Below are 141,204 nucleotides of genomic sequence, written 5' to 3'. Positions count from 1 at the left end.
TCACCCACAGGTAAATGACACCTCTTAGAACGTCAAAAGCAGGTCAGAAGTCTAGAGATCTGGATAACTTCCAATGAACTGGAAATGTGGGAGAGAAAAGACACTAAGAAAAACCAACATCAGAGAACATTTTCAACTTCGCCCTGCTCATCCTCTGCCAAAGCTCAGAGCAGCCACTCCCAGGGCATGCAGTACAGTCAAAGGGAAAAGTTAAGGGATCAGTCATCTCCATATCCAAAGGATACTGCAACCTGGGATGGAATGGAATGTTGAGCTCATTCTTAAGTTCCTCTGGCCTGACAACCACAACGGCAAAGACCTCTCGACGGAGGAATGGGGTGGCAGAACTTCCCTTCTGAAAGTTCAGTACTACTGATTATCTCTGCTACAGGATTGCCTGGAATCTGTGGAGAGGGCAGAACTCTAAGCCACACTCCAAATTGCCATTCTGGGGTAGAGACCACCCAATTCCAACCCTTCCAATGACAAAACCCCTAGCTTTGACTTTGCAGCAGAGAAGATATCTCTGAGAGAGGAGCAAGGCAACCTTGTCTACACAGAGGAGATACATACTGGATTTTCTCTATCTCCAAGCCTACTCTAAGCCAGCTGGGGCCAGACTTTCTTGGACTCCTCCCTTTACAGAGCAGCATATTAGGGAAAATTCAGAATCCCACCTGAGCTTGATAAGGAGACTGGATGAAGAGATGGCATACACTGAGAATCAGGTAGGTCCAGCTGGATGCTACATAATAGAGGCTGATTTACCTTCATCCTTATAGCGTGAAGTGGGCCCATGTACCACGTCTGTGGCAGGCATCCATAAAAGCTCTGCCTTTAGCAGCCCCCACTCTGGCCTGACACACAGATGCTGGGAATCAAATACTAACCAAGGGTTTCACCAACCAGGGAATTAGCTTATCTGGAGTTCACCCCCCATCTCCAAGTCTTGTGCTGGCACCTATGCTGTGACATGGACCCTTCAGTTCATGCTACACCCCTCTGTGCCACTGGTCCCAGGACAAGGCACAGATACCACATCCCACATTGCTGTCATAACTAACAGGCAGCAGGCCAGGCTCCTGTAAAGATCCATCCACCCAGGGCTCATCAGGAAAGAGGAAGGGTTTAATGGAAAGTCTTAAAACAGCTCTGGGGAAGTGTTACCAATTGAGGTCTCAGCCTTTTCCCGACTCATTTTCCAAAGGTTTCCAACTTCCCCAGGTGTGAAGTTTGACTTCCTAAGCCAAAGAGGATACTACAGCTTTTCCCTAATGTGGCTCCTGTGGAAGCTCCCCCAGCACACACAACATCACAGGTGTGGGTGGGTAGAGATAGAAAAAAAATTTTTTTTCCAAATGTTTTTCTCTTAAGGAGCTAGGGATGACCTCATGAAAGTTTAGGGAATCTGCTCTTCCCCTCACTCCTTCCTCATTCCCACCCAACTCAGACATGCTTCTTTTCCTCTACCACATTGAGAATTGGCAGGGCTTTGGGTAGGGATGTAGCATTTGCCTGAGGATTAATATATCCACATTTGAAAATCGTGGTAGCCACACCCTGTTTGGGATCTTGCTCTCTGTTGTACCTGGGACCAATTCCCTTGAGGTCAGGAGGAACCCATTCCCTTGGGCAGCCAGCCCTCTCTTCCATCCCCTCATATCCTTCAGGGGTGCATTACCTCTCCTGGGGCAGAATCTCCCCACCAACCCATCCTGCTCACACCACAATGGGCGTATCAGAGAAGACCGAGCTGACTGACTCTGGATCCGACATCCTCCGTTGGCCCTTGCCTGTGGCCTCAGGCACCGGCAGGGTGTTGCCTGGCTTGAGTTTGCCGTTTTGACCCTGCCCAGGTCCAGCAGGTTCCAGGAAAGCCACCCGCCGGTCAAAACCATCATCTTTGTCCCCACCAGCCATAGGATCATGGTTGGGTGTGGTACTAAGCATGGAAGAGCTGAGGCTGTCTCCTTGATGGCTGGAAGGCTTCTCTACACCCCGGCACCAGCAGCGGCAAGGGGTGAGGTATAGGTATATGAGGACCAGGACCACACTAAGGATACAGCCCACTAAGGTGGTATAGGCTGTGTTGAGGGTGTCATGGTGTCCGTGCAAGGTGAAATTGTACACTTTCAACTCCACAGATAGTGTCTCATTGAAAGCCTCACCCATGGCATAGCAGGTATACACACCACCATCCTCGACCTGCACCTTCTTGAAATGAAGACTGCCATCCTCAGTCACTCTCACCGTGCCATTGGTCACCTCATCTAGCACCCGTTCATTACTTGGTGTCACCCACACCTTGGTCATCCCTTGATGCTTGGTGTCACACTTGATGACCAAGTTGTCACCCAGGTGGGCCTCCCAGGCACGCTCCTGGTACTCGCCACAGTTGAGGAAACTCAGGTTGAAGACATTGTGCAGCTTCTTGGAGTTCATGCAGTACAGATCCTCTTGAAAGTCCATCACGGAGCTCAGCTGCCGATACTGCCAGTGTGAAAAAAGCTGGTAGAGCTCACAGTCGCAGTTCAGGGGGTTGTTATGTAGGTACAGCCCATTCTTGATCCAGGCTGGCAGCTTCTGCAGGTCAGGCAGTGGCAAGTTCTTCAGCTTGTTAGAGGAGAGATCCAGGAGCGTTAGTTTGGGTAGCTTGGCTCCTTCCTTGACCAGTTCCAGAGGGAAGCGAGAGATCTGGTTCTGGCTCAAGTAGAGTTTCTGCAGCTGGGCCATGTCGTCGAAGGCGCACCGATCCACCGCCATGATGTGGTTATTGTAGAGCAGCAGCACCTCCAGTACTTGCAGGTCACTGAACAGGAACTCATCCAGTGTACGCAGCTGGTTCGAGGAGAGGTCCAGGTAGCGCAGGTTGGGTACCGGGGAAAAGGCCTCAGAGGAGATGAAGTTCAGGTGGTTGTGGCTCAGCAGCAGGGAGTGCAGTTGGGTGAGGCGCGTAGGGGTCCACTCGGCCCGCAGGCGGCTCAGGTTGTTGTGGCTGAGGTCCAGTAGTGCTGTGTAACTGGGCAAGGAATGGGGCACATTGGGCAGCTGCTGCTTGGAGCAGCTGAGGATGTTGCTGGCACACAAGCAGGCGGCAGGACAGCTAACCACGGCTCGGCCAGCTCTGGCCACCTCAAAAAGCAGCAGGGACAAGGACGGCAGCAGGAGCCAGAGGCCTCTCGGGTCACGGTGGGGGTGCATAGTGTCACTGGAGTGGGCGAGGAAGGCCACAAGGAAGATCTGGGAGGAAGTCACCCGGGCATGTTCTGGTAGGGTACGGAAGGGTCACTTGAGAGAAAGACGATGGGTTTGTGGTCACCAAGGACTCCAGAGGGAAGGACACCCTCTCCCACTTCCCCTCCCACCCCTACCTCCACCCACTTTGGGCTAGGAAAGAGATGCTGGGTAGTTCCCAAGCACTGTGCAGGCAGTGGGCTGTAAATACCAGGCTGAAAAGGAGGTGGCCCGAGGGCCTACTGGGCTGAAGTCACAGGGGTGCAGGCTGCAGGTATGCACAGGATGGCAGGGACTGTTGGGAGTCACAGGGATGACACGGGCCGGGTTTGCAGATGGGGTCGGCGGGCCTTTTGGGAGGAGCTGAGGGAAGGTCAACAGGGCACCGGGGTGGGTAGGACGCAACCTGTCGGGGTTGAGGGTCCCCGGGGCCTGTAGGGGCGGGCTCCCCCCGGGACCTCTGGTCACTGCACCTGCTCGGCGAGGACGTGTCTCAGCCCATGGCGGGTCCGGGAGCTCCGTCGCGGCCTCCCCGGCGGCGCCTCACCGGCCGGCCTGTCACTGCGCCCGCCTTACGCAGGGGCCCGCGCCCGGCACCGTCGCCTCCCGGGGACTTGCGGGGCCCGGCTCCGCTCACCCGCGCCGCCGCCTCAACCGCTGAGCCCGCCGGAGCCCACCGACCACGGCCGCCGCCTCCAGGTCCGCAGGCCTGGCGTGGAGCGTTGCGGGGAGCCGGAGCGCCGCGATCCAAGCGGAGGGAGCGGCGTGGGGGCAGCGAGCACCGCGCGCGCGCCCGTCGCCGCCGCCGCCAGAGCCTCGGGGCGCGTGCGCGCGGCGGGGGCGGGGCGCACGTGCGTGTGTTTGTGTCGGAGCCGGCCGGGCGGACGCGCGCAGGGTCGTTCCCTCTGCGAGCGAGCTCCGGACGCCAAGCTAAAGACGAAAATTGTCAGGAAGTGCTGCACTGAGGCTCCGCTATAACTTCCTGCATCCCCCATTCCCCCACCCCCCCATCCCGCAGCACCCTTCTCGCTACACAGACCGGCTGTCAGGAAAAGTCTGTCTAACTAAAGTGAATTCGCTGCACCTGACTCTAGCAAGAAGCGTCACATGCCTTTTAATTTCGCAAATTAAAGAAATCTGGCTCAGCTCCCGCCTGTCAATGTTGGCGGGAAATTCATTAGTCATACTGAGGTTCCCCCTCCTTTCTCTCTCTGGCTGTGAAGTCTCAAAAACTGGGGGAAGGGGTCCCCCAGGGGTCCCCCCTACCCCACCCCATCTCGGTCTTGATGCTGCTAGTTCATGACCCTTGAGGTACCACTGAAGGGCACAGCTCCTTAGCCTGCAAGCCAGCTGAGCAGGCGTGGTGGGGAAGGGGGTGTTTGGTGAGCCCAAGCCTCAGAACACTCTTTTACAGACACCTCATGCACCTCTCCTCACTCCACCTGCTATACACACACAGGGAGTGCATACAAGCCAGGGACAATTTTCATTCCTGGAAACTCTGAAACCCTTCCTAGCCCGAGGGAAATCATTCAGCCCTTAGGTCTGGCCACTTGCCTTCTTTCTAAACCAGCGCCACCTCCCCACTCCCCTTATGGAGCAATTCCAACTTAGTTTCTCTGTTACCTAATCCTCAATATGAAGGCCAATAGTGGAGGTGGAGGGGTGTCTTATATAGGGTGGTCCCTGAAACAACAAGAAGCCATTATTAGTGTATGTTGTTTGGGCTTGGGGGTGAGGAAAGAGAGATGTAGGAAGAGCCTAGACCTTATCATTCAAGATGTTAGCTGTTCTTGAGACGGTGGACAGTAAGGGAGAAATTACCTTTTTATTCTTTCTAGTCTCTTACCACAGCAAGATCAAGACTGAAATTAATGTCTCAATAGATTAGCTTGCTAAGAGTTTTAAAAAGAAAGAATTTATATCTGTCACATATGTTTCACCATGAATTTCAGTGAATATATTATCTCTTCAAGGAGTATTAGCACGTTAACCTTATGCATGGTGTGAAAAGGTCTTTCTGCCAGGTGCAGTGGCTCACACCTGTAAATCCCAGCACTTTGGGAGGCTGAGGCAGGAGGATTGCTTGAGCCCAGGAGTTCAAGAACAGCCTGGGCAACACAGTGAGACTGTCTCTAAAAAAAGAAATAGGTATGGTGGTAGGCATTTGTGGTGCCAACTACTTGAGAGGCTGAGGTGAAAGGATCACTTGAGTCCTGGAGGTCGAGGCTGCAGTGAGTCATCTTTGTGTCATTGTATTCCAGCCTGAGTGACAGAGCAAGACCCTGTCTCAAAAAAAAAGAGAGAGAGACAGGTCTTTCTGTTCATTTTAGGCATCATTGAAAAGATGAAGAGGGGATTCTTTTTGGAGGATAAGGAGTGAAGGAGTTTGAAATCACATTGCATCAGTTATCTATTGCTGCATAATCATGTTACCCCAAAACTTAGCGGCTTCCTACAGCAATATACATTTGTTGCCTTTCACAGTGTCTGTTGGTCAGAGATTCAAGGGCAGTTTGGTGGACGGTTCTGGCTTTGCAGTTTCTCATGTGGTTATACGTTAGATGGACAGTCATTAGAAGGCTTCACTGGGGCCATGGAGGCTCACTTAAATTCATTTGGCTGGCCATTGGCAGGAAACCTCAATTCTTCTCCATAAAGGTCTCTCCACAAGATGGCTTGAGTATCCTCACAATATGGCAGCTGACTTCCCTTAGGCAAGAGATCCAACAGACAGCAAGACAGAAGGCACAGTGATCTGGCTCTTTGAAGTTATGGGTATCACCTCTGCTTTGGTCACATATGCAATCCCTGATTCAATATGGAAGAACTACACAAGGACACAAATACCAGGAAGAGAGGATCATTGGGACCATCTTGGAGGCTGGCTATCACACATCATCTCTGAAATTACATCTACTTTTTAATTTTGAAAAATTTCAAACATACACAAAAGTAGAAAAAATGGTACAATGAACTCCCATATACCCATCACCCATATTCAACAATTATGAATTATTATTGTTATAAAGAAATGCCATTATTTTGTTTTGTATAAATATTCCTGAGAAACACATGCTCCTCCCAGCCTACCCCTCATCTTCACATTGCATACTTTCTTTTGACCACAGTGTTCCAGGCTCTCTCCTCTCCCTTCCCTCACCCTTTTTTTTTTTTTTTTTTTTTTTTTTTGAGGCCGAGTTTTGCTGTTGTTGCCCAGGCTGGAGTGCAGTGGTGTAATCTTGGCTCACTGCAACCTCTGCCTCCTGGGTTCAAGCGATTTTCCTGCCTCAGCCTCCTGAGTAGCTGGGATTACAGGCACCCACTACCATGCCCAGTTAATTTTTGTATTTTTAGCAGAGATGGGGTTTCACCATGTTGGCCAGGCTATTCTTGAACTCCTGACCTCAGGTGATCTGCCCGCCTCAGCCTCCCAAAGTGCTGGGATTACAGGCATGAGCCACTGTGCCTGGCCTCCCTTTCCTCTTTCTGCTATGTTTAAGGGGTGGAAGCGAGACAGATACAAAGAAAGAAAAAGGCCCCTCATGATGGATACCAGTTTCAAGAGTGGGTGTCTACAATTTGGAAGGGTCACCACAGTTATGTTTCTCAATCAGTCTGTATTTTCAGCTAATCCATATCCTTTTAAAAGTAATTATTTTGGCCGGGTGCGGTGGCTCATGCCTGTAATCTCAACACTTTGGGCAGCTGAGGTGGGCAGATCACATGAAACAGGAGCTCAAGACCAGCCTGGCCAACAATGAAAAACTCATCTCTACTACAAATCAAAAAATTAGCCAGGTGTGGTGGTACACACGTGTAGTCCCAGCTACTTGGGTAACTGAGGCATGAGAATCACTTGAACCTGGGAGGCAGAGGTTGGAGTGAGCCAAGATTATGCCACTGCACTCCAGCCTGGGTGACAGAGTGAGACCCTGTCTCAGAAAAAAAATAAAAAACAAAAAGTAACCATATCCTTTAAAAATTTTAATGTGCAGACAAATCAGCAGGGTATTTTATAATCATGGAGATTCTGAATCACCAGGGCTGGGTGTGGCCTGAGATTCTGCATTTCTAACAAGCTAACAAGATGATGCCAATTCTTCTTTGAGACCACACTTTAAGTAGCAAGGATCTAGGATCAGTTGTGCTGCCTAATTGGTAGCCAGCAGCCATTTGTGGCTACTTAAATTAATTAAATATAAATCACTTCTTCAGTTTCCCTCCCGGCATTTCAAATGCTTATGGGCATATGTGGCCAGCTCCCCTCGTTGAACAATGTATCGTCACAGAAAGTTTCATGATGGCACTGGTTTAGAACGCATAACTTTCCCACAGCTGCTTTTTAGACCAGAACAGCTATTCACAACAAAAGAGGACCTGAGCAAGATAAATAGCAGCAAGTTATTTAGTGAGTGTGTATTTCCACTCACTGGAATGGACCAACTCAGTATTCCTAAATCCAACTTGAAAGGTCGTTTGGTTAGCTTAGCACCTGAGCAAAAGCAGTTGGACATGTTTCCCAGTTTATGAGACTTGATGAATTCCTTTTCCCCACACTACAAGTATTTTTTGCTTTCTTAATAACTAATACTGGACATTAGAATTGGAGAAGGCTGGACACGGTGGCTTATGCCTGTGATCCCAGCACTTTGGGAGGCCAAGGCGGGTGGATCACTTAAGCTCAGGAGTTTGAGACTAGCCTGGGAAACATGGAGAAACCCTGTCTCTACTTAAAATACAAAAATTAGCCAGGCATGGTGGTGTTCGTCTGTAGTCCCAGCTACTTGGGAGGCTGAGGTGGGAAAATGGCTTGAGCTCAGGTGGAAGTTGTAGTGAGCCAAGATCAGGCCACTGCACTCCATCCTGGGAAACAGAGCCTCTCCCAAAAAAGAAGAAAAAAAGAAAAGAAAGGAAAAAAGAATCAGATCAGAGAATGCCGAGGGAAGACACCCTATTAAGAAACTACCTTTTGGCCGGGTGCAGTGGCTCACGCCTGGAATCCCAGCACTTTGGGAGGTTAAGGAGGGGAGATTGCTTGAGGCCAGGAGTTCGAGACCAGCCTGACCAACATGATGAAACCCCATCTCTACTAAAAATGCAAAAATTAGCCGGGCATGGGGGCATGCCTGTAATCCCAGCTACTCGGGAGGCTGAGGCACGAGAATTGCTGGAACCTGGGAGGCAGAGTTTTCAGTGAGCTGAGATCATGCCACTATACTCCAGCCTGGGCAAAAGAGCAAGACTCTGTCTCCAAAAAATAAAAAAAAATTTAAATATTTTAAGCATTCTTGTATTTTGTGGCGATCCCAATAGTGTTACTCACATCAGCAACTTTGTATTTTGGGGGATGTCTCCAGAAAGAGGGAGCCTCTAAAATTAGGCTATTTTGGAAGTGGGTAGCGATAAAGCTGAGTCTTTTGTTATGAATTGCTTAAATGGCTAACATTTTAGCCCTCACCACTGGGTTGGGCCCTTTCTATATCTAGCAGTTCACTCACGGTTCCATGTTCAGTTTGTTCCTGAAAGTGCTCACTCTGGAGGATTCCTTTTGCCATCCTCCTGCCCCCACCTCCATAAACCATCAGTCATTTCACAGATCCTTTTAACTTTTTAACTTGCCCCTTAACATGCTCACACATTGATTTACTTACTGTCCGGGAGGGAAATACTCTCTCTGTTTAGACAACCGGTATCGGAGTCCCTTTTCCCAGTCTTTTTTCTTTCCACCTCAGCCGGGCACACTTCTTGGAAGCTCCACTGGATCTGCAGAAACCACAAGAATGTGCATCCCGACTAGGGGCAGCTGGGGCCTCACCTGATGTAGGTGGAGTGGCCTATCCATGTCCCAGGCTCTTCGGGTTTGTCAAACAAATCTGAAGGCATCTGTTTACTCTATAGCTTATGCACTCAGTCAGGACTATCCTGCCGCCAAAGTGGTGATCATTCTAGATGGCTAAGTCATGAACATTCTCTTGACTTTAACACTTATATGTAGACATCTCAAAATAATTCTGCACTGGGATATCAGACAGGCGTGTCTTTGAAGTATGGCTGAACAATAAATTCATGGTTCGAAATGTTATTTTAGCCTTTAGGGATGGAGTTCACCACCACAGTCCACCTGCAGCTGAACCAACATTCCAAAGGTGGAAGACTGTAGCTCCAAGGCCTTGTTACAAATAAGACTACCTTGGAGCTCCTGCCATGGGGGCCTAGATAACCAGGAAGTGCTCCAAAAGGAATCTTATATTTTTTTCATTAAGAAGTTTTGTCATAAGTCTGAAAATATTTTCTTTTCCTGTACATGCAATCCTCTCTTTTGATTTCTAAAGGCTTATATCTAAAATTAAATCCTCGCTAATGTTGAGACTTCTAAGCTCATTTTCGTATGTGAATTTTTTTTTTAGACCAAGTCTCACTCCGTCACCCAGGTTGGAGTGTAGTGTTGTAATCACAGCTCACTGCAGCCTTGACTTCCTAGGCTTAGGTGATCCTCCCACTTCCACCTCCCAAAGAATTGGGACTACAGGTGTGTGCCACCATGCCCAGCTAATTTTTGTATTTCTTTGTAGAGACTAGGTTTTCCTATGTTGCCCAGGCTGGTCTCAAACTCCTGGGCTCAAGTGATCCACCCGCCTTGGCCTCCCAAAGTGCTGGGATTACAGGCCTGAGCCACTGCACCCGGCCCATATATAAATCTTTGACTTGTTTGTCTTTTATTTGGAAAGTTAATATTCCAGTTTAGGATGTCAGTGCTTTTATGATTTGGGGAAGGATTATAGTTAAATTCAATGTTTAGCTTATAGTTAAAAGTTTCTTTCCATGATCTGCAACCATTTGATAACTATCTGTGTTTATACATTTGTCTCCTCTAATCATGCTTTCTGAGCCCATATCTACTCATTTGTCTTTGAAGTTTCTACTCTTCATACTGACAGTATTCTTAGGAAATTCTCAGAGTAATCATAGTATTAACTCATCTAGCCCTTGCCTATAATGAGAGAACTTCAGACTACCCGCCTGTGCTGGAAGAGGCCATAGCAGTCAAGTTCACAAGCTGGTTCATGACAGAACTGAGTTAGGAGCCTACAGAAAGAGTGTAGCTTTGTGGTTAAGAGAGTAGTCTCTGGAGCTAGGCTCCTTGGGATCCTATCCTGGCTCTGCCATTCACTGTGTGACTTGGGCTGGTTACTTAACCTGTAAAATGGGAATAATAAGAATACCTGCCTCGTGGGGTTGTTGCAAGGATTTACTGAGTTCAGGCATCTAGCAGATACTCTAACACCAAGTAGGCTTCCTATAAACGTGAGGAGGTAGGAGTGGGCTGTCTCCTGCATCCTTGGTCAAGGTTCTTTTCAACGTATCATAACATTTTCAGGGATGATGCAAGGCAGAACAGAAAAAAAGTTCTATCTGTAGTCTATGCTTTCCAGAGCCTACCTTCTAGGGCTCCAGGCCAAGGTTATGGTCAGAGCTAAGTGCTAAGTGTTGATGAATGGGAAGCTAGGATTAGGAAGTCATTAGGAAGCCACAGTAGGGGCTGAAGGGGTGAGGAGGACCCAGGATCAGTAACGGAGCAGTCAGTTCCTGTGAGGGCACACAACAGACCAGCAGGAAGGGCAAGGTCTGGCTCCTCAGAAGAGGCAGCAGTTCTTTTAAAACCACAGGCAAAGGTGCTCTGGCTATACTTCGTTTGGGTCAGAGCATCATAGCTGGAGTATTAAATTCAGCTCTGGGCAGCTCATTTATAGTCTGGAGCACAGCCAGAGGTAGTTGATGGAGTGGTACACAGTCTAGTAATCATTCATATGCATTCGCTCACACATATCTGTTGAGCCCCTAGGGCAGAATATTGTGTTACATGCCTCAGGGTGAGGCTGGGTGAAACAGGATGCAAATATGCTTTAGAAATAGTTTCTTTCTTCTAGGACTTACAAGGTAAGATATGTGGATTCTATACAGTTTAGCAAATGTCTGTCAATTGCTCATTATGTTAAGGACTCTATGTGGGGTATGATCTTTGTGGCCAATAGAAAGAGAATTGGACTGAGTGTCAAGAAAGCTGGATTCCAGTCTTACCCCTTGTATTAGGTCATTATTTCCTTGCTATAAAGAAATATCTGAGACTGGATAATTTATAAAGAAAATGTTCAATTGCCTCACAGTTCTGCAGGCTGTACAGAAAGCACAGTGGCATCTGCTTCCAGGGAGGCCTCAGGGAGCTTTTACTCATGAAGCAGGCACTTCCCATGGTGAAAGCAGGAGCAAGGGGTTGGGGGAGGTGCCACACACTTTTAAATGACCAGATCTCAGGAGAAGTCATTATCACGAAGATAGTACCAAGCCGTGTGGGATCTGCCCTGATGATCCAACCTCCAGCATTGAGGATTACAATTCAACATGAGATTTGGGTGGAGACAAATATATAAACTATATGATCCCTATCACCATCTGGCTGTGTAACTGTGGAAAAGTTACAGTGGGCCTCAGTTTTCTCACATATAACATGGAAGTTATAATAATACCTGCCCTATCACTGAATCGGAATCTTCATGGGAGATGCTGGGGAGCATTTTGAGCATCAGGACACTTGGGAAACACCACCCCTCAGGGCCATGTTCTCCATGTTTAGGCCTCAAACTGTCTATATCAGAATCTCTGAGGAACTTAAAAAGAGGATTCCAAGGCCCACTCCAGACTTACCTAGAACTCTGGAGACGGTGGCCTGAGAATCTGTATTTAAGGTGATTCTTTATACCTCCAGCTTTAAGCAACACTATTATAGAATTTTGGTGAGGATTAAATGAGAACCGATGTGAACGCTTTGATAGCTCACATGAGAGATGACCGAGCAACGGGAGATTTTTACTTTGAGAGGAAGTCATCATAACCATTTCTGAAAGTTGAAGCATTAGTCAGAATCTTTGGAACTGCAAAGAAGAATGATACCTAACAGGATTTAGGAAGAAAGGTTTACTGCAGGACCCCACAGCATAGCTGGTGGGTCGCCTTACTAGCTGTAGTCACTGTGGTCCCAGTGCTTTCAAGACTTGGAGAAGTGAAATAGTGTTTTGAAATGGCAGAAAAAGGCCCACAACCAAAAGTCATCACCGTTTTTTGTTTCCATCAGGATGTCTAATTCCTCAAAAAAGATGCTTTGAATTAGTCAAATTGCCACCATCTAATATTGAGCACTCTTTTGGGGCAGAATTCTTATCAAGCCCTTTCCCTTGCCTCCTCTGTCCCCCACCCATACATGGTTAATTTCAGTATGTAGAGTAATCCCCATTCCATCCTCTGTGGTAAGAGTAGCAGTTAGTTTTGCTCAAGATACATAATGCCTTGGGGATCTGTTTTCTTTAGAAAAGTAAGCAGGGAATATATTAAAAAGTAAGCATTTTGAGGCCTATTTGTCTAGTATAGATTTTCATGAAAAGAGGGAAAAAACAAAGTATGGTTTTAAAATTTGGTAATATACATCTCTTTGTGAAACCCAAAGATTTCCTCCCAGAAGCACATGGGCAAAGCACATAGAATTTTATGCACATTTCCTGGGGGCATGGACTTCATAAAAACTCATCCATGGACACCTAGGTTGAGAATCTGTGCTCTTCTAGGCCTTTAAAGAGCAGAACTATACAACTGGGTGGAAGTGTCAGAGACACAGATTTCCATTTCACATACAGAAACATCTTCTGACATTTCAATTGTCCAATAATGAATCTTTTCCATCCTGAGGTAGTGAACTCCCATCACAGGAAGCATTCAAGTAGGAGCTGGATAACCACTTTGCACAGATGTCCACTCATATATTTATTATTATTATTATTATTATTGAGACAGAGTCTCACTCTATTGCCCAGGCTGGAGTGTGGTTTCCTATGTGTCTACCTTTGAGAGTTTTTTTGTTTGTTTGTTTGCTTGAGACAGTCTCCCTGTCGCCCAGGCTGGAGTGCAATGGCACAATCTCAGCTCACTGCAACCTCCACCACCTGGGTTCAAGCGATTCTCGTGCCTCAGCCTCCTGTGGCAAACAAACCAACAAAACCCCCAAAGATGGACATGTAGGAAATTGTCTCTGTCCTCAAGTGCCGTGGGGTAGTAAAGGAAACCAAGACCCAGATGGCCACAATGCCTGATGACAGGTGATATAAGAGTCCATGTGTAGAGAGCTTAGGAAGCCAGAGAAGAGAAGGGAGCAAGCTTGTGAAGGAGTCCTGCAGAGGGCCGAGGTTGACCAGATGACTGTTTCCAACTCTAGTACCGCATGCAGCAGCAGGACCAAGGGGTAGCTGGGAACACGAGGTGGGTTTTAGCCATGCCACTCCAAACAGATGCATGATATATGTTTTTAAAAGAATGTACTTAATACACAAACATAGCTTCAGGAGGAGTCTTCCAGCTCTGCCCACTTCCTCCTGCCTTCTGCCTTTCAACCAAATGGCATCTTCTTAGGCTGTCCTATATGGACATTCTAGAACTGCTACTGATCTAACTTTTTGTTTTGTTTAGTTTTTAGAGACAGGGTCTCACTATGTTGCCCAGACCAGACTCGAACTCCTAGGCTCAAGCAATCCTCCCGCTTCAGTCTCCTGAGTAGCTGGGACTATATAGGCATGCTTTACCGTGCTAAGCCTACAGATCTCTATTTCACGAAGTTCTCAAATAATTGGTCTGAGGCCTTCCCAGACGTTGTTATTTGAATGGAGCACCTTCAGTCTACTGGAAAACCAGTGTCTGCCTGTGAGATATGTTGGTGAAGATCAGGAAGGGGACAGGCGGGAGTGCAGTTGAGCGTGGAGTGGCTGTCCCAAACCTGGAGTCATCTCCCCATGATTGTTCTAGCAACTTTGAGAGTTGAAAGCGTTTCCTTCCCTGCAGGTTTTCCTCATTTTCTTTGCCTGCTTCCACAGACAGTACACCCGCCCTTTCTCCCTCCCACCAAGGTCACCACTCAGCAGGCTTTGATAAATGTCATCCCTTTTTTAAAGTCGCCTTGGAAAAAGACCATTTGACTGCAGTGAGGCAGAACAGGGAATGCCAGCCGCCCTTTATTGACCACAGCCCAACCCCAAGAACAAAATGAAGAGGAGTGCAGCACTGCCCTGAGCCCCAGGTGATCCATGACTGCCTCTCCCAAGGGATCTGTGCCTGGTACAGAAGCCTACAGCACTGGGCCTTAGGGTCTGGGTCTCCTCCTCCCTCTCTGTCCCTCTTCCCAGCCCTTTGTCTTCTGCTACTTGTTTCCTGGCTGGTAACTAAAAGTCCCTGAGAACCGCCATGGCTCTGGGGGCAGGAGCCCTCTCCGCTGTGCAAGCAGTGGGCTGCTGATTAGCACAGGGAATAAATAACAGCAAGCTAATTATCTCCCTGATTGCGGCTTGCCTCACTAACACGGCTAGGCTGGAGTGGTGATGCGGCAGTTGATACTATTCCAAGCATGCTTCTGGGTTCAGGGAAATTTCCATGCGTTTCCAGCTTGGAGACACTTTCCCTTCCCAGATGCTCTGGAGTTCTAAATGGAGATGTTCCCACTCCTGCTTCACCTTGGAATTGAGAGACTCACTCCAGACAGACTGTTTTGTGTCTGTCCCTAGAGGGTAATGGGAGCTGGCTTCTCAGAGAAACAGGGAAAGGCTTTCAGAGAGGACAGGGGTTGGCCCAGGGCATGGAGAGATGAATCCTCAGGGACCACATACGCCAGCACTTAGTTTCCTAATTACATCTGTTACTCCAACTCCTTGAACCGAGTGCTTCCCATCAGACCTGCAAGCAGGAGTAGAGAGTACAAAGAGCACTGAAGAGCAAGGTCCAGGACTCTAGCCCTGCCATGACCACCTCTGTGACTTTGGGCACAGTCCTTAGTCACTCAGGTCCTCCATTCCCTCCTTATGAAATAAGAGTTAGGCATCATGACCTTGGAGCTTTGCCCAGCTCTAGAACCAGCTGTAGAGTCAGCTTTGTGTCTCTAGCTCTGAAACTGGACTCTAGTATTCCCTTGGAGTCCCAGACTTGGAAAGTGTCTGATACCTCTTGTGGCCACATCTTCAGGTTTTCCTTTCCCCCATATTATTGCATTGTTTCCCATCTTTCCTCCCACTTTATCTGACTTCTCTACTCTCTTGGTCTTGAAAACTTGTCTTGCCTGGAGTGAGAAGGGTGAAGGACATCCTCTTCAGGAAGATGTTAGTTTCCAGCAGCTTGGGTTGTGTTAAATTACTGAACAAGCAGTTATTAGCCTCTGAAAAGAAAGATGTGGAGGTGTCTTTTCCCAGTAGTAACTGTTGCTGGTCTACTGAGTATAGAGGAAGAAATCTACTTGCCTCCTAGGCATTTTGGCCCATCCACAGACTATGGGCCCTGCCATCACCTGCATGTCAATTGCAGAGTCCACTTGTAGGAAATTGAAGGGCTATCCCCTTTTGCTGGTGAGATTCATCTCTACAGGGTGGGTAAGCCATCTGCTGCTGGAGGTCAGATGTTAGACCAACCAGATGTTCTCCTCTGATAAAGATGAATCCATGAAAAAGCAAACCTTCATAGTTCCCTTAGGAAAGGGAAAGGGAGAAAATATAGGGCTAATACTATACCTGGGCTAAAGACGAAAATATTGCTTGTGGAAAGATATGGTGACAGCCTCCCAAAGAACTAAGTTCATGCTACCTGGTCGATCTGATGGAAAGAGATCTCATGTAAGAATCAGAAGGGCACATTCAACATTATTCTCTGTAGCTTCCAAAGGGTAATCTTGGACAATTCATTGACTTTTTGCATTGGTTAGGGTGAGCTGACTGATGTGATGAATAACCCCCAAGTCTCTGACTTACCTTAATGGAAGTTAACGTCGCCCTCACAAAACAGTTTAATGCAGGCGTTCACTTGATGGCCTCCCACCGGATGATTCAGAGGTCCATAGCTATCCACCTCGTGGCTCTGGTCACTGTTACAGGTTTTGGACTCCTCTACTGGAGGATTCTGTATTTCTTTTTTCCAGGTAGCAGATGGGGTAGAGACAGGAAGCATGCAGGATTGTGTGGAAGGTTTTATGGACCAGCTCTGGAAGTGGCATTCATCATTTCTGCCACATTCCACTGGCCAGAACTCTGTCATATGACCACACCTGACTCCATAAGAGGCTAGGAAATGTAGTCAGGCTATGTACCCAGGAGGTAAAAGGAAATGGTTTTATAAAAAACAATCAATCAGTCTGTGACACATATTATTTGAAGTTTTTGTTCCTAAACTTATCCACAGGGCAAAGGGTCTCTACTTCATCATTCTAAGTTAGCATGAATATAAGTTAGGAAAACAGATTTTGAGAGAGCTTAAAAAATTTATAATGAATACACACACATACACACACACACACAATGTGTTTCTTAGATTAATCTAGAATTAAATTCATAAATACTGGCTCTCTTACTCTGTTAGAAACACTAAATGCTCTGTTATTGAAACAAATATGTTTGGGTTATATGACAAGTGTCTAAATGACAGTTGGAGTTGAATTCAGTGTGTGAATAAATACTCTGCAATAAATTAAATTCTTAAAAAATTATATAGTATGTCCTTTCTCTCCCCTTCCCTTTGATCTGGATTAAGGATTCAGCGAGCACAGATGGCATGGTCAGTAAGGCTGGGGCCAGGATTTGACTGGTTCAACCAGCATGTGTGGTGAGTCTGAGGCAGAGAGGGTGATCCGTGTGGTTAGGAGATTGATTACAAACAAAGGAACTAAGCACACACATAGTAGGTTGTGGATGATGGGAGCCATATTTCTCATGGTTAGTGACAGGAATTATGTATTTGGAAAGAGAATAAACCCTGTGGTATTCAATCAGAATTGGGGTAATTAATTTGAACTCATGTTTTTAATATATGTAAATGATGTGAGAGAGAGAGAGAGTGTGTGTGTGTGTGTGTGTATACATATCTATTTCTAGTCCCACGTATACAAATAAGGGAACTCATTCGTGTGCCCTCTCTGAAAGATACTAGAAGCAATGATGCCCCACTGGCAGTGAGCACACCAAGTACCCAGATTTTGGCTTCTAAATGCTATTTTCCATTAAAAAAAAAAAAATCTCCACCAAGACTGATCAGCCTAGAAATTACTAGATGAGCCTGGAACATCTTGTGCTAGAAAGTAAGGACATGCTCAAATAATGACAGAAACACGTGAAAAGGATGGGGAATCCAACTTGAAGGGGCATGCACAGGCCAAATCTGGGACAATGTAGGCATCAAAATAAATAACTTTGGTATTAGGTTACAACCAAATATGGTACAATAGGAATGGATGAATTAATATATACATAAATAAATAAATGGGGAGAGAGAAGGCTTTATCTTATGTTGGAATGCCAATGATGTATATAGGAAAAAAAGATGAATTTAGAAAATTGCCATTTGGCAACCATCACAGTAATAAATGATGTAGGCAAGAGTCATGAGTGGATGTTATAACTAGTGGGTGAAAGTCTGATGAGGAGCATGACATTTACACAATCTCAGTGTCTCCTCGCAAATACTTGATTGATGAGTACACAATACTATTAATTGACTTTACAGTGGAAAAACTTAGCTGACATTATCTTAGCCAAGTGATAAAAGTTAACATCTCCAGGCCAGGCACAATGGCTCACCTCTGTAATCCAGCACTTTGGGAGGCCAAGGTGGGCGGATCACCTGAGATCAGGAGTTCAAGACCAACCAGGCCAACATAGTGAAGCCTTGTCTCTACTAAAAATACAAAAATTAGCTGGGCATGCTAGTATGCGCCCATAGTCCCAGCTACTTGGGAGGTTGAGGCAGGAGAATCACTTGAACCTGGGAGGCAAAGGTTGCAGTGAGCCGAGATTGTGCTACTGCACTCCAGCCTGAGACAGAGTGACACTCCGTCTCAAAAAAAAAAAAAGTTAACATCTCCAGTAACAGGACAGGATAACTCGAGATTGTGTAACTCTTGTTGAGATGCACTGAGAACATGGCCTCACTTCTGCAGTATTCCTGACAAAATGCATAACCAGAAACCATTCATAAGGAACATCAGCCAAACCCCTATTGAGGGACATTCTACAAAGTTACAGGGCTGGATTCTTCAAAAATATTTAGTTCAAGACAAGGAAATATAGGAACTGTTCCAAACTGAAGAAGACTAAAGAGACGTGACAACTAAATAGAACACATGATCCTGGATTAATGTCGAGGCCTATAAACAATGTTATTAGAATAATCAGTTAGCCCAGCGTGGTGGCTCATGCCTGTAATCTCAGCACTTTGGGAGGCCAAGGTGGGTGGATTACTTGAGGCCAGGAGTTTGAGACCGGCCTGGGTAACATAGTGAGATCTCATCTCTACAAAAAAATATATAAAAACTAGCCAGGCATGGTGGTGTGCACCCGTAGTGACAGCTACTCAGGAGGTTGATGTGAGAGGATCGCTTGAGCCCAGGAGGTCGAGGCTGTAGTGAGCCGTGATCATGTCACTGTGCTCCAGCGTGGGCAACAGAGTAAGATCTGTCTCAAGAAAAAAAAATAAATAAAAGAAGAAGAAGAATTAGTGAAATTTGAATGTTTGCATGGGGTCTCTGGATTAGCCAGAAGTTCTGTGTCAGTGATTTTTCTGATTGGGATGTCGTACTTTGGTATGTAGGAGAATGTCCTTGTCTTTAGTAAATACACACTGAAGTGTTAAGGGGTAATAGGGCATCATGGCAATGTACTCTCCAATAGATCAGAAATTACATATATATGATGTATATATACGAGAGAAAGAGAGAGAGAGAACACATATAAAACAAATTGAGGGCTGGGCACCATGGCTTACAACTGTAATCCAGCACTTTGGGAGGCTGAGGTGAGTGGATCACTTGAGTCCAGGAGTTTGAGACCAGGCTGGGCAACACGGTGAACCCCTATCTGTACAAAAAAATACAAAAATTAGCTGGGCATGATGGCACATAACTGTATTCCCAGATCCTTGGGAGGCTGAGGTGGGAGGATTGCTTGATCCTGGGAGGTGGAGGTTGTAGTGAGCCCAGATCGCACCACTGCACTCCAGCCTGCGCCAGAGAGTGAGACCCCATCACAAAAAACAAAAACAAAGTTGAGGAACTGGGTGGAAGGGATGCAGGAGTAGGGGTTCTTTGTATCCTTCTTGCAACTTTTCTGTCAATTTGAAATAATTTCAAAATAACAAATGGAAGAAACATCGCAGCATACAAAACACCTGTGCCTTTGGACTCCTGGAGGAAGATATTTGATAAGAGTTGGAAGCTAACAAGAGATCAGAAGCAGCAAAGGATCTTGTTACCTATTAGCTGAATGATCGGCAAGAAGCTGTTTCCCCTCTCTGAGCCTGATGAGAGCAATGATCTCACAAAAGTGCCTGTGGCTTAAAAAATAATGTATGTGACGGTGCTTTGTAAAAACACGGTTGCAAACATAAACCATTAGTAGTATCTTCGTTCTCCCAGAAAACTACAACTAATGAGTGTAAAACTGTCCCTTCAGTCCCCACATGTCTTTCAGTTCTTCATTCAGCCGCTATCTGAGAGAGATGTAAGAACCCGCTTACAGACTGAGAACAGAGGAGGCCGGCACTTAGGAAGAGGCACAGTTGACGGCAAAGCCACCGGGGATGGCCACGGTGCGTGCGTCTGTGTCCATGTGTGCTCGTGTGTGTGCACGCACACATCCTGGAAGCCTTGGTTTCAGGCGCCTTCTCTGTGAGCAGAGACCCTGTGGGGATGGATGCATGCTATTATAGATTCATAAACATCTGCTCGTGTGGCCTGGGTAGTCCCTTCTAGAAGGAAAGCCCCTTTGCTTCTGTCACTCCTGACAAAAATACTTGTGTACACAGCGTTATGATACATACCATTCTCTAGCAACTCAGGAATCAGAGTCCTAACGCCACACACTGCAGATGAGTTGATAGGCAGCAGCGTGGGGTGATGAGAATCAGAACCGCTTGCGCGCTTTCCAAAGCCTTTCATCCACATTCCCTCATGCGAGCCTTAGAGCGACAGCAGCCTGTAAGGCAAATATTGCTCTCGGTATTGCTCACGGCTCAGGACTTGCCCCATCCTCAGAGCTAATAAATGGCACCCACGCAACGTCAAGTCAGGACGTTCACGATGCCCCTCCATCTCATGGACATTTTGACACAGGATATGGCTTGTCGTGGCACCTACCTCGCCTCCCTTTCCGGACCCTTTGGGTTCTGTTTCCCGTGTCCTTGGCTCCACAGAACTCTCCTCTCCTATGTCAGCCACACTGATCTCCACCCCCAGATCTCCGGCCCGTGAAGCACCCTATGCTAGGGTTGCCTCTGCAGACTGTCCAATAACTCCTTCCCCCACGCCCACATTCTAGCTGGAGCCACAAGGGTTCAGCATCTTAGCGCCTGTTTTGGAGCAAACAGAGGAGAAAACAAGAAAGAGGCTCCCCTGCCCATGGCCTCGGGAAGCTGGCCCTGGGAACTCACTTGAGCGCCCTCTCTATTCCCAGTTCAGTTACCATGTCATCTAGCCCAAGCGCACGTTCCCTTTCCTCACAATGCCAGCAGCAAGAGCAGTACTTGGTTTCTTCTAATTTACTCTACCCCTGTGAATCAGGCCGGAGGAACTTCCAGCAATGCCAAGTTATCATTAGGCTCCTTCTGCTCTAAGAAGCTCTTGGATTCAGACAGACGAATGGATCAACATAAGGCACCGCAGGGCCCAGGGGTCTCTGCTCCATCCTTTGGGTAACAGCTGCTCCTAAACTGACAGATTCACCTGAGAGGAGCCTCCTTCTGGTGGCAGAGGTGTGACCAATGTGCACTGATGGCCCCAGCTGCCATCACTGAGAGTCCTGAGGAAGAGAGTGCATCCTGGGCCTGTGAGGAGTGTTTGCTGGGTTTGCTGAGCATGTTAAATGGGTCAGGAGTGATCCACTAGATCTTTCAGAACTTAGAGCTGAAGCCCTGTGGTGGAATGGAACCAACGCTGACTATATGGGATTTGGGAAACCTGATCTGAAACCTGCCTCTAACAGCTGGGTGTCCCTGAGCAAACCCTTCTCCCCCGGACACAGCTTTGTCATCTGCAACATGAGGAATACACTGTAAGGGCCCTTCTGCCCTTTGTACATCTCTGGTTGTATCAGTCTACCAGCTCTTCAGGGCGGGACCTGGGCCTGGGCTTAGAAAGAACTCACATCTGGAATTCAGGCCTTCCGATCTCTGTGTTCTATTCACTGCTGATTCTGGAAATGGAGGCCAAGGCGGGACGTCTGGGGAGCGGCAGGTGGTATGCATAGCCTGGCCTCTGTCTAGTGGGTAGGAAACTGCCCAGGAACCCAGCAGCTGGACCCAATAGGATTTCCAGTGATTGGTGCTGTTCCCATGGTGGTGCCATGGGCCGGGGGTGCAGGGCTGGAGAGTGAAGGTAGGATGGAAGGGAGCCGAGCAGTCCCCCCACCGATCCTGGAGAGTGAAACCTCCACCAGCAGCCTGAGGATGTGTGCCCAGGACACTTTGGAGCTACATTAGAACTCAATGTGGGGCCAGGTACGGTGGCTCACACTTGTAATCCCAGTACTTTGGGAGGCTGAGGTGGGTGGATCGCGTGAGGTCAGGAGTTCGAGACCAGCCTGGGCAACATGGCAAAACCTCACCTCTACTAAAAATATAAAAATTAGCAGGGCGTGCTGCCAGCTACTTGGGAGGCTGAGGCATGAGAATTGCTTAAGCTCGAGAGGTGGAGATTGCAGTGAGCCATGACTGTGCCACTATACTCCAGTCTGGGTAGCAGAACAAACAAACAACCCCCCACCACCGCCAAAAAACCCTCAATGTGGAACAAATGGGAGACACACAGAACTAAAATGAAGCGCTTGATAGCAGAATCATCCAGGCATAGTGGAGCTTAAGGCTTATTAGATAGTGCTCGCTTTCTCCCTCTGTAAAACGAGTGTGGCTCGAGATATTTTGGAGGTCTTTTCTAGCCTTCACACTTTATAACCCTGTAAGTAGGACGTCAGCTCATTAGGTACCACTGAACTCCCCTCTGACAGCGGGCCTCTCCACCATCCTCCAGCTCAGGCCATGTGGACAGCCTTGCTCCTGCCTTGGGTGATGCCCAGCTGAGCTTCTGCTTGCCCAGTCCTGGGAGATGGAGTGGGAGAAAGAGAACTATTGTCTCTTCCCTCCCTCCTTCCAGTACCCCCCATTCCCCAAGGGCCTGAGGATCCCCTGCCATCTCTCCACCCCACAGGAAACCAGACCGAGCAGAGCCCAGGGGCACAGAGAGGTGGGCCCAGGGCCAACAGAAACAGCTGCCTTAGGTGTCATCTTGCCGTGGGGGGTGGAGATGAGCTGCACTTTTGAGGTCCCCGCTGAGACCAGCTAGGTAATCTGAGCCTCTTTCCTGCCCTTCTTAATCCTCTGAGAGAAGGCTCTGAGGGTCCCCTCCAGCCAGGTCAGGACCAGCCCAGAAGCCAAGAGTCCATTTCTCCAGGCTCCAGGACCGAAGGCATGGAGCTTTTGTGTGTGAACTCCAAGGAGCTCAGCCAGTGTAGTAGTGCTGGAGAGACGCATAGCCAGAGTGCCAGAGGAGGCAGCCACCGGGCTGCTTTCCCCCAGACAGACGGGGTATTGATCCTGCTCAAACGCCGCCCCCCTTCCCCCAACACTCTCCACTTCATGGCACAGCTAATGGCCTGGAAAAAACTGGCCAGCTGTTCCCCAGCTGTGACATAATGAGCTCAGGGACGATCAATGCCGTTCCGGTCTCTAATTAGGCCGGGGAGCTGGCTGGAGCAAGAGTGCGGCCTGTTTCCTGAGGGCACCACTTCTACTCCAGTCCCCAGCTGCTGTCTGCTGGCAGCCACCTGGGCCCAGGCATCTAGGCCCCTGCGGAGCAGGCAGGGCCCTCCAGCGGCCCTCGGGAGGGTCTTTTGATCCAGAGCTCCTTCTCCAGTGGCAGAAGTAGCGATTTCATACCCACGTTAGGTGGGGAGCCTAGCCTGTGCGTGAAGCTCAGGACTCCCCTAGTTTGCAGTGGGACCCCCTCACTCTGCCTGGGTCAGTCACTCATGCAGTGGCCTTCCATGGCAACCCTCCAACTCCCTACCCCTGAGGCCCTGCCCAGGACCCTTCCTACTACTGAGCCTGAATGCCCAAGCCCGGGGCTGCAAGGAAGAGGCTGGTAGCAAAATTGGCTTCTAGCTCAGCCTCCCTCTGCTATTTATACCCTCAGTCCAGGGAGAGATGGATCAGATACTCAGTGTACGCACTGCAGAGGAGGAAGTGAGGGTGGAGAGAGAGATGGGAAGGGAAGGGGGAAAAGTGTGCATTGAGGCAAAGAAACAGAGAGGTCAGGGAGCAGAGGCCCATGGCCAAGAGGCTTCAGGACTCGGAGAGTTCTGAGAATAGGATGCAGAGAGCAGAGGACAGATCAAAGAAGAGAAACCAAATAAGGGAGACAGGAAAAGTGAGGAAATGGGGCCATCAAGGAAGAAGGAGGAGATGAGAAGGAAGAACCAGGACACACCCTGTCCTTGTGAGGGTCAGGCCCCAGGTGCTGGATCAGATGCCTGATCAAGGAAGCAGAAGTGCTGGACACACAATGTCCAGGGTCTGGTGTGAAATTACAGGAGTCGGGACAGAACGCCTGAGAGGCACAGGAGCAGCCACGTGGGTGTAAGCAGAGGCTGGTCTGGAGGGACAGGGCTGGGCGGGGCAGGCTAAGGATAGGAAGGCCAGGCAAGGATCCCCTTCTAGAACCGTGGCTGTGGGCTCTGCTCTCTGCAGGTGGAGGCTGCATTCAGGCAGAGAGCTGGGAGCAGGTGTTAGCAATGTGGGGAGGAGAGATGGTGACTGTTGTGGGGATCTGGGAGTAAGGAGGCCTGGAAGGGAGGAACGTTTAGGCCTTCTGCAGCCTCTACTTCAGGGAAGCTAAACATAGCTCCACAGCCTGGGATGGGACATTCTTCAGCCAGCCTCCAGCCATCCTGCCATTCCCACAGTCACACAAGTCAATCAGATGGAGCCCCTTAGAGGGGTCTTCCTGGGATCCAGCTGACCCTGGTCATCCCTTTGTCAGCCTTTTCCCAGTCTTAGGACCGCACCTCTTCATGACTGTGGTTTCCAGAAGAATGGCCTGGTTTGTAGAGATCAGAAATGCCTGCTGCTGGTTCCTGCATCCCTTCACCTACCCAGGCTGAGCTTCTGAAGCTGTCAGGGGCCTGGAGAGAGAAGCCACTCAAGGACAGCAGCTGCTGCCTCAGACGCTCGAATTCTAGGCTGGAAAAGGACCTTAGGGAATGCCTAGAATCCTGATCCAATCCCTCATTGGAAGCAGGGGCTCTGAAAAGCCGGGAGAGCAGCCCAAAGCGTACTGCCCACTTAACGCGGGTGCACGCTGACCGCGGGTTCAGGACTCCTTTTGCGACACCAGTCTGCCCATCTCTGCCTCATAAGCTCTTAGGAGTAAGAGGGGTTTTCTCTAAGGAGCCATGGCCCTCCCAGCCGACTGTGATGGTGTAAAAGGTTAGGGCCCACAGGACCACTGTCCCCAGGAGGGAGAAGGCTGGGAGGGAGCAGTTGGGCAGGGAGAAGCCTGTCACCAGGGACTGCAGTCGCCTCTTTGCAGCTTTGTGGTCAACACTGCCGCCCTGTGGCTGCTGGCTGTCAGGGCAGTCTAGGGGCCGGAAATGGAGTGGCTTCGGTCCTTTCTCCCACCCAGAACTTCACTCTCTAGGAACCCCTGCTGTGGTGCGAGGCTGATTTAGATCCTCCAGGGATACCCTTTCAGGGGAGGCCACCCAGGAGACTAAGCTTCCACATGCCAAACTGCAATACGGTCCCCAGGCATGTGGGTGAGGGCTGACAACCTTCCCGGCCCCCACAAACCTAGGGGCCACTCACAAGCCATCTCTGCATCCCCAAGGAGTCCCTGAGAGTTCTACGTCTGGAAGTCTGGCCCTCCCTTGGACCAATGGGCATAAGAGTCGAAGGAGGGGGCGGTGCTGTTTTTAGGTGGGGCAGGAATGCAGGGAGAGAACTTTGGAGGGAAGGAGAATGGCTGGGAAAGAGGTCACAGGACCAGTATCATCATGCCCAGTGGTGTCCTGCCTGGACAGGGAAGAGTCAGGCTGCCTTAGGGCTCAGCAGGGGTTGGCTTGGCTGAGGATGAGATTAGGGGCGACTGTCCCAGAGACAGAGCAGGGGCGCCCCCCAGAGTCAGAGACCAGGCACTGCAGTGAGTGCTCCGTGGGTGTTTGGGAAACCCAGCCCAGCTCATTGTTTTCAGGCCAGGGCCAAAGAAGTAGGCCTTGAGCTGGGCGTTCCAGGCTGGAAAGACCAGCCGATAGTCCAGATGCCATGTCCCCTCAGGACAGGCTGGACAGCTTCTTATGACATCATGACTCTATAGGGAGGATTTCCAGGCACTCAAATTACCACTCCACCCTTTCCCCTTCTCTCCAAAGAATGGACACACAGGTCACTCATAAATATCTGGGCCAAAGCTCCTCAGAGCCCCACCTGGGAAACATGAGAGTCATTTGATCTCTGTAGCACTTCATCTGTGACCTCCCCTTTCTTCGGAGTGCACTCTGTCACACATTCACATGCACCATCTCCTTGATGGTCGATAAGGATTTTCGCTTCTCCCTCTGGGCCTGAATGACAAGGAAAATCCCTCATCTCTGATTCAGCCGCTTGCTCTGGAACTTGTAGGTTCAGTAAACACTTATCAAAGGACCCACCAAAAGACAGGAGGCTGGGCCTGGAATCCCAGCATTTTGGGAGCACAAGGTGGGAGGATTCCTTGAGCCCAGGAGTTTGAGACCAGCCTGGGCAACATGGCAAGACTCCCATCTCTATAAAAAATGAAAAGTTAGCTGGGTGTGGTGGCACACCTGCGGTCCCAGCTACTTGGGAGGCTGATGCAGTAGGATCACTTGGGCCTGGGAGGTCAAGACTGCAGTGAGCTATGTTTGTGCCACTACACACTCCAGCCTGGGTCACAGAAAGAGACTCTATCTCAAAAAAAAAAAAAGAGATGGGCACATCCGTGGCCTTATGTTTCCATGCTCAAAACATTTTGCTATGTTGACTTCTCAGCCTGGCTTGCAAGGGCTGCAGTCCCGCAAATCTACCTTTCTGTTCTCACTTCTTCTCTACGTCCAGATTATTTTTTGGTCAAATTGGAGAACTCACAGTGCCCTAATATTTCCTAAACTTGCCGTTTCCATGTTTTTGGTAGGCCTTCATTTTCCATCTAGACTACTGTCCTCCTCAACTGCCTTCAATTACTCCCAGTTAAAATCCTACTCCTCCTTTAAGACCCATGCCACTTCCTTCATGAAGTCTTCCTAGATTTTCTAAGGGAGTAAGTTCACTTTTTCCTTTGACTCTCCCCAGCAGTTTCACCATCCCTTGACCCTTACAACCTGCATGTCCCCATCCTAGACATAAGTACCAAGAGGGCAAGTTTGTATTTGCTTCATCTTTGTATCCCTCTCCCTCACTTCCTATACAGAGCTTTGCATATAGTAGTTGCTCAACAAACATGTCTTGAATTGAGTGACAAAAAGCCTGCAGTTTGGGCAGCTAGGAGCTGAAGGAGGTGGGAATGGGTTGCTCCCAGGCTCCAGGAGACTATAAAAATGTGCTCAAAATGGGGAGACAAGGACAGAACAGAGGTAAGTGGGGTGTCTGGGCCTTCTCAGAACCTTACTGGGGAGGAGGAGCTGAAAAAAACAGATAGCTGGGAGGTTCTGGGGATATGGTGGGTTGAGGAAGGGCCCCAGGAACCCAACTGTGCACCGCTAATGACAGGCTGAAAAAGGAGCAGGACTCTGGAGGCTTGGGTTCTGGTTGCACCTCCTTCGCCCTCTAGCTGTGTAGCCTCGCCCTGGCAAGTTACGTCTCCACTCTGGACCTGTTCATCTGTAAATCAGGAGTCAGACACCTGATCTCCTGTGATCCTTTCAGCGCTGCTACTCTGGCCCTATGTCGAGCTTCTGAAGTAGGTCTGTGCTGAGCAGGGGGGATTTGTGTCTGCCTCCCCAGGCCTCAGCACCAGGGATGACCCCACCCAGGTCCTGGATGGTGTTTCCCAGAGAAGGGGACAGAGCCCAAAGCCATGGGAAGGAGGCCTGTGGTCTGGGTAAGCTGTGTCCTGGCTTGGAGGAAGTTCAAGAAGTTCCGGGGGAGATAACACCCCTCTAACTCAGAGCAACTAATGTGCCAAGTTTTCAGGCCCCAGGGAAGGGTTTCTGGGGACTCCCCTTTCCTTAACTGTGCTGCCCTGTCTTCTTCCTTGTCTCATCCCCATAGTATAGACCTGGGGTTTGAACCCCAATTGTTCAACTGTAAGGCTCTGAGAAAGTCACTTAACCTCGCTAAGCCCCAGTTTCCATATCCGTAAATGGAATTATTGAGACGAACACAAAAGACTGTGTAAGACTACTCACACGAATACGCCTAGTGCTGTGCCTACGGCCAGAGCTCCCTTCCCATGTCTAGAAAAGGACTGTTAGGACAGATCGCCCCCAGGCCACAGGGCAAATGCCTAATGCTGCTTTGCCCATGCACTCGGTGTGGGGCAGGGCCTGTGGAGGGACAGGCTGATGATGGGAAATTTGGATGGGAAGAACATGCAGAGGGTATTACCCTGATTGCTAGTGAGGAAGGGCCACTCAGCCTGTAGACCTGTTTATTGTGTTATTAATAAATAGGAGACCCAGGAGCTCTCTGGGCCTTTCTGTGGGGTTCCAGCATTGAGCCCCTGCTGATGGACAGGAGGTGGCCAGCATGGGAAGGCCCCTGGCCCATAGCAGGCCTGGCCTAAACACGCACTGTGGGTGTTCCTGCCGCTCTTTTGAGCCTGGTTCATCCGAGGCCCCCAGTTTCTAATCTGGTTGGGAAAGATTTATTTTTGGGTCCCTGTAACCTAGCAATGGGCTCACATGACCAGTGGCAGCTGCAGGCTGAATATACCATTGGATCTCGGCTCCTGGCAGGGGGTGTGGGCCAGACTGTGGGGGAATAAAGAGAATGGAAAGGCTCTCACCTCTGCTTTCCTCTGCCTCCCTCCTTGGCCCCTCGGCCTGATCCCCAGATGGTGGGCAGGGTGAGGGGGGTGCCTGGGAAACAGGCATGGCTGGTGCTGGCACAGAGGGGCTCCAGACAGCCAGGAACTGAGCTTTGGTGGGGAGGTCCCAGCTGTGAGCCTGCTGTCTGGGTGGGGGTGGGGGCTGGGTACCCATGCAGATGGAGGTGGATGCCGAGAGGACACAATGCCAGCAGCTTGGCAGGGGAGGCCAGGCTAGGGAGTAGGCGGCTGACAGGCAGTCTATGTTGTGGGATCTCAGGGACATCCCTGGTTGATGCTGGAATCCCAACATTCTGCTTCTTCTCTTTGTTCCCTGTTAAATTGTTAATATTCCTGGGAGAGAAGACACATTAAGCTGCTATCAGTGCGAATGGATTTATCAACCCCTTTCCTGAGAGCAGAGTCTGACACAAGGCAGAGAAGGCAGAGGAGGGCAGTGGGTGCCACTGAACAGGCGAGGGGCTCTAGGGAGGGGGCTGTGGCAACATAAGAAGCCTTCAAGGTTTGTTGAAGAAATGGATGGATGATTGAAAGATGAACTTGGTCGGCTTCCAGGTCTCATCCTGGGGCAGAAAAGGGTGGATGGGCAGACACGACTCTGTCACGAGGTGCTGGTGGGCCAGGGTTGGGTAGGACTGTACCAGGGAGCAAGTCTGGGATGGAAAGATCAGTCCTCAGCACCAAGGGCCCTGCAAAGATAGCCAGGGGAGGGGTGCCACTGTCAGGAACAGGACCTGTCCCCGTCCTGCAGCAGGATTCCCTTCCTGGTGTGTGCACAGCATAGTGGGCCGTGGCTCTCTGATGTGGTTTAGGAGATCACACCCAGTTTCTCCATCTTGGTCTTCTTGCCCCCTCCATCGTGCTAAGCTTTACTAAAAGGAGGGTCTGGCAGGTGGGGTGGGGGTGTCCTGTCAGTAGCTACTCCACACCTTACTGAGATCATTTAATGAGATACAGCATAAGAAGTGCCTCCCAGAGTGGGCTTTCAAGAACCAGTAGCATTATTATTATTATTATTATTATTATTATTATTAGAGACAGAATCTCGCTCCTGTCACCCAGGCTGGAGTGCAATGACGCAATCTCAGGTCACTGTAACCTCCGCCTCCTGGGTTCAAGCAATTCTCCTGCCTCAGCCTCCCGAGTAGCTGGGATTACAGGCATGCGCCACCACAGCTGGCTAATTTTTATATTTTCAGTAGAGACGGGGTTTTGCCATGTTGGCCAGGCTAGTGTCAAACTCCTGACCTCAGGTGATCCACCCACCTCAGCCTCCCAAAGTGCTGGGATTACAGGAATGAGCCACCGCAGCTGGCCAGCATGATGATGATGATGATGATGATGATGATGATTTATTTGCCCCCAGGCTAGGATAAGCAGATCCTCCACCCCCGCCAGCCTGTGCCAAGATGGTCCAGCAGCTGGAACATGCTGCCTCTTTGATACTGCCTTTCCCAGTAGCTCTCTGTGAGGGGCCTCGGGACACAGAGGCCTTGTCTGCTGGCCACCGCACGAGCTGTGATGACCTGTACCAGCATCCTGAAGCTAGGCTGTGTCTGTACTGCGGGCTCCCTATCCCTATTAGATAAGCTTGGAAGTGAAGAATTTTGCCCATTTTATAGACAGAAAAACGAAAGCACAGAGCCTACTCACAGGTCAAGATCTTACCACCAACCAATAGAGTGGCGTCAAACTGGACCAGGGTTTACTGACTCCAGTCTAACAGTCTTTCTACAATCCTGTTCCAATGAGCCCAGGTCTGCTCCGATTTTTTCTGAATCCCTTGGGAGGGGCCATGCCAGTCTGGGCTGGGGCCCTGCAGGAAGAATGTGGGTGCTGAGCAGGGACAGGCTTTACCTAATCCCAGAGACTCTGCCTGATGCCAAATTAATCTTGCATAGGGCTTGGTAAAAATCACTGTGCTGTCTACAAGTTTTCACTTTGGTATTTCCATTTGATTTTCTTATACTCAGGTATGCCCCATTTTGGTGTCTGTTTTGGACTTTCTGGAAGGCGACGGCTACTTTTATGAAGATACCTATTAGGGCTGTAGCCCAGAGTCTTATGTCAGGCCACTGGAGAGGCCACAGAACCAAGGGAGAAGGAGGAGGAAATACTTGGACTTCAAACAGATCTAGGTCCAAATATTGGCTCTGATACTTATTAGCTGTTTGATCTGGGGAAAGTCACTTTTCCTCTCTGGCACTGGTTCCTCACTTGTAAAATAGGGCAAGTCATAGCTGCCTTGAAGATTGGTGTGAGGATTGAAGAAACTGTATGTAAAGGGCCTGGCACTCATAAGAGCTCAAAAAGTGGTGGCTGGTGACAGTGGCACTTGCTGCATTGGCTCTTGGTGGGTCAGTGGCCTCTTTGTGGTTGACCTGGGGCCTTGGGCAGCCAACCTGTCCTAGTGGGGGCCTTGGTAACTCATTGTTCTTATGGTTCTCTGGGTAGGTCTGGTAAACAATTCCAGAATTCCCTTTTTTCTTCTTAGAGGCAGAAGGAGTCCCTGGATAGGCAAGTCTCATTCCTGAGTCCCTGGCTCCTACTCTGCCTCCTTCAGGGAGCAGTGCCATTGTGGCTTGGGGGATGTTAGATCCTCCTGCCCCCTCCCTGCCAATCTCCATCAGCCTTCACAGCCCCACTCCAATAAACATACAACCTAAGCAAATAATAATAATGTGTTTTTTGCGGGGCAAGGGCAGCATTAAGACAAGGTCTCCAGCTGCCCTTCAAACCTGAGTGCTGCTCCTAAGCCTGTCCCCCATACACATTAGGCAGCTTCTAAAGGAGCCAAACCTTGGACCATCACCTGGGGCCTCAGTGCCTCCCTGGCTTAAGCCTTGGGGCCCTGGGTCTGCACCAACCTGCCTGCATCATCACCTTGGTTCTGATGTCATACAGAACCATGCATCTCTCCTATCTTCTCTTTGAACCGCTAAGAAACCAAGGCCAAATGTAACTTGCCCAAGGTCACACAGCTGGTAAGTGCCATAGCCAGGCCTTAAACCTGGATTTTCTGACTCCATGTACTTTTTTTTTTTTGCTTCATCAGGCTGATCAGGAGGGTCTCCCTGCCTATCATTACCTGGCCCCATGAAACTTTTGCGTTGCAGTCCGGCAGCCTGAGAGAAGTGAAAGGAGTTAAGCTCACTGTTGGGCACCTTGCCTGGGACATTGGTGCCCATCTTTTTGCTCCAGAAGTGAGTCCAAGGGGCTGGGTGGGAAGCAGGAGGCCATTAGGACCCAGAGGCTCTCAGAGCACTCTGCTTTGCCGGCTGCCTCTCACCGCTCACTGCAGTGCTTCAGGCTTCAGCAGCCTTGGAGAAGCATCAGCTGAGAGGAGCTATCACATGGGAGCCGGGACTGCTCAGCAAAGGTAGGAGTTGCCGACTAGGCCAGGAATGGGGGCCAGACCCAAGGCCTGGTGGTGAGTGCTGAGGTATCCCCACAGAAGGGTGGCTTTCCAAGGACCAGCCCTGCCTACCTTCTGGTGAGCAGTTTGATCAGGAGATGGGCTCTCAGGTATCCCAAAGACAGTATTGGGGTGTGGGCATCTCTGAAGCCCAGAGCTGGGGGGCTGATCATTTCCTTCCGGCAGGAGTACCCATATCCTGCAGACAAACAGCGTTCTCCGTCTGTTTTGCTCCATGTCATAGAGATGGGTCTCCCACATTCTAGGAATGGGTCCTTCAGCATCCAGGCTGATGGGCAACTGTGTCCTGGGCGTGGGCAACTCTGCTGAGGAGAGGTGTTGTGGCTTCCTGGAAATCTCCCCTAGCTTAGGAGGGGCATGTTCTTGTCTGAAGGAAGGGCAGGCTCAGGTCTTTGGGATGAAGCTCTGTATCTGGCAAACAGGGGCCTGTGAATCCCGACATCTCTGTGGCCTTCGGCTGGGCACTTATGTACATCTTGCATCCTGTAACTTGACCATGCCCCTGCTAGAGGCCCAGACCTCAGGCCCTAGTGGCAAAGCCTTCAAGGGACTAAAGGTCCTGGAGGTAAGAGGGGTGCTGTTGGAAGGAAGTAGTGGAGGAAGGAAAGCATCTATTGGGGTAGTAGGCATAACGATACGACCTGGGAGAGGAACGAGGCTCCCTGGGTTTCACCTATGAAACGGTTACACCACAGCCCTCCCCTCCATAACCCCAGTTCATCAATGAGGGAATGCCAACTAGCCAGATACACTGATCTGTCTGTTAAGAGGTAAATTGGAATCCTGGCACCTAGGAGTCATTGTGGAGATACTGGCAAGCTTGAGAGGGCTATGAAAAAGAGCAATGCCCAGTGCCTTCTTGCTCGGGGCTCCATCATGGCTACATGGCATCCCTCCAGCTCCACGTGGAAACCGTCTGCTTTCCCCAGTCAGGGATTCTTGATGACCATCCAGACATGGTGGGCCTCTCCTCCTTCAGCCACCAGGGAAGGACTCTGACCCACATCATCTGGGTCTCACTCATTGGCAGAAGGGATAGGTAAATTGCAGCATAGAGAGTAAGGGGGAAGGATGCTTCTCCTAGCATTTCTTTCAGGCATTTTTCCTGGCAGACTCTTATGAGAAGCTGATGTCTCACTTTTGTGCCCACTCTTCATCTTCTCTGCAGACCCTAAGTCTCTGGGGCATCCTAACTGTGAAATGAGCCTTCTGTATCCCCAGAGAGAGGCATGTCTCTAGGCAGTTGCCCAAAGTTAGGGCTTCCTCAAGTCCGGGAGCCCCAGCTACCCTTTCCACAAGAGAGTCTTTTGGCTGGCACACAGCTGGCTGACTGAGTGTTCTTGGAGTTTGTCCTAGGGGGCAGGGATTCAACTATCAATTCGAGTTTGATTCAATTCACAAAATTGTATCGAGCACCTATTGCAGGCATAGCATGTTAGAAGTTGGATTGGCGTAAGGTTCATGGAAACACCAAAAACCAAGTGAGACGGTAAGGCTCTAACGTGGAGGAGAGTGGGGCCCATCTTGCCATGTGGTCCTCTTTATTGCAGCCATAGAAATGATGAGTTTTTTAATTGAGCAAGTTCAGTGCCCCCTCCCCACTTCTTGTTCTGTTACTGTAGTAACAGTCCAGAGCCAAGGGGGTTCTGGGTCAGGGATCTTCCAAGGGTCAGCTCCAGGGACCAGAGATTTGGGGATCTGGGGAGCAGAAGGTTGGGAGCAGCTCCTTTCCCACAGGAGGGGCACAGTGGCCTTGAGGAATGCATGAGTGGGTGGAGAAGGGCAGCTTGAAACCAACCTCTGCCCTCCATAACCCAGGAACTCATAGAGTAATAAAATGTTATCATGTATAGGAACCTCAGAGGTTGTCCAGTCCAACCCTCCCATTTCACAGATGAGAAAACTGTGTCCTAGGTAACTTGTGACTTGCCTACAGAAAGGCCATCAGATTTGGCATGTCTGCACTTTGCTTCTAATTTGCAGAACTCAGCACACTATCCTGAGGGAATCTGGACTGCAAGAATAGTATATGTAAATGAAAAAAAAATAGTTAATTACATCGGGCAACCTATTTCAATTATACGCAAACTCAACATGGATAATGAGACACAGAAAATAGATTTGGTCTGCCATTTGATAAGGAGAAATGAGGAACTGAAACCACAGACTTCCTCCTCTCCAGCCTCTTCCAGTTTCTTTTCTGCTCTATGCTCACCCACTTCCACCATCACAGTCCACTACCCACCCTCACTCCTAGCCACCCTCCTACCCAGGCGCCTCCTCCCTGCTCTTTGTTCTGTGACTGTGGTAACAGTCCAGAATCAAGACGGCTTTGAGTCTGGGATCCTCTGAGGGTCAGCTCCAGTGACCAGAGGCTTGAGGATCTGGGGAGTGGGAGGTTGGGAGCAACTCCTTCCCCATGGGAGGGGCACAGTGGCCTTGAAGATTTCATGAGTGGGTGGAGGAGGGCAGCTTTCAAGCGACTTCTGGTTTTGGGAACAGTGCAGGCTGGATGAGCTGGCTTCTCAATTTCCTTCCAGGAGGGACATGTTGTTTTCACTGCTCCTTCTCAACATTCCCAAAGTGGCAGCTCTTTGTCCTGGGAGAAGTGATGTCAGAAGAGCCTAAAGCACAGCTCCCCTTTTCAGGTACCAGTAGTGCAGGAAGAGACGTTTTTAGAGACAGCTGAAACTCAGCAACTATACTGGATGCTCTTCCAGTCCAGCTGGCACAGAGGGCACCTTCACATATGGCATGGCACAGTGGGCAAGAGTACTGGCCGCGGGGCCAGACTGCCTGGGTAGGTGCCCAGCCCTTGCTGCTTACTAGCTGTGTGACCTTGGGTAAGTTACTTAACCTCTCTAGGCCTCAGTTTCATCCCTTGCAAAATAGAGATAAAAGTCATGTCTACCTCACAGGGTGGTGTGAGGAATACAATGAGTTAATATAGACAGAGTGCTGAGAACAGGGCCTGGCATGTGGAAAACACCGTATCAACACTACTGCTTGTCATTAGTATTATTAACAGGTCACGCAGGGTCCAGAAACACAGTTGTGAAGCAGGTGTTCTTCCTTTCATTTTACAGATGGCTTTATGAGGAAACTGAAGTTCAGAAGATTCACAGAGTTAGTAATGCCCAGAACTGGGACTAGAAACTAAATTTTGTGCTCCTTCTACTCCCCAGCAGCTCCTGCCATTCTGAGGAGACAAGAAATCAGGAAATTTACATAAGCAACACTAAAACTGAGGCACTATCCCAGAGATCAGCAGGACCCTGGGAAAGAGAGACAGAGGATTTAGAATCCCTGGCTACCAGTTCTGGAAAGGGTAGAAGGGTATGGAGAACGAGAATGGCAGAAAGGAAATGCAAAAGGAAGAGGTGAAGGCCATTCCGAAGGCGGAGTGTTGAGTGGGTCAGACTCCCGCACCTCTCACATCTCCTGCTTCATAGCAGTCACCAAGGCAGACCCTGGAGCTACCTCCGGCCAGAAAGGGATATGAGCTTCTGACATTTCAGCTGCCTGGCCTGGTGCTCTGTACACAGACAAGCCTGCCCAAGAGGCTCGGTAGGAGGTGCCCCCTACGAACTCAGGAAGCCTGAGCCTGGGCTCGCCATCCCAGGATCGCTGGACTAGGATGGGGGATGGGCCTGTGACAGGAGGTACCCTGGGTGTCCTCTTTCGGCCCCATGGAGTCCTCATCCATTCCCCAGTCATCAGGGAACTCTTCCACTTTGGGGAGGGTCCCTCAAACCCCAGGTCCCTCTACTGCCAGTGGGGTCCCGGAGGTGGGGCTGCGGGACGTAGCTTCGGAATCTGTGGCCCTCTTCTTCATGCTCCTGCTGGACTTGACTGCTGTGGCTGGCAATGCCGCTGTGATGGCTGTGATCGCCAAGACGCCTGCCCTCCGAAAATTTGTCTTCGTCTTCCACCTCTGCCTGGTGGACCTGCTGGCTGCCCTGACCCTCATGCCCCTGGCCATGCTCTCCAGCTCTGCCCTCTTTGACCACGCCCTCTTTGGGGAGGTGGCCTGCCGCCTCTACTTGTTCCTGAGCGTGTGCTTTGTCAGCCTGGCCATCCTCTCGGTGTCGGCCATCAATGTGGAGCGCTACTATTACGTGGTCCACCCCATGCGCTACGAGGTGCGCATGACGCTGGGGCTGGTGGCCTCTGTGCTGGTGGGTGTGTGGGTGAAGGCCTTGGCCATGGCTTCTGTGCCAGTGTTGGGAAGGGTCTCCTGGGAGGAAGGAGCTCCCAGTGTCCCCCCAGGCTGTTCACTCCAATGGAGCCACAGTGCCTACTGCCAGCTTTTTGTGGTGGTCTTTGCTGTCCTTTACTTCCTGTTGCCCCTGCTCCTCATCCTTGTGGTCTACTGCAGCATGTTCCGAGTGGCCCGCGTGGCTGCCATGCAGCACGGACCACTGCCCACGTGGATGGAGACACCCCGGCAACGCTCCGAATCTCTCAGCAGCCGCTCCACGATGGTCACCAGCTCGGGGGCCCCCCAGACCACCCCACACCGGACGTTTGGGGGAGGGAAAGCAGCAGTGGTTCTCCTGGCTGTCGGGGGACAGTTCCTGCTCTGTTGGTTGCCCTACTTCTCTTTCCACCTCTATGTTGCCCTGAGCGCTCAGCCCATTTCACCTGGGCAGGTGGAGAGCGTGGTGACCTGGATCGGCTACTTTTGCTTCACTTCCAACCCTTTCTTCTATGGATGTCTCAACCGACAGATCCGGGGGGAGCTCAGCAAGCAGTTTGTCTGCTTCTTCAAGCCAGCTCCAGAGGAGGAGCTGAGGCTGCCTAGCCGGGAGGGCTCCATTGAGGAGAACTTTCTGCAGTTCCTTCAGGGCACTGGCTGTCCCTCTGAGTCCTGGGTTTCCCGACCCCTACCCAGCCCCAAGCAGGAACCACCTGCTGTTGACTTTCGAATCCCAGGCCAGATAGCTGAGGAGACCTCTGAGTTCCTGGAGCAGCAACTCACCAGCGACATCATCATGTCAGACAGCTACCTCCGTCCTGCCCCCTCACCCCGGCTGGAGTCATGATGGGCCGCTGGACACTCGGAGGGATATGGGGCTGGGACCAGTTATGATCGCAAGGACCACCTTGTGGGATCAGCTTTTCCCAGCTGGCTAGGGCTGAGGCTGGGGTCTCTGCACACGGCTTCTGCTTAGTGTTTCCTGGGTCAGGAACAGAGCCAACAGGATGAACGTGTGCAAAAGTCTTGGACTTGGCTGTGATCTTGGACTGCTGGGGGAGGGAACCTGGGTATGGTGAGACGGTGACGAGAGAAAAGGGTCACAAAGGTGAGGTGAAGCCTCTCAACCAGTGAACTTTCCATGCCTCCAGAAGCAGGGAATTCTCTAAGAGTAGGAGTTGGAGGATACAGGGCAGCAGGCCAGGTTTGGAGTTATTCTAGGGGCCATTTAGGATATTTTATTTTTCAGTGTAATTGTCCAGGGCAGTAACTGCACCCAAGCAAGGTAAGAAAATGACCCATGTTTTCTCATTTCCTTGCTAGGTTTAAAAAGAACTAAATTACAGCCAAGCGTTTCCATTTGAGTTAACAGATCTTTTTTTTTGGTTTTATACCTGAGATTTCCTTAAAGTGAGAGGACCAGTAGGGTATATTCCTTTACTGAATTTGGCCAGAAACAAGACAAAATAGCAATTAGGATACATGGAGTAGAAGACAGTAAAGCTGACTGCAGCTCTCGCTCTCTCACTTTTCAGAAAACCCTTTCTGTTCTATTTTTCTGTCTCTCTTCTGCACACAGGAGATCAAGGGTGGAGCCCGATCTCAGCAGAGACAAGAATAAGGCAGGATGGCTTTTCCTCCCTTTTAGGAGGAAGAACTAGAATGACTGGGGGTCAGATGGGTGAGGGTGGGGGTTGGTATCTGAATTGGTAAAGTGGCTAGATACAGAGAGGCCAGGTAATCAGCCTAATCAATAATACCTCGAATCTTTTCTTTCCAGGACTGGCCTCCCTGATCTCTCTCCTCATGGCAGTGACCCACCTCCAGCCCCCTGGACAATCGGGTACAAGAGACTAAGGTTGGGCATGGGAAAGGTGGGGTTTCCATAATCCATTAAATGCCTCCCTACTCCCATTCATCGCTCTCAAAGTTAGCTTCAGTGACAAAGACTTAAATCTCTCTCCTATCTGCAGTGCTGGGTTGGAGAGAGGGCACAGGAGTTGGTCTTGGCTGTTCACTGATTGAGACTGTAGGAACTGTGTTGGTTGGTATTGGTGGTGGTATTTTCAACAAAGAGGGAATAATTGCAAACTGGACAGGACACCCATCTGGGACCACCTGTCCATCCTACTTCCCTCAATTGAATCAGGTAACACTAAAGGGTCAAGGCAGGGCCAGAGGGTGGTGTGGTCTGTATTTGATCAAATTCCTGGCTTACTGAGGATCAAACAGGGAAATGGGCTGGTAGGAGTGGGATAGTCTCCCCTTTAAACAGCTAATAAATAATTTTTATGATAAAAGGTTATACTGATATCAACATTGACTCCTTTAGTTCAATTCAGTGCATAATAGTTGAACACCCACTAGTCCCTGGGACCCACACAGAGTGTGTGGTCACTGCTTTTAAGGAGTTCATAGTCTAATTTGATCAGATACCTTGTATTTTTACAAAGCACTTAGATCTGATAAAGCACTACAGAATGTGCTTGAGAAATATATGGCTCCGACTTCTGAGAGTTCAGTCCATGGCAGCAAGATGCATACCTGGAAGCTTCCTGCAGACTATAGAAAGCATGGGGAGTATAAATGAAACTCTCTAATGAAGCAAAAAAGTTAAATGAAACTGGGCAAACAACTTTCTCCCTTGTGTTCTAGGAAAATTTCTAGGATTTCTAGGTCTGTCTTCCTATCACTAGGCTATTATACCAGTCTAGTGCCTATTACATTGAGGAAATCCCCTAAAAACATAGTTTATAGAGGGAGGAGAATCCTTTGTGATTGAATAACATGTTCACCTTTCCTCTCTATTAAAATAAATGCATACTGAGGAATCAATCATTCCTAGACAGGGAAAAAACTTCTTGCAAATACTACTGATCAGCTAGTAGATCCAAAGCATTGCCAGCAGGTGGCAGTGTTAGTCCAATGGAAGGACGAAAGGCGATTGTATGTGGTAAAAGGGGGAAGGGGAGGGCATTAAACATTGCCTGGCAGCCATTTTGTTAATTTATTTTGCCTTTGACTTTGCCCTCCAACCCTTCCTTCACATACATCAAAGAAGAAAGTTTTAAGAGCAAGGGTATCTTTAATTCAGGCTGAAATTTCCTGACACTGTGATCTCACTGGTGTTTATTACAGAGTTTGACATACATGGGTTCATTTGCCATTTATTTTTCCCTGTAGGAGTGGATCATGAAGGAAATAAAAATTTCTCTTTTATTATGCTGAGAACTTTCCCAGCAATTTCTGCTGTGTTCACCTTCCAGGAGTTTTCTAGTCACCAGGATGCCTTGGTAAAGTTCAGTACGTAATCTTTGGCTCTGAAAGCTGTTCCTGGACAAAATCTGACCTCTCTAACTCACTGAAGAATCAACAGATTGAGGCAACCATCCGGTCAGTTACTTTTTCCTGCATCCTGCTGGTGTTTGGGTAACTCCCAATCCTAGATGAAAACCATAGGCTTTCTGTTGTCAGGTGTCTCCAGGCAATATCCTACAGGGGCATGATATAAAAGGGCAACTCTGGAGTCAGACAGATCTACTTACTTACTGTGTGAAGTTGGGAAAGCTGCTTAATTTCTCTGAGCCTACTTCCTCACCTGTAAAAACGGGGATCATTATTACCTACCTCACAGGGTTGTTGTGAGGATTAAGAGAGATGGGATGTGGAAGCACCTTAGCCATACCTGGCAAATAGGTACTCAATAAATACTGGTTTTACTTTCCTTTCCTCTTGCCCTTTTTCCCCAAAAGTATTGGTAAGGAAAAAGCAGTCCCTTTCATTCTAACAGTCATTTGGGAATGACTGGGGGACTTTTCAAACCTTGAAGAATTGGCATTGCTAAGAGTTATGGTGGATGAGTCTGTTTAAGATGGCTCTAATCCTCTAATTAAATCCTTCTAATTAATGAATCATCACTATACATAGACCTCTCAGTTGGAACCTTACATTCTAAAGTTCAGATTCTATTAGAGAAAGAAAGTAATTTACAATCACAGGGAAAGGTTTTAGAGACTGAGTTCCCTTCGGTAGAATGTATGGTAAATGTGGACTTATTTGGCTGAGAAGTTAATTTAGGACTATCTTCATGCAGTATCCAGGGTTATTAGTGAAAGAAGCTATCAGCCTGGCTTTCACAGTGGACTTAGGTGTCAGATGATACTAGGGCTGAGAGGCAAATTTTACTAGAACTTCTCCTTTTGTATGTTACCGCAACCGGAAATTTTAGTAGAAGATTCACAGGGATGCACTGGTTTGTTTTGGGATGTGGAATTGAAGTTGACATATCTTGGGTTTTAGTTCTAACACTCTAAGGTAGGAAGATCTGGCTTATACTGAAGAGAAGGGCAGCAGGGAAATTTAATGGAGGAACTACAGGCTTAACCCTTCAAGTTATCGAGTATCTGCTAGCGATTTCAAGCGGTCTTTTGCCAGCATAGGAGTTAAGCAAATCTCAAGACCACAGAAATACGTCCATAATAGCATAAGGACCAGGGGACATTTTGAGAGGAGTTAGTGGGCCAAAGAGGGCAAAAAGATCCTAGGCACAGTTGATGTTACAATCTCAGATGTGAGATGTGAACGGGGCCCAGGCCGGGCAGTTTGTTCCCATTCCACTGATCTGAGATAACTCCAACGGAGGCAGTGTCCCACATTTGGGTAGGGGTCCCGGGTCTCCACAGCCAGAGATCAAAGGGGTTTTCTGGCAGGCGAGAAATTCCCAGCAGAAATTCCCACGCGGGATGTAGGCTTTAATTTAGAAATCTCCGCCCCCAAACTGGCATTATGAGTTGGGACGCCCCGGTTTTTCTCCATTTTACCAAATCAGGTAGCCGAAAGGTAAACGAGGCTTCAAGTTGGGCGCGGGCAGCGAACTTAACAGAATCTCGAAACTCGGCTGATCCGCCGCCCAACCCAGTCGCCCGGTCCCCGTGACTTCCGCTTTCGGTCTCAATTTCTCTCCCAGAGGAGAGGCTTAAACGGTAAAGGCTGCGGGGCGTTGCCGGAAGTGTCGTAAACGCCGGATATCCGGTTCTCCTGGGCGCTAAGGGAGCTGACGGAGAGGGCCGCCGCCCAGCAGTAGACGCTGCCTCAGCCTGCCGAGTGGCAGTTCCCGCGGTGTGTGAGTGAGCCCGGGCCCGTGTCCCCTCTCCCGCCGCCGCCATGGGCTGCACGTTGAGCGCCGAAGACAAGGCGGCAGTGGAGCGAAGCAAGATGATCGACCGCAACTTACGGGAGGACGGGGAAAAAGCGGCCAAAGAAGTGAAGCTGCTGCTACTCGGTGAGGGGCTGGAGGCGGGGACGGAGTGGTAGTCGGGAGAGCCTAGGCGTTTTGGAAGGCCTCAACGGGGTCTGGTCGGGCCGACGGAAAGGACCTTAAAGGGATCTGGAGGGCGTGGCGGGTGTGGGGCGGGGTGTTGGGGTTCATAGCTGAGGCCCCAGAGGGTGTGATGAGGGGGGTGGGGTTTTGGGGTTGCAGGAATTCGGCTGTGGAGGGTGTGACTCCGGGCTGGAATTGCATTTAGCTGAGAGCTTGGGAGTATGGGGCGGTAGGATATTGAGGCAGTAGGAATATGGGAAAAGTTCATAAAGGAAGAGTTGATATTAGGGAAGGTTTTACATTGGGTTGCAGCGTGTTGGTAACGAGGACGGGATAGAGTATATTTTGGGCTTGTGTAATGGTTTGTTTGGAGCGTCGTCGTTCTTTGGCAGGATAAAGCTAGGAAGCTTGAATGGATGGTATAGAGGCTGGAACAGAATGGTCACATAAGGACGTTGACATTTGTTAGAGAGTCTCTTGAACTGTTAGAGGAACCCTGTATTATCCAGGAACATGAAGGTAGGTAGGAGAGTTAAATAGCAAGTTGTCAGGTATAAGGAAAAGAGCTTGGGTGCAGAGGCCATCTCTACTTTTCCACTGTTTTCTGTCATTTTTATTTTAAAGGTTTTATAACTCCTTTCTCAGTTTTCATAAAAGGATGGGAAATGATGTGAGCTGAAGAAATTTAAAGAATGATTTATTTGAGGTTTGTAGCAGAAGATCTAGTGGACAGGGAATTACACATTGGAGGGTGCTGAACAGTTGCTATAGATGATGTGCAGTTGGAATAGTTACCTTGGACGTATTTACTGTAAAGAGTAGACTTCTGGTGGCTGTGTTATCCTTTTTGGCCTCTTCAAAGCAAAACCAATGGCTTCAGGAATTACTGTTTATGTTACCTGATAGTCGTTTTAAGTGGTTTTTTTTGTACAGTCAGATGTATTTTACTTAGCATGAATTTTTAAATTTTTGAGAGGTTCAGTAAATCATACAAAGAATTTTGGCATTAGCTTACTAATAAATCAAGCCACGTTTCTTAACTATTAGTATTTTCTAGGGTAGTATTTCTGTTAGAGAATAAGTAGGAGTAGTGGTTTCTGTAAGCAATAAAACTTTACTTTTTAAAACAATTGATTTTTGAAGACAAGGAGTCACTTTAGGGGAAGTGCTAAATTTTTGTGGTATAAAGCTCCAGAGGACAGAATGTGCCACTGTAACCGAAGACTTATTTTGTACTCCAGGACATTCTAAGTGCCCCTGCTAGTCTCTTCGTGTTAACGTATTTGGTTAGTTGTAGATTGCAGAAGCTCTGGTAATAGCTTTTTTGGATATACTATAAAGGGAAAGTTATGTATTGGAGCTTAAGCTTCTGGTTTGTATACTTGAACTTTCAGAAGATGCAAGTTCAGACTGTAGTTCTAGACTGCCACTGTCTGTATAGCAGGTGAATAAGCATGGTCCCTGATGCATAATATGTACTCCTTAACTATTTACTGTTAACCAGCCTGAGCCAGCTAATATTGAACACTGGTTCTTGGTGCCTTTGCGAAATTTGATATAAACTGTGACATTCAGGGTGTTAACAATTTCTTTATTGATTGATTATGAAATTAAAGATGTATTCTCATCTTCTACGAGTGATTTGATTTACACTGAACAATAGAGATACCCTCAGGACATCAGCCTATTGTAATGTAGTTGGAAACTTTGAGACTTTCTTCCAAAAAGCAGGATTAGGCAGACAGAATTTGGACAGGTATAACTTGTCCAAATGGCTAGAAGAATTTTTATTCAGGATTTTATACGTAGTGCATTTAGTTAAAAACAAAATTAAACACTTGATGACTTAGGAAACTTGAAAAGCAGTAAGTAAAAATCAAAGTACTGAACATATTTACTTTTAATTTTTACCAACTTCATTCTTTTTTAAGAAAGATTTTAAAAAATATTCTTGAGCAAGTTTAATCCACAAATTCAGAAAGGTTACAGAAACAGATGTTCTTGCTTGAGCCATATCATAACACACATAGGAAATTAAAATCTTCTATTTCTATAAGCAAAATATACTCAAAACAGTATACAATTTTTTTTTCCTGGATAATATCTCCTTTGCTGTAAATGCAAGCCATTTTTACTTCATCACTATGGAACTTAGTTTAAGTTGAGATCTATCTACTTATCATTGTGTCTCCTGGCACATGATATGGGGGTGTAGTTTAACATGGTGATTAATGCATGGGTCCTGAAGTCAGAGTGCTTCAAATCCTAATTCCCATTTACTAGTTATAACCTTGGGAAAGTTAATTTCTCTTGACCTCAGTGTTCTTATCTTTAAAATGGAGAAAATAGAGCTACTTCTAGGATTGCTGTGAGGATTAAATATGCCAAAAATGTAAAGCAGAACACAGCTTGGCACATAGTATAGTACTAGCCATGAAGATTAGCTATTATTGGGTCAAAATGAATGTTACAGATTATAGGTATTATGGAAATTATACCAAATTAAGAAGCTAGTATGGGCCAGATTATTAACAGAAACTTCAGTATCGTAATTCTTCCTTTGATAACCTTTAGTTTGAATTTCCTTTAGATGTTCTTGGAAAGGGCTGGGCTTGGTGGCTCATGCCTGTAATCCCAGCACTTTTTGAGGCTGAGGCTAGTGGGTCACCTGAGATCAGGAGTTCAAGACCAGCCTGGCCAACATGGAGAAACTGCATCTCTACTAAAAAATACAAAAATTAGCTGGGTGTAGTGGTGTGCACTTGTGGTCCCAAGCTACTCAGGAGGCTGAGGCAGGAGAATCACTTGAACCTGGGAGGTAGAGGTTGCAATGAGCAGAGATGGCGCCACTGCACTCCAGCCTGGGTGACAAAGTGAGATTCTGTCTCAAAAAAAAAAAAATGTTCTTAGAAAGATCTTGATATGTCAAATTAGTGTTTAATTATTATATTACTTTGAAAAAATATGCAGAGCTTCACAACCAATGTTCAGTGCTTAGGATGGCTTATAGGTGTGCTGTTTACAAGTTTTTTTTATAGCATTGAAATTTTAAGTCATTTTTATAAATTCAGACTTTTACAACAGTTGAAATTACATTTGAACATCTTTGGTATGATTTCCTCTTTAAGATTCCCAATTTGGTAACTTGGTTATTTATTATTTTTAAAAAGAGAGATGGGAGTCTCATTATGTTGCCCAGGCTGGTCTCAAATGCTTGGCTTCATGTGATCCTCCCACCTCAGCCTCCCGAAGTGCTGGGATTACCAGTTCGAGCCACTGTGCATATCCTACCATCAATTTGGTAATTTGAAAAAATTTTATTTGGTATAAATACTAAATTTATACCAATTTAGTATTTAATATCATCTGTAATACTTTGTATTTTTTTCATGCCACAATTTCATGATATAAATAAATTTTTTGTGTGTGCTGGTTTTTTTTTTTTGACTCCTGGGGCAAGCAGGAACATTTTTTTTTTTTTCACCAAGCTCTTTCAGCTCACCCCAATGAGCCTTACAAATATCTTTTTTTTTGAGATGGAGTCTTGCTCTGTCACCAGACTGGAGTGCAGTGGTGCCATCTGGGCTCACTGCAACCTCCATCTCCTGGGTTTAAGTGATTCTCCTGCCTCAGCCTCCTGAGTAGCTGGGACTACAGGCAAGTACCACCATATCCAGCTAATTTTTGTATTTTTAGTAGAGACGGGGTTTTACCAGGTTGGCCAGGATGGTCTCGAACTCCTGACCTCGTGATCCACCCTCCTTGACCTCCCAAAGTGCTGGGATTACAGGCGTGAGCCACTGCTCCCGGCACACATATCATTTTTAATGTGTGATTAAAAATGATATTTTGTCATTTGACATCATGTGACAAAGGTTGGGAAGCACTGGTATAATAGATAAGAGCACTGCTTTTGGATTCACACAAATTTAAGTTCCACCTCCATTTATTAGCTCTGAGACCCAGAACAAGTAACTTAACCATATGAATCATTTTTACATATGTAAAGCAAGGATGATGATATTTCATAATATGAAATGAGATAATGTATGTGAAATGCTTCACATTAGTGCCTAGCAAAAAAATTCAGTTCTATCAGTGATGATGATTGTGAGACTTACCATTTTAGCTACTTTTTTCAGAGGTTTTTCAGACAGCTATTTGATTATTTTTTATATTAATATATTCTTTTCAAAGATCTTCAAATAATTTTAATAAATATCCTTTTGTGGTGAAAGAAATTAAATGTTATTTCATTTTTTTTTTACTCACCACTATATTAATGAGGATTTATTATTTAGTTTTGTAAGTTATTGAATGATGTACTCTCTGAATTTCCATTTCTTGATAGTTTCTTTTAGTAGGTTCTGAGAAAACATAAAAAATGAGATTAATACTTTGTTCTTTGGGATTTGCTGGTGGAAGTATGGCAAAAAGACAGTTGCATGCAGAGAACTGGAATCATCTAATAAACTGTATGTTATACAATTGATTATATTTAAATCTCTGCATATTATTGGCTGAATATGTTTATTACTGAGAATAAGACTGTCCTTTGGTAGATATGCTATTACATTACATCCTCCTATAGGATTATATCCTTTATAATGTTTGCCATTTACTTGGGATAAGGTTCATAGCCAGTTACATTTCATGTGAGGATGCATCTTGCGTCTCAGGAAAAAAAAAACATTGTGTTTTATAAGCACTTATCATTCTTTGTGTCTTTTATTTAAATGCATGAGTCACTTTTCTTCTTTTTAAATGTTTCAGTAATTTTTGGGGAACAGGTTGTTTTTGATTACATGAATAAGTTTACTGGTGATTTCTGAGATTTTGGTGCACCCATCACCTGAGCAGTGTATGCTGTACCCAGTGTATAGTCTTTTATACCTCACTCCCCTCCCACCCTTTCCCCTGAGTCCCCAAAGTCCATTGTATCATTCTTATGCCTTTGCATCCTCATGGCTTGGCTCCCACTTATGAATGAGAATATACAACGTTTGGTTTTCCATTCCTAAGTTACTTCACTTAGAGTAATGGTCTCCGGTTCCATCCAGGTTGCTGCAGATGCCATTATTTCATTCCTTTTTATGGCTAAGTAGTATTCCGTTTGTGTGCGTGTGTGTGTGTGTGTGTGTGTGTGTGTGAGAGAGAGAGAGAGAGAGAGAGAGATTTTCTTTATCCCCTCATGGATTGATGGGCATTTGGGCTGGATCCATATTTTTTCAATTGCGAATTGTGCTGCTTATTAGAAACGTGTGTGCAAGTATCTTTTTTGTATAATAGCTTCTTTCCTCAGGGTAGATACCCAGGAGTGGGGTTGCTGCATCAAATGATAGATATACTTTCATTTCTTTAAGGAATCTCCACACTATTTTCTGTAGTGGTTGTGCTAGTTACATTCCCACTAACAGTGTGAAAGTGTTCCCTTTTTACCACATCCACACCAACATCTATTATATTTTGATTTTTTGATTATGGCCATTCTTGCAGAAGTAAGATGATATCACATTGTGGTTTTGATTTGCACTTCCCTGATAATTAATGATGTTGAGCATTTTTTCATATGTTTGTTGGCCATTTGTATATCTTCTTGTGATAATTGTCTATTCATGTCCTTAGCCCACTTTTTGATGGGATTGTTCGTTTTTTTTCATGCTGATTTGAGTTCCTTGTAGATTCTGGATATTAGTCCTCTGTCAGATGTATAGATTGTGAAGATTTTCTCCCACTCTGTGGGTTGTCTGTACTCTGCTGATTTATTTTGTTGTTCAGAAGTTTTTTAGTTTAGTTAAGTCCCATCTGTTTATCTTTATTTTTATCTTCGCTTTTGCTTTTGGGTTCTTGGTTATGAAGTCTTTGCCTAAGCCAGTGAATAGAAGGGTTTTTCCAATGGTGTCTTCTAGAATTTTTATGGTTTTGGGTCTTACATTTAAGTCAGTAGCCTTATACACCAACAGCCACCAAGCTGAGAATCAAATCAAGAACTCAACCCCTTTTACAATAGCTGCAAAAACAAATAAAAAACCACCTTAGGAATATACTTGACCAAGAAGGTGAAAGACCTCTACAAGAAAGGCTACAAAACACTGCTGAAAAAAATCATAGATGACACAAACAAATGGAAACATATCCCATGCTCATGGATGAGTAGAATCAATATTGTGAAAATGACCATACTGCCAAAAGCAGTCTACAAATTCAATGCAATTCCCAATAAAGTACCACCATCATTCTTCACAGAACTAGAAAAAACAATTCTAAAATTCATGTGGAACCAGAAAAGAGCCCACATTGCCCAAGCAATACTAAGCAAAAAGAACAAATCTGGAGGTATTACATTACCCGACTTCAAACTATGTATACTGTGAGGCCATAGTCACCAAAACAGCATGGTACTGGTATAAAAACAGGCATATAGACCAGTGGAACAGAATAGAGAACCCAGAAATAAAGCCAAATACTTCCAGTCGACTGATCTTTGACAAAGCAAACAAAAATGTAAAGTGGGAAAGGATACCCTATTCAACAAATGGTGCTGGGATAATTGCCAGCCACATGTAGAAGCATTAATCACTTTTGCAGTCTGAAAATATGGTCTTTTTCAGGAATTAAAATAATGTAATCTTCCCTGACTATGCTATTCCTGTAGTTAGACTGATGGCCATTAGACTAGGGTGCTTAATACTAGATTTACAGGGCATGTAAGATTCTAATAAGCGCTGCTACTACATTTCTTTAAAAAATAATTTTTAGCATATTAAACTTACATGCACTATTACAAAAAGCCTTTTAGTTTTTAGGCAGTTGTCTCTGATAAAAGTGATTCCCGGTCTAGAGATCTTTTAGAGATGGTTAGTAAAACATGAAGCACTATGCTATTCCTCCCGCATGGTGCTGAGCTTCTACATCCTCTAGCTTCTTGGGAAGGAAAAGGAAGTTGTTTTGCCTCTGCAGATACTTCCTTTTTTCCAATCTTGTCTCTCTTCCTTTCCTGGTTTGTCCTACAGCATACTCCTGGGGAAAGGAGAGAGAGAAAGAGAGAGAGCGTGTGCAAGGTCTCTCTCTCTCTCTCTCTCTGTGTGTGTGTGTGTTTCATCAGGTTTTTCCACTAACTTCCATCCTTTTTTTTTTTTTTGAGACAGAGTCTTGCCCTGTCACCCAGGCTGGAGTGCAGTCCTGGGCTCAAATGATCCTCCCATCTTGGCCTCTTGAGTAGCTTGGACTACAGGCTAATGTCACCACCCCTCACTAATTTTTTGTAGAGACTGGGTTTTTGCCGTGTTGCTCAGGCTGGCCTTGAACTCCTGGGTTCAAGTGATTCGCCCACCTCAGCCTCTCAAAGTGTTGAGATTATAGGCTTGAGCCACTGTGCTCAGCCTCTAACTTCTGTTCTTAAAAGTCCCTCATCTGTAACCAGGAATAAACAATATAGAGAGACAGATGCAGGAAAATCAACTGTGCAAAAATGGAATGTTCAAAACATGGAAGAAAAAACTGAGACATTGTGAAGAGTCTTGGTTCCTTTTTTAGAGGACAATTTTTTACTTGGAATTTTTGAAAAATCTGTTTTCCCTACTTGAGATGGCTTCTCTTTCTGCTCCTCCCGCAGTGTATTAATGAGGTACATCCTGCTACTTACCTCAAGTCAGTTTATTGAGTACAGAACTTGCCTTTACTGTTCACCCCCAAATCTACCTCTTGTGAACTTTCCTGTTTCAGTACCTGCATTCTCAACATCAGTAGGCTGAAAACTTCACTTTTTTTTAACTCCACTGTTATTCTAATCTCTTACAACCAGTCATTTGTGAAGTCTTATGGCTCAGTCATTACTAGATTCCAGATTTTTTAATTTTATGGACCAGAAAAGTTTTTTAAAAATTGTTTTTGGTAGACCTAGGATTTTAATATTTTTCTTAGTAAATACATTTTAAAAGTCTCACACTACTGTCTATTATGATTACTTTTAGTTCTCTTTCCTCCGTGATACTTTTGAGACAGTTTCACTCTATTGCCCAGACTGGAGTGTAATGGCGCAATCTTGGATCACTGCGACCTCTGCCTCCCAGGTTCAAGCAGTTCTCATGCCTCAGCCTCCCAAGTAACTGAGATTACAGGTGTGCACCACCATGCCCAAGTAATTTTTGTATTTTCAGTAGAGATGGGGTGTCACCATGTTGGCCAGGCTGGTCTTAAACTTCTGGCCTAAAGTGATCACCCACCTCGACCTCCCAAAGTGCTGGGATTACGGGTGTGTGTCACCATGCCTGGCCATTGGTGAAACTTCGGATGTTCTGAAATGGATATGATCTGACACTCTCTTTTTGAAACCTCATAGTACTTTTTATGCCACTTATAGTCTGCCTTATATATTGTTATTTATATACTTAGCTGGTCCTAACTGTATGGGCTTTTAGGTCAGGAGGACTAAGCATTTCTCATCATTGTATCTATTGCAGAACCTAGTATATTGCTGAAGTGTTTTGCCCATAAGGAATAGGAACACCACTCATACAAGTCACAAGTAAAAGAGGTTTATTGAAAGGACCCAGTAGGCAACTTCATAGGTGTTAGACATTCGAGGATAGGTAGGAAATGAAATACAGGTAGGTTGCATGTACATGGATTCTGATACAGATAGGTTGCATGTTCATGGATTCTGATACCCCCTCCCCCCACCCTCTCCTCTATTTCTCCTAGAGCAGAATGGACACTTGCTCTTCTTTGCTGGTATGTCACCTCTTTATATCAACTTTTTCTCTGCACCATTGTGACTTCTTTGCCTGCCTGCCTTCTGCCTCCCCCGAGTCTTCAACTTTGGCTTTTTCTGACAACTTCTGTGGCTCACATGGTCTGACCTGGTAGTTCAAGTGCTTCATGTTCTCTGATGCAGGCTCTCAGGATCCCATTCCAGGTTCCTGGGAAAGACTATTAGATTGGCCCAGCCTTGTCAAGTGCCCACCAGAGTCCAGTCATGTGTGGTTGGGGTATAGCAGAGTTGATGGGGTAGCATGAGTTTTATAAGGTGATCCTGTCAAGGACTGAAGTAGGTCAAATTCTCTATTAAAGGCATGACCAGAGTTAATGTTTAATAAAGAGATGACAGTACTTAACACCTAGTAGACACTCACTAAATATATGTTGAACATAATGGAATGACATGGGAATATGGAGGAACTAAACATAACACTGCTTTACTTTCTCATTAGTTCATGAGAACTTGCCTGTTCATTCTTAATATTATCATTTTGTAAAGTTGGGAGAGAGAATGTAAATTCAAATTTAAAATTAGGCTGGGTGTGGTGGCTCACGTTTATAATCCCAGCACTTTGGGAGGGCGAGGTGGGTGGATCACCTGAGGTCAGGAGTTTGAGACCAGCCTGGCTAACATGGTGACACCCCATTTCTACTAAAAATACAAAAATTAGCCAGGAGTGGTGGCACACACCTGTAATCCCAGTTACTTGGGAAGCTGAGGCATAAGAATCACTTAAACCTGGGAAGCGGATGTTGCATGAGCCAAGATGGCACCAATATACTCCAGCCTGAGCGACTAAGTGAGACTGTCTCAAAAAACAAAAAACATAAAAACCAAATTTAAAATTACATTGAAGTAGTGTACTGGATTTTAAAGTCCCATTATCAACACATTCAACTCAGAATAGTTAATGTGACCTGAATTTAATTACCTTTAATTTTAATTTAGGAATTTTTTTTTAATGCATATAACCAGCTCAGTCTGTGCTTCATTGTCATCACCCCAGCTTTTTCTGTGCTAATTTTTCTTCTTACTACTTTTTTGAGTAGCAGAAAATTGTCCAAAGGTAAGGGAAGAAATAAAACACTATTTTGCTCCTTATAAATAATTTTGCCTCTTAAGTTTTTGTTAGAGAGTACGTATAAACATTTGACAAAGTAGATTGCTCATAGATTTTAGCCGTCCGTGCTCTATCTTTACCTTTAGTTTTATGGTGGTTGCATAGGGCTTGTTGGAGGGAGTGGGGAAGGAGGAAGGGATGCAGGTCTCATAATAAGAAATGTTGGCCGGGCACAGTGGCTCGTGCCTGTAATCCCAGCACTTTGGGAGGCTGAGGCAGGAGGATCACAAGGTCAGGAATTTGAGACCAGCCTGGCCAGCAGGTGAAACTCATCTCTACTAAAAATACAAAAAATTAGCCAGGCATGGTGGCGAGCGCCTGTAATCCTAGCTACTCAGGAGGTTGAGGCAGGAGAATTGCTTGAACCTGGGAGGCGGAGGTTGCAGTGAACCATGATTGTGCCACTGCACTCCAGCCTGGGTGACAGAGCGGGAATATTTTAGCAAGTTATAAAGAGAACTGTCTTTGTGTTATGTCTCTTATTTTTGAGTTTGATTGAAATTAGAACATCATAAAGCTGGTTAGGAAGATAGTTAAAAACTGAAGTTAAAAACCTAAAAAACATAAATTCATGAAGTACCCCAATGTAAATGTTCAAAAGAAAATACAAAGAAAAGAAATCACTCTGGTATTTGACTTCCCCTCCAATTTTAATTGTCTTTTGGTATAATTCTTTTTTAGTGTTTAGCAAGTTAAAGTTATCTTTAAGCCTTTGTCTATCCAGGTGATCCTGTTACCTGCTTAGTAATCAGCTGTATCATTTCTGTAATTCAAGCTGCTTGAACTGAATAACATTGTGTTAGGATCACTGTTTAATTGTTCTAGTTTTGATAGATACAGTGCTTTATGTAAGTGAAATACCCTATTTTTCATGACTTTCTGTTAAGTTTTAACAGAAATTCATATATCTGATGTGAGCTAAGCAAAGAAGAAAGGTATCTAAAAGACCAAATTTGTTTGACTTGTACCTGAATAATGGTCTAGTGATCTTAGAAGCAAGTTTCAGGAAGAGCTAGTCTTCAGATTGAACTTCCTTTGATTTCCAAGTTAGACTTAGATACCTGAAAGTTTAAAGAAGATGGCTAAGCTAAGGATTAGCTGAGATATTATTGTGTTTGTTGATCCATTACTAATTTCTGTTAGGGCCTCTTTTTGTTGCCAAGTCATGTTTTCAGATGGATAAATGTTTTTAATATTAATACAAAACATCTGTTTTTTGAATGATGTTAGTGTTTTACATCTCAAAGAATTCTTGTTGCTTAACTTGGAAGTAGATAATATTTTAAATAATAATTATTATTTTGCTGCTCAGTATAAGATTCTGAATTTTTTCTAGTTGTGGCAGCTGTTGACTGAGGCATGCCTTGCTGTGATCAAAACATACACTCTGTTTGTATATTTAAATTGTACTGGCTGGGCATCATGGCTCGTGCCTGTAATCCCAGGACTTTGGAAAGCTGAGGCTGGAGGACTAGCCTGGGCAGGATGGCAAGACTTTGTCTCTACAAAAAATTTGACAGAGTAATACCCTGTCTCTTTAAAAAAAAAAAAAAAAGTCCTTTTAGAAACAGCAAAAGTCCTCTCTATTCAGTGCTCTCGTGAGCCTCCTGCTTCAGCCTCCTAAGTAGCTGGGACTACAGGCATGCACCACTGTGCTAGGCTAATTTTTTTAATTTTTGGTAGACATAGGGTCTCTCCATGGTGCTCAGGCTGGTCTTTAATTCCTGGGCTCAAGTGATTCTCTCAACTCAGCCTTCCAAAGTGGCAGGATTACAGGTGTGAGCCCCAGCATCTGACCTGATTCACTGCTCTTGAAGAGCTGATGTGAAAGTGGGTTTTGCCCAAGACCTTATAAGTTATTGAAGGGTTGTTTTAAAGTGACATATCTTTAACAGAACATTTTCCCCTGTGTTTCCGGAAGTTAGAACTTGGGAATCATTAACTTCAAAACAGGGCTTTGTTTGATACAATGATAAAACTACTACCATGACTTATGTAGGTAATGTAGTTCGGAGGTCTGTGATAGGATAGTGCAGTCTTAATTTTGGTTCATTCCAGGGTATTGAAAATAATTTGCTTCTTTTCTTCTTCTGCTTCTAAGAAGAAAAGTATATATTTTTCTTTTTTTTATAAGATGGGGGTTTCACCATGATGGCCAGGCTGGTCTTGAACTCCTGACCTCAGGTGATCCACCCACCTCGGCCTCCCAAAGTGCTAGGATTACAGGCATGAGCCACCGTGCCCGGCTGAAAAGTGTATTTCTTACTCTGTTTTTACTGTGATTGTAATTAAAATCCACATTTGTGTTCTCAGCAGAAGTTGAAGTAGTTCCTTCAACTTTTTCTAGACTACTCAAATTTTTAAAAATAAACTTTTAGTTTGGGCGTGGTGGCTCACACCTGTAATCCCAGCATTTTAGGAGGCCGAGATGGGTGGATCACAAGGTCAGGAGATGGAGACCATCCTGGCCAACAGGGTGAAACCCTGTCTTCACTAAAAATACAAAAAAATTAGCTGGGCATGGTGGTGCATGCCTGTAGTCCCAGCTACTCGGGAGGCTGAGGCAGGAGAATTGCTTGAACCCAGGAGGCGGAGATTGCAGTGAGCCAAGATTGCATCACTGCACTACAGCCTGGACAACAGTGGGAGACTCCGTCTCAAAAAAAAAATTAAAAAATAAACTTTTAATTTTGGATATTTTAGATTTACAGAAAAGTTGCAGATAGTGCAGAGTCCATATACTTTACACCTGTTTTTCCTTAATGTTGATACCTTACATAGCTATGGTACATTTGTAAATACTCAGAGGTTACTATTGGTGCCTTAATGTTAATTAAACTTCACATTTTATTTAGATTACAGCAGTTTTCCTGCTAATTTTCTGCTCTAATATCCAATCCAGGATACACCATTGTATTTAGTTAAGGCTACTTTTTATTGAGCTTTTTGGTTTTCAGTGTTGCACTGTTCAGTGGGAGGATCATTTATTAACTTATTTATGGTTATAGATCTGATTGTCTTATATATGAGCAGGTACTTTTCTAGCCTGGAGATATAAATGAGAAATAGAACTCTTAAGCAGTTCAAGTATGGGAGATATGCAAGTAAACAATGGTAATAAAATGTGATTACAGAAGGAATAGCCAATTTTGTAAGGAGGAGGAGGAGGAGGAAGAGAGAAATTGATGTCAGGGAAGTCCTCCCAGAGGAGGTAACATTTGAAATGGGCTTTGAAAATTAAATAGCAACTTTTTTTTTCTTTCTTTAAAAATATTTTACCAAGCAAGCAGCAGGGATGAAAGTTAAATAGGAACTCTTAAGACAGAGGCTGGAGAGAAGCATATCCAGACAAAGGGAATAGTAAACACAAAGACTCAGAATGTGAGTAAGCAAATAGATTTGATTGGAATGAAGAGTTGGTACAGGAGGGTGTAGAAGGTGAGCCTGAAAAGGTCTGCAGAGGATTTTGAGAGTGTTTATCTGAATTTTTTTCGGTAGCTGTATTTTAAGCCATATTATGTATATATGTGTATATATGAATGTATGTGTGTATATATACATACAATGTATGCACACAGGGAGTGGGTTCTGCATCTGGATTTAACCAGTGGCATGCAAAAATATTGGGAAAAATTACAAAGATACAAAAAATACAGTGTAACAACTATATAGCATTTACATTTTATTAGATATAAGTAATCTAGAGAGGATTTTAACTGTACAGCAGAATGTGGGTAGGTTATATGCAAATACTACACCATTTTTTGTAAGGGACTTGAGCATCGGTAGATTTTGGTATCCTGGCGGGGCAGGCAGAGGGGCAGTCCTGGAACCAATCCCCTGTGGATTCCAAGGTGTGTGTATGTGTGTGTGTGTGTAAAATTTAGGGAAACTCATCCAGAGACTGCATTGTTCACCTTCTTATTACCTGCCTTTTTTTGCCATTCCACCACTAATTCATGCTGTAACAAAAGGTTTTGTAACAAAAGTGAAGTAAATACATATATGAAATTCAGACTGTTTTGGATTTTGGCTTAATAGCTTTGGTGAGCATTTATTATAGTAAAGGAAATTGAAATTGTAGGCATCCTTATCTGGCAGCTCAGTCTGTAGTGTTTGCCGGTGAATTTTAAGAGTGTAGTTTGATTTGTATTTGATTAAATATACCTGTAGAAACATGCAGTATGCTGCTATCAATGTTAGAGGACCCTAGTTAGGGAGGGATATGATTTCAACATTTTTGAATCCCAAAATTGTAAAATTTGGGGATATAGGTGTTTTGACAAATGATTTAACATTGCAGTTAACTTTGGAGGACGTCTGGAGTATAATGAATAATTATTTGTATGGGTTAAAATGAAATATTTGGATTATTTGTGCATTGTGGTTGCTTGTGTCATTTCTGTTTCCTTTTACTCTAAATAAAAGATAGTTTTCAGTCATGTCTTACATAAATACTGTATAATTTAATATTAGCATCAAAATGGCTTTTTGCTGCCCTGCTTTCAAAGAAGTAAAGGGAAACATACCAAAGGCCAAAGTTAGAACACTGAGGCTGCGCACAGTGGCTCACGCCTGTAATCCCAGTACCTCGGGATCGCTTGAGCTCAGGAGTTTGAGACTAGATGGGCAACGTGGTGAAACTGTGTCTCTACTAAAAATACAAAATTAGCCAGTGTAGTGATATGTGCCTGTGGTTCCACTTACTCCAGAGGCTGAGGTGGAAGGATCGCTTGAACCTGGGGGCGGGGCAGAGGTTTTTGTGAGCCAATGTCATGCCACCGCCCTTCAGCCTGGGTGACAGAGAAAGACGCTGTCTCAAAAAACAAACAAAACCAGGCAGCCAGAGGATGAGCCCTGTCCTTGCTCACAAATGACTGCTCCCTTAAGCGTTCAAAGGGAAGGAAGGAACTCTACTTAATTCTCCCCCTTTAAGTGATAACATTTTGAGGAGAGCTGCTTAGCTGAGTGAGCTGCCTTTTTTTTTTAAAAAAAAAAACCTCAAACCAATACTTCCTTAGATGATTTATGAATGTAAAATGCCTAATTAAATTTCTGCTTTCTGCTTTATGATGCTTGTAAAATGATAGGATTATGTCCTTGTGTGTAATTGGTGAAGAATGTGAAACTCAGAACAAACCATATAGTGCAATGTAAGTTATGGACGTATCTTGGTTGTTAGGGCCCTTAAAATATATCTCCCCCTCTGTCATTACATGTTTTACCCTCTAGAAATATTTAATGAAACAATAATTGATACTGGGAGGAACACATAGGTTGCTTCAGGTATAAATGATTATGTTTCATTTTTTATGCTGGACAAAATAGGTACACAGATTTTGTTTTGTTATGCTATAAGTATTCCCTTTTATGTATCCAATATTTATTTAATTAAAAACTAAAGTTTTAAAGGCAAAAAAAGGTAATTCTCATGTCCTTAAAACCAATTCCATTAAGTTTTTTTGTGGGGTTTTTTGGTGGCAAGGAAGAGAAAACTCATTCAAACTAGCACCAAAAGTTGGTGGGTGGATAGGTTATTAACAGTATAGAAAGGTTTTTGTGGGAATAACAGGGAGAGCTAGAGAATCAGGCCGCAGGAACTGAGGCAGCCCTGAGACTGGCCAGACTGTTGTCTCTGTTTTTTCTCTGTTTCTGCCTTTTGCTGGCTTCACTATTTCTGCCATTTTGTTTTTTCTTACCTTTGTTTGTTCCACTCTGTCTCTTTCTCTCTCTTTTGTTGTTTCCTTGGTCTCATCCATCCATTCTTCTTTTAGAAAAAAAAAACTAAGGAGACAACCTTTATTGTTAAACAAAGATGCCCTTCCCCCATTCATTCTTTATTTCCTAACTTAATAGATGTCTCTTTTTTTTTGTGAGCTCTCTCCTTTAAGTCTCACTGCACATTTTTCTGTTCTTTTCTCTCCAGACCAGCCTTCCTCTGAATCTTTTCCTTTGTGACCTTCTTGTGCCTGAAGCTCTATAATGGTAGCCTAGGTTTTTTTCACTTGTATCTCCTAGTGTAGATTCCTCAGATAATTCAATTGGTCTTGCTCATCTTTTGGAGCTAGGTCACATAGGCCCCCAACAGCCTGTGACAGGGTAACTCCTGTGTTAGGTATTTATTCTTGATTCAGTCACAGGAAAGGATGTGGCCTAGATTGTGTGGGCCATTCCCCACTAAGGAGGGGAAGTAGGGATTTTTTTTTTTTTGGAGATGAAGTTTCGCTCTTGTTACCCAGGCTGGAGTACAATGGCACGATCTCGGCTCACCGCAACCTCCGACTCCTGGGTTCAGGCAGTTCTCCTGCCTCAGCCTCCTGAGTAGCTGGGATTACAGGCACGCGCCACCATGCCCAGCTAATTTTTTGTATTTTTAGTAGAAACGGGGTTTCACCATGTTGACCAGGATGGTCTCGATCTCTTGACCTCATGATCCACCCGCCTCGGCCTCCCAAAGTGCTGGGATTACAGGCGTGAGCCCCCGCGCCCGGCTGGAAGTAGGGATTTTTATAGAAGAGATTATGGGCAGGCAGGTGTTCTGAAATTCTAATATCGCAATTAAGTTTTATCAAAATTTTCTCATGTACCCTTTAAGCCTTTTTGGTATTTGGTATGTGATGGTTTCCTAGAAAGAATCTTTTTCAGAGAAAAGACTCATTAGCTCTTTTCCAGTTACAGCTCACTGCTTTATTTTATCCTTATTCATTCATGGCCAGGTGTGGTGGCTCACACCTGTAATCCCAGCACTTTGGGAGGCTGAGGTAGGTGGATCACAAGGTCAGGAGTTCAAGACCAGCCCGGCCAAGGTGGTGAAACCCCATGTCTACAAAAACTACCAAAAAAAAAAAAAAAAAAAAGCTGGGCATGATGACAGGCATCTGTAATCCCAGCTACTTGGGAGGCAGGAGATTCACTTGAACCTGGGCACAGAGGTTGCAGTGAGCTGAGATCGCGCCACTGCACTCCAGCCTGGGCGACAGAGTGAGACTCTGTCTCAAAAAAAAAAAAAAAGATATTCATACACTCATTGAACAAATAATAAGTGAGTTTTCACTATGTTTTATATATTCTCCTAGGTGTTAGGGGTAGAATAAGATGATAAGTGCAAGGGAGCTACGACAAGGGTTTGAGAGTAAGCTTAGAAAGGAGTGAGGCTAGTGAGTCCAAATTTATTGTCGGTATAATCATGGGATGAGAGTTGAAGGACCAAGAGTGGGTGTGAGGCTGAATAAAGATAGCATAGGAATGGGAATCTTCTGTTTCTGTTAACTACCCACATTGAAGATTCCATCCATTGCAGCTGGCATTGTGATTAATGTGATTAAGCAACAACTGAATATTATAGAGACTCAAGCCATTCATCTCACAAATAGTTATTAAGTGCCTACTCTGTCCTAGATTTTGCTCTAGATTTGCGGGGGGTGCACAAAAAGAAATCATGATTTTGTGCTTTCAAGGATTGTGCTTTGAGCTTAGGGCTAGTGGAGACCTAAATAGGGACAAACCCAAATAATTACAATAATTTGACTAAGTACTAGGGTAACAGTGTTTGACGTTACCCTGTAAAGCCAGGTTGAGCCTGGTCAGGGTGCTCTTGAGGGAGAATTACATAGACATGGAAGAGTTTTCAGGTTGTGGCAGAAAGGGTTTCATTACTATTTTAATCAAAATCAAGCAGACCAATTAGCAGCTTGTGAGAAGCAAGGAGATTAGAAGCTAGGAAGATAGTCAAATAGTTTTTTTTTTAGTTGTGAGTATCTGTCTCTAGCCAGAGCTGGCTCTTAGAGATAAAATGAGGTGAGGTGGCTGAAAAGGACAGTCTGGGAGTTAGTTTTGGAAATGAACCTCTTGAACTGATGCTCAAAGGGAATAATCTATGCCAGCCACGAGGGTGGAAGTGCTAACTGCTGAGGAAGAATGAGGAGGGCTTCAGCAAGGAGTTGAAGTCTGAGTTGAATAGGGGTTTCACAGATGTTTATAATATATATAGAGGCTTGTCATGTTTAGAGGGATAGTGGGCTGTGTGAAAAAGTATTTTGATATTGTAGGCTAAGGAAACTTGATAATTTCACAAGAAAAATAGATCTCTTAACTTCTCCCACCAGACCATAAAGTCCATTAACTTATTTGTATTTGAAGTCACAATATCAAATACAAATAAGTTAATGGACTTTAATGGTGTGTTTCACACATGTAGGAGACATGTTTGTTGAAAATTTTTTAATTTGCTTGGTGACATTTTTTTTGTATTCTTCTAGCCTCTTCTTTTATCGAACTAAGAAGCAACTGGTTTTTTAAGTAAGGACCTTGAAAAGCAGTTTGAATGAAATGTCATTTTCTGTTTGTTTGAGACGGAGTTTTGCTCTTGTTTCCCAGGCTGGAATGCATTGGAGTGGTATCGGCTTACTGCAACCTCTGCCTCCCAGGCTCAAGCAATTCTCCTGCCTCAGCCTTCAGAGTAGCTGGGATTACAGGCACACGTCACTGTACCCAGCTAATTTTTGTATTTTTGGTAGAGACAGGGTTTTACCATGTTGGCTAGGCTGGTCTTGAACTCCTGACCTCAGCTGATCCACCCATCTCAGCATCTCGAAGTGCTGGGATTATGGGCATGACCCACCGCACCCAGCCTGAAATGTCATTTTTAACCTTACTCTGAATTTTTAGAGCTAGATACTTATACCTGTTAATAAAAGGAAATAAGTAGGATCAGTAGGTACTCCCACTGAAATAGGATGGACTGTTCTCCTGTGATCTTTAGTTCTAGATACTCACAATTCTTTTTTCTTTTCTGTTGTAAATAAAAGGTGAGAACAAGTTAGCAAAAAAATCAATTTTATTTGCCGATTATGCTTTCAGCCTGCCGTGAGAGAGGGACTGTCTGTGCCTACTCTAGTCGTATGTTCCTATATATCTGATAATGGGGGCCCATAGAAGAGAGACTCTTGGTCTAGCACTGACTCGAAGGTTATCTAAAAATAGTACCATATGGCTGTCCAGACTTCTGGAAGAGGACTATGCTCTAGTTATAATCCTGTTATTAAAAATTTTGAGGTTTCTCTATAGAAACCAGTATTTAAAAAGAAGAGGAGATGTTTCTGGTACCTTTAGAATAACCACTATCTCAGGTGGTAGTGGTATAGAGACCTGTGAGGAAGCTTTAAGGAAAAGCCGTAGAGGTGTAAATGGATGAAAAGTGTGGGAGAGGTGGTGGTAGACAAGAATATCTGGGCTGAAAATACATTTAAGGAAGAGTGTTTTTGTTCTTCAGGGTAGGATGAAGAAAATGACTAATACTTTGATATATTATAGTTTGCTGTAACTATTAAGTCATAAGTTGCTGTTCAAGTGTGTGAATCCAGATTCTATCTAGGATTTTATTATTATGAAACTACTGCTAAATAGTTACACCATTTTTACTGGGATTTTGAACCAACATCAGTATCTAAGTTATTAAATGAAACTTTGTGGGACTTTACATTACTTGATGATATTCTCAACATAGAAAATGGCATTTGTATGTAATAGTTAGCTAACATTGAACATTTACTATGTGTCAGGCGCCGTTTTGAGCATTTTCTATTGACCCCCATTCAGATGAGGAAATTCACTGTGCTTGAAGGCACAGAAATAGAAATTCACATAATAGACTCATGTACCTTCTTTGAACTGGCTTTAGTCAGATGAAAGAGAAAAAAAAGAAGGCTTCAGGGGACAGTGCTTTTAAGAATCAGCCGTCTGTCAGGATTAATTTTTAAAATCAGTCTATATGTCAGCTAAATGAGTTTGTTCATATATGATAATGGTTTATTTGTTTTAGCAGTTCCAAATTCATTCACTTTGGGCCTTGTTTAAAAATTATCTTGCAAAGAAATTATCACCATCTCTCACTTTGCATACCCATCATGTAATATATGTTATTGAGAGGTGGAGAGCATATACTATGGTGCCTGCTCAAAGAGCTTTTTAAAAATACAATTAAGAACATATGGCTGGGTGCAGTGGCTCAACCCTGTAGTCCCAGCACTTTGGGAGGCAAGGCAGGAGGATTGCTTGAGCTCAGGAGTTTGAGGCCAGCCTGGGCAACATAGTGAGACTTCGTCTCTACTAAAAATAAAAATTGGCCGGGTGTGATGGCTTACACCTGTAATCCCAGTACTTTGGGAGGCTGAGGCGGGCAGATCACGAGGTCAAGAGATCGAGACCATCCTGGCCAACATGGTGAAACCCCATCTCTACTAAAAATACAAAAATTAGCTGGGCATGGTGGTGCACACCTGTAGTCCCAGCTACTCAGGAGGCTGAGGCAGGAGAATCACTTGAACCCAGGAGGCGGAGGTTGCAGTGAGCTGATATTACGCCACTGCGCTCCAGCCTGGTGACAGAGCGAGACTCTGTCTCAAAAAAAAAAAAAAAAAAAAAAATCAAAAAAATTAGCCAGACACAGTGGTGTACACCTGTAGTCCCAGCTACTTTCAGTTATTCAGGAGGCCGAGGCAGGAGGATTGGTTGAGCCTGGGAGATTGAGACCACAGTGAGCTGTGATTGCATCACTGCACTCCAACCTGGGTGACAGAGCAAGACTTTGTCTCAAAAAAAAAAAAAGAAGATGTTTAGGTTAAATACAGTGATTCTACATTAGAGCACTTACTGGTGAATTTTTTTTTGTCTAACAGTTTGATGATTATGTATCCAAACTGTAAATAAACGCAGATGATTTTCTTTTCGTGGGGACAAGGTCTTGCTCTGTGCCCAGGTTGGAGTGCAGTAGGACAGTTGTAACTCACTGCAGCCTTGAACTCCTGGGCTCAAGAGATTTTCCCAAGTAGCTGGGACTATAGATGTGTGCTACCAAGCCCAGCTAATTTTTTGTGTCACTCTTTAGTTTTCTTTTTTTTTTTTGGTAGAGATGAGGTTTGCCTATGTTGCCTAGACTGGTCTTGAACTCCTGGCCTCAAGTGATCCTCCTGCCTTGGCCTCCCAGAGTGGTAGGATTATAGGTGTGAGCCAACTATGCTCTGTCCCCAGATCATTTTCTAAATGAATCCTCTCCCTTTATTCTCTGCAGATTGCCTTGCCTAGTTTATTGAGAATGAGACTAACATGGCTTCCTTCTCCTTTTATTCTCAAAAATCTCTGTGACTTTGCCTCTCATTCTTCTTTCCTACTTATATAGGATATCCTTTTAAGGATAAAGCTTCTATGTTGAATGGATCCTATTTCCTCCTATTTATGGGACCTTTCCAACTTTGTCTTCCCTGTATATACTACCGCACTGCCCAGTTCCATCTCTACTCTGTCTACAGAGTCCTCTTCAATTCCCCCCTTTCCCCCAAGCTGTAGATGCTGTCTTTGCAATATCCTTTGCATCTGTCCCATTCTTTGTATTTCAACTATTACTTCCCTAGTGTATTGAAGATGGGCAAATGAATCTCCTCTTAAAGTTGTGATAAATTTTTGAAGATAGTTAGATAAAAGACACAGATAAATTAGGAAGTTCCAAATACCACATTGATTGTGGGATAGGGAGATGGAATATAGGAAGCAGCTTGGGGAAAATGCAATAATGAGATATCATGAAACAGGAGCTTACTGCTAGAACAGTGGAGCACAGAGAATGAGGTAAAAGTGAAGAGCCCAGACCTAATAAGAAAGGATTATGGAAAGTGTTTCAATAATTTGGAGAATTATTAGATAAACTGATTGTTTTAAAAATAGTGCCACTTGGGGTGGGTGCCTTTAATCCCAGCTACTTGGAAGGCTGAAGCAGGAGAATTGCTTGAACCCGGGAGGCAGAGGTTGCAGTAAGCTGAGATCGCACCATTGTACTCCAGCCTGGGTGATGGAGTGGGAGACTCTCTCCCTCTTTAAATAAGTAAATAAATAGTGCCACTTGGAAAAAAAATAGTGCCACTTGGAAGTGATGAGAAGGGAGAGGGACTTTGAGCTGGAAGCTTCAGAAAATTACAGCAGTAACGTATAATAGGTGCAACATCAGGCTTAGACATGTGAAGGATAGAAAGGATTAATTTGAGAAATGCGTAAGAAGAGAGAAGATTTTGTTACAGCTTGGTAAGGAGAGAAGAGAACTGAGTAGTTTCCAGATGACTCTTAGATTACATACTTGGAAGATGGATAAGATGGTGGCACCCTTTGTGGTGGTCTAGAAGCTGAGTGGGTCAAAGACTTCGTATAAGGTGATTCTTTATTTGTATAAAATGACCCCTGGAACAACCACTGAAACAAATCCGTATTCTGTGGGCAGTGAGAGGTGCCTTTTTTTTTTTCTTTTTCTTTCTGAGATAGTGTCTCGATCTATTGTCCAGGCTGAAGTGCAATGGCACGATCTCAGCTCACTGCAACCTCCGCCTCCTGGGTTCAGGCAATTCTCCTGCCTCAGCCTCCTGAGTAGCTGGGATTACAGGCACGCACCACTATGCCCAGCTAATTTTTTGTATTTTTAGTAGAAACGGGGTTTCACCATGTTGACCAGGATGGTCTCGATTTCTTGACCTCGTGATCCACCCGCCTCGGCCTCCCAAAGTGCTGGGATTACAGGCTTGAGCCACCGCGCCCGGCCTTTTTTTTTTTTTTTTTTTTTTTTTAATCAGCACAGCTATAGGATAGGATTAATGAGATAGGTAGAAATTGATTCTGAGATTAATAGATTTATTATTTCATTCAAGATAATCTCACATGAATGATGGAATGTGGTTTTCAATATATAAAAATGGTACACATTAATTCATTAATCTCAACTTTTCTTAAATTAGTAGCTCTAAATTAAGAAAATTGAATATGGATATGTTAATGTGGATAATCTGGGAATTCTGTCTTTTAAACAATTTAAAATATAACTTGTATGCATTTGTATTGCCTTCCCCAGAATAGAATCATTAATTTTTTTAGATATGAATGGGAGGATTCACCTTTTTATAACAGCATCCTAAGAAAGTCACTGTGTGCTACTTGAATATTAACTATTTAGTACTACCCCGATCATCGATTATGTAATGAGAACAAGGTCATATATAAATGTACCTTTTGATTCTGTAAGAATGTACTTGTCTAGGGTTTTTATATTTGGATTTTAATTAACTCTTGGTTAGCAGAGTTAAGAAATATTTAGTAAAGAATTATGGTTATTAAATATTAGTCATGTATTTTTCAGCAGTATTTATTTGAATAGCTAATTTATGTCATGGCCAGTTTAAGTCCCTGGGAATGCAGGGATGAATAAGCCTTCATAGAGCTTATATTTAAGTGAGAAAGATAAGAAATGAGCCAGTCTGTCACATGAATAAGTGATAAGTGCTATGAAAAAATATAACACAGAATAAGGGGAGAGAATGTGATGGGGTTGGAGCTATCTAGATAGATTAGTCAGGAAAAGCTGTTCCTATAAAGAAGAAAATCTCTCAAAACTCATTTCAGGTAATAGTAAACACAAAGACAGGAAAGACAGAGTCAGGACCTAACTCAGTAAGAACCGGTTTGGTATGCTGGAGAAAAAGCAAGAATGCTGGTCTGACAAGAGCAGTGAAGACAAAGTGGAGAGTAACAAGAGATGAGGGTAAAGAGGTAGGCAGGGGCCAGAGTATATTGCACCATAATGCCCATGGATTTTGAGTATAATTGGAGATCATGTGACATGATCTAATTTACATTTTACAAAGTTTATTCCACCTACTTACTGACTAGCAAACTGACTGTAGAAAAGGCAGGGTCTGAAGCACTGGACTATTTAGGAAGCTTTTGCAGTCATCTAGGCCTATGGTTTCCAATGTGCGAGAACAAATTGTTAAAACTATTATATTAACTATGTGGTTTTATTTTTAAAAATTAAGCTTTACTAATATTTAATATACAGATTGGCACTGGCATCCTTGTCTTATCTGCATGTTAGTCACATGCCATTTGACATTTTTGGCCTGAGCAACTGATGAATATTGGTGTCATTTACTGGAATGAGAAGACTGAGGGAGGAGCAGGATTTGTTTTGGTGTGAGAGTGAGTTGAAGAATCAGTAACTCAGTTTTGAGCATTTTAGGTTTGTGGTGCCTACTAGAAATCTAATATCAGGTAGCTAGTTTAGATATATGAGTCTGGAGCCAAGGTTAGAAGCCAAGATTCGGCCGGGTGTGGTGGCTTACGCCTGTAATCCCAGCACTTTGGGAGGCCGAGGCAGGCAGATCATTAGGTCAGGAGTTCGAGACCAGCCTGGCCAACATGGTGAAACTCTGTCTCTACTAAAGATACAAAAAATTAGCCAGGCCTAGTGGCACGCGCCTGTGATCCCAGCTACTCGGGAGGCTGAGGCAGGAGAATCACTTGAATTCAGGAGGTGGAGGTTGCAGTGAGCTGAGATTGCACCATTGCACTCCAGCCTGAGCAACAGGGCGAGACTCCATCTCAAAAAAAAAAAAAGAAACCAAGATTAGAGATCTAAATTTGGAAATTATTAGTATAGAGGTAGTATACACCAACTCTGCAGCCAAACTGAATGAATGCAAATTTCAGTTCTGCCACTTACTAACTGTGTAATTATAGGCAAGTTACTTGACATCTCTGTGCATCATTTATCTCATTTGTAAAATGGGGATAATATCTACCTCATAGGGTTATTGTGAGGATTAAATTAGTTATTTAAAAAGTACTTAGAACTACGTGGCACAGGATACTCACTAGATGTTAACTGTTATGATCAGTTTATAAATAGTATTTAAACCATGAGATTAGGGCCAGGTACCGCTGCTCAATTCTGTATTCCAGCACTTTGGGAGGCCGAGGAAGGTGAATTGCTTGAGCCCAGGAATTCGAGAGCAGCCTGGCGAACATGGTGAAACCCTATCTCTACTAAAAATACAAAAATTAGCCAGGTGTGGTGGTGCGTGCCTGTAGTCCCAGCTACTCAGGAGGCTGAGGCACTAGAATCACTTGAACCTGGAAGGCAGATGTTGCAATGAGCCTAGATTGCACCAGTACACTCCAGCCTGGGTGACAGAGCAAGAGTCTGTCTCCAGAAAGAAAAAAAAAGACAATGAGATTAGATAATTTAGACAACGAGTTTAGATAGGGAAAAGGGCCTAGGAGGGAGCCCTGAAGCAATACAACCTTTAGGATTCAGAAACTGGGCCTGGCCTGGTGGCTCAGGCCTGTAATACTAGCACTCTGGGAGGCTGAGGTGGGCGATCACCTGAGGTCAGGAGGAGTTCATGACTAGCCTGGCCAAAATGGAGAAACCCTGTCTCTACTAAAAGTGCAAAAATTAGCTGGGTGTTGTGGCAGGTGCCTGTAATCCCAGCTACTCAGGAGGCTGAGACAGGAGACCCACTTGAACCCGGGAGCTGGAGGTGGTGGTGAGCCAAGTTCATGCCATTGCACTCCAGCCTGGGCTGTAGAGTAGGACTCCACCTTAAAGAAAAAAAAAAGCAGAAACTGGAGAGAGGAGATTGAGGAGTGAAGTAGGAATCAAACCTGGAGGATGTGTTGGCTAGAAGCCTGTCTAGTGAAGAAAATGTTTCAACTTAGACAAATTCTGCTTGAGAGGCTAAGATGACCACCAAGAATTGACCAACTGGATTTGTCAAGATGGAAGTTTTTGGAGACCTTGAGAAGTGGTTTCAGTAGAGTGGTCGGGGGTGAAAGCCTGATTAGCATAGCTGAAGGAGAGAATTGGATATGCAAAATTGGAGGCAGTGAGTGCAGATGACACATTAGAGGAGTTTTGCTGTAAAGAGGGATAGAGAAAATGGAGTGGTAGCTAGAAGAAAATTATGGGGTCAAGGAAAGTTAGAGTTGTGTATGTGTGTTGATTTAAAGATGGAAAATAGTATAGTAAGTTTGTATGCTGATGAGAATGACCCAGTGGAAAGAGAAAAGATGATATTTGAGACTTGGGAAATATCATGGAAAATTGCAGCAGTCATGACCTTGAGTAGGTAAAATGAAGGTGCACAAGGAGAGAAGTTGATCTTAAAACATTGGCAGAGATTTTTCATCCATTGATGAATGTAGAGAATGTGTGTGTGTGTGTATATGTATGTGTGTGTGTGTATGTGTGTATATATATATAGAGAGAGAGAGTCTCACTCTGTCACCAGGCTCTAATGCTGTGGCGTGATCTCGGCTCACTGCAACTTATGCCTCTTGGGTTCAAGCGATTCTGCTGCCTCAGTCTTTCAAGTAGCTGGGATTACAGATGTGTGCCACCATGCCCAGCTAATTTTTGTATTTTTAATAGAGATGGGTTTCATCCTGTTGGCCAGGATGGTCTTGATCTCTTGACCTCATGATTCGCCTACCTCGGCCTCCCAAAGTGCTGGGATTACAGGCGTGAGCCACTGCTCTTGGCTGGTAGAGAATATTAGTGGAGGTACAGATAGATTGGTAGATATGGTTGTGGGAAAATGAGGTAGTTTTTTCTGATTGCTTTAAATTTTACAGGAAAGTAGGGCAGGATCATCAGCTGAGAGTCAGAAGTGGGAAGGAGTTTATAAGATTTGAGAGAGATTGAGAGAGAGGAGATGGTGTGATATAGGCATCTTGGAAGATTGGAAAATGAATTGAGTAGGGAAGATCTAGCAGGTAGATTTGTCAAGGAGTTCAGAAGGCCAGCTTGACATTTGTGGTCATTTGTTTAAAGTGATTCCAGCTGCCTAAGGAGGGAAGGGTGGTCTTAAGATGGCATATGATGAGAAAGTGATAGGAACAATGCCTTCTCTGCTTCCGTTTGAAATATCTTTAGTCCTATGACTGATAGGATTGCTCTCAGACCATTCCTCTGGTATGGGCAGGCAGCAACAGAGGAACTAATAAAAATGAATAGACCAAAAAATAATCCTTTCGTTTTTGCCATGTTCGGTGTTTATATCACGTTTTATGTAGTAAATGAGTTCTTCCAAAAGTTTATGTTGCTGTCTCTTTTTGAGTATGCTTATTTTACACAAATGATATCAAGCAAGCCCTAGGACACTTTGAATAAATTATACTTGGTTACTGAGTTATGTAAAGAAAGCAAAATCTGTAGTAGAGAAGCTCTGTAGTTTTTTTTGATAGACGTGAAAGCCTCACCAAAATTTTCCCTCGGACCTGTGGTTTCCATCAGTGATAATCAGAGTTATCATTCATGTTGATATCATACTTTTATGTTAATTACAGATAAATTCAAAGTCTGATTTTCTTTTCTTTCAGGTGCTGGAGAATCTGGTAAAAGCACCATTGTGAAACAGATGAAGTAAGTTGGAACATGGTGTTTTGTTAGACTAAAATTTCTCCTAATGCATAAAAAGTCCTTAGTATCTTTTCATTTTAGGTCCACGGTATTGACTTGTGGTTTTCTTTGTTTTAAAGAATCATTCATGAGGATGGCTATTCAGAGGATGAATGTAAACAATATAAAGTAGTTGTCTACAGCAATACTATACAGTCCATCATTGCAATCATCAGAGCCATGGGACGGCTAAAGATTGACTTTGGGGAAGCTGCCAGGGCAGTAAGTGTTGCTCATTTCCTCTTTGCTTGCTCTTATTCAGCAGACACAGTTAAGCAAAATTTTTGCTTCATGTTTTAGGGAAATGAGTTTAAGCAATGAGATAAAATGTAGCAAAGTACTTTGTGCTCACTTGAGAAATGTTAACTTTAGAAGGTGTTAGCTTTAGAAGGTGTTAGCTATAACTTTAGAAGGTGTTAGCTATAACCACCCCAAGAGGAGTCTAGGAAATGGGATTCTGTGGATATACTGTAGGTTTCTGGGATAACTGTTCTATTCAGTTGCTTTTATTATTATTATTTTTAAACAGCACTGTTGACTTTTATAGTTGTTGATAATAGTATATTAAAATAATCTAAGAGAAAGGTTGCCATGATCTGTAGCTGTGCTTTTTGAGGTTTACAAGATTAAAGGATGAAATCAGTCTCCCAGAATAAATTCTGTAAGGACATGAGCGCTAAGTCCACATTCTTGAATATCTAAGTCAGATATTGTATATCACATGGACCCTTAGGTCCACATTTTTGAATATCTAAGTCAGATACTGTATACCACATGGACCCTTAAGCTATAGAATGGGAGTATACCATGCCCTAATATAATTCTTTAATGCCTTGCACATGTCAGCTGTTTAAAAAGTTGTATTATTTAATTATAATAGTACTTAGTGGACCCTGAAGATCTAGTTTGTAAAATTAGGGCATTTGTAATTAGCATTAGGATGTTTTGTGCCAGTGGAGAGGGGGCCAGAATGAAGGCAGGAGATCTTTGATATCAGCTAAAGTCCAGAGAAGGCTGGGAAATTATAGAATTATTTCATACATCTAAGGGACTCACCACCTATGTTCAGAGTGTCATACTTACATGTCATGGAGAAATAAAAGAAAATGACTTGTGAAGTCTGCCTGGAAAGGCAAAACCTATACGTCTATGAAGTCACTTAGGAGCTCTTAAAAGCTACTCCCGACTTATCAAATACAAATTTATATTTGATCAAAAGAGAGGAAATTGTCAAGGGGAAATACTGAAAGGTTGGTCACAGTTGGACAGTGTTCGACTAGAAAGTATCTTAGAAATGGCATAAAGGAAGAGGAGCTAGATTAGGTATTCTAAAATGGGAGAGGAGTATCAAAAAATAAGAAAATATGTGAATGTGACTTTTATATTTTTGTAAAATATATCGCATAGAGACTTTTTTTTTTATGCCTCTGCGCAGGGAAGTTTGGCAGTTTAAGCAAAAATAAACGAAGCCTTTATCCTTACCTTACCCTTTTCTATTCCTTCTTTTACTTCCTGCTTTTCTTTCCTTCTTTTCCTCTTTTTCTTCATATCAGCTCTATTTGTGGTCTTATTTTCTTCCTCCCTTTTCTCATTTCTCCCTATCACCTAACTCTAGTTCTCTGTTGTATTCGTTGTATCTCATAACTGGTCAATAGTACTGTATTTATTCTCTTCCCTCTCTCTGTTGGCTTTTTCTCCATCTCAGTCATTTATTCTTTTAGTTTGTCCCTTTTTTCTTTCCCTCTTTAATCTTATTCCCCACTGTCTATCTTCCTTTATTTCTCTCCCTACCCTTTCATTTCTTTCCTTTATCAAATCAATTGTCATTAATCTTTGGGTCCTAACTTTCCTGTGTTACCAGATGCAGTTGACATCATTAATCCCTCTGAGGCCTCCTAAATCATCCAGCTTTCCAGTGTCCTCACAACCTAATCTATAATCCTAATTTTTAAGTTTCTTTTTTTTTTCTTCTATGTGTAAGGATTTATAGTTGTAGTTCCTTTCTTATTCTCCTTTAGTTTTTTTTTTTTCTTTTTGAGACAGTTTTACTCTTGTTGCCCAGGCTAGAGTGCAATGGCATGATCTCGGCTCACTGCAACCTCTGCCTCCTGCGTTCAAGCAATTCTCCTGTCTCAGCCTCTCAAGTAGCTGGGATTACAGGCGTCAGCCACCATCCCTGGCTAATTTTTGTATTTTTAGTAGAGACGAGGTTTTACCATGTTGGCCAGGATGGTCTCGAACTCCTGACCTCAGGTGATCCACTGCCTTGGCCTCCCAAAGTTCTGGGATTACAGGCATGAGCCATTGTGCCCGTTTTTATAGTTGGTTAGAGAGTGTGAGTGGAAAAAAAAAATAGAACTGGGTGTGGAATAGTTTCCTTTTTCACATTTGCTTAAGTGTGGAGGTGTGAAGTTTATTGTAAAGAGGGGCTTCTTTATAGACTTTTACAGAGGGTTTATTGTGAGGAAGCAAGAGCAAGTCAGTGAAAGAAATTAAGTGATAAGAAAAAAGCATTTCTGCCGGGCGTGGTGGCTCACGCCTGTAATCCCAGCACTTTGGGAGGCCGAGGCGGGTGGATCATGAGGTCAAGAGATCGAGACCATCCTGGTCAACATGGTGAAACCCCGTCTCTACTAAAAATACAAAAAATTAGCTGGGCGTGGTGGCGCGTGCCTGTAATCCCAGCTACTCAGGAGGCTGAGGCGGGAGAATTGCCTGAACCCAGGAGGCGGAGGTTGCGGTGAGCCAAGATCGCGCCATTGCATTCCAGCCTGGGTAACAGGAGTGAAATTCCGTCTCAAAAAAAAAAAAAAGCATTTCCTCCTAAAAGAATATTTATAGAGTCAGGACAGCAAAAAAAGTAGTAGTAAGTCTCTCTCTCTTTTGAAGTTTCTAAAATTAGAATCATGGTTTCTTTCTTTTTAAAGCCGTGCTTAATAAGGTTATTTGAATACGTGCATGAGTATAGGTCAAATTTCACAAGCAAGGGATTATAAAGTGTTCAAATGTTAAAGCACCATACATATATATGTAGAAGGACATATATATATAGGACATTCTCACTGTTGAGTATGTTTGCCAATTTGTCTAATATTTCAACTTTTCTCATTGTTTAAAATTTTATCTTTGAAAAGAAAGGGAGGGCCGTATAGATCTTAGCTAAGGTTTCATAGAGAGTTGAGCCTAGTCTACTGCCGTACCTCCCTGAATGCGCCTGATCTCAGAAGCTAAATGAGGGTTGAGCCTAAATATTACTAGAAAGAATACAGGAAAGGATCTTAAAGCAGAAAATATTACTGAGTAAAAACCATTAGAGCTGGAGACCCAGAATTTGGCAAAAATAATTTGAGTGCACTGTGGGTGGTTTTGTTTTACTAAGGTGGATCCACAAGTTCTAGTAATTCACGTCTTAGGAGTTCTTGGTTGTGAGTTCACCTGTGGTCTGAAATGACTTGCTTGTTAGTTTATTTTGTTCCGATGACTACTTAAGATACAAATGATTGCTTCCCTTTCTCCTTTACTTTTTCTTTGCATATTATGTGCTTTTTAAATTCTTTATTTTTATAGTTATTTGGAATCTCTCAAGGTAGACAAATATTTGATGTGGTTGGGAAAATCATCCCATGAGACTTGTGTTTATTTTTAAACTGACTAGTAGGGATGGATAGAATAAAGCAAAACAGACTGGTCTCAAACTCCTGACCTCGTGGTCTGCCCACCTCAGCCTCCCAAAGTGCTGGGATTACAGGTGTGAGCCACCGCACCTAGCCAACCTGTCTCCACTAAAAGTACAAAAATTAGCCGGATGTGGTGCTGCTCGCCTATAATCCCAGCTACTTAGGAGGCTGAGGCAGGAGAATCCCTGAAGCCTGGAAGACAGAGGTTGCAGTAAGCCAAGATCATACCACTGCACTCTAGCCCGGGAGACAGAGTGAGACTTCGTCTCAAAAAAAAAAAAGAATAAAGCAAAACAATAAAAATCTTATAGTCCTTTTTTGTCCTCTCTCTCTCACATATTTTACGTTTAAAAACTATAATCACCTAGAAAACTATGGCTATGGCTGGGCCTGGTGGCTCACGCCTATAATCCCAGCACTTTGGGAGGCTGAGGCAGGTGGATCACTTGAGGTCAGGAGTTCAAGACCAGCCTGGCAAGCATGGCAAAACTCCATCTCTACTAAAAATACAAAAATCAGCTGGGGGTGCTGGCAGATGCCTGTAATCCCAACTACTTGGGAGGCTGAGGCGGGAGAAGAAAAAAATAGAAAACTATGGCTATGACTCAGTGAAGTTAAGTTTTGTTTTGTTTGAGACGGAGTCTTGCTCTTTCACCCAGGCTGGAGTGCAGTGGCACTATGTTGGCTTACTGCAATCTCCACCTCCTGGGTACAAGTGATTCTCCTGCCTCAGCCTCCCCTGAGTACCTGGGACTATAGGTGTGTGCCACCACACCCAGCTAATTTTGTATTTTTAGTAGACACAGGGTTTCACCATGTTGGCCAGGCTGGTCTTGAACTCCAGAACTTGTGATCTGCCTGTGTCGGCCTCCCAGAGTGCTGGGTACAGGTGTGAGCCACTGCGCCTGGCTGACTCATGAAGTTTTGATCACAGCTCTCTTGGTTACTTTCTTTTCCTCCTGCTGCCTTTCTTTCCCTCTCTCAGTTAGAACATTATTATTATTGCTTTAGGGAAATCTAGGGACTGTTTGAATCTTTTCCTGAGCGATTTATTTCCCCCATTAGACTTCTAGACTTTTTTTTTTTTGAGACAGAGTTTTACTTTTGTTGCCCAGGCTGGAGTGCAGTGGCTCAATCTAGACTTCTTAAGTGCCTCCATCTCCTCTTCTTGTTCTGCTTTCTGGGCTGAAGGTGAAGAAAAGGATACTTTTTTTTCAAACTTGGTTAATGTTTTACTCCCTTTTAGGTGTTTAGACTTTACCTCTTATGTGCTAGTCTTTTTATTTATATTTTTATTGTAGGCTTTCTTTAATGGAATGGGAATGTTTTACATAAGCCTGTGTCATAAACCAGTTTTTTTCTCTGAAAAATTATTAGCAATCTGGATGGAGATTTGTGGGCTTGCCAGAAGTGATCTTTTCTGGGGATGGTGGTGTGTGGAGGAGTGGTGGGGTAGTAAAACAATTCCTCACCTCAGTTCTGGACTTAAAACTGTAGTGGAATGAGAATGAGGAAAGACTTAATTATATAAACTGTCATGCTGGCCTGTCAGAAAATGTCTCTATAATAACACCTCTTTTAAAATAACATGTAATGTGTGTATGTTTTAAAGAGACTATCATCAAGTCTTAAAGAAATGGAGAGTCATCTGTCTCTTTCTTAACTGCTTTCTTCAGGATGATGCCCGGCAATTATTTGTTTTAGCTGGCAGTGCTGAAGAAGGAGTCATGACTCCAGAACTAGCAGGAGTGATTAAACGATTATGGCGAGATGGTGGGGTACAAGCTTGCTTCAGCAGATCCAGGGAATATCAGCTCAATGATTCTGCTTCATAGTAAGTAATTTTTCTCTGTGAAACTGTAACAGAGAATAACTTGGTGACAAGAGAGAAAGTTTAGTGTCCATCCTTAAGGAAATGTTTAAGTAATAGACACTCTTAGAAGTCTATACAGTGCTTTATAAAAATTGTCTAAATTTAGGATTATAGAACCCTTGGTCATTTGTATGATTTGGAGAAAAAAGTTCCCTCTTGGAATGTAAATGGGAGACTTGGCACCACAGAATTTGTTCCATGGCATGTTTATAATAAGCAAGTGAAGGAGGAGAGACATCATATTGTGGCTGGGTTCTGAATCTGTTCCAACTCGTAAGTTCCCTCTGTGTAAGGGCTTGGCACTGATAGCCAGCTAGAGAGGGAAATTAGAATTGTGGTATTCCTTTTTATGCAGCCAGCCCTCTGTGTCTGGGCTGCATTATGGATTTCTCTGGTACTAGTCACCACTAACAAATCTTTTGCCAGATCACAACAGGAGACTTTGTATAGAAAGAGATGATTGACTCATGGAATGAAGTTGAAGTATCTTTTTGTCAGGGGCATTATCTTGAGTGTTAACATAGTTTTAGAGACTTTATAATGAATAATTATATTAAGCTGTTATATGTTATCCTATTTTAACCTCTTTACACATACTTATTTATAAAACCTAAATTCAGAATGTAGTTTTTTAAACGTACTTTTGCGGGACCTGGTGAGCATTTGTTATCTGTATCCTTAAAAGATGAGGGCACTTTTAAGCATTAAGGTATTTTCTCCAATATTATTATTTTTCTAGTTTTCACATTCTCATTCTAGCTTAAATTGTTACAAAAAGAAATTATGTAGTCAGGTTGTACATAAGGACAGTGATACGTTCTGAAAAATGCATCATTAGATGATTTGTCATCGTGCAAACATTGAAGAGTATACATACACAGACTTAGATATTATAGCCTACTGTCCACCTAAGCTATATGGTATAGCCTGTTGCTCCAATGCAGTGAACCTATACAGCATGTTATTGTACTAAGTACTGTAGCAGTTGTAACACAATGGTATTTGTATATCTCAACATCTCTAAACATAAAAAGGTAATGCAACGGCTATGATGTCACTAGGGGCTAGGAATGTTTCAGCTCCGTTATAATCTTACGGGATCACTGTCATGGATTTATGCAGTCTGCTTTTGACCATAACATTGTTATGTGGCACATGACTGTATTTGAAAACTCGCTTATTCTTTGAGTGAGAACTTGGCTTTAGAAATATTTCAGGATTCTTGCCTACCTTTTAATAACATATTTTACTTGCAGGTATTGATAGCTTAAATAACTCTCCCAGTGGTCATCAAAGATAGATTATAGTTGCTTTTTTTCATCATTCATTCAGAAAGCTCTGAATCCTCTAACTATATGTGCTTACATTATGGTGTTTTTCATAACTGTTGATCTAAGCTTGCGTCGTTACATTAGTGATAGTATTTTGTTTTAATAGATAATGATGGTTCACTTATATTGGTGCCATCTCCTCATCAGTTTTCTAGCCTGGAATCAGCAAAGAATATAGTTTTGAAGCAGTCTTTAATTATTTCCCTGAACAAATTAATTTTTTTTGGAGGTATTTACAATTTGTTTTTTGTTTAGATTAAAAAAACCCGAAACCTCCTTAACTCTTGTTTACTGAAGATATTAATTCTTAATACTGAAAATATTAATTCTTACTATAGTTCTCTTAATTTTAGTAAATCAAACACCATTCTCTAATGTTCTGTCAAATGGTTAAACACACAGTAACCTATTAAGTTTAATTTCTGAGGACTTTTGGTATAGTTTGGTTTTGGTATTGTACAATGCACAGTTAACTTAGTATTACATTTCAGGAATTTTTCTTTAATAACATTTCCTGTTCTATTTTAATTTTTTTAATTGGCCTTCACAGTTTAATTCTGTAGAATTAAACCTACTTTTGTTAATATATATAGACTATATTTTAATTGTCCTATGGCGGATTCATGTTTTTTCTTATTATTTCTTTCTTTTTTTTTTAAATAAACAGGGATCTCTGTCATTCAGACTGGAGTACAGTGGCACAGGATTAGCTAGGACTACAGGCATGTGCCACCATGCTTAGTTAAGTTTAAAAATATTTTGTAGAGACAGGGGTCTCTTTATGTTGCCCAGGCTGGTCTTGAACTCCTGGCCTCAAGCGATCCTCTTGAGTTGGCCTCCGAAAGTGTTGGGATTACAGGCATTGAGCCACCATGCCTGACTTCTTAAAATATCTGTGATACTGAAGATCTGATTCTATTTTGCCACTTGAGTAACTAGTAACAGGTTTAGAATAGGAAGTACTTTAGTCTGTTGATTTGCTATGCACATGATTGGCTTCACCAAGTAAAAGTAAATGTGTCTTTATTTAGTTACCTAAATGATCTGGATAGAATATCCCAAACTAACTACATTCCAACTCAGCAAGATGTTCTTCGGACAAGAGTGAAGACCACAGGCATTGTAGAAACGCATTTCACCTTCAAAGACCTATACTTCAAGTAAGTCATTAGCATTTTTGCTAGATGTGCCAAATGCAAATATTTTTTGTTTTAGTTTACCATCTCTTAATCAGGGTAAAATTTCTCTGGGCAATATTCCTTGGTTTAGAAACTTTTATCAGCATTATTTGAATATTTTAACTGAATGGGGGCCCAAACATCTCGTCTTTCTCCAAGTAGCATCAAATATTTGTGTCCATTTAGAGAAATTTAAATTCAAAAATAAATTGTAACTTGCCTCCCAGTAGAATTTTTCCTGTGATAACTGGTTTGTTTTATTTTTAATTCTTTTCAGCTGCTTTTCATTAGACTCACCAAAACAGATAGTGAATGTTTGTTTAATAGGATAACAATATTAAACTTATAGAAAACCAGTTTTTTTTTGTTAAGTTATATGGTTTTGTTATGCCATTTTGATATTTAAATAGAAATGCTTTTCTCACCAGTGTCACTTCTTTCTTATTGGTTTGAATTTCCTTTCAAGTTGATGGAATGGAGCAAGATTTTCATGGCTCTTGAAGTAATTTGTACATAGTATCATGCACAATTAAGTTCTTAATACAGTGCAGAATGAAAAACAGATTTAGGGATAGAGGGATTTTTGGTTAATATGATGACATATAAACAATGATTTTTTTGGTTTGTTTTAAAAATTTTATTTATTTTTTAGAGGCAGGGTCTTACTCTGTCACCCAAGCTGGAGTGCAGTGGTGTTATCACAGCTCACTGCAGCCTTGACTTCCTGGGCTCAAGTGATTCTTCTGCCTCAGCCTCCCAAGTAGTTGGAACTATAGGCTCATGCCACTGTGCCTCACTGATGTTTAAACAAAATTTTATGTAGGTACAGGGTCTCTTTTTATTGCCCAGGCTGGTCTCAAACTCCTGGGCCCCAGCAATTCTGCCGCCTCATCCTCTCAAAATACTGGGATTACAGGTGTGAGCCACTGTGCCCAACCCAACTGTGATTGTTTTAGAGAGAGAAAATTCTAATATTCTAATACAAAGAATTTTCACATTAGCATTAGTAATTCTAAAACAGGCCTCAGCTTGTCTCTGTGTTAACGATCTTTTATAAATGTTAGAATTGGTTTTTTTAATTCTTATTTTCCTCTTTTGTGACTTTTGAGATTAGGAGTAAACTTTTCACCTTCAATATACCATGTGTTCCTTAGTTATCTCATTATGCTTATATGTAGAATGTGATGTTCAGCATTATTACATACAAATATAACTACTACCTCAGATCCTCTCAGTTTTTTCTCTGAAAACAACTGTTCCACAGGATTTGTGAAATCCATATGGGGTTTGCATATTACTAGATACCAGTCAGGGTCTTGAAATCCTAATACACCAAACTGGATTTTTTTCTGGTGCAGGAAAATAGCATTTCAGCTATGAATGATTTTAGAATAGACTTGCTGCTAATCTTTAGTACTGAGGAGTTTATTTAGCAAGAGCAGTAAAGACCACATGGATTATCACTTGTGAGACCGTAAGAATGAGATTTCTTTGTATAAGGTTTGCAATCTATTTATAATTAAAAGTTGTGATCATTATTTAGTGTCAGAAACTTTCTTATTGGTGTTGTTATATAGATCAGTCTTTAGTTAGGCAAATCCTAACTGTCCTGTCTTTTTATGCCAGGATCAATAGCTAGATCTAATTAAGGTGCCACGCCTACTTTATTGTTGGCATGTAGATATCTTGTTATGAAGTACTATCATTTCTTCCTTTTCCTCTTCTCTCTAGGCAAAACTACTATCCATTTATTCAAACATTTATTGAGCATCTACCATATGCAAGGCATTGTGTAATTGCTTACTTGCCTCTCAGTTAATGAGGTAATGTTTATAAAATGTTGATCTCTTAGTGAATGATATTGTAAATGTTAATATGTGCTAAAAGCCCACCTTGGAACTTCATAGTGTTGTGTAGACTTTGTAGAAGAAAATGGGGGAGTAAATTGAAGTTACTGGTGTGTCTCCCCTTGAGACTTCCATGGTGAAATATATGCTGTTAGCCTTCCTGAAACCTGTAATATGACCCTATATTAAAGCCAGCTTGTGATTATATCATTGCAGGTGTCATGACCAAAGCTCAAAAAGAATTGTGCACAGTCAACCCAAAGGAAGAGTTGGGTCTTAAAGAGATAATTCCTTTCAAGCATACATTTAGAAATCACCTACTGTGTTTTATTTCTTTGAATTTCTGGGGGAAAACATTTCTCTGGAAATGTAGACCTCTAATCAGTATAGATCTTACACATTAAACCAGTTTGGCAGAGTTTAGCCTTTAAAAATTTTATCATTTTCATCAAAGACAGTATCACAAGAGTAACAATTTGCATTCATATGTCATTAGAACTAAGTATCAGCTAAAACACAAAGCAGTACAGATGTTCTTTTTACTATAGGAAGTAGTTGAGGATGCTGTTGATAGAAGTTCAGCAGTTGACCCAGAATACCAAGTAAGTCACTCAGAAGAGAGTAGTGGATTAAACTGATCTGGAGTGGAACATAAAGTTTGTGAACAGTTGAGGCGTTGTTTTTATTAATTAGGTTTAAGTAAGACTTGGAGTTTCGAAATATTGGTCAAGGCTGTTTTTTAGATACTGGGTTCATAGAATCCTACCATAAAATATAATTTATTATTATTTTTTACAATATCCAGATTTTCTTTCCTTAGAGTAAGGAAAACAAACTTGAATTAGTAGGGAGAAGTTATGGAAGCAGAGCGCAAATTGGGAATTCAGAGGCAAACCATTTTGAGAGTCAGAACATGGGTGCAGGAGTTAAAGTGCCTAGGTTCAGATCCCCAGTCCCTGTTTGTTAGTAATGCACCTTTGAGCAAATCATTTAACATTGAATGTGCCTCAATTTCTTTATTTGTGTAATTGGGATAATACTACTACTTATGGGAGTGTTACAAGAGCAAAATGAGTTAAGATGTTTAGCAGTAGTGTCTGGCACCATGGTAAGCACTCAATAAATATGTTGTTATTTTTGTTATTATCTCAAACTGTATTATGTAGCTCTTCGCTTTTCCTGTCTTTTCCCCTCTCCGTCCTTTAATCTGTTCCAGTGCTTACTCTGCTGACTTTTCACACATCTGATAGAAACTTTGATAGTGAGGAGGCTCAACTGTCTGTCTAAGATGAGAATTTAGATTATTCACAAATTTTATTTTCTCATGTTGTTCTCTTGTACTTTTAGCCAGGATAATTATTTTGACTACATTTAATCTATTCCTTGTTTGTCTTCTATTATAAATGACGTTTTGAATATGTAATAGTGGGAAGTTTACTAATCATTTCAGTTTAGGGAGAGGTGTATGTGTGAACTTGCTGAATTTGTGCTTTCTTTCCCCTTGCGCAGGATGTTTGATGTAGGTGGCCAAAGATCAGAACGAAAAAAGTGGATTCACTGTTTTGAGGGAGTAACAGCAATTATCTTCTGTGTGGCCCTCAGTGATTATGACCTTGTTCTGGCTGAGGATGAGGAGATGGTATGTTGGAGCTTCTGGTAAACCTGTGTAATGTAGCCAGGAAATGGAAAATAACTATTAGGAAGATTGTATGTGTTTATTTGCTCATTCAATCAAATCTTAGTATCTTAATTTTTCTCCTGGTAAGTGAGATTACACTTTCAAAATACTGATCTGTGCCCTATTACTCTAAAAGAGATGTGATAGCCACATGGAATATATGGAAAGGATTAAGTGCTATTGTTAGCCAGCCTTTCCTCTCACCTCCTCACCCCTAAAAATTACAAAAATGAGGACTAACACTCAACTTTATCTTACTGGTGTCTGACTTATTTCTATGAATGCCATTCAGTGCTGTAAGAGTTGTTGATTTGTCTTTTTCATTAAGTTAATCCACTTTTACTATTTGCTACTTACCTATCATCCTTTATTTATTTTTCAGAACCGAATGCATGAAAGCATGAAACTGTTTGACAGCATTTGTAATAACAAATGGTTTACAGACACTTCAATCATTCTCTTCCTTAACAAGAAAGACCTTTTTGAGGAAAAAATAAAGAGGAGTCCATTAACTATCTGTTACCCAGAATACACAGGTAAAGGGTTATGAAAGATTTTATTGGAAATACACATCTTACTTAGATCAACACTTTGGTGACATTCATGAAACTGCCTTTGTTTTGAGTGATTGATGGAGAATATTCAGTGGTAGTGGCATTGGCATTGAGCCTGTGATTAAAACCCTCTAAGTTAAGAGTACCATGTCAGCCATAATTGAGTTTTCTGTGTTTATTTTAAATTTCTATCTTCCTTTTTTGAGGAAAATAAAAAAGAAAAAGTAAATTTGGGAGTTGGGCATGGTGGCTATAAATCTAGCTACTTGGAAGGTTGAGGCAGGAGGATCATTTGAGCCCAAGAGTTTAAGATCAGCCTAGGCAACATAGCAAGACCCTGTCTCACAAAAAATAAAGCAAAATTTGGTATATATTGAAGAAAATACAAGGATAAGTTGCAATCATTGTGCCCAAGAAACTGACATGTAGTTGCAGAGGGACATAAATAATTGTATTATAGTGTAAAATGTACATTAATTTTATGTACAGTTGCACATAAATAATTTTATAGTGTAAAATGCACTAATAGAAGTGGAATAGAAGTGGTTACTTCTGATGAGGTCAGTGTAGTCTTCCTACAGCTACTAAGAGGATGAATTAGAAATCATCAGGCAGGCGGGAATAAAAGCATTTTAGAAAAGAGGAATTGCATATATGAAAATATGAAGGTAGAAAGATGGCACGGCTAGTAGTGAAACCAAAAAGGAATTTGGTATTAGCGTTTACACTGGTAGGGAAAAGCGGTTGGAGAGGTGGTCAGAGGTCAACTCATGAAGGGCCTTATATCTCATGCTGAGACAGTGACATCAGTTGAAGGATTTAATATCCTACTATGATCATGCCATGGGGTACATGATATAGTAGAAACTGTGCTTTAGAGAGATTATGCAATAAATGATAATAAAGATAGATAGTAGGGGATTTGAATAACTAAGGACTCAGGATGGAAGTAAAAACTTTGGATGGGGATTAAGGGATATATCACAGAACCCAAGGGCAAAAATGGACAGGTCTTAGAATGGAATTAGAACTAGGAAATAATTGTTGAGAACTCTGGAAGCCCCATCTTTTTTCTCTCTTCTCTGTGTATCTTTTTTGTTTTTCTTTCTCTCCTTTCCAGCTTTCTCTGCTATTCAGTTTATGTGATAACAGCGTAGTCACAGTTTCTGTATCTCTGTTAAAAAAGATCAGGCTAGACTGGGATTGCTTGGCCCTGGTTTCAAATTCCAAGGAGAGAATCTGGCCATGAAGTCAGGCAGAAATCTGTAAGCCAATCAGTTGAGGTCAGGGGCACAAATGTAACTGCCGGGATGGATCACTATGAAACTTATAGATCAGAGTCAGGTATTTCCAGGGAAGAGGAACTGTTGTTAGTGGAGACACTGTAAATTCTTTCTATAATAAAGTGAAAGGGTAAAGCAGGGGTAAGGAATGGGAAGAGTCAGAGGTACTCTCAGGTTTCTGTCTTGAATGCTGGTGCTGTAACCTGAATTCGTATTTGGGAATTTTTTTTTTTTTTTTGAGATGGAGTCTTGCTTTTTCGCTTAGGCTGGAGTGCAATGGCCGCAATCTTGGCTCACTGCAACCTCTGCTTTGTGGGCTCAAGTGATTCTCCTCCCTCAGCCTCCTGAGTGGCTGGGATTACAGGCATGCGCCACCGTGCCCAGTTAGTTGTTGTATTTTTAGTAGAGACAGGGTTTTACTGTGTTGGCCAGGATGGTCTTGAACTCCTGACCTAGGTGATCTACCTGCCTCAGCCTCCCAAAGTGCTGGGATTACAGGCGTGCATGAGCCACTGTGCCTGGCCAGAATGTTGATTTTTAATTATTTATGGAACATCAAAATAATATCTCATGGTCAGTTATATTTGAGTTTGAGGAGAGGTTGGGGTTTGAGATAATCAGTAATGAAAACATGGAAATGGGTGAAATGACCTATGGAGATAATATTATAGAATGAGGAGAGAAAAGGACCACAGAATGAGAGAGAAGAGCAGCTTCTATTGGCAGGAGGAAAAGAAAGATACCATAAAAACCAAAAGAAGAGGTTAAAAAGTGAGTTGATTAAATATTTCAGTCAACAGTGTTATCTGCAGATAAGCAAGATACATACTGAAAAAGGACCTTTGGAGTTAACAGTTAGGAAGTTGTTGACCTGCTGTTGAAAGCAGTGGCAGTGGAAAGGTGAGTACAGTGAATCACAGAGTAGAAAGTGAAGAAAGAAGACAAGTGTAGACTACTCTTGAGCAATGTGGGTTTAAAGGGAAAGGAGAGATTTAAGAATGTTTATAGGCTGAGGGCTAAGATCCTATAAGCAAAAGAGGTATTAAAACAACCAGATGTCATTGAAGAAGCAAGATTTGTAAGCAGGTGGGAAAAAAGGAATAAAGAGTCTAGGTAGGACAGGACAGGCTTGGTGGGTCATGCCTGTAATTCCAGCACTTTGGGAGGCTAGGCGGGTGGATCATGAGGTCAGGAGATTGAGACCATCCTGGCCAACATGGTGAAACCCCGTCTCTACTAAAAATACAAAAATTAGCTGGACGTGGTAGCACATACCTGTAATCCCAGCTACTCGGGAGGCTGAGGCAGTAGAATCACTTGAACCTGGGAGGCAGAGGTTCCAGTGAGCTGAGTTCGTGCCACTGTACTCCATCCTGGCGACAGAGTGAGACTGTCTCAAAAAAAAAGAGTCTAGGTAGGACAAATGGATAAACAAATTGTGTTATATACATACAATGAATATTACTTACCCATGAAAAGGAATAATAATAGATGCTACAAGTTGGATGAAACTCAAAACACTGTGCTAAGTAAAAGAGGCCAATACTTCTTTTATATGATATATCCAAAATAGGCAAATCCATAGACAGAAAGCATATTAGTGGTTACCAGAATGGGGAGAATAGGGAGTGATTACTTAATGGGAATAGGGTGGTAAAAAAGTTTTCATGTTAGAGAGCGGTGGCGATTGCATAACATCGTGAATACACTAAGTGCCACTGAATTGTACACTTTAAAATGGTTAAATATCTGTTATGTTAATTTTCCTCAATAATTTTTTAAAAAGAGTATAGGTAGAGCAATTGATTTTTGAGCAAGAAGTAAGACACCTTTAAGACCAGAATTACAAATAAGTGCAGATAGGTAACATTTTGAGTGAGGTGGTAGACCAAAAAGTTGAGATGTAGTTGAATCCTTATGGCCTTTGTCTTCTCAGGGAAGTTGGAAATGTGGTTACCTGTTCAGAGTAAAGAACAGAGGGAGGTGAGAATTAGGTTAGTTTATAGAAAGCAGCTAAGTTTTAGGATTGGGGGAGAGATACGTAAGATAAGTAAAAGAATTGACATTAATTTTGAAGGCTCAGCTTAGAGTCTTAACACCAAGCAAAGAGCCTTTAATATCATATCCATTTTTTTTTGTTGTTGTGAACTTCCAAGCCTATCCTCCATTGTCTTCATTCTACGTAGATTCTTGCAGTCCTTATTTGCCAGGTATTAGTATCTGTTCCTAGCAGACGGAATTCACTTTTCACTCCTCTGCCTCCTTTAATTTATGGAGGTCGTTCTCTAGATTTTAAGAACCTGCCGCAAGCATCTACAAAGCTGTTTTGCTTCAGTTCCTTGTATATTTTAATTAATATTCCTTTCTTCCTCCTCCACCACTCCCCCCTCTTTTTTTTGAGACACTATCTTGCTCTGTCTCTCAGACAGAAGTGCAGTGGCAAAATCTTGGCTCACTGCAACCTCCGCCTCCAGATTCAAGCGATTCTTGCACCTCAGCTTCCCGAGTAGCTGGGACTACAGGCACCCACCACCATGCCTGGCTAATTATTTTTTGTATTTTTAGTAGAGACAGGGTTTCACTATGTTGGCCAGGCTGGTCTTGGACTCCTGACCTCAAGTGATCCACCTGCTGTGGCCCCCAAAGTACGGGGATTACAGGTGTGAACCATCATAACTGGCTCCTTTTTTTTCCCTTAAGCTCTGTTTTGTTACCTGGTCTTTATATCTTTGTTATTGATATTTTTTGTTATGCATAATGTTACCGAAAATAGCCTCTAGTTTATTGGAATAATCTTTGCTGTGTTTCCCTGACTTTACAGCCAGTTTCTAAGGCTACTCTAAAGGCTCTGTAAGTAGACAAGATGGTGTAAAAAGCAGGTGATTTAAAGATATTAATTATAAATATTGTTGAGACAGGCTTTACTTTTGGTTCCTGCTACTTCCTTTCTTTTTTTAAAAAAATAAGAGCTTTGGCCAGGCGCAGTGGCTCATGCCTGTAATCCCAGCACTTTGGGAGGCTGAGGCAGGCGGATCACCTGAGGTCAGGAGTTTGAGACCAGCCTGACCAACATGGAGAAACCCTGTCTCTACTAAAAATACAAAATTATATACTCCAAGAATGTTAAGTAAAAAGGAAAAAAAAAATACAAAATTAGCCGGGCATAGTGGCGCATGCCTGTAATCCCAGTTACTCGGGAGGCTGAGGCAGCAGAATCACTTGAATGCGGGAGGCAGAGGTTGCTGTGAGCCTAGATCACGTCATTGTACTCCAGCCTGGGCAACAAGAGTGAAACTCCTTCTCAGTAGACAGATAGACAGACAGACAGACAGACAGACAGATAGAGCTTTATTGACATATAATTCAGAAACCCTAAAATTCACCCTTTTAAAGTGTATTACTTTTCCTAATTTAAATTACTACCTTAAGGCTTTGAAGCTAAACCTCCTTAAAACTGTGAATGATTCTGAAAAGAACAATTTACCCTATTGAATTCTTTATTCCAAGATCACTCCAAGGAACACAGCCTCTCTCAGACCTTTGAAGCAATTGTGTTCCCTAGAAGTGCACCTTCCTACTTTCCTTTTATACTTTCTAGATTTTTTTTTAGTTGAGAAGTCTAAATGAAAGGGTAAAGACAAACTTAATGTTTTGTTTTCCTCAATTTTTGTGTGTGGTGATTTTATTTTGGTTACCATGAGAGTCTACTCTCACGAATAACCTAATTACAGAAACACCTTGATAACAGAAATAGAGAAATATATTCATATTTAATTGGGTTATGTTCCCTCTCCATAAGTAAATCGTAATGGTCTGATTTATTTGAGTTCAGGCAGCTGTTATGGTTTGAACTGAGAGTATTGGGTGTCTGTTTTAGGTTCCAATACGTATGAAGAGGCAGCTGCCTATATTCAATGCCAGTTTGAAGATCTGAACAGAAGAAAAGATACCAAGGAGATCTATACTCACTTCACCTGTGCCACAGACACGAAGAATGTGCAGTTTGTTTTTGATGCTGTTACAGATGTCATCATTAAAAACAACTTAAAGGAATGTGGACTTTATTGAAAAGCATGGATGTTAGTGAAAGGTAAAGCTTCCTGCAATGTAGTTATAGTGCTACAGTGATGCCCCTTAGCTTTGTAAACTTTTTCTAATTAAGAATATTCTTCTCTTCTAGTTACTGCAGTGTGGAGTGTTGAGACCAGACACCTTTTGCTGTCTCGTGAGGCAGCTACAAGCATGAATGGGACCAGGGAATGGCAGCAGCATGCAGAATCTTAGCACTCTTTAGCACAATCTTCTGTATTAGGGAACTTTTAATTGACATGAGATGCTAAAGTCAGACATTGGAATTGGAAGAACTGTAAAGTGTGATTCGATCATCAAGACATCACTTGGATTTCTTAATCTCAAATGCTTATGGCAGATGTGAAGTTGAGGTGCTGCATTCTGGAACTTAAATATGTAGCTTACTCTTTTTTCCCCTTCTTAACAAACCACCGGTGGTTCATTTTTAAGGTTTTTTCATCAAGAGAAGAATAACTTTACTAAATTTTATTTCTTTATTTGCAAAAGAATCTTTATTAAAACACAGTCTTAACTATGCACATGATGTGACCAGATCATCTTGAAAATATTCCTCTTTGGTAGGAACTCTTGGTTTTTAACTCTTGGTATGGTCAGAATATAATACTTCCATAATTACTTATAATTCTTTCCAGTTACTGGGGATATAAATACAACTTTTTTGATGAAGTTTATGTTATTATCCTGCTCAAAGTACCATTATGGTTTCCAAATGGTAATTACATTGGAAAGTTCTGCAATAAGATTCTCGTTCTCTCTTTTCTTTAAGCTTATGGTTGAAGGTTAACCTTGTTTATGCAGATTACCAAATTATTGCTGATGTGGTATGATAAAGTCAGCTTCTTGGATACAGACATACCCAGGGCAGCTGCCAATCAGAAATGCAAATTGCTAAATTTCAGACAGAACCAGTGACTTTGCTGCTAGATATTTACGAAATTGACCACTTTGATTCTTGTTTGTTTGTCTCAGTTATAGGGAGTTTTGTACAAGGTGCCTCTTGTTTTCCATCCTCATGGCCTTTTCTGTTGAGAGACATCTAAAGTGTATTAACAGTGCATGCTTTTACTTTGTAAATGTGGTGCCAAATCCCTGTTTGCCATCATTTTTACTGTAGCAATGTTAACTGTAGTATTCCTTAGTCAGTATGTTCTTTTGCTGAAACTGTTGCATTTTGGGACTTTTTTCCACTTTGTCATGTGTACATTTTTAATCTGTTATAGTTGGCGGCAATATTAAAATGGTGAGTAAAGAGTCCAGGTTTGCTCCTGTTTGTAACTAGTCTTTTCTGGAAATACTGTCTTCTGTTTTCTTTTGCCTCTGCAGAATGTGCTTTAGCCTTTGTCTGAGAATGGGTTTAGGTAGGGTTTCCTGAAGGTCTAGCTAGACCTTTGGTGTAATAGTATTGTTGAACCTTAGGTTTTATGTTATATCTGTGTACGAGTGATACACGATCATCATTCATTTTGCAAGTATACATTTTGCTTGTGTGGAGAGTTATATTCATTTCAACCTACAGACCCTTTTGTATAATGTACAGCAAATGTCATTAAATATTGAATGCTCTATTAGGAGAAGACAAATGAAGAGAATACATTTTGAGCATTTCAAATCAGTAGCTTGAGCAGTGCCTTTTAGGGTCCTATCTTTTTGGATTGGATTCTATGTCATCTTTTGATGTAACTTTTCACTAGTTTACAAAAAAAGGTTGGTGATCAACAAAAAAGCCACAGCAGTTCAGTGCCTTTGTTGGTGGTAGTTTTTCTTTTTTTCTTACTCTTTTTGAAAAATCATAGCTTACAGTTGGTATAACTGTGTTATACAATGAAATTTTCTTTAGGTGTGGGAAAACTTGATCTGAAAGAAAATTATCAGCTTCAATTGGCGATTGACTCAATGCCCACAATGTAAACAGAGTTGATAGTTCTTATTCATTTTGAATATCATTTTGAATATATCTTTTCCTTATTGTATTCTGTATTACAGGATCATCTGGAAATGAGAACTGGTAGAATATTATTTTCCACTGTAGTCTTTCTGTACTGTGGACTAATGAAATGGTGGTGTTGATCATCTAAAGTAACCAATAATCCAAAAAAGTTTATTTTACTTTGAATTTGTATTTTTATTTGAATATCTATCTGTTAATTTTTTAGCCCTTCTGTTAAAGAAAAATTTTTCTGCCTCTGTACCATTTACATTTGTTCTTTGTTTACATGAACATCACTCTTATTTTACCATCCCAAATAACTTTATCTAAATGCACATTCCATGAGGACACGGGGAGATAATTTAAGTCAGTGGTCTTCAATATGACTTAACTAAAAAACACTTGGCCCATCTAAGAGATTGACTTTTGGCTGGTGGGCTGGAAATCTGTAATTTTTTTTTTTTTTTTTTTTTTTTTGAGACGGAGTTTCGCTCTTGTTACCCAGGCTGGAGTGCAATGGTGCGATCTCGGCTCACCGCAACCTCCGCCTCCTGGGTTCAGGCAATTCTCCTGCCTCAGCCTCCTGAGTAGCTGGGATTACAGGCACGTGCCACCATGCCCAGCTAATTTTTTGTATTAGTAGAGATGGGGTTTCACCATGTTGACCAGGATGGTCTCGATCTCTTGACCTCGTGGTCCACCCGCCTCGGCCTCCCAAAGTGCTGGGATTACAGGCTTGAGCCACCACGCCCGGCCCGGAAATCTGTAATTTTTAAAAGGTGATTCTGACTACCAGCCAGGCTTGCAAATCACTGGTTTGTATTGAAACAAAAGATATTTTCTTGTAGCAGGGCTAAAATGTAGGAAGAAACATCAAATCTACTAGCCTGAAAAAAAGGTTTGACATTTGTAATCAAAGAAGCTAAAAGTTGCCTTGTGTTTTTTCTCTGGAGAATGCTAGAGGTTTGTGATAGATAATGTTTCAGAATTCAGGTGCTTATGCTTTGGACCATCTAAGAAGCCATTAGTTTCTATGTAAAGAAGAAATATTCTTAATGGACAGTCCAGGCCCCCCTTATAAATTCAGCTTTGCAACAGATTTCACCTCCTAGCATGAAAATTCCAAAGACTTTAATAATTATTCATAAGTGGATTTTGAGATGACATTTTCCTCTTGGACAGTTTGAATTCTAAATCTCTAGTTCACAGTGAATCATTTTAAAAATTTTTACTGATGGATTGTTATTTTTCACAAGGTACATTCTTACCGTGTAAGACTAGATGGACCAATTTTTTTTTTTTTTAAGTTTCTTGCCTTTTTTTTTTTTGGTTTTCATATATATTCTATTTGTTGTATATACACATTAGACTATTTAAAAATAACAGCTGGTTTTTCTAATTCAGTCACCCTATATTCTTATATTTTGGTCATTATTGTATGATTTATAGCTGTGACATTCTTTGGACATTACGTGCCTGGCCTGATTAGTTACTTAATATATTTATTCATTTGCTTACCATGTGTGACATAGTTCTGGAGTTTCCTGTTGCAGAACGCCTTGCTGTATTACAGTCATATATATAAGATAAAGTTAGCCTCTCATTCCTATTAAAAACCTAAAATTGATTTTTTTCCCTTTTTATGTGCTCAAAAAAAAAAATCAGCAGCCATCTACTCATTTATATACCTAAAATGTCACTGTTTTCCTTCAGCGTTACTACTTGTGGGATCTTTCTATGTGTAATACTGATTTTAAGAATAATGGTCTTAGTTTGCCAGTGTCAGGTAATTACTGTATTCTACTTCAGCCTTCATAGTACAAATTGATCTGACCTGGATGAGCCGCAGCTCTTTACATAGCTTTATGACCATCATATTTTGTTATATTGCTCCCAACAAGCACAAGAGAAAAAGGCTGGCTGCCTAGAGACCTCAAGTTGAAAGTTGATTTTGCTGACAACTAACAGAGAGTAAAAGAAAGGCTTTTTCAGGCACTGGAAACCAATGATGATCAAGGTCTTCATTACTTTATCTTTTAGTTTTTAAGATCCCCTCTCTCCCTCCTTCCCCTTCCAGTTTTCTCAACAGTTATGAGTTCTGCTGAGAACAACATACTTCAGAACATGTCAGGGCAGGGCAGTTTTTTCTTTTGTGTTCCTTTTGTTTTTTGAGACAGTCTTGCTCTGTTGCCCAGACTGGAGTGCAGTGGCGCCATCTCTGCTTACTGCAACCTTGCCTCACAGGTTCAAGCAGTTCTTGTGCCTCAGCCTCCCAAGTAGCTGTGATTACAGATGTGTGCCACCACACCTGGCTAACTGTTGTAGTTTTAGTAGAGAAGCGTTTCACCATGTTGGCCAGGCTGGTCTTGAACTCCTGAGTTCAAGTGATTTGCCTGCCTCAGCCTCCCAAAGTGCTGGGATTGCAAGTGTGAACCACTGCACCCAGCCAGGGCAGTTTTTTCTGATACCACATCAGGCCTATGCCTGGCCTGAGTCACATCTTCTCAGGAATAAGAAGTAATAAGGAATGTTAAACAGCAGTAGTTACCTGGGGTGCATGATTAGTTTGATTTAGCAGATTCTTTGACTAAACCCTAGTAAATTAAAATGTCTGAGACAGGTCATAGGAATATACATATTTTTAATACATTCCTCAGTGATTTTGATCTAGTCAATCTGGGCCAATATTTGGGGACAACTGAGTAGGACCTAATGCAGGTTGAGTAGCCTTATTCAGATCTTTTGAGATCAGAAGTGTTTGAGAGTTCAGATTTTTGTCAGGTTTTGAAATACTTGCATTATGTACTTACTGGCTCAGCTTTCCAAATCCAAAAATCTGAAATCCAAAATGCTGCCGCACATGCTTCCTTTTAGCGATACGTTGTCACTCAAAAAGCTTATGATTTTGGAGCATTTTAGATTTTGGTTTTTCAGATTTGAGATGTTCAATTTATATTAAAGATCAACACAGCTGGGCACGGTGGCTCATATCTGTAATCCCAGCACTTTGGGAGGCCAAGGCAGGCAGATCATTTGAGGTCAGGAGTTTGAGACCAGCCTGGCCAACATGGTGAAACGCTGTCTCTACTGAAAATACAAAAATTAGCCAGGCATGGTGTTGGGAACCTGTAATCCCAGCTACTTGGGAGGCTGAGGCAAGAGAATCTCTCGAACCTGGGAGGCGGAGGTTGCAGTGAGCATTTATTGCATTTATTTATGCAGTGAAAATTGAAAGATACATCAAATTAAAGATAAAAGAAAACCCTGTGACAGGTAACAGTATATGTAATAACAACAATATTTATTTACAGTGGGTAAAGAAGGCAAAGCTAGCTAGCTCTAGACTAGAATGAAAGTTGTTTTGAAATGGCTTAGTAAGGGGTACATAAGAGGAATGATTGAGGCACATGTAAAAAGCCTGTGTATGCCCAGTGCTAGTGTTTTCCTTAAATCCAGTGGGACTCACAAGGTATCAAAAATAATCAAATACTAATAAATATTAATACACTGCTGGGATAGACTATCACAATGTACTAGCATTCACTAAGCTGTAAAATCTGACAGCAGAGATATTAAATTATGAGCAACCTGGTTTATCCTCTATAATCTTTTACCTCTCCCTGCACATAAAATTCTCCTTGGGTTATCCAGACATTTTTACTAAGAGGCTTATTTATATGTAAGAGAGATTTCCAGTAGACATAACACAAGAAAATACTTGTTCTGTTTATTCTTGCTCATGTAGGATAAAGGTCCTGAGACCTCTCAGAATCTTACGAGGTTGGAGAGTTGTTTGGAATGCTGGGTTCTGGTCTTTTCTTTGCTTCCAACTAGCTATGGGATCTTGTGTATTCTTTCAGTCTTATATCACTCATCTGGCATCTAAAGATGGACTAAATTATTCCTTCCTGCCATGATATTCTATGGTTCTCATCAAATAGAAATGACATATTTGAAAGTGCTTTGTAAATGTTATGATACTCAGGATTATACTGCACAGAAAAAAAAAAATCCTAAGGCAGCACCAACAGAGGTATTCATTGTACCTGATGATCTTTTACAGCATTTCTTTGCCCATATTCATTTTGAAGACCTGAAATGAAGCTGAACTGTAAATTGCTCTAAAATGCATGAAGCAGTGTGAAAAGGTCTTTGCTTTGTTTTATATTTAAATCCAGTTGTCTGTTTTCTGCTCATACAAGTGCTTTTTCATGGTAAAAAGGCAGAAAAGTTCCCTTCTGCAATCTCCAGTGTCTTCTGACCTCACAGAAATGTCTTCATGCTTTTACCTAGCAGGACCACCAGATGCTCTGTCACTCTTGCAGTCCCTGGCCCAACACCGAAGTCTTGCTGGAATCTGTGCTCCGGGGGCTGTGCCGGGTAGAGAGGGCAGTGGGAGGTAAGAGCTCTTCACCCTTCACCACCTTCTCCACCCAGCATGGCCGGCACACTTTGGTCTACAGCACATCTCCAAGTATAGAAGTGGGTTTTGAATGCTGTTATTTATCACTGTGGGGATGGGAAGGAATACTCTGATTTGGACTATTTGGGGTACATGTGAGTGGATTTTATTATCAGTGTAGGAACTGTTTCAAGTTAGTGTCTTTTTAGACAACTTTTGTGCCACATTTATCCATTCTTCACAGAAATACAAATTTCTAATTATAGTGTATTATTTTTCTATTTTTAAAATTGTGGTAAAGCAAATATAACATAAAATTTGCCATTTTAAGTACACAGTTCAGTGGCATTAAGCACATTCACACTGTTGCACAACCATCACCACCATCCATTTCCAGAACCTTTTTTCATCTTCCTGAACTAAAACTCTGTTCCTGTTAATGACTTCCCATGCCCCACCTTCTTTCAACCCCTGGTAACCAGCATTCTCCTTTGTCTCTTACGAATTTGACTATTTTAGATACCTCATATAAATGGAATCATAGTATTTATCCTTTTGTGTCAATCATACTGTGTTCTTGTCTAAAAAAAAACTATCAGATGTATGTGAAATGTAACCTAATTTATTTGATTATTTGATTTATTATTAGTAGTGTCTCTTTAATCGTGCTATGCTAGGGAAGTACATTATGATCTCCCTTTAAGAATATGAAGAGGAAATTATACCTTCAACAAACAAGCAAACTTAGTTATGTTTTGTGATTTTAATGATATTTTCATATTCCATTTTGAGATCTCTTTGTCTTAGTTTGGAAATGGTTTTGTTAAGTGTCCATGATTTAGAGATGGTATAATGAAAAAATAAAGAATTTGGTTGGGAATGGGAGGAGCTTAGAAGAACGAGAAATTGGCTTTGACTTTATAGTGTATGGTGTGTTGGTAGCTGGATGTCACCACAGGCTTTGGATTCAGAAGACCTGTTTGGGAGTTCCAGTTCTGCCTCTACCTAGCACTGTGATCTTGATGAATATATTCTCCCTCTGTGGGCTTCAGTTTCCTATCTATAAATTGCTAGTGATGGGGCTGGAATATTTTTAAGTTTCTTCTAACTTTAGCAGTCTAAGAATTAAGTGCCAGAAAATAGGGTTAAATATTTGTTTCTGATCTTGTTACAAAAAAGAACTTGATGGCTTAAAGTAAATAAAAATTCAACAGTACAATGCAAATTTAAAATGAGGCAAAAGAAGAAAGATAAAGACAGCAGAATATATTACTTAATTTTGGTTTTAATTTTTCTTATAGCTGTTTTACATAAGAACTTTTCATGAATACAATCAAAATGTCCATGAGATAAAAAATAAGCTAATTGTGCAGGAGAAGTACAAATGCACTTTTTCTCTAGCTCTGACAATGTAAGATTTGGGAACAATCATTGGACCTGACAAACAGTTAAACTAGGGTTAGGGTGAATGCCTTTTCTGGAAGCCTATCAAGAGCATTGAGGTGAAGTCCTCTTACCTTTACTCACAGGAGAGCCCAGTCTGAACCAAGAGTTTGAGAAAATTATTTTGACTTTGTTCTAAGGTAATAGGCAAATGGGTGCTCAAGGGCTCCTGTTGCATTTCATGTAGACTTGCCAGAAGAGTTTTAGCTTGAAAACGTAAGAGGAATATAGGCAGATCCTAACCTCAGTAAAAAAAAAACAGCTATAGCATGTTGCTTTAAGTGCTACTATTTTGTCCTCTGTTCTCCAAGATGCATTCTTTACAAAGTGTTTGTGCAAGGTGGCTTGTGTGAGTTTGTTTATAAACCAGTTAAAAGTTGGGATATCTACCAGCTATCCCCAAAGAGAACTAAATACAACCCTGTTTTAGTCTGCTAGAAACTTTTGTTCTGACAGAAGACCTGTCCCACTGGCTCTGCTTCTGTACTAATACTGGAAGGCAGGTTCTATGTGAACATTAATAAGCAAAGATCCTGTGTTAGACTTACAGTTTGGCTGATAGCCAGTTTGTACCTAGATTGAAAGACCAAGGAAAAGTTAATAAAATAAGCAACAATTTGGTACTATTTGAGGGGAAGTAGGACTGTCTTATATGGAGATGGAATAAATGATATAAATTATGTTTGGGTCCTGAATAGACAAGATCATAGCTGTATAGTGAGGGTTTTTCACCTGGGGTTTCAGAGCTCCAGAGCATCTACATAGATACTGTATTGGATATGCTAGTTTTCTTTTTAATTCTCTTAATTTTATGTGTTTAAAAATATGATGAAAAGGGGTACATGGTTGGATCCATGATAAAAAAGATTCAGAACTCCTGTATGTTGAGTTAAAGTGAACAGGTTAGTAATGGCTGGAGCATGATATTCAGGGTAGTTCCTGAACAGCTCTTGAATATGAGAAGTCTTTCTTGGGTTTTTATGTTTTTGTTTTTGTTTTTTTGAAATGGAATCTCACTCTGTCACCCAGGCTGGAAGTGCAGTGGTATGATCTCAGCTCACTGCAACCTTCGCCTCCTGGGTTCAAGTAATTTTCCTGCCTCAGTCTCCCTAATAGCTGAGATTATAGGCATGCACCACCACACCTGGCTAATTTTTGTATTTTTAGTAGAGATGGGGTTTCGCCATATTGGTCAGGCTGGTCTTGAACCCCTGACCTCAGGTGATCCACCGGCCTTGGCCTCCCAAAGTGCTAGGATTACAGGTGTGAGCCACCGTGCCCAGTCAGGTTTGTTCTTTGGCTTACATTTTTTCATCAGCAGTAGCCAGAGTAGTTTCTCTGATAATTCTCCTCCCAAGTTGCTTTCTTTTTAGGGAATCAGAAAGACTATTAAATGAATTTAACTTTTATAGTTACAAATTTATTCAGTATATTTCAAGCTCATATGGCTCACTAGTATTAATATTGCTAGTAGCAGCCTAAGTGTGAGTGGGTGTTTCTAGCAAGGAGTAATTTCCAATTGACGTTTTCTGGTTGCCAAGAGCTTTCCTCAGTGGTAGTTGTAAATGCTAAATCTATATACGTGACTTCATCACCTCCTGTCAAGATAAATTCGAACTTCATTTCCCCTTAAAAGAGTTCAAAGGAATCACTTGTTGGCCTGTTTGGGGAGATGTTGTTTTCATCCGCCATCACATGGACCCAGGTGCAAAGATTTTCAGTGCCTAAAACAAGCTCACCTGTCTTGGTTCTTCTGAAACATGTAGCAGTTGAAATGAAAAGTTTAGAATTGTTCACTTGTTCCAAATTCTATGATAAAGAAGCGGCAGCAATACAATCATTAATACTCTAAATGAGAGTATTTGATGTCCTCTAAGTTTATTCAGGAAGTGTGTTATATACCTAAGAAACATTTATAGAGATCAAGGTCTCTTTGACAGCCTGAGGGCAGAGGGATAATCTGGTCCTAACAAAGAAGATAGTTTTGGGATGTGTGACTTAGAAACAAACTTGCATCTTCTATCCAGTGATCCAGATCTCTGAGCTAAGGCACATGGAGGTCTGTTAGTAAAAAGAGGGAATTGCAGGTTTTATTGAGGTTTGGTTGATAGTAGTTTTTTGCAGACTTAGGGAAGCCTTGCTATTTTGCTTGGAACAGTTTGTTGCAATAGTATATTCTAAAAACCAGGTGTTGAATTAATAAATGGTGGCTCTTATATAGGATTTATTTCTGTGACCCTGAGCACAAGCAGGGTTTTTTTGTTGTTTTTTTTTGTTTGTTTTGAGACGGAATCTAGTTTTGTCACCCAGGCTGGAGTACAGTGGCACAATCTCGGCTCACTGCAACCTTCGCCTCCCAGGTTCAGGTGATTCTTCTGCCTTAGCGTCCCGAGTAGCTGGGATTACAGGCATCTACCATGCCCAGCTAATTTTTGTATTTTTAGTAGAGATAGGGTTTCACTGTGTTGGCCAGGCTGGTCTTGAACTCCTGACCTCGGGTGATCCGCCTACCTCGACTTCCCAAAGTGCCGGGATTACAAGCATAAGCCACCGTGCCCAGCCTGCACAAGCAGTTTTTATATGCCTTCCCTTCGGTTATGTTCGTGCCCCTCAGAATAATCCTGTGAGGTAGGTAGGGAAATCATCTTCATTTTATAGTTGAAAGACTCAAGACTCAGAAATGAAGTATTCACATCGTTGTATTAAGTTGGAAAACCAGTACTGGAACCTGGGAGTCGGGGAGGGTCTTCTAACTACTGGCCTGTGCTCTTTAAGCTGCACTAGCTATCCCACACTGAAAAGAATATAAAACACAGCTGCAGTCATGCACACTCCATCTCCAAATGGATTCATTCTTCATGTCATGGTCTATTGACTATCATTTTCTGTTTGTAATCACCCAGATTCCAAACCTGTTTATAGAACTTATACCTGAGGAATGGTGAGGGTTAGAAGAGGCCGCAGTCCTTGAGGTTTTCTTTGATGATAATATCTGTAACTGCATCAAACACAAATTTGACATTCTGTGTATCTGTAGCACAGGTCATGTGACTGTAGATTTCTTTGACATCTTTTCGCATATTGAGGTCAAGGAACTGGCTCTTGATGTAATTCCCCGCATCATCATAGGAGTTGTTACCTGGTTTTCCAGAAAAATAGTGAGGTAGGATAAAGGAACCCTTGTTAGTTGCTCGCTCACTTTAGGTGATTGACTTGATCCTTGAAATGCTTTGACAACAGCATTTGGGGGCCTAATTTTGGAGGGAAGATTCCCTTTTCTATTGTACTCCAGTGTTTCTCACTTGAAAGAAACTGAGGGGAGGTGTCTCTGCCTTTGATGTTTTAGTAGGTATCATTGGAAGTCAGTGGCTCTCCTGCATCTAATGCCTCCTCTATTCCAGAGAATCTGAATTTAAACCCTGTAACTGCCCAAGGTTCTCCCTTAAGTTCCTTTATGTCACCTTGGCCTAAGAAATGAGACAATTACCAGTCACTACTAAAAGGTATTATTTCCGGCCCCTGACACTTACCATCATACTCTGGAAAACAAATGCTGAGATGGACTTTCTTGATTTTTTCCTCAAAGAGGTCCTTCTTGTTGAGAAAGAGGACGATGGAAGTAGCCGCAAAGAACTTGTGGTTACATATGCTGTTGAACAGATGCAAAGACTCATGCATACGATTCTAGTAAGAGGAAACACCATTGGAAATATCAGATTTGGCTTACAGAATATCTATGTACTTCCTGCTCTTGTTCCCCTTGGAGAGACCAGTGCTTCAAATGTAAAAAGCGAGACAGGAAACAGCTATCTCTTTCATATACCAAAGTAAAGCCAGAGAGATGTGGGATTATTCTAGTTCCCTATCTTTTTAATAGCTGTGTGACTTATAGAAAATTATAAAATTATTGAGCTTTTCTGAGTCTGTTTTCCTATCTTACAGGGTTATAATGAAAGCTAAATGAGATCGTATATGTATAGTGTCCATGATAGTGGCTGGCATATAGGTGTATAATATGTGTTATGCAGATCTTTAGCAGCCAGGGTGCAACTGAGAAATTGACATTTTATAAGTAGTGCTGATAATGGGGTGAAACAGGCCCAAGTTAGCATGTGCCCATATGCAGCTCCAGGATGACTTTGATAGGCGTCTTTCATGGGGTCCCAGATCTTGGTTTGGGCTACTTTGGTCCTGCTACCACATGGTGAGGGTTAGAGAATTTTCCAGTGCTACACCACAAGCATTTCTGCTCTCTCATTTCCTTCTCTGATTGCTACTTAGCAAGGAATGGTGCTGTATATCTGCAGAGGTTGCCCAGTGTCCCAGCCCAGGCTGCTTTCAGAGAGCAAGTCTTTAGAGTTTTGAAGTATGCTATCAGGTGACTTGAGTTCAGTCTATTCATCTAATAAAACAAGAACAATCTAATTTGTGGCTTTTTTCCCATAATACTCCTGCACAACCCTTTAGGGTCTCATGGGCTTGTTTTATTAAGGTCTCATAGACTTTAATAAACCTCATAGACTCATAGACTTTAATCTTCAGGGTTAAAGATGGAAAGTCTCAGACTTTAATCTTAGGGTTCAAGATGGAAGGTGAATAGCTCTAAGACATTTTGGTTAGTTGATATTCAGAGTGTTCTAACATGAAGTTAAAACTACCAAGGGGAAGGGAAGAGAACAAGTTGCCCAGCAAGGGAGAGGAGTATCTCTTTCATCAGCAAGCTGTGGACCTCCATTTGTAAGCAGATGCTTAGGTGAAATTAATGTTTTTCACACCTCTGACAACCTTTCTCAAATTCAGAGAAGGTACATGGCTGGGCTCTAACACTTGTCCTGTAGAACTCCTGTCCCACAGAATTTTACAGGTTAAAGAGAACCACTCTTGGGTAGTCTTCCAGCTGCCAATTTAATTGGCATGAGAGAAAGCTGGTCTGCCAGTCTGGCTCTCCTTACTCCTATTGACAGTACCTTTTTAGCCTCCTAAGTGGGGTTACTAGTTCAACCCTACCATTATGTTGCAATGAAGATTCACATAATATGTTATTTTCTCTGTTCTGTCATTTGCATCTCCTTCCTTACGCAACTTGGGAGAATACTAAGTGTAACTCCTTTGTTTTGCCTAGTTGATGGTCCCTCATCTCTTTACACTTAATTCTTCCTCCGAGGTTTGTGATGTCCAAGTGATACTTGGATGTCTAATTTGAGACCAAGCTCACTTTCAGTAAATTTGGAGCTCTAAAATGCTAATCTAGAACTTGCAGAAGACATTTTTCTAGAATTATTTGCATGAGACATTGATTGGTCTGCTAGAGGACTGCTAGACTGAAATTACCTAAGTTGGGGCAGTAGAGTGACAGACACAAGGCTTAGAGAAAGGGTCATGGGGAGAACATGTTCTACCAAAGCTGCTTGGTGCAAAGGCCACTCACCACTTCGTCATCTTCCACCAGCACCATATCATAAGCACTGAGGGCTGCACAGAAAATGATGCAGGTGACTCCCTCGAAGCAGTGGATCCACTTCTTTCTCTCTGATCTCTGCCCTCCCACATCAAACATCCTGAGGGAAGAAGTAGCTATTTTCATAGGAATGCCCAACATATGACCCATATGCCTTTGATGTTTACCCCGTGAAGTGGGAGAGGAAAAAGGGGGAGACGCAGAACAGTAATTTAGATTAGGCTTCGGCAGAGGCCAAGAAGCATGCCCGTGCCCCTTTTCGGGATTCCACATGTGTATCTGAGATACACGTGGAACCATGCACTTACCTGAAATTCAAGTCTTTGACAGAAAACTTGGTCTCAATGATGCCCGTGGTTTTGACTCTGGATCGGAGCACATCTTGCTCAGTAGGGAGGTACTCAGGGTCTGTAATTCGTTCTAATTGGTTCAGGTAGCTAGAGAAAAGTGATTAGCATCAATGACAAATTTTCCACAGCCAAGGCTAAGAGACATAAAAGGTGTCTTATGCAAAGTCACACAGCTAATTTGGTGATAGAAATCAGGACTAGAAGACATATTGTTAAATTTAGGATTCCTTCCTTCAAACCTTCATATGTCCTTAACTGGAGGAAATGGGGGATGGACAAGCCCATTTGAGGCTGGAGTTCCAGCGCATTTAGATCAAGTTAGGTAAGTTTTTCTTGGGTTTCTCCTGACTGCAAGCTTTTGTAGATCTTTGAATGAGATTTAGTGATTTCAATGGTTGTTAAAAGTTCCATCAAGAGGCAGTAAATTGAAAGAGACTTTAGAGACATGAACCAATGCTACACATGGATTTTGTTTATATCCTGAATCAAACTGGGGAGGAAACATTTGAGATAACTGGGGAAACCAATTTGGTGATATATGATGCTATTAAGGAATTGTTAAGTATTTAGGTGTGAATATTTTTCTTTTTTTTTTAAAAAAAGGGCCTATATTTTAGAGCCCCATAAATGACATTTTTAGGATGAAATGATACCTGGAATTTGCTTCAAAATAATCCAGTAGGGAATGGAGGTAAAATGAAATAAGACTGGCCATGAGTTGATAACTGTTGAAGGTAGGTGATTCATTATATTATTCTACTTCTGTATATGTTTGAAAGTTACCGTAAAAAAGAAAAAGTTATTTTAAAAAAAAAAGGCAGGAGGAAGGCAGATGTGAACTGAGATGACAGAGAGGAGGAGGGAAGCACAGGTAACACAAATGCCTACTGTATGCCAGGCATTTTCATGTTCAGATTCTCATTCAAACTCCTAAGCCTTCAAGTTTCAGATCCCCATTTTACAGATGGAGAAATTCGGAAGAGTTAAATACTTGCCTCGGGTCAAGAGGCATTGTGGTGTATTATGAAAAATATTCAGCTGTGTACTCAAGCAGCCCAATGCAAATGCAGTCTCTGCCATTTATCTATATGACCTTGGGCAAGTTAACTTCTCTGAACTTCAGTTTTTCATCTGTAAAATGAGGCTAATTAGAAAGGCACTGTCTAAAAGTCTTACTTCGTAGATGGGTAAAAGGCCTTGAGATGATACATGCAATACGCTTAGCAGTGACTGGGCTTTGAGGGCTCCAGGAATAGTAAGCGATGGCATTATTACGAGATTAGGAGACAGATGGTTAGGTTAAATAAACTCAGGTTTGACTTCGGAGCCCGTGCTTGTCTATGATCCCATACTGTCTAAAGTAGGATTGATAAATTATGTCCCATATCTTTTTGGAAGCAGCTTTGCGACGATGGTTCTAATTCCTGACCACCTTCCTTTGGTTTGCCTTCGTAATTTGTGTCCCCTGCCCTGGCATCCTGACATAAGACACTCTAGCCGGGCGCGGTGGCTCAAGCCTGTAATCCCAGCACTTTGGGAGGCCGAGGCGGGTGGATCACGAGGTCAAGAGATCGAGACCATCCTGGTCAACATGGTGAAACCCCGTCTCTACTAATACAAAAAATTAGCTCGGCATGGTGGCGCGTGCCTGTAATCCCAGCTACTCAGGAGGCTGAGGCAGGAGAATTGCCTGAACCCAGGAGGCGGAGGTTGCGGTGAGCCGAGATCGCGCCATTGCACTCCAGCCTGGGTAATAAGAGCGAAACTCCGCCTCAAAAAAAAAAAAAAAAAAAAAGACACTCTAGATGTAGGAGACTCATTGCTGCTTAGTGGCATAAGTAGATCCTAGATTACCAGATAGAAAATTATGCCTTGAAAGAGCCATCATGAATCACATTACTCCTGAGAGAGTGTATGACAGAACTGCAGGGCCATCTTAGGGTTCTGAAAGGAGAGGCTAAGTGTACACCTCTCAATTAAGAGAACAGGGCTGAGGGCTGCTAGGCAGAGCACTTCTTTTGAATTTTGCTTCTTCAGGCTTGTAGGCTGTAGTGAGCCATGTAAAGCAATATAAAATCATGACAACTGTGGCAGATCTCCCCATAGCATTAAATTCAAAACATAGTAAAACACGGCTGAAGCCTAACAAAACGGGTCCACAGGCTGAATTCAGTCTGAATCTCCAGCTTTCAATGACTGAAATTTTAGGCTGGGTGAGATTTTTCCCAACCAGAGAAAAGATTCGCTAGAAGACTGCTTAAGCATCAACCCACCCTCTCCCCAGTCAGAGTCTTACTAAGATGCGGAGTCATTGAGCTGGTATTCTGCAGCTCTCTCGAAGCAGGCTTGCACCCCACCATCCTTCCACAACCTCCTAATGACCTCCACCAGCTCGGGAGGCATGGTTCCCTCCTCGATGGAGTCAGCCAGGTTGTTGAGCTGTCGCCCATCATCCTGTAATGCAGTAACCTGGTTAGGAACTTCACAGGAGTCATAGCTTTCCAGGAGGCTTCTGGGAATACTGCTGAATGGAAAGCATTTTTACATTGCCACGAAGATCTAAGAAGCAGTCTCCAGTGAAGATTCTGTGTTAAAAAACATACTGAGGCCAGGCGCAGTGGCTCATGCCTATAATCCCAGCACTTTGGGAGGCCAATGCGGGTGGATCACGAGATCAGGAGATCGAGACCATCTGGCCAACATGGTGAAACCCCATCTCTACTAGAAATACAAAAAATTAGCTGGGCGTAGTGGCAGGTGCCTGTAATCCCAACTACTCAAGAGGCTGAAGCAGGAGAATCACTTGAACCCAGGAAGCGGAGGTTGCAGTGAGCCGAGATCATGCCACCACACTCCAGCCTGGCAGCAAAGCGAGACTCTGTCTTTTTTTTTTTTTTGGAGACGGAGTTTCACTCTTGTTACCCAGGCTGGAGTGCAATGGCGCGATCTCGGCTCACCGCAACCTCCGCCTCCTGAGTTCAGGCAATTCTCCTGCCTCAGCCTCCTGAGTAGCTGGGATTACAGGCACGCGCCACCGTGCCCAGCTAATTTTTTGTATTTTTAGTAGAGACAGGGTTTCACCATGTTGACCAGGAATCGATCTCTTGACCTTGTGATCCACCCGCCTCGGCCTCCCAAAGTGCTGGGATTACAGGCGTGAGCCACCGCGCCCGGCCCTGAGACTCTGTCTTAAAAAAAAAAAAAAGAAAAAGAAAAACGTACTGGTTAACTTTGAATATGCTCCCCGATGCAGAGGGTGGCACTATATCCAGCCCTGGGGTTCGTCTAAAGGAGAGCAGGGAACCCAGGTGTTTCCTCTCTGGAGTTTCTGACTTTCATCCTTAGTCTGAAAGTTTACTGCCACAAAACGTGGGTCCTCTGCTGCAGAGAGACTGGAAATGTAAAGGTCAGATTGACCATGAAACAGACAAGATAGAAGCCAGGGACCCACCACCTTTGTTCTTCAGCAATTTAAAACTAGAAAAAGGCCAGTACTAGAGGTAGGGATTTCACTTACAAAAGTTCCATAGCCAGGAATCCAAGGGGAACAATTTAAATGGCAAAATAAAGTAAAAAAAGCAGAGGAAGCTGTGAGCAGCTTTCTTTTATAAATATTTGTTACAAAGGTAGGGTTTGAAGCCAGGCACAGTGACTTACACCTGTAATCCCAGCACTTTGGAGGTCTGAGGCAGAAAGATTGCTTAAGGCCAGGAGTTTGACACCAGTCTAGACAAGACGGCAAGACCCCTTCTCTACAAAAAATTAAAAAAAAAAAAATAGCTGAGTGTGATGGTGGACACCTGTGGTCCCACTTACTGGGGCTGAGGTGGGAGAATCACTTGAGCCTGGGAGGGTGAGGCTGCAGTGAGCCATGATCATACCACTGCACTCCAGACTAGGCAAGAGAGCAAGACCCTGTCTCGATAAAAATAAGGGTCGGGGTTGCTTACTTCTCCAGGACTGAATTAAGACATTTGACGCTCAGCAGGTGGGATTATAGTTACAAAAAACTATTTTTCTTACCCATCTTTCCATATAGTTCGTTGGCCTCTGGTATGTTTCTTCTCGCTAGCCTTTCTGCTTCCACCCTTAACCACCTAATATTAATCACATACCGCGCAGCTTGCTTCAGCATAGTCGATGCCCAGTGTGGACATGGCCCGGATGATAGCCAGGATGGACTGCAGCACATTCCCATAGATGATAGCCTTGAACTCCAGGCATTCTTCAGGTGAATAGCCATCCTGGTGAATGATCCTGCAAGGGGCAGACACTGTCTTTAGCTGGACTTGAGTAGCCAGACCTAAGGGATTAGGAATCTGGGGTATTTAAAGGGTCATAAGAATCCTATCTGTTGCTACTGCTTTCTCAAAGTGGAGGGTGAGGGGCATTGGAATCAGATCCTTTATACCTGGGCTCCTCGAGGCTAAAGAACCTTTCACTTTGAGTACCTCCACTGGCTCTACTGACCTTCACCCTATCCCAGTCCTTTGGGGCTTTGTTTCTACTCACTTCATCTGTTTGACGATGGTGCTCTTTCCTGACTCCCCAGCACCTGGAAGGAAAAATGCTTATGCTTTCGATTTCCACCAGTTCTCCCCAGCCTTCCAGGAGATGGCCTGGGAGAACTCAGAGCCACTGCTTGCTCGGGGGTCTTGTTAGGGGAGAACATAGGGATGACTGCTGCCCTCAGTTTCTGGCAGGCTTGAGTTCAGGCCATTCAACTTGGATTTAGAGCAGAGTTTCTTAACTTCAGTACTATTTACAGTTTGGGCTGCCTCATGCATGGTAGGATGTTTAGCAGCATTCTTGGCCTTTACCCACTAGAAGTCAATAGCACGCCACTTCTGTAGCTATGACAACCCAAAGTGTCTCCAGACATTTCTAAATGACCGCTGGGAGTCAAAATCTCCCTATTGGAAACCACTAACAGATTCAGGGGAGTCCTTTAACGTTTCTCCTCTCTGCCTATTTTTGACTCAGGAGAGTGATTTTGGTCTCAGAGGGTAGGATTGGGGAAAGCTGGATCATTTCACCAAAATACTATATTTTCATCACCTTGCTGGTTCCCTTTTTTTTGAGACAGGGTCTCACACTTGTAGCCCAGGCTGGAGTGTAGTGGCACAATCTCGGCTTACTGCAGCCGTGACTTCCTAGGCTCAAGTGAGCCTCCCAGATCAGTCTCCTGAGTAGTTGGGACTCCAGGCAGGCAACATCATGACCGGCTACATTTTTTTTAGAATTTTTATTTTAGTAGAGACAGGGTTTCACCATGTTGTTCAGGCTGGTCTTGAACTCTTATGGTTAAGTGGGTTCCCTTTATTGAGTAAAATGTCCTAATGTCCTCATTCACGCTCTGCTTTCCCCATCAAAAATTTATACCTTCAATACTGAGTCTACGCTACCCTAATGCCTCAACCTCCTCCCACTTCACTTGTGCTTGTTCTCTCTAAGCGGCTTATCCTGAACCTAGAAGAAATCTGCTTAGCCTTAAAAGATCTCTCAGTGGCCCCACCATCTCTGTTTCCCGCTGTGTAACCTCGTGGGCTCCTTAGAGTCTGGGTCCAGCTTACAGAGATGTGCTTCTTTAGTGTGTCCTTACGACTGTGCCACAGATCAGCTGAGGGAAAAGAAGCCACCTTAGCCTAGTGCGTCAGCTCCCAGGTCCCTTATGGGGGCTTGGAAACCCAGCGCAGGCACCCAATCTTCTGCTACATAGACCCCCATCTGCCCCAGCTACCCTACTTCTGTAGTACCAGTGGTTTGTTTTCCTACGCCAGGTGTCTCAAATGTTCTTGTATTGGTTTTATTTACAGTCATGATCAATTTCCCTGACCGACTAATTGAGGTGCTTTTATTTTCTCAGCACAGACCAGTGATCTGCTTAGGAGCTCATCAAGTTGATGAACCTTCCATCTGGCAGGGGCTTTGCAGGCAGCTATTGAATAGAGAGCCAGGAAGGGAGTGCTGTACATAAAGACACCATTCCTCCTCACGGGGCTCCCTACTTCCAACATTTTTACTGAAAACGAGGAACCACTATGCTTGGCAAAAACGAGTGGGACTATCTCTGGGATGTTGGCACTGATCATATGGGGGGACTTGTGAGCCTGTTGGTGAGGGAAGACCCTGTTCTCTTCTGATTTCTTGGCTTAGAGTTCTCTGACTGCAGATTGGGCTCAGGCCTGCAAGTCCAGGGTGATCGGTATTTGCCAAGCCAAAAGGTTGTGTTAAGTTTGGTTAGATTTGGCGATGGGTGGGTCCATCCTGGCCCTTGCACTATTCCTGGCTTAAGAGTAGAAAAACTCCGAAATAGCCATGGTGTTCTGGATCCTGTTGGGGTGGCTATGTAGGTACCATATTAACTCAGCTCTAGAGCTCCTGATCCCCTAGCCTGAGACTGTGTAGAGGAGGGGAGAAATGACCTGCCACCCCTCCTTCCCATGGGGTGAAGTAGAACCCACCCACCCTCAGGTAAGCAGGAAGGACCCTGCCTTCTCTGACTCATCTTTCCATCTCACTCACCCAGCAGTAGCAGCTTGACAGTCTTGGCTTCCTTGTCAGCATCCTCCTGCAGCTTCTTTTCTAGCTCCTTGGACCTCTTGGCCAGTTCTTTGTCTTCAGCACTGGCTCCACTTCCCATGTTTGCCGTCTTCTCAGCTTCCTCAGGCCCCTAAGGCTCTTTCGTAAGGTTTCCTGTATGAGAGATGGAAGAGAAGGAAAAAAGTTGGGGTTGAGTATCCCAACTTGGTTCCCCTAAAAGCTGCTCTGTACGAGGCCAGAAGAGAGAGCAGGCTGTAGGGTCTTGTACCCTGCGTACATTGGCTGAGACTCCCTACCCCGACTGGAGACCTACTTCTTAGTCTAGGGATTGTAGCCTTTATATCTAGCAATGTGATCAGTCAAGCCAATTAACAGCTTTGTCAATACGGCAAGGGGTAAAGAGTCAAATGTTTCTATAACTAGGGAAATGATCTGCTGGGTTCTGACACAGAAGGATAGGATGCACAACCACTTCCATCCTTTGAGAGGCTCATCCCCTAAAATTCTATTGCTTCCTTGGATTTATTTCCATCATAGAGCTGGAGATTATGGGCACGTATGTAAGAAGCATTCCCTATGTTGAGCCTCCAGATTATAAGGTCTTGGTTTCGAGGGCTTCAGGGTATCAAAGCATACTCGTTTACCACAGGCTGGTCTTGTCAAGGAGTTTTTGTCTTGGGCGGTGCCCTTCCTTGGGAAGATTAGGAATGTTGCACTCAGCTCCCCCAGTGGCTGCTGCTCCAGGAAGCTGTTCACATTGTTTCTTTGTATTGGCCCCTCTCTTTTGTACTTCTGCTATTAGCACTTACCACTTCATATTGTATGTTGTTCTACAAATCTCTTCCCTTGCTGTATTTCTGCCCCCTGGAGCTCAAGGGATCAAACCTGACTCATCTTTGAACCTCTCAGAACTTGTAGTTTATTTGTGGATCAAAATGTTTGGTGAATGAATAAATGTAGGCAAAGGATGTATGGTAAAGAGAGAGGGGTTGCTTCCTTTGGGCCCACTAAAGCCAGCTGAGTCCAGCTTCACTTCATAAGTGAACTTTGCTGGTGTTCAGTGTGGGGTTTGTGCTGCCTCACACAACAAATTCTGCTTCTTTGGGAAATTGGACTCCAGACTCTGGGTTCTCAAAGGTTGGACAGCTCTCCCTCTGGCTCGCATCCCAGCGACCCTTTCCTGGGGGAGACGTGAGGGTGCGGTCTAGCGACTGCCTCACAGACATTTAGGACTCCACTGGTTGTACTTCTCTATGCCAGTTATTTCACTTTACTTAAATGAGTCTTGCTGGTGGAGCCTCCTCAGGTGGACCTATTTTAGAATTTTGCTGCCCAAAATGTGGCAAAAGGGCCAGCAACATCAGATCACCCGGAAAGCTCATTAGACATGTGGAATCTCAGGCTTTAACCTAGAACTTCTGATTCAGAATCTGCATTTTAATGATCTCAGGTTACTCTAAGGCATTAAGGATTGGGAAGCACTGCCCTAGGGAACTGTTTTCCCCTGAACTTCCCGAATCCTAAGAATCACCTGGGTTGCTTGTTTCTGTGTTTCCTTGAGTCTTAGGTGCCACTGACGAGAAGATTGCCCTACTTTCCAAGATGTTAAAATCGTGTACATGTTTTCAAAGGGTATGTTAGAATCAAACTCCAGAGCCAGAGAAATTATTTTAAGCTAATACAGGTAGTTATCACATCTGGCAAGTTTGAAAAACCCTTGCCTGAAACAGTTCTCAACTTTTAGTGTACAGTGGCGTTTATCTGGAGAGTTTTTTAAAAAATACTGATTTAAGCTGGGTGCAGTGGCTCATACCTGTAATCCCAGCACCCTGGGAGGCTGAGGCAGGCGGATCACAAGGTCAAGAGATCGAGACCATCCTGGACAACCTGGTGAAACCCTGTCTCTACTAAAAATACAAAAATTAGCTGGTCATGGTGGCGCGTGCCTTAGTCCCAGTTACTTGGGAGGCTGAGGCAGGAGAATTGCTTGAACCCGGGAGATGGAGAATGCAGTGAGCCAAGATCATGCCACTGTACTCCAGCCTGGCAACAGAGCAAGACTCCGTCTCAACAAAACAAAACAAAACAAAAAACAAACCTGATTTAATTGGTCTGGAGTGCAGTCCAGGTACAAGGATTCAAAAACGTCCCCAGCTGGTTTTAGTGTACAGCCAAGGTGGAGAACTACAGAGCTTGAAGGGTGTCATTTGCTCTTTCCTTTTAGAGCTGGACTTGTGTAGCAGTGGCCAGTTGGACTGGGAAGGTCAGGAGTAGAATCTAGGTCTCCCCGCCTATCAGGTACCCTGAGCCATCGCTAATTATCTTCCTCCTTCGCACCACCTTTCAGTGGCTGTAGGGGCTGATGGAGAAATAGGCAGCTGCTGAGGTGCTTTCCATGCTGACCATGTTTTCCCAATCTGATTGGCAAGTGCTTATTGACTTGAGAGTCTCTTTGAAATTGTGACTATCTTGGAATCTTGGCTATAAGGTTTCAGTAATTATACCCCACTGCTAGCCCTATTCACAATACTGGTAACTCACAGAGGCCAGAGCTATGCTGAAAGCCACACTGTTCAAAGCAAGGAGCTGTCAGGAACTATTAATAATTATTATGTTATAGTTATTACAACTAACAATTGCTGAACAATGTAAGCAGCTCATACCAGTTAATTCTCACACAATAATTGCTATCGTCCCCAATTTACAGACTCAGTAACTGGGACTTGAGAGTTAAGTAACTTGTTCAAAGTCAGCCAGGCTCATGCCTGTACTCCCAGCACTTTGGAGGCTGACATGGGCGGATCACCTGAGGTCAGAAGTTCCAGACCAGCCTAGCCAACATGGTGAAACCCGTCTCTACTAAAAATACAAAAATTAGGCCGGGCGTGGTGGCTCATGCCTGTATTCCCAGCACTTTGGGAGGCTGACATGGGTGGATCACCTGACGTCAGAAGTTACAGATCAGCCTGGGCAACATGATGAAACCCTGTCTCTACTAAAAATACAAAAATTAAGCTGGGCGTGGTGGCTTATGTCTGTAATCGCAACATTTTGTGAGGCTGAAACGGGCAGATCACCTGCGGTCAGGAGTTCAAGACCAGTTTGGCCAACATGGTTAAACCCCTTCTCTACTTAAAAAAATACAAAAATTAGCTGGGCGCGGCAGCTCACGCCTGTAATCCCAGCACTTTGGGAGGCTGAGGCAGATGGATCATGAGGTCAGGAGATCGAGACCATACTGGCTGACATGGTGAAATCCCGTCTCTACTGAAATACAAAAAAAAATTAGCTGGGAGCAGTGGCATGCGCCTGTAGTCCCAGCTACTCAGGAGGCTGAGGCAGGGGAATCACTTGAACCTGGGAGGTGGAGGTTATGCTGAGCCGAGATCGCACCACTGCACTCCAGCCTGGTGACAGAGCAAGACTCCATTAAAAAAAAAAAAAAAAATTAGCTGGGCATGGTTGCAGGCGCCTGTAATTCCAGCTACTTGGGGAGGCTGAGGCATGAGAATCACTTAAACCAGGAGGTGGAGGTTGCAGTGAGCCTAGATTGTGCCACTGCACTCCAGCCTGAGCGACACAGTGAGACTCTGTCTCAAAACAAAAAAGAAGTTGTATGGCCTAGTAAACAGATAAACCAGTGATCCTTCTTTCTATTACTCCCACATAAGTAGCCAGAGAGAGAAAGCATGGGCAAATGCATGAACTCGGTAACAGCAGCACTTGTCAAAGGAACCACTAACTTAGGTCACACACAGGGAAAGTGTTTGGGCTTGTTCCTTTTTCTGCTACTACCTCTGCAAACTTCTGTGCTGCTTCTGCTTTGTTCCCTAGCTTACTGGGGGGATGTTCCCCATTCTCACTGCTAAACTGAGAGCAGGAACTGCTAGCCCTCACCTGGCCTCTGGGAACACAGATCCGTTACTGTGTATACATCATCCTGATGCCAGTGACCTCCTGCCTCTGTTCCTTTCCTGTGGCTGTTCTACTTTATAATCACATTTAGGGACAGTTTCCTGATGAAGCAGGTAATGTATGTAGTGCTATTTCCATTTTGAAGGTGAGTGAACTGAAGTGCAGAAAAGTGATCCTCACATTAATAAGCAAGTTGGCATCAGAGGCCAAGCCAGAGCTCAGGTGTTTTCATTCACAGCCCTTTTTAACCATATCATTTTGAGCGAAAAGTGAATCACTGTTTCTCAGTGATTCGGGCATCTTTCTTGAGTTGAGGGGAGAGCTCAGGATCTGTCTGACATCCGTGGTCAGCCTTGTCTTAAGTGAATTGTGGGTAAAGGCGTGTCCCAGATGCAGTGGGAGGACACGAAGTATGAACGACTACCTTCAGGACCTTCCAGTCCATAGGTGGAGGTGGGGAAAATTCATAGAAAAACAAATTAGTTAAAGGGATACTGCAGTAGTGCTGGGGAATTCAGAGCTATTTAACACCTAGCATTCACCCGTGGTAGGAAAGGCAATTAAACACACATCTGACTGTCAGACTGACAAGTTCTATAGCAGACAAAAGAATAGGGTGATTGTGAAATGAACGGACTTTCCACAGAGAGGCAGAACAACAGTGGAAATGGGAGATAAGTGTTTAGGGGAAAGGAAAGAGCATGAAAAAAGAGGTAGAGGTGGAAGGTACAAGGTGTGCTCAGAGAAGACTGGGGCTTTGATGTGACTGGACTGGAGTGAAAGGTGCATGGAGTGGAGGGCTGGGAGGTGAAGATGAGGGCAAGAGAGGGCAATTGGAGCCAGACAGGGAAGGGCCTTCAATGGAAGGGGTCTGGCTAAAATCCACTGGAGTCGTATAGACAAATACAGAGGGAAACAGTTGTATGGTGCTATAACACAATGCTGGGTGACTGACGGGGCGGAGAGAGGGAGCTGGCTGCTGGGAGCAGCTGAGAAACCAGAGCTGAACAGCTTGTTTCTAGAAGGGCCTAGGCACAAGGTATGGTTTGGGAAATTGCCCTGGCCAAGGACCGTTTTGGAGCTGCAGGTATTCTCTCCCAAGTTTATTATCTGTGAAGATTGTTCTGGCCTAGGGAGGCTGACATCAAAGTGACCTGAAATCCAGAAGCAAAGAAAAGCAGTTCTTCAGAGAAACAGGAGTGCACCATCCTTACAGAGCTGGGATTCTGGAAGGGTCAGTTAAGGAGCCCTGTGGGGAACAGGCTAGGAGGAGAGGAAGCTGTGTTCTGAGCTGGGGAAGATCCCAGAGGCTCAAAGGCAATGTTAGGGCCTCAATGTGAAAAAAGCCCAGGCCATAGGATGACTCACTCCTTTATTTCCCAAGCTCTGTTTTGCGTAGACAATGAAACCTCACTGAGATTTTTCCTGGTATTGAGTGGGTGGAGGGACTGATGCTTAACTGTTATCAGGGCCGACTTCCTACCAGCGACAATATACCAGATGACCTGGAAATAGGGGAGGGTTGTAGAGTGAAGGGTGTGTTGCACGTAGGACTAGCATGGAGCATAAAGGAACTAATGAACTGGTTTGCCTGGGCTGGGTGGAGGGAGAGGATTGCCACCTATTGGCTGCTTAGGTAGGTAGGTCTTCATTAAGCAGGACCCTCAAGAGGCCTGCCCAATGCGAGATACTATCTTTAAAACTATGTCTGCCAGGTGCAGTGGCTCACATCTGTAATCCCAGCACTTTGGGAGGCCGAGGAGGACGGATCACAAGGTCAGGAGTTTGAGACCGGCCTGGCCAATATGGTGAAACCCTATTTCTACTAAAAAATACAAAAATTAGCCAGACATGGTGGCACGCACTTGTAGTCTCAGCTACTCAGGAGGCTGAGGCAGAAGAAGCTTGAACCCGGGAGGCAGAGGTTGCAGTGAGCCGAGATCACGACACTGCACTCCAGCCTGGGCAAAAAACAAACAAACAAACAAACAAAAACTATGTCAACATTTGCATCTTATCAGAAGATAGGTAACATTCTATGGAGTTACATGGTGCTTGATTTTTGAGATTTAATTTTATTCATTCAATTTTATTCATTCTTGAGAGTCCAGCAGCCTCAAAATCCCTAAGCGCCCCAAGAGCAATTCAGTGGGCCATAAATATAAATAGAATTGTTTAAGTCTGGGGTTAAGACCCAGGGAAGTCTGGGTTGGGGGGACTATGGAGGCAATTGCAGATTTTTACAGATTTTTGTTGATTTCTATCACCTTAATTATAAAAGTTATGGGTATGTATTATAGATAATTTTAAAAATGCAAATAAATATACAGAAAATAAATATAACCCATAATTCCATCACTACAGATAATCATTTGTAAACTTGTTGGTGTGTTTCTTTTCTACCCATGCATATCACATAAGTAGGACCATCCTGCATATAGTGTTTTGCATCCATTCTTTTACCTAACTTTATATTGTAAATATTTCCACAGCATTAAACATTTCTCCAAGAACAATTTTTAATGGCTGTATTTCATGGTGTGAATATTACATAAACATTCCCCTATTGTCTTTAAAGCGTCTACCTTTTCTATGCAATACACATGGGGGTGCTGAGCAACTTTTTGCATACATATTTTTCTGGCAGCTCTGTTTAGAAAAACAACTTGCAGAAAGTTGATTACTGAGTCAAATAATAAGAACCTTTTTGAAACTTTCGATTATATATTACCAGATGGCTTTCAGATTCTATCCGTGCTTAAGGTCACCAGTAATGTGTGTGTGCACATGCACGTGTGTGTCGCCCATCTCACTGACTATACCCTTGCCACCTGCATAAGGGTTTGTTTTCTGTTTTTTTGTTTTGTTTTGTTTTTTAGTCTTTGCTCTTTTGATAAGTAAACATGATTGATATCTCTTTGTTCTCTTTTTAGTTTTATAGATTCTGTGTGAGGTGAAGAGGTCAAGGTTTTTAAGTTTGTTCAGGGAACAGCAGACAGGGATCAATGAAAGTGACATCAGATGCAGGTGGAGAACAGGGTTCAGGGTCCAGAATCCAGCGTGGGGAGAGAAGAGGGAGGCAGAGTTTGGGAAGGAACTCTTCGGTGGGGGTGGCGACAACTGGGAGGAGCCAGACAAACAGCATTAGAACAGCTGGGTACTGGGGGTTAAAGGCCTCCCACACGAGGGAGAACAGGGAAGAGATTAATTGTTGCTAATGCATTTAATTGTATTCAGTGAAGTCTTAGGGACTTCCCTCCACAAGTTCCCTTTAAGTCGGATTCTCTACCCCTTGGCAGTGGGGATGCTTGTTGAACAGGATGTCTGCAGATCCCAGAACGGCTGCAAATGAATCACCCTGTGAGTGCCAGTAGAGAACCAAGGCCAAGAATAAAGCAACGATAATACATGAATACTGAGTACTCACTGCAGGCCAGGCACAGGTCTAAGCAGTTATTTAACTCATTTATCTTAACCACCACATAAAGCAGCTACTCTTACACTTATTTTACAGACGAAATAGAAGCACAGAGAAGTTAGGTAACTTGCCCAGTGTCAGTCAGGAAGTAGGTGGAGTCTGGATTTGAACCTGCACATTCTTGCTAGAGTTAAAGCTCTTAACCACCAAATACAGAAATGTGGAAAGGCGAGCTAAAATTGCAGGACACATCCTGCCTCCCTACGCCGGCCAGAGGAAAACAGACGACCAGGTGAGATTGCAGGGGCAGGACTTCTGCTTAAAATGAATCCTGGGACAATAAGAACAGCTACCTTTCTTGGGCCCTGACTTAGTGCCAGACACTGTGTAAAGGGACTTTACGTTTAATCTTCACAGTAACCCCTTTGGGTGAGGTACCGTCATTACTCCATCTTACTGATGAGGAAGCTGACGCACGGAACTGGCCCAAGACCCGGGGTCGGCTCAGGCCAGCCCTACGGCGGTGTGGTGGCTGCCCACGTGGCGCCCAGGAAGAGAAAAAATGGCGGGGCGGGGTCGGCAGGCGGGGGCGGGGCCAGGCGGGGCGGGGCCAGGCGGGGGTGGGGCCAAGGGCCGCAGAGCCTGGCGCGTAGCCGGCGAGATTTTGGTGGGGTCGCACCTGTTGCGTGACTCCCCCATAGTCCGGTCGCGGAATTCCGACCGTCAATGCCCAGGGAGTGTTTAGAGAAACGTGGACGAGTTCCAGGTCCCGCTCTCTTGGGAGCACGTGGCCTACTCGCCTCTCGATTGCGGGGTTGGGTGGTCGCGACGCCGGGGTCGCCTTGAGGCCAGTCCGGCTGCTGAGGTCTGCGGGAGTCCGCCTCCGGCCAGCTGACAATTTTGAAAGACTGCCTTACTTCCCCCATCTCAGTGCCCGGGCGGGGCCCTTGGAACGACTTGGCCAGGGTCTGGGCCCCGACCCCCCTGCCCTCCCTCAGGACCCGGGCTTTCTGCTGTGCAGACCCTCGTGGGCAGCCTCCCCTCGGGACTCAGGCAGCATGGCCTCAGGTGAGTGTGTGTGCGGGTGTTGGAGGGAGGGTCTCTGGGACAGAGAAGTGCTGTGGCCAGGGTGACAAGAGAGTGGGAGTCCCAGCGCAGCCTGCAGGACCTAGGGAAGGCGGTCAGCTTCTCCTAGGAGGGCCTGGGGAGCAGAGTCAGAGTGTGCAGAGACAGAGGAAAAATCCGAAGAGGCTGAGGGCTCTGTCCCAGACCCCCAGATAAGGGTGTCTCCTGGCCTTCCTAGGAGGTACCTTTTTGACGACGGTGGAATTTTCCCAAGACAAGCCCCTCCCTCCTGGGCTGGGATTCTCGGTGTTCCCCCTCCTCCCAGAGCTGGGCTACCCCTGGATCTGAGGGTCAGATGGGGAAGGAAAAGGGGTGCTGGGTTTTCACGGAGTATGTAAGCCTGCCCTGCCCCGGGAGGACTGTGTTTGAGCTTGGGCTCGCTCGCGGCTGAATTCCTGTTTGTTATTCTTTTTTCTTCCAGGCTAGCTGGAAGGACCAGCTAGCCTGGACTTTGGCTTGTTTGCCCTGGAGCCCTGGCATGATGGGATGAGGGCTCTTGGGGGGTTAGTGGAGAGCTGGGGGCTGGCCCTTCCCCGTCTTGTTTTCTGCCCACCCCCTCCCCCGCCCCCCGCCAGGCCCAGACATCATCAGTCACGTCACTCCAGGGACTGAGGAGGGAGGGGAGGAATAAGGGGCAGAGATGGAGGCCCCACTTCCCGAGGTTGCCTAGACAACAGGAGAAATCGTGGCCAGGGCCTCTTCCGCCTGCGGAGCCGCTGCTTCCTGCATCAGTCACTCCCGCTGGGGGCGGGGCGGAGGAAGGGGTTGGATGTGGCAGAGCCAGGCCCTAGCCGGTGCCGCTCAGAGTCCCCCGCTGTCGCCTCCGTGGTCCCAGCCATGGCATCCTATCCATCTGGCTCTGGCAAGCCCAAGGCCAAATATCCCTTTAAGAAGCGGGCCAGCCCGCAGGCCTCCACTGCAGCTCCAGGTGAGTGTGTGCTTCCTGGCCTCAGGATAGATGCTAGGCTCTATCCCGCCACCTCTCGCCCAAGCGGCTAGTCCCTCAGAGGGGGCCACCTCCTCCGGCATCCTTCTGCGGTGGTGCCCCTCAACCTCAGTCCCAGGGATGGCCAGCTTGGAAGGTGGGGTAGGGGAGGCGGGGGGTGGATCTGAGATGTCTGTGCCAGGGATGCTGTCCTGTCACAGCAGTGGGCATGGTGTGGGTGCAGCAAGAGGTGTGTATGCACACGTGTCAGCGTGTACATGTGCTAAGACTGCGTGTGAAGCGTGTGTGAATGGAGTGGGGGTGTGTGGGACTGACTGCTTTGCAGACTGGCCGCTCTGACTGGCGCCTGTGCCTTTACCAGGCGGGCTCAGGCTGTTCTCTTGTGGCTAGCTCCTCTTTCCAGCACCCCACATCTAGATCCCTTTCACTGGGGGTCTGACATCTGGGCACAACCATTGCTGGCTGGCATCCCACAGCTGGGGGCTTGACTGTATCTGTTGTTTGCTATTTGCTCATTCCTGGTCTATGTTGTGAGCCTCCTTAGGAGCATGGGGTGTCCTTGGTCAGGTCTGTGCAGGGTTCAGCCTGGGGCTGCTGCCTGCACTGCGTGTGCTCCTGCACCCTTTGGTTCGTCTCTCACTCTAATAAGCATCTCTGCACCATTTGGAGCAGGCAATGTGGTGCGGCAGTGCCTGTCTCAGTGAGGGCTTGGCTGCCTGGCTGTGTGCTTGCAGAGGGATGTCTGCCTGCCGTCTGCCCCCAGGCCTTGTGGCTAAGGAAGGACCCACCCTGACTTTGATGACCAGATCGTGCTGACTGCTCCCACCCCTGCAGCAGTCTGTAGCTACAGCCCGATTATCAACGTCCCCTATTGTTTCACTGAAGATGCCTGGTGCAAGGTCTGCACTGTCCCGAGGTCTGTGCCATCTAGAAAGGGTGTCCTCTGGGTGGGTCCCTCCCTGGCCCTGTTTGGGTCAGCAGTAGGGCAACTGGTACGGATCTAGCCAAGAACCAGAGACCCTTCGGTGGTGAGATGATAAGAGCATCTGATACTTGTGGGTCAAAGCCATGGACACCTCCGTGCCTACTGAGGCAGTCCTGGCAGTGTGTGAGGGGCTCCTGGTCGGGAGGGGCGATGGGGTGCTCAGAATCTTGGAATTGGTGGGAGTGGCTGTGGAGTGGCCCGCTCTGGCTTTTGCTTGACTCCTCCGTGAGTGTGCGGTGCTGGCCCCTAGAGAAAGGACCACTAGGGAGCTGAGTCTTCTAGGCCTGGCCTCTGAGAGCATAGAGGTAACTGCCCATGTATCACCTTCAGTGAGCTTGTAGCAGCCCTGGAGAGTGGCTTGTGGGGGATGGCGCTGGCTGTTGGAATCTGTCCTGCTCACCCCAGGATTGCTGTGGAGCCCCAGACCCCCATGCTAGGAGAGAGGCTTGAGATTTGGGCCTTTGACTCAACTCCTGGTGAGCCAGTATGAACCAGCCACGGGGGTCTGCGGTCTGCCTCCTCTAGGTGGAGTTAGAAGTGGTCTGGGGCCATATGCAGGGAGGAGGTGTGTAGAATCAGGGTTCTTGGGCAAGAAAAGATCTTACACTCTGGGGGTGAGGCAAGTTCCCCTTTTTTATTCCTCTTCCTATGTTGTCCTTTTCCAAGTAAGAGATAGAGTCACCCCCATCTCCATCCCTGCCAAGTTTACTGCCCTGTACTGGCCTTTGCCTTCGCCCTGCACTGGGCCTTCCACCGTTCTCAATGGGTGGGGCGACAAGTAGAAAGTATTCGAGGGTCCCAGGAGTTCATAATTGTAGGCCCTCACCTCAACACAGCCTGGTGTTTTGCAGAACACTTGCAGAGCCGTTATCTCTTATGGCAGCTGTGGCTAGGCAGGAAGGGACCACATATGTCTCACTTGCAGATGAGGACAAAGCCTCCCAGAGGTAGGTAGAGACATGCCTGTCAGCAGGAACAGAATCAGACCCATACCCTCCAAATTCTAGCTCCCTTTCTTCCGAACTTATCCTGGACCGTTTGTCCCGTCCCTGATGATAGCTTGGAACAGGTGTTGTAGGTCCAGGAGACTGCGAACCAGTCCCCTGAGCAGCTGGGCAGCAGGGAAGCCTCAGTGACTGGCCCCTATCTAGACTGGGCCGTTTCCTCAGCTGCCAGCCAGCTCCTTCCCCAGCAGAGGCCCTGTCTCTCCTGAGGGACCCCATAGTCAGGGCCCAGAGGACAGTGGTGAGCAACAAGGCCGCTGGCAGGGGAAGCCGACCTGGGGCTGTGGGTGTGGAGGGAGCTGCTCGCCTCCTTTTCCTCCCCTCTTGCCCTTTGGCCAGCCAGGCCCTGCCCACTCGCTGTCCCCTAGGGCAGTGGATTTTAAGGAGGCTTGGCTCCTCCCTGCTAGCCTGGCCTGCCCAAATCAGCCTACCCTGCTTCTCCCCCTTAGGATGCTTGCATCTGGCTGGGTCCTCCCTGGCACTGTAGAGGTGAAGGCCCTCTGGTTCTGGAGTTCGTCTTCTAAGTCTGATGCGCCTTCCCTCGGTTTCTGGGCTCCCTTGAACTCCCCTAGCTCCGTGCTCACAGCTATCTCAGGGTCTCCCCTGCTTGCAGCTGCACTTGGTACAGCCTGTGCCAGCCCCTGAGGGACTGGCTGCAGCTTCACTGGCAAACAGGCGGGCAAGGGGCACAGGGCTGCTGGCCGGAGCTGCCTGCACTCTGCAGGTAGGGTTCAGGCAGGGTCCAGGGTGCCCAGGGGATGGGGTCCTGGACCTGGGGCAGGCCCCTCCGTCTTCCCTTTGTCCAGCTTTGTGACCAGTCCTGGAGTATCGGGAAATGGGTGCGGAGACTTTAAGGCTGGCTACCGAGGCAGATCCTGTAATCCTTCCCTAAGCCGGGGTAGAGGGTGCTGGAGGGGAGCACTCCTGACAGCAGCTGAGAGAGCCAGTTTGGTGTGGAAAGCTTCCCACTGGGAAACTGGGGCTGCTGAGCCCAGGGAGGGTCCTTTGGGGTAGGCTGGAAGCCTTGGCAGGCCCCAGAAACCCTATTCACAGCCCTCGGGTGCCAACTTCCTGGTGGTACAGATGAAGAGTGTGGTCCTTGGTGGAGAAAGACCCCTGGCTTCTGACACTCCCTTCCCCAGGGCCCTCCATGGGGCCTCCAGCCCAGGTCCTGGGGCCTGAGTGGCATAGACTGTTTGTGGCAGCTCCTTTTGGAGGCACAGGCTAAGGCCAGGCCACATCTTGGCAGCCCTGGAGTCCTGGGGGAGAGGGCAGGCCTCCAGGGAGGAGGTAAGGTTCCCCTGCCAACCAGGCCCTCCACTTCCTCTCTTCTTCCTTTGAGGGCTGGTCCCCAGGTCAGAGCTGAGCAGTGGCTGTGACTTCTCTTGTGCTGCACGGGTCTAGAATGTCAGGCGCTGGGTCCTGCCCCTTTGAGTGGAAAATCTGCTAGTCCAGGCTCGGGTCTGATCCTGGGTTGCCTGCTCTGGGAGCTGCAGACTGGGGGTCCTTGGTGTGGCCGCCTGGTCCTTACTGAGTGCCTGGTGGGTGTCTCTGTGGGTGTCTGTGTGCGTACGTGCATGTGTGTGCACATGTACACAGGTGCATCTGCCTCTAGGAGGTAGTCACATGGAGATTCTCATGGCCTGAGGGAGCAGGCTTTAGTCCCGGATTCAGTTCTCATTCAGGGAGGTAATGAATCTACTCGTTCTAGGGGCAGACTCAGAATCCCCGCCCCGAGCCTGGAATGGGTGAGGGGTCCCTGTGAGAGGTGAGGGTGAGCTCTTTGGAGGCCACATACCCACTTCTCCAACCCTGGGCTCTCTCAGGAGCTGGCCTAGGCAGGGCAGGGGCCCAGGGCTTTCAGGGGCTGCCCCTCCACCGTTTGACCCTGGCATCACTGTCTCTGCAGAGGCTCGGGGTGGTCTGGGGGCCCCTCCGCTGCAGTCTGCCCGATCCCTGCCGGGCCCCGCCCCCTGCCTCAAGCACTTCCCGCTCGACCTGCGCACGTCTATGGATGGCAAATGCAAGGAGATCGCCGAGGTATCGCCTGGCACCACCCGCACCCTCACCCCGTGTCTCCACGCCCTGCCTCTGCTCCCCACACCCCTCACCTCAGCTGTCCCCTCACCTCACGCTTGGCTGTTTCCTGATCCTCAGCCTCTCCCAGGTACCCCTGGTCCTGCTGCCCTCACCCCATCCCCAGACTCTGTAGGAGAGGGCCCCAGGGCGGAGGGCCAGCCGCTCTGATCTTCCTTCCCTCCCTCCAGGAGCTGTTCAGCCGCTCGCTGGCTGAGAGTGAGCTCCGTAGCGCCCCATATGAGTTCCCCGAGGAGAGCCCCATCGAGCAGCTGGAGGAGCGGCGGCAGCGGCTGGAGCGGCAGATCAGCCAGGATGTCAAGTGAGCCCGGCAGACAGCTGCCTAGCCTTCCTCCATCCCTGTCCATACCCTTTCAGAGCCCCTTCTCTGCCCCTGTGCCTCCCACCCTCCCCTGGGGGTCTGCACAGGGAGCATAGAGTGGGCTTTGGAGTCAGGCTGCTAGGTTCTGTTCTGTCTTCTAGCCGCTGGTGTGGCCGGGTCATGTGGCTTCACTTATGGGTCTGCCTTCTCATCTCTAAAGTGGGTGAGAACGGCACAGGGTTCTGCAGCGCTGCCTTTGAGGATCACATGTGACTACATGTGCGCACAGCACCTGGTATGGTGCTGGGGCCTGGCAGCAAGGGCAGGCCCTCACGATCTGCCTGACCTCTCACCCCTCCTGCCTCTAGGCTGGAGCCGGACATCCTGCTTCGGGCCAAGCAAGATTTCCTGAAGACGGACAGTGACTCGGACCTACAGTGAGGAGGGCAGAGGGGTGCAGGGCATGCGGAGCTGCAGCCTGCCCCTCTGCCGGCTCTAAACCCCTCCCTTCAACACCCCCCCTGCAGGCTCTACAAGGAACAGGGTGAGGGGCAGGGTGACAGGAGCCTGCGGGAGCGTGATGTGGTGCTGGAACGGGAGTTTCAGCGGGTCACCATCTCTGGGGAGGAGAAGTGTGGGGTGAGTGTGGGGCAGGGCCTTGACTCTCCATCACCCATGTCTTAGTGGGCTCCCCCAGTCTGGGGGTGGGGCTGGAGAGGGTGTTTCTCTTTTCAGCAGCTGGAGGGGCAGAGGGGCTGGCTGGAGCCACTTGATGTGCTGGACCAGGGTGACCTGAGTGTTCCTGGGGATCAGGGCCTGCAGAAGTGGGGGATAGTTTGGGGTCTAGGGTACGGCCTCAGGGAGGAGGTCTCTGAGTCCGAGACTGAGTAGAGTGGTCGCATGTCCTCATCTCCAGGTGCCATTCACAGACCTGCTAGATGCAGCCAAGAGTGTGGTGCGGGCGCTGTTCATCCGGGAGAAGTACATGGCCCTGTCCCTGCAGAGCTTCTGCCCCACCACCCGCCGCTACCTGCAGCAGCTGGCTGAAAAGCCTCTGGAGACCCGGACCTATGAGCAGGGCCCCGACACCCCTGTGTCTGCTGGTGGGACCCCCCATCTCTGCCCTACCCCACGTTCCCTAGCCTCCTGGGCTTCCTGAGCCTGGTGTCTGGGCACCTCTGCCCCACCTGCCTCTCCCTACACCCAGGCTTCTTCCAGCCTCTTGGTGTGCAGGGCTGGAGGTTGGGCAGGAGCTGTCTGACCTACTGGGTCTTCAGCATCTCTTGCCCTCTGTGGGGTTTGGGCTGGGCAGCGGGTGGCTTGGAAGAGCCCTGCTCTGACTTTATCCTCCATACTCACCCTGCAGATGCCCCGGTGCACCCCCCGGCGCTGGAGCAGCACCCGTACGAGCACTGTGAGCCCAGCACCATGCCTGGGGACCTGGGCTTGGGTCTGCGCATGGTGCGGGGTGTGGTGCACGTCTACACCCGCAGGGAACCCGATGAGCAGTAAGAGGGGTGTGGTGTGTGTTGGGGGGATGCAGTGCGGAAGTCTGCGTTGGCTGGGAGAGGCCACAGGGCCGGGCTTGCTCTCCTCACCAAGCTCGCTTCCATGCCAGTTGCTCAGAGGTGGAGCTGCCATACCCTGACCTGCAGGAATTTGTGGCTGACGTCAATGTGCTGATGGCCCTGATTATCAATGGCCCCATGTGAGTCCCCTGCCACCCCAGACACTTAGCTCGCCTCCCAGCCCAGATTCTCCAGCCCCAGCTCTGCCCCAGACTCCTGTCACCTGGTGTCCTGCCCTTCCTAGTTGCTGAGCCCTATACTTCCCTGCAGTCTACTGCCCTGGCAGCCTCCCTCCTCACCCTCCCACCTGCTCCCTCCTCACCCTCCCACCTGCTCCCTCCTCACCCTCCCACCTGCTCCCTCCTCACCCTCCCACCTGCTCCCTCCTCACCCTCCCACCTGCTCCCTCCTCACCCTCCCACCTGCTCCCTCCTCACCCTCCCACCTGCTCCCTCCTCACCCTCCCACCTGCTCCCTCTGAGCTGCTACCCTGGCCCTCCCCAGGTGCCTCCCTTCAGGTCCTAAGTCCCTGCCTTGTTTTCCTCATGCCCAGAAAGTCATTCTGCTACCGCCGGCTGCAGTACCTGAGCTCCAAGTTCCAGATGCACGTGCTACTTAATGAGATGAAGGAGCTGGCCGCCCAGAAGAAAGTGCCACACCGAGATTTCTACAACATCCGCAAGGTGGGCCCTCAGCCATGGTCCTCTCCATGTCCTGATCCTGCGTCCCTGCCCAGCCTCCTCTTCAAGGGCCAGGCCCCCCACGCAGCATCCAGGACAGAGGGTGCCTTCCCATCTCACTGCCCTGGGCCCCAGACCTTCCCAGCCTCCAGTGGACCAGCAGCACCCTGTTCCACCCCAGGTGGACACCCACATCCACGCCTCGTCCTGCATGAACCAGAAGCACCTGCTGCGCTTCATCAAGCGGGCGATGAAGCGGCACCTGGAGGAGATCGTGCACGTGGAGCAGGGCCGTGAGCAGACGCTGCGGGAGGTCTTCGAGAGCATGAATCTCACAGCCTATGACCTGAGTGTGGACACGCTGGATGTGCATGCGGTCTGTGCCAGTGGCGTGGGCTGTGGGACTGAGTTAGTCAGGGGACCAGGAGTCAGGGGTGACCTGAGCCTGCCCGTGTCCCCCAGGACAGGAACACTTTCCATCGCTTTGACAAGTTTAATGCCAAATACAACCCTATTGGGGAGTCCGTCCTCCGAGAGATCTTCATCAAGACGGACAACAGGGTATCTGGGAAGTACTTTGCTCACATCATCAAGGTAAGGAGGCAGCCTTCCCTGCCAAGCCTCAAGCCTGAGGATCTGGGGGCTTTTGTGGGGTGAGACTCTAGGAGGGTGGGCAGATGGGCCCTGAAGAGCTCTGACTCAGCTCACCTCACATCTAGGAGGTGATGTCGGACCTGGAGGAGAGCAAATACCAGAATGCAGAGCTTCGGCTCTCCATTTATGGGCGCTCAAGGGACGAGTGGGACAAGCTGGCGCGCTGGGCCGTCATGCACCGCGTGCACTCCCCCAACGTGCGCTGGCTAGTGCAGGTGCCCCGCCTCTTGTGAGTGTCCCTTGGTGTGGGAGGAGAACCTGTGGGGCCAGGGCCTGCCTCCTGCCCTCCTGGGATGACTAAGCCTCCCTTGTCCCTGCCAACCCCTCTGAGTACGAGGAAGGGCTTCCTTGTCCCACCCATGGTCTGTCCAGCCTGGCCCACCTGGGTATCCCTGCTTTTCCAGTGTGGTTCAGCCTCTGTGCTCTTGGGCTGAGCTCTGACCCTTACTGGCCTGCTGGGTTTCCTCCCACTGGCCCTGACTTGCATATACCTGCGTGTTATGTCCTTCCTGCAGTGACGTGTACCGTACCAAGGGCCAGCTGGCCAACTTCCAGGAGATGCTGGAGAACATCTTCCTGCCACTGTTCGAGGCCACCGTGCACCCTGCCAGCCACCCAGAATTACATCTGTTCTTGGAGCATGTGAGCAGGCAGCACAGGGCTGGGTATGGGGAGGACAGCCGGCCCCACGCCCGGCTGCAGTTCTGGGTCTGACCCCAGGGTCCTGTGCTAGGTGGATGGTTTTGACAGCGTGGATGATGAGTCTAAGCCTGAGAACCATGTCTTCAACCTGGAAAGCCCCCTGCCCGAGGCCTGGGTGGAGGAGGACAACCCACCCTACGCCTACTACCTGTACTACACCTTTGCCAACATGGCCATGTTGAACCACCTGCGCAGGTGCCCGCACCACCCAGTGTCTGCTTGCCATGCAGTCTCTTGCCCCACAAGCCTCACTCTTGGCACCCTGGGCTGGGGCCACCAGACCTCTGACCCACCTGCTGCCTGGACCGGATGGTTATTTCTCTGCCCCTGGAGCTACATCTCTCAGCCCTCACAGCCAGTAACCTACCCCTGTCCCTCTCATCCCAGGCATGCAGTTATTGGCTGGAGGACATATGTGTGCTGGGTTGGGGGGTCAGGAGCCCCGGTGAGCCCAGGTGATCCCAGGCTCAGGAGCTGACACTGTCTTCATGTCCCCCAGGCAGAGGGGCTTCCACACGTTTGTGCTGAGACCACACTGCGGGGAGGCTGGGCCCATCCACCACCTGGTGTCAGCCTTCATGCTGGCTGAGAACATTTCCCATGGGCTGCTTCTGCGCAAGGTCAGCGCCAGCACCCCCCAGCCTTCCCTCCCAATTGTACACCTCCCTTTGAAGCATTCCGACCCTTCGGCAACCGATCCTCCTCTCACCCAACCCTCAGACTGGATTCTACCTTCCCCACCCCAACCTCCAGCCTAGAGCCGCCACTTGGATTTTTACTGTAATTCACCCTTTGCACATCAGGCTGAGCCTGGATTCCCCTCCCCCTGCCCTCTGGTGTGGCCTGGACCCCCAGAACCACTGTGCCCTACCCAGCCTCGAGGCTACCTGACAGGCCCTCCCTCCCTGTTGCCTGCCCAGGCCCCAGTCCTGCAGTACCTGTACTACCTGGCCCAGATAGGCATCGCTATGTCCCCGCTCAGCAACAACAGCCTCTTCCTCAGCTACCACCGGAATCCGCTACCAGAGTACCTGTCCCGCGGCCTCATGGTTTCCCTGTCCACTGATGATCCCCTGCAGTTCCATTTCACCAAGGTCAGAGCCCAGCAGGCAGCCAGCCGAGCGGGCGTGCGTCCGTCCCGGGACGCTGGGGTCTCCGGGTTGGTGCTGCCCCCTGCTGGTGGAGCGTAGCAGGCCACTCGGCAAGTCCTGTGGAGGTGGGGGAGGCAGGCAGGGGCAGCGAGCCAGGACGCGCTCGGCTGAGGGAACCTGGCCCGTGCAGGAGCCGCTGATGGAGGAGTACAGCATCGCCACCCAGGTGTGGAAGCTCAGCTCCTGCGATATGTGTGAGCTGGCCCGCAACAGCGTGCTCATGAGCGGCTTCTCCCACAAGGTACGACAGCGCCTGCCTGGACCTTGGCATGACCGCTCTCCTCCCCTCCTCTGCATTTGGGCTCCTGACCTGTTTTTGGGGTCCATTACCCCTGCGTCCTACAGGTAAAGAGCCACTGGCTGGGACCCAATTATACCAAGGAAGGTCCTGAGGGGAACGACATCCGCCGGACCAACGTGCCAGACATCCGCGTGGGCTACCGCTACGAGACCCTGTGCCAGGAGCTGGCGCTCATCACACAGGCAGTCCAGAGTGAGATGCTGGAGACCATCCCGGAGGAGGCGGCTGTGGCCACTAGCCCGGGGCCTCAGTGAGCCTGGCCCCTGCAGCGCCCACCATGTCGCAGCACTTTGACCACGTTTTGTTCTCAGACCCCTCCCATGCTGTGTGGTCTCTGCATGTCTCCATTCTTCTCTGTCTCTGTCTCTTTCTTGCATGTCTCTGACCATGTCACTGTCCCTGGGCCACCTAGTGAAGGCAAAGCCTGGGAATCTGCTCATTGTTGTTTGGGCTCAGGTAGCACCTGACTGCCCAGGTACTGAGGGCCTCCCCTGCTGGTGGCCCTGTCCTGGGATCCTCAGAAGCCTGACTGTCCTACGGGCTTCTCCAATGTCCACGGGGGACTGGGATGGTTGTGGGGGGCCGGCCTCTCTAGCCTTTCATGTCCTGCCTAGACAAATCTAAGCTTTGGCCAGGGCTGAAGTTTAGGCCCCTGTTTTATGTAGCCGAGGGGCAGGCAGGGGACTTGTATACCTCTGCTGTGGGCCCGGGGCTGCTGAGGGTCTGTGGGGCTCCAGCAGCTTTGCACTGGGTAGAGCTGAGCTGAGAGCTCAGTCACAGCCCTGGGCTTCCTGGCTTGAGTGGGTAGACCGAGGCGGCAGAGGTGCTGGACCACATCTCCGCCAAGTCACTGCCCAGCAGCTTTCTCTCCGTCCTGTCCCCAGCCCACGTGCTCCTTGGGTGTCAGCTTCCCGTGCCTCTGTGGGAGAGGGCAGCTGCCTTGTGTTCTGTCTGGGGCCACGGTCGCTGCAAGGTCCTGGATCTGCCACTCAGCCCTGGGAGTGGTGTTCCCAGTGTGGTTCCCAGAGCTTTGACCAGATCCTGATCCCAGCTGGCCCCTGTGTTGTGTTCTGGACCGAGGCCTTTGCTGTGAACTCCGGTGTTTCGTATGATCCATCTTTCCTAGTGCATGAGAAATAAAGATTATTTAAGTAATGAGGCAGGTGGGGTTTCTGTCGGGAGAGGGAGAGCCGTGGTGGGAGGTGGCTGTGGATGGAGGTGCAGCGCATTCTGAGGGGAGAGACTAGGCTTGGGTGATGTGTGTGTTGTTGTGCACGTGAAAACTGACAAAGGAAGCTGTGGGCAAGAGGAAACGCCCACCGACCCTCATCCAGCCTGTCCCCTGTGAGGGGGACACCTAGCCCCGGGTCTGCGGCACATCCCTGTCACACCAGCTTGAGTGCTGGTGTCTGTTTCCCACCCTGTACCCTCCCCTCTTCCAGCTGTGGAGGGGAAGACTGGGAATGTGCACCCACAGGCAGACCCTAGGCCAGAGGCTTCTGGGAGTCTTGTTTAGATGACCCTCTCCAGGGCCTAGTCTCAGAGATTCTGATTCAGTAAGCGGAAGATGTGGCACCGACATCTGCAAACTCTCGGGCAGATTCTATCGCAAGGGGTTGGAGCAAGCCGGTGCATTCTGATTTCAGCCTCCCCACCACCACCTCAGCTTCTGTCCCATGTTTAATACACAATTTCTGGAGCACCTCCCTGGCACAGAGGTTGCTGGAGTCTGTTGCCGGGTAAAGAAGGAGAGTGGAATGTGCTCTGCGCTGTGCAGGGTCCTGGGTGGGCGGAGAGAAGTCTGTCGCTGCCCCTGCTGCTGGCTAGGGAGGTCTGTCCTCCCCTGGCTGGCCGCCTCAGAAGCGATTAGCCCTGGAACAGCATGAGCTTGTGTAATTGAGGGCCTGCCCAGAGCCAGAGCAGCCGGAGCGGGAGGGGGAGGCTGGGAGGCTGCTGGTTTCTCCTCCCTTCCTGTCAGCCGCTCTCTCAACCCCTGCCTCGTTCAGCAAGCAGGTCTGCACCTGGCCCTGCACATTCCAGCGGGTGCCTGGGCAGAAGCTCTCCTCATCCCTCCCCACTTCCTGGTGGGGAAGTGGCCACCTGGTGGCCAAGCCCCTCCTGGTCAAGACCCAAGGCCCTTCAGTTCAGAGGACACCCCTTGCCAATTCATTCTGGCCACTTACATGTCACAGAATTGAACACCGGAGCCCAGTGAGGGTGGGAGGTGGTGAGTCCAGGGCCCCTCCACCCACGCTGGGCTCAGCTGCCCAAGGATCCCGCTTTCCGAGGGCGAGGAGAACTCACTTTTCAAGTAGGTGAATAGTTTAATAACACAAGTGAGCTGTGTCTTATTTTTGTTTTTAACAAGGAAGCAGGATTAGAAGATCTTTTTTTTTTTTCCTCCCAGATCCCTGTTTATAGAAGATCTTTCTAGAAGGTTTTTCGGAGGCAAGAACTGCCTGTCCCGTCTTCCAGCACTTAGGACTCCATATTTACTCGTGGAATTTGTCATTTAATATAATCCTTCAGTTCATTTTCTTATCTCCTGTTTTTCTTAGTGTGTGCTGAAGCCTAGCCCTAAGAATATTACTAATTTAAAGTTCCTTAGCTGCCTCTCCACGGTTTATTTTTGAAACGAGGTCTTGCTCTGTCGTCCAGGCCTCAAGCATCCCCATCCTCCCACCCCGGCCTCATGAGTAGCTGGGACTACAGGCATGTGCCACCTCTAGACAGGGTTTCACCATGTTGCACAAGCTGGTCCTGAACTCCTGGGCTCAAGTGATCCCCCAAAGTGCTGGGGTTACAGGCGTGAGCCACTGCGCACAACCCACAATTTATTTTTTAAACAACTTGCCTCTGGTTTCTTAGTTTCTCAGAAATTTCTCTTTCAAATATTTATCAAGAGAAAATAATCTTAAATCAGTAAGACTTCAATACTTTTTCCTATCTGAAAAGAAAATCATTTTCATTTAAAAATTTGGAAAATACAGAAAAACAGGAAGAAGTAGAAAGCCCACTCATAATCTACCAATTTCACCAAATATTTGCTGCATGCCTGAGACATATGTAGATATTTTAATACATATTTATGTATATTTATGTATTCCTTTCTGTTCTTTTTAACATGGTATTTTTGAGTTGAGATCACATGTATAGTTAGGTTTTTCTTTTTTTGTTTTGAGACAAAGTCTTGCTCTGTTGCTCAGGCTGGAGTGCTGTGGTGGCACGATCTCGATTCACTGCAACCTCCACCTCCCGGGTTCAAGAGATTCTCCTGCCTCAGCCTCCCAAATAGCTGGAATTACAGGCATGTGTCACCTCACCTGGCTGATTTTTGTATTTTTAATACAGACAGGGTTTCACCATGTTGGCCAGGCTGGTCTCAAACTCCTGACCTCAGGTGAACCACCCACCTCAGCCTCCCAAAGTGCTGGGATTACAGTTGTGAGCCATTGTGCCCAGCATTTTTTTTTTGAGACAGCGTCTCACTCTGTTGCCCAGGCTGGAGTGCAATGGTGCAATCTCAGCTCACTGTAACCTTTGCCTCTGCCTCCCGGGTTCACCTATTCTCCTGCGTCAGCCTCCCAAGCAGCTGGAATTACAGGCACGACACCACCACGCCTGGCTAAATTTTTGTATTTTTAGTAGAGATGGGGTTTCACCATGTTGGCCAGGCTGGTCTCAAACTCCTGACCTCAGGTAATCCACCTGCCTCGGCCTCCCAAAGTGCTGGGATTACAGGCATGAGCCACTGTGCCTGACCCCAGCCTGTTTTAAAAATTATTTTAACATAAGTCTTAAAATACTTAAAATACCACATGTCATTAAAATACTCTGCAAATATGAATGTGAACTACTGTGCACCACCCCCTGGTGAGCCTCCCATGGTTTATAATCATAGCTCTCCTCTGTTAAGAATAACTGTGGCCCTGATATGACCAACAGTGTGCACTCTGGGTTTGACTTTTGGCTCCACCACTTTCAGGCTGTGTGACCTTACGCAAGTTTTTTTTTTGTTTTTTTTTTTTTTGAGACGGAGTTTCGCTCTTGTTACCCAGGCTGGAGTGCAATGGCGCGATCTCGGCTAACCGCAACCTCCGCCTCCTGGGTTCAGGCAATTCTCCTGCCTCAGCTTCCTGAGTAGCTGGGATTACAGGCACGCACCACCATGCCCAGCTAATTTTTTGTATTTTTAGTAGAGACGGGATTTCACCATGTTGACCAGGATGGTCTCGATCTCTTGACCTCGTGATCCACCCGCCTCGGCCTCCCAAAGTGCTGGGATTACAGGCGTGAGCCACCGCGCCCAGCCTACCTTATGCAAGTTACTTCCCCTCTCTGTGCCTCCAGGTCCTCACCCATTTCATGGGGATAATAATAGCACTTTCTCACAGGTTGATTTTGGATTCATTCAGTCACTAGATAGAAAGCACTAAGCAAGAACTCAGTAAATATTAGCTATCATTATCTTTGCATAAAGCTCACCCAGATTATTCCCTCAGTCTGGATGCCCAGTGTGAAATCACCAGGTCCAATGTAGAATTTTTTTTACTGTTCTTGATAGAAATGAATCAAAGTATGTGAGCTGAGATAAAAAGTCATTTCCAGGCCGGGCGCGGTGGCTCAAGCCTGTAATCCCAGCACTTTGGGAGGCCGAGGCGGGTGGATCACGAGGTCAAGAGATCGAGACCATCCTGGTCAACATGGTGAAACCCCGTCTCTACTAATACAAAAAATTAGCTGGTCATGGTGGCGCGTGCCTGTAATCCCAGCTACTCAGGAGGCTGAGGCAGGAGAATTGCCTGAACCCAGGAGGCGGAGGTTGCGGTGAGCCGAGATAGCACCATTGCACTCCAGCCTGGGTAACAAGAGCGAAACTCCGTCTCAAAAAAAAAAAAAAAAAAGTCATTTCCTTGCCCTCCACGCCAATGGGCCGCCTCCTCTCTTCTTTTGGAACTCCGCCCCCCACCCCTCCTCTCAACCTACTCTGTGTGCCTTCGTGTGTGAAGGAGCCCACATCTTCTTTCTGGTCAGGGGCCATATCTTACGTGGAATGGGGGCGGGGAGGATGGTGGGTGGCAGAGGGAGTAAATGAAACAGGCAACCCAACCTGCCTCCTTCCAGTGTTTGGGACCTGTCCTGAGTGAAGTTGACACTGGGGACTGTCCCTCATCTGTCCCTAAATCTTTCAGACTGAGAAGTATGAGGGCCGGGTGCCAGGCCACATCTCACATGCCCTGCATGGGGGCACCTCTCTGTGCCCACTCGTGGGGGAGTGGAGGGGAGCAAGTGGGGAGCTATCTAGGCCCCCAGGCTGGGTAGGGGAGGGGTAAAGGTGTTTGGCTAGGGTAACAGTAATCCTGATTTCTAAGCCCAACATCAGAACATTTACTCAGTCAAAGTATTGCCTCACTTATGAGTGTCTTCATATGAAATTCCAAGAAAGGTTTAAGCATTAACTCACTTTTAATCCAATGTTTGACAAATCACTTTGTTTTCAAAATGAGAGTGCAATTGCCCAAATTAGGATTGCCTGGACAATCTAGGGTGGGTGGTCTCTGCAGCTGGACCTGAAGCAGGCAGCCTGCAGGTCTAGAGATGGGGACAATCCAGGTGCCTTTTTTGTGCGCATACCTGTCTTCTACTGGCAGACCCTCAAAGCCCCCCTGGGCAACACAGGAGTGCTGAAAGAAAAGCTTTGAGGGCTGCAAAATATGAAAAAAAATCAAAATTGAAATTGACAAATGTTTAATGAAATGCCTTTAGAAAGTAGCATGCCAACTTTAATATTTGTTAAGTCACATGCCATTATATTTGAAAACAATTTGTAAGTTGGATTTTTGACATGAGTTCCAGAATATGCAACATGATTAAAGAGAAATTATAGCCAATAGTAAATGAGTTACTCATAGCCAAGTAATCTCAAATGCAAATTTATAAAAACCCCTTTAAAGCAAAGCAGAGTTATATTTAATGAGGGGGTGTGGGTGCATTTTAAGTGCAAGTGAGGGTGAGGCCTCCAAGAATCAGATGCAGGGTCTATAAAGGACTTACTTGAAATGGCTCAGTCCCACAGTCCCGCTCTGGGCCAGAGGGGTCGGCTCAGTTCTTGGTCTTGCTGTCACCTTCAGCTCTCCTGGCTCCCTAAATAGACTGGGCAGATATGGAGCAGCGCCTACTGCCACTGGCACCTTCCCTGAATCTGTGCAATAGACACACACAACTGGAATTTCTGTCTCCCCTTTGTGGATGAGAGACTGACCTGGGTTTAGACCTGAGTGTTCTGTTTATTAGTTGGGCAAGTCAGCCCTCCTCCCTGACTTCCCAGGCTTGGAGGAGATATGCAAAGGGGAGTGACTGCCAATCCATTCCCAGCCTGGGTCCCAAGCTACTGCTGGGGTACGCTGGTGTGTCTACTACGTGTTTGCCATGGTGGGGGATAATACCTACAAGCACCTGGCATTGGGTTGAGCTCTGTAAGTGTGAATGTACTTCCAGCTCCTAGAACTCTGCATGATATCTATCATCAAACTCCCTCACGTCAACAGGGAGAATGAGGTTTGGGAGGTTACATAATTTATCCAAGATGACTCAGCTAATGAGTGCCAGAGCTGGGATCTGACCCCAGAACCGTCAGGCTGCAAAGTCTTTGTTCCTCCTACTCTATCTTGGTTCCTGGGGTACATGTCTGGTTGAGGGGGATTCCTCTAGGGGTGGGGTGCTCGAAGAAGGGACAGGGTCAGGCTCTGATGAGCAGATGGATCAGTGTGGGTGAATCTGGAGGCAGAAGGGTCATGGAGGAGGCTCCTGCCACATCCCGGGTGTGATTGACAAGGACTTGGCTGGTGGCAGTGTGGGTGGAGGGGAGCTTTTGCGGGGAGGCTAAGACCAGTAGTTAAGACAGTGGTGGCAGGGGTGGCCACAGGATTGTGATTGGCTGGCGCAGTCTGATAATGCCCTGTAAATGCCCTGAGGTGGCCACTAGCCCAACTCCTCCCAGTTGCCTTCTACTCATCCCAGTCCATACACTGCTAGGCAGGTGCTGGGTTTGTGATCCCTGAATTCTATCCCATGGTACAGCTGTCATTTATTAGCCATGAGGTCCTGAACAAATTCTAGGACCTCTGAGCTTTAGTTGTCTGATCTATCAAATGAAGATATCAAGGTTCATGTGTATTGGTTTGCTATGGAGATTAAATGCTATTTATAAAGCTGAGTTCAAGCACAGGGGACTTGAACAACTATGGACCTAGGTCAGAAACTCCACTGGGGGGCAGAGAAGGGTGGGCTAATTCCTTTTTGGAGAAAATAGCAATAATACCATGCTGGCTCTGTGCTTCACAATTTTCCACATTTAATTTTTGCAACAGCCTTATGAGTTGGTCAAGAATGTGATTATTCCTCCCAGCAGCCTCAAATCCTTTTGGAACCAGGTGTGACCTAAACAAAAGTCATAAAATGTTATACGTCCATGATGGATAATGGTTCTGAAGTTAGAGAGTCGCATACTTTGCCTGGTCACATGGCTAGGAGGTGGTGAGTGGAGTGAGCATCTGGCGCTGGACTCCCAGCCCAGTGCTCTTATCTTTGAGCTCCGTTTGGGACCTGCTGGAGATTTGAGTCAGAGCCTGGCCAGAGGCCTGAAGTGTGGGTGGGAGGAGGCTCCAAGTGACAGTGAAGCTGAGGTAGGGTTGGCGAGGGTGGAGCAGGGTGTGAGGTCTGGGCTTTGACGAGTTCACTAGACTTTCAAAGGCAAGTGCCCATGTGTCTCTCTCTGTTTTTTAAAAAAATTTTTTTAAGATTTTTTTTTTTTGGGGGACAGTCTTGCTCTTGTCATCCAGGCTGGAGTGCAGTGGTGCGATCTTGGCTCATTGCAACATCCACCTCCTGGGTTCAAGTGATTCTCTTACCTCAGCCTCCCAAGTAGTTGGGACTACAAGTGTCCACCACCATGCCTGGGAAATTTTTGTATTTTTGGTAGAATTTTCACCAAGTTGGCCAGGCTGGAATTGAACCCCCGACCTCAGGTGATTCACCCGCCTCAGCCCCCAAAGTGCTGGCTTTACAGGCGTGAGCCACCATGCCTGGCCCCATGTGTCTCTTTAACTCTGCTGAGCTCCCTCCTCTCTGTTCCTCCTCCCGCCTTGGGCCTGCGCGTCCTCCGGGAGAGCCTCTGCTGGCTCTGAAACCCAGTGCACCTCCTGAGCAGCTGTGGAGGCTTGCCCCCACCCCAACCCTTATCCCAGCCCCTCTCGCACCTGCTCCTGCTCTTCTGCTCCCAGCCCCATCAGCCAACTCCCATTTATCTCATTTCTTTCCTGAATAACTTTTCTTTTTTAACTCTCACAATAGCACTGTGCAGTATGTACTAGCATTATCCGTATTTCACAGATGGTTATCCTAATGCACAGAGAAATTAAGTAATTGGCTCTGGTCACTCAGCAGGCATGCGGTAGAGCCAGGAATTGGCCCCAGGCCTATCCGACTCCGGATTCCAAGCAGAGCCATTATGATGTACTGTTTCCAGAGGACTGGCAACCTCCAGAATCCCACACGACCAGGCTGTCTCAGAGCATCTGAATCCCACATCAGCTGAGACACAGCGACATCCAGCCAGGATACGACTGAGACGAGCGACCTTCAGCTTCTGTCACAGGGTAGCAGGAGAACCCGGGACAATACCCAGCGGCCCACCAACTGCTCCCTGTGGGGAATATTTCTTGCCTCATAGCATGGGTGAGCCTGTTCCAGCAGCCTCCTGATGGCTTCCTCACTGCCTCCCTCTCCACCCACCTCTTCCTTCTCCCCAGCGGGCCAGGAGGCCAATACCTGCTGCCTGGCCCGCTGCAGCTCTTTCCTCAGAGCCTGGAGTCAGGATGGAAGTCAGTTGGGAGAGAAACAGGTGCTGGGCATGGTGGAAGGAGGAGGGGGGAGAACAGGAGAGGCTCCTCCATGGTATTCATTGAAGGGCCCGGGTAGACAGATGCGAGATGGACCAGCAGCTGGTGTTCAGGAGGCCACCGGGCAGGTCCTCGCTCTGTCCCCTTGTGCAAATGTGGCCGCCCACAGGAGCGAACTGAACTCCCTCTAACCCAGCACACAGGAACTGATAAGCTACTTATCAGCTTACAATAAAGACTCAAAACAACAAGCACGCGATTTTTAAAAACTCAACCAGAAGTGGCTTGATGGGCAGTGCGCCGGAACCAGGGTTTTGAAGAGTCTGGGTCATCCCTGGGCCTCCTTCTCTGCACCCATGTGCACCCGAGCAGAGCCCTCCTAGCTCAGAAAGTGTCTATATGTGTTTAGAAAAAGATGCCCCTGGTCAGGCGTGGTGGCTCACACCTGTAATCCCAGAACTTTGGTTGGCTGAGGCGGGCAGATCATCTGAGGTCAGCAGTGGCTAACATGGTGAAACTCTGTTTCCACTAAAAATACAAAAAAGTAGGCCGGGCGTGGTGGCTCACACTTATAATCCAAGCACTTTGGAGGCCAATGTGGGCGGATCACCTGAGGTTGGGAGTTTAAGACCAGCCCAACCAACATGGTGAAACCCCATCTTTAAAAAAAAAGAAAATCTTATTAAATTAAAAAAAAAAATACAAAAACAGTAGCCAGGCATGGTGGCGCACACCTGTAATCCCAGCTACTTGGGAGGCTGAGGCAGGAGACTCTCTTGAACCCAGGAGGCGGAGGTTGCAGTGAGCCAAGATCACACCATTGTACTCTGGTTTGGGCAACAAGAGCGAAATTCCATCTCACAAAAAAAAAAAAAAAAAAAGAAGAAAGGAAGGCAAGAAGGGAGGGAGGGAGGGAGGAAGCAAAAGAGGTCTCTTTCTTGGGTAGAGACAGCCTCACGCTGGGGAGCACAGCTTGGCCAGCAAAGCACAAGCTGGCTTGCAGTCCTGATCAGCCAGAGGCTCTTGCACAGCATGTAACCCACCTGACATCCGTGTCAGCCTGGCCGGGGGGCTCTGGAGCACCTACAGCCTGAGGGTGCATGTGCAGCTGCATTCTCATTGATGCCACTAGTTCTTGTGCCTACTCTTGGAGGATGTCACCTAACCAGGTGTGAACGTTCCAGGCAGCATCCTACATGAGTCTGTAAATCAACTGAAGCTCCAGCAGCCCCAGCTCCATGAGAATTGTGTCCTGCAGCTGAATATGGCTCAGTGCCCACAGGGCTGCTTAGGCGCCTCGGTTGCCATGGGCGTGTGCATATTCATGCCTCTGTGTCCCCAGAGTAGTCGGCCTTGGGGACTAGAACCCTCAGCCTCAAGAATCCCGGTGCATGGCTCTCTCCTTTCCTTCTGTCACATCCTCTCCCTGTGTACCAGTTACCTTGCTGGGCTGCTTGAGTCCTGGGGTCATGCACAAACCCAGAGCCGAAACACCCTCTTGCCACCTTTGTGTGAGTCCTTCTGGGCAGATATACCCCTGAAACCTCAAAGAACAGAGGACATCTTTTGGTAAACAAGAGTGTCTCTCTCTCCAGGTGGCTGTAGCTGTGCAGCGCGAGTTCTTGGGTGAGCTGAGTGTAGGCTGGATTTCAGCTCCCGCTTCCCCTTGGCTGGTCGTCCTTATGCAGTACCCATCTGGTCCACAGGGTGGCAGTACCACCTGAGAACAGCTCCTTCCGCCTGAGGCTGCGTTCTGGGAATGGAAGGGCTGGGGCACCCTCTCCAGGCACCCATGCCCACTAACTCGGCAGCGGGCACACTTGGGGCCTCACCCGCCAGCCCGGTAGGCAGGCTGGCTCATGTATGACCTCTCCAGTGAGAGGTATAGCTTAGGCTTACGCCAGGATCCTTACTAGGAGTGCTGTCCCGCGGCTACCTGAGGTGGACACCCTTTCTGCATTAATTTCTCTGTGGATTAGGATAACCATCTGTGAAATATGGATAATGCTAGTACATACTGCACAGTACTGTTGTGAGAGTTAAAAAAGAAAAGTTATTTAGGAAAGAAATGAGATAAATGGGAGTTGGCTGATGGGGCCAGGAGCAGAAGAGCAGGAGCAGGTGCGAGGAGCTGAGACGAGGGCGGGGGCCCAAGCTCCACGCTGGCTTTTTGGCTGTCCTGTTCCAGGCCCCTACACCACCCCATTAGCTCGTGACCACATTTTTCCTTCAGATACATGGGCCACATGTGGTTAGGCCATATACCTTCTTTTACATCAGCAAAACCTAATTGGGTTTCCAGGCTCTTCCTGCTCTTCGTGTGGAATGCCTCTGGATTGCTAAATGATGTCTGCAGATGTGTTTTATTTTTCTTTTTTGAGACAGGGTCTTGCTCTATAGCCCTGGGTGGCACGATCTTGGCTTGCTGCAACCTCCACTGTTGGGCTTAAGCAATCCTCCCACCTCAGCCTCCCACGTAGCTGGGACTACAGGTGCGCACTACCATACCCAGATAATTTTTGTTTTTTTTTATAGAGATGAGGTCTTGACATATTGCCCAGGCTTGTCTTGAATTCCTGGCCTCAAGCAATCCACACACCTTGGTCTCCCAAAGGCTCAGATTACAGGCATGAGCCACTGTACCTGGCCTTTCTGCGGGTGTTCATTTCATCTCTGAGTGGCTTTTTCGATAACCCTCAGAGCTTTGAGGAAGGTCTAATTGTCACCCTCACAGGCTGGTCACACCCCAGTCCTAGTCAAGGGGATAAAGCTCCTTGCTAAGAGCCCTGGCAGGGGCTTACATGGGCTGTGGGTGGTCAGGGCAGGAAGGAAGCTCTAGGGTCTGGGGCACGTGGATAACTCTCCAAGGAGGAGATGGGCTTTGCTCAGACCGTAAGGATAGAGAGAACCTGCAAGGAGGAGGGGAGGGAGGAAGGTGTTTGAGGACCGTGTTGGGGGCATCTTCCCGTCATGCTCTGGTGCAGGGTCAGTGCTCCAAAGGCCCACGGTGGAAGAAGACGGTACTGCCCTTCACCTTCAGATCACTGCATCCCTGAGATGGAAACCAGAGGAGTCTCCTTGCCTCCCTCAGAGAGAGAGAGGCTATGCTGGGACAGGAAGCTTGTCCCATGACAGTCCAATATTTAGCTCCCCATGGCTGCTTAGCCCTGGGAACCCTGCTGATGTTGGGTAAGGAAGTTCACAGACACAGGGCCATAGCAGAGCCCAGGAAGGACACTTGGGGCTCCAAGGTTAGGTTCTTGGTATTAAGGTGAGAGACAAAATGATGGGCCTCTGACAGAGGAGATTTGCCCTAAAGAGGATGACCGGGAGCTCGCCGTGTGGCAGGGGATAGAAAAGATTTGCCGGCCTCTTATAGAGTAAGGGTTGGGGCTGGCATGGGCTGCTAAAGGGGAGGTGGTAGGGCCAGTGAAGAGGGACAGACACGCAGAAAGCACATTTCTATCCAAACTATAGGCCTTGGGTTTCTGAGTCTCACCCACCCTATCCACATAAGTCTCAGTGCAACTTTACACCCACGAGGATGACTACAATAGGACGAGAATGGAAAAGCAGTGTTGCAAGGATGTGGGGAAATTGGAGCTCTCAACTGCTCATAGAAACAGACAGTGGTACAGCCACTAGGAAAAACAGTTTGATGATTCCTCAAAAGGTTAGACATAGAATTACCACGTGGCCCAACAACCCCCTCCTAGGTATAGTCCCCAAAGAAGTGAAAACTGGCACTTCAAAAATATATGTACACTCTCTGGGTATGGTGGTTCATGCCTGTAATCCCAGCACTTTGGGAGGCCGAGGCAGGTGTATCACCTGAGGTCAGGAGTTCAAGACCAGCCTGACCAACATGGTGAAACCCTGTCTTTAATAAAAAAAAAAAAGAAAAAAACCCAAAATGATCCAGATTACATGCTTGTAATCCCAGCTACTCAGGAGGCTGAGGCAGGAGAATTGCTTGAATCTGGGAAGTGGAGGTGTTGCAGTGAGCCGAGATTGTGCCACTGCACTCCAGCCCGGGTGACAGAGTGAGACTCTGTCTCAAAAAAATAATAATAAAAAAAAGTGCGTGTGTGTATATATATATTCACACACTCATGTGTACAGCATATATATATACACACACTCATGTGTACAGCATATACACACACATGTGTACAGCATATATATAAATATACACACACACTCATGTGTACGGCATATATATACACACATACTCATGTACAGCATATATATATAAATACACACACACTCGTGTACAGCAGTAATATTCACAGTAGCCAAAAGGTGAAAATAGCCCAAATGTGCATCCACAAATGAATGGATAAACAACATGTGTTATATCCATATAATGGAATATCATTCGGCCATAAAAGGAATAAAGTACTGATGCTTCCATTCAGTGGATGAACCTGGAAAACATTATGCTAACAGAAGCCAGACACAAAGATCACGTGTTGTATGACTGTATTTATATGAAATAGACAGAATAATAACATCTGTAGAGACATCTACAGATTAGTGGTTTCCAGGGTCAGGGGGAAGTGGGGTGATGGGGAGCAACAGCTTAATGGGTATGGGGTGTCTTTTGGGGGTGATGAAAATGTTTTGAAACTAGACAGAGGTAGTGGTTGCCCAACATTGTAAATGCATTAATTACCACGGAATTGTTCGCTTTAAAATGGTTCATTTTATATTATGTGAATTTCACTTCAATGTAAAAAAAAAAGAGAGAAAGAAAAAAGCCTCAGTGCTCTTGCTAGTAAAAAGAGGCTAATAACACTACTTATTTCATGGAGAGGTGGTAAGGAATAAAATAATAGGCGCAAGTGGCAGCATTCAGCTATTGAATAAAGGGTAGCCAATGTTCTCTGAATGCTGCTTTCTGGGGTTGCACCAAGGGATGCCCCAAATCTCTTTCCTGGCCCCTAGGAAACGTGGCTTAAGCTCCGGCGCAAAGAACCGAAAAGCCCAAAGAGCTGTAGCTGCGAGGTGGCGCCTAACGCACTGCCCACTGCCCCTCTACTGCGGTCACAGCCGTGCTCCTTGCTGGTGGCTAGCGCTGAGAGCAGAGCAGCGCTCGCAGGACTGGGCGGGGGATCCCGCAGGCGGCAGGGAACCCGCGGGTCTGTCCCTACCTGAGAGCTGCACGATGGGCCACCAGGGCGCGCTGCTGGAGTCGCCTTTCCCAGAAATCAGGCGGAGACTTAGGCCTTACAGTTACTTAAACTTGTAACCCTCCCGGTAGCTGTGGAGTCTAGTAAACGTGGGTTCTGCCGGGTTCGCCAGTCATCCCAGGCTGCTGAGGGGCAGGCATGGGGCCCGTGGGCCAGAGGACACCTCCAGGCTTCTTTCCCACTCTTCTCTGGCCTGCACCCCCTCTCGGGTAGAGGCTGCACCTCCCGCTTGGGTTCAGCCACCTCCAAATACTGCATCAACGTTCCGTGCCTCTGCCTGCGGGGCTGGGCCAGCGCCAGAGAGGCAGGCGAAGCGCCAACTGCCCGGGGGCAGCAGCTGGCGAGTTGAGGTTGGTCTCTCTGCTGAGGGTTCGGGGAGCTGGGGATCCTGACCCCACACACTTTGCGTGTGCCACAAAACCACAGCCTTTCCTTCCCACCCAGCCTCGTCTGCATGAGAAAGCATCACCTTTGCTTTCGGTTTGATGCGGCAGTTCTCAGCCAGGCTGGAGGCAGCCTGGAATCCCAGATCTTCTACTGACACCCCTAGTCTCCCCCGCCGCTCCTCTGGGGGACGTCCCTAACCCCTGATGCTGCACCACAGGCAGAGCTGCCAGAACCTCACCACCACCAAGATTGCTACCTGGAGATTCCTGCTTGCCCCCAAACCCGGGTGAGACCCCTGCATACATCTACGGCCCAACTGTGTTCTGGGGCCGTCTCTACAACCTGCTTTGCATTCCTGCCAGATCCAACTCATTGCCTCCCCCACTTTACCTCATTCTCTCTCTGTGCACTTTCTTTGGATTTAGGGAAACAGCAGCAGTAAACCCCAAAGACGCAACACGGGGAGCTTTTTTACAGCCAATGATGTTTGTGTGCCCCAGTGCACTGCTCTGAAGTTTCCCCACGCACTGGGGCCCAGGTTTCTGTCTGGCACGTTGCTGCCTTGTTTACTCCCCCGTTAACATGGGTTTATAGGAGCTACATTACACTGAAAGTTTCCAGCCTTGTGAAGTAGCATTTCTTGCTGATAATGAAAACAAAAGACACAAAGAATTCTAAGAAATGCCTACCGTGACACTTGAGGGCCTCTTGCTCAGTGCCAAGTTTATCTACTATCAGCCCCCATGGTGTCTGGAAAATCTTGGATTGGTGTTGACTCTTTGGGTCCTGTGGTTTCACCCTGCGGCCCTTTGGAGGCATGTGGTGTCCTGGGTAGACCCAGGCCTTGGGGTTGATTGGACTGGTCAGATGCAACTAGATGGTGTGCTAGCTGTGTGTCCTTGGGCAAGTTACTTCATTTTCCTGAGCCTCAGTTTTCTCATCCATCAAATGAGGGAAGAAAGAAGTAATTCAAAGAGATGTTTTGAGAATTTGGTGAGGAGGTATATGTGGCAGACATGTCATAGACAGTAAGTATTGACTGGGATTATTAGCAAATCAAATGAGCCCCTTCTTTAAAGGGAACATAACTTTTTCCTAAACACCACCATCATACTTAAATTAGTAATCAAGAAATTATGTTCCTCAAGACACCCAGGAGCAGAGGCCAGGGAGAAGGGTGGTCCAGGGTGCAGGGGCACCTGGACTGCCACTTGCACTTAGGGATGACCTGCAGCTTCAGACAAACAGCAGGAAGAAAGACTCCTTTCCACCTCCGCTGGTTTGAGGTAGAGTTGGGCCCTCTGTCTGAGTAAGGTGAGGCAGCTGGCAGAGAGCTGGATACCCCTTCCAATGGCTGGCCAAATGTAGCAGAGGCAGGATTGTTCTCAAAGGAATTAGGTAAAAAGCCTGTAGCCAAGTATGAGATCAAATCTCAGAAAATATCAGTGCTGGCTGGGCATGGTGGCTCACGCCTGTAATCCCAGCACTTTAGGAGGCCAAGGCAGGTTGATCACTTGAGGCCAGACATTCTAGGCAAGCCTGTGCAACATGGCAAAACCTTACCTCAACAAAAAATACAAAAATTAGCCAGGCATAGTGGTATATGCCTGTATTCCCAGCTACTTGTGAGGCTGAGATGGGAGGATTGCTTGAGTCTTGTTGCAGTGAGCCAAGATCATGTCACAGCACTCTAGCCTGGGCAACAGAGCAAGACTCTGTCTTGAAAAAAGAAAGAAAGATAGAAAATATCAGAGCTGTGAGGGATCCTAGGTGACAACTCATAAACC

At 45.7% G+C, this 141,204-nt stretch overlaps 5 protein-coding genes across 9 annotated transcripts in view; 3 read left to right on the top strand and 2 right to left on the bottom strand.

Annotated features, from left to right (window-relative positions):
• AMIGO1 (adhesion molecule with Ig like domain 1) overlaps positions 1-4,014 on the bottom strand; it is a 5,539-nt gene extending 1,525 nt beyond the window's left edge. Inside the window, exons 1-2 of the mRNA XM_012468061.3 lie at positions 3,708-4,014; positions 1-3,288 (exon numbers count right to left, since the gene is read on the bottom strand). The exon at positions 1-3,288 is cut by the window's left edge and continues 1,525 nt beyond it. Coding sequence (XP_012323484.1) covers positions 1,720-3,201 — 1,482 coding nt within the window. The 5' untranslated portion in view covers positions 3,202-3,288; positions 3,708-4,014 and the 3' untranslated portion in view covers positions 1-1,719. The remainder of the gene's footprint in view (positions 3,289-3,707) is intronic.
• Positions 4,015-31,645: 27,631 nt separating this feature from the next.
• GPR61 (G protein-coupled receptor 61) lies at positions 31,646-39,706 on the top strand. 2 transcript variants are annotated; one of them, XM_012468066.2, is made up of 2 exons: positions 31,646-31,727; positions 34,871-39,706. In XM_012468066.2, exon 2 carries the CDS (start codon positions 35,474-35,476, stop codon positions 36,827-36,829), a length of 1,356 nt encoding a protein of 451 aa, XP_012323489.1. In that variant the 5' UTR covers positions 31,646-31,727; positions 34,871-35,473; the 3' UTR covers positions 36,830-39,706. The 2 variants fall into 2 exon arrangements, 1 of the variants encoding a protein (XP_012323489.1); XR_010341240.1 differs by lacking the exon at positions 31,646-31,727 and having other exon boundaries at positions 35,188-37,090; positions 37,763-39,706.
• Positions 39,707-41,063: 1,357 nt separating this feature from the next.
• Positions 41,064-87,222, top strand: GNAI3 (G protein subunit alpha i3). Its single transcript, XM_021671937.2, has 9 exons — positions 41,064-41,263; positions 68,377-68,419; positions 68,536-68,677; positions 73,809-73,966; positions 76,368-76,496; positions 79,871-80,000; positions 80,422-80,575; positions 85,754-85,966; positions 86,057-87,222. The coding sequence occupies exons 1-8, from the start codon at positions 41,146-41,148 to the stop codon at positions 85,942-85,944; spliced, it is 1,065 nt and encodes a 354-aa protein (XP_021527612.1). The 5' UTR covers positions 41,064-41,145; the 3' UTR covers positions 85,945-85,966; positions 86,057-87,222.
• On the bottom strand, positions 83,772-106,405 carry GNAT2 (G protein subunit alpha transducin 2). 2 transcript variants are annotated; one of them, XM_012468068.2, is made up of 9 exons: positions 106,074-106,384; positions 104,061-104,103; positions 103,664-103,805; positions 101,845-102,002; positions 99,507-99,635; positions 99,169-99,298; positions 97,271-97,424; positions 96,672-96,879; positions 83,772-83,833 (listed from the first exon to the last, which is right to left on the bottom strand). In XM_012468068.2, exons 1-8 carry the CDS (start codon positions 106,189-106,191, stop codon positions 96,689-96,691), a joined length of 1,065 nt encoding a protein of 354 aa, XP_012323491.1. In that variant the 5' UTR covers positions 106,192-106,384; the 3' UTR covers positions 83,772-83,833; positions 96,672-96,688. The 2 variants fall into 2 exon arrangements, with proteins under 2 accessions (XP_012323491.1, XP_012323490.1); XM_012468067.2 differs by lacking the exon at positions 83,772-83,833 and having other exon boundaries at positions 93,563-96,879; positions 106,074-106,405.
• A 7,657-nt stretch (positions 106,406-114,062) lies between these two features.
• Positions 114,063-126,096, top strand: AMPD2 (adenosine monophosphate deaminase 2). 3 transcript variants are annotated; one of them, XM_012468072.2, is made up of 18 exons: positions 114,063-114,492; positions 119,394-119,524; positions 119,752-119,882; positions 120,251-120,319; positions 120,410-120,521; positions 120,799-120,985; positions 121,249-121,390; positions 121,501-121,590; positions 122,004-122,133; positions 122,312-122,506; positions 122,593-122,724; positions 122,850-123,013; positions 123,300-123,426; positions 123,518-123,681; positions 123,986-124,106; positions 124,407-124,580; positions 124,768-124,878; positions 124,983-126,096. In XM_012468072.2, exons 1-18 carry the CDS (start codon positions 114,483-114,485, stop codon positions 125,190-125,192), a joined length of 2,400 nt encoding a protein of 799 aa, XP_012323495.1. In that variant the 5' UTR covers positions 114,063-114,482; the 3' UTR covers positions 125,193-126,096. The 3 variants fall into 3 exon arrangements, with proteins under 3 accessions (XP_012323495.1, XP_012323492.1, XP_012323494.1); XM_012468069.2 differs by lacking the exon at positions 114,063-114,492 and adding an exon at positions 115,166-115,477; XM_012468071.2 differs by lacking the exons at positions 114,063-114,492; positions 119,394-119,524 and adding an exon at positions 115,247-115,477.
• Positions 126,097-141,204: the final 15,108 nt, after the last annotated feature.

The sequence above is a fragment of the Aotus nancymaae genome, unplaced genomic scaffold (assembly GCF_030222135.1).
Source record: "Aotus nancymaae isolate 86718 unplaced genomic scaffold, 86718_ANA_hifiasm-v0.15.2.pri h1tg000007l, whole genome shotgun sequence".
Taxonomy (NCBI): Eukaryota; Metazoa; Chordata; class Mammalia; order Primates; family Aotidae; genus Aotus; species Aotus nancymaae.
The sequence above is the reverse complement of the archived record's forward strand: the minus strand, read 5'-3'. Positions and strand labels throughout refer to the sequence as shown.

What these genes read in the sequence shown, in the direction of transcription:
- GPR61 (XM_012468066.2), top strand. Translation starts at nt 35,474, where the DNA reads ATGGAGTCCTCATCCATTCCCCAGTCATCAGGGAACTCTTCCACTTTG.
- GNAI3 (XM_021671937.2), top strand. Translation starts at nt 41,146, where the DNA reads ATGGGCTGCACGTTGAGCGCCGAAGACAAGGCGGCAGTGGAGCGAAGC. An exon ending in TTGGGGAAGCTGCCAGGGCA is followed by an intron (nt 68,678 to 73,808) that starts GTAAGTGTTGCT and finishes TGCTTTCTTCAG; the next exon opens with GATGATGCCCGGCAATTATT. An exon ending in CTGTTACCCAGAATACACAG is followed by an intron (nt 80,576 to 85,753) that starts GTAAAGGGTTAT and finishes TGTCTGTTTTAG; the next exon opens with GTTCCAATACGTATGAAGAG.
- GNAT2 (XM_012468067.2), bottom strand. Translation starts at nt 106,191, where the DNA reads ATGGGAAGTGGAGCCAGTGCTGAAGACAAAGAACTGGCCAAGAGGTCC. An exon ending in TGTCAAGCTGCTACTGCTGG is followed by an intron (nt 104,104 to 106,073) that starts GTGAGTGAGATG and finishes TTTTCCTTCCAG; the next exon opens with GTGCTGGGGAGTCAGGAAAG. An exon ending in TTGTTTTCCAGAGTATGATG is followed by an intron (nt 96,880 to 97,270) that starts GTAAGTGTCAGG and finishes CTGGAAAACCAG; the next exon opens with GTAACAACTCCTATGATGAT.
- AMPD2 (XM_012468069.2), top strand. Translation starts at nt 115,387, where the DNA reads ATGGCATCCTATCCATCTGGCTCTGGCAAGCCCAAGGCCAAATATCCC. An exon ending in CAGATCAGCCAGGATGTCAA is followed by an intron (nt 119,883 to 120,250) that starts GTGAGCCCGGCA and finishes TCCTGCCTCTAG; the next exon opens with GCTGGAGCCGGACATCCTGC. An exon ending in TACATCTGTTCTTGGAGCAT is followed by an intron (nt 123,427 to 123,517) that starts GTGAGCAGGCAG and finishes GTCCTGTGCTAG; the next exon opens with GTGGATGGTTTTGACAGCGT.